The 144179-nt window shown below is 39.9% G+C and overlaps 1 protein-coding gene across 1 annotated transcript; it reads left to right on the forward strand.

Annotated features, from left to right (window-relative positions):
- The first annotated feature begins 60399 nt into the window (after nucleotides 1–60399).
- On the forward strand, nucleotides 60400–110029 carry Pja2 (praja ring finger ubiquitin ligase 2). The gene is made up of 10 exons (XM_038339138.2): nucleotides 60400–60557; nucleotides 78315–78432; nucleotides 79548–79748; nucleotides 81185–82235; nucleotides 93927–94112; nucleotides 95877–96062; nucleotides 98810–98921; nucleotides 102893–103007; nucleotides 103328–103449; nucleotides 107490–110029. Exons 2-10 carry the CDS (start codon nucleotides 78402–78404, stop codon nucleotides 107613–107615), a joined length of 2130 nt encoding a protein of 709 aa, XP_038195066.1. The 5' UTR covers nucleotides 60400–60557; nucleotides 78315–78401; the 3' UTR covers nucleotides 107616–110029.
- The last annotated feature ends 34150 nt before the right edge of the window (nucleotides 110030–144179 follow it).

Below are 144179 nucleotides of genomic sequence, written 5' to 3' on the forward strand. Positions count from 1 at the left end.
TACTTGGGCCTTTAAAGATTAGATCAGCACCAATGGATGAATGGATCCTACATACAATGAACATTGAGACATTTGACTATAATACTGAGTCTTGGGTAGAAGAAGCAGTTTCCAAAAGTATGAGGAGACATCAAAATCCCAAATATTTTAATTGTGGTAGAATAGGACATCTGAGAAGGGATTGTACACAAGAAATTCCTAGAAATAAGGTCTCTTCTGGTAATGGCAAAAATAAAAGATATCAACCTTCTGGATTATGTAGGAGGTGTGGCAAAGGCCAACATCGGACCAATGAATGCACAGCAACAAAAGACAGACAAGGCAACTCAATACTATCAGGAAACTTCTTGGGGGGCCTCTTGCAAGCCCTCAAGTCAAAAGTGGTCCAGTTATTCCCAGTCACTCTGGAGGACATATCTCACGAGGAAAATTAAAAAATCCAGTGCCTGCTGTAAAAAACATACTGTTCTGTGTGATGAAATAAACATGGAAGATGAATCAAAAATTCCAGTAGCAAATAGGAAACATATATTCTGACAGACTTCTATAAATGATCAAAAACCAAAGCTAAGAGTATGTATAAATGACATTGTAATTGTGGGTTTGATAGACATGGGTGCAGACATGAATATTGTTACTACAGAATCTTGGCATTCAAATTGGCATCTTCAAGAGGCAGATGTTCAATTCTTAGGAATTGGAAGCCTATCTCAAGTGAAACAAAGCATAAGATGGGTTGAATCCATAGGGACAGAAGGACAGAAGGACAGAGAGGAAGACTGAGACCATATGTGGCTAATATCACAGTGAATTTATGTGGTTGTGACTTGCTGCAGCAGTGGAATATGCAGAATAACATTTCTGCAGTTCCAGAAACTCATATTTCTGGGAAAAATATTATAAGGTACTATACACAAAGGTCAGGCTGTACAAGAATATAAAGAAACTAGCATTTAGAGGTACTAATGGCCCTACCTTTAAAATGGTTAATTGAGAAACCAATATGGGTTAAACACTGGCCATTAACAGAAGATAAACTGCAGGCTTTAGAGCAGCTGGTACAGAAGCAACTAGATGTTCACCATATTAAAGAATAAACCAGCTCTTGGAATTCTCCTGTATTTGTTGTTAAAAAGAAATCTGGTAAATGGAGAATGGTGACAGATCTAAGAGCTGTCAACAAGATAATTCAATCCATGGGGCCTCTACAATCTGGAATTCCTCTGCCTTCTCTATTACCAAAAGGATGGCCTCTTATAGTTATTGATTTAAAAATTGTTCCTCACTATACCTTTACAAGAAAAGGACAGAGAAAAATTTGCCTACATGGTGCCTACTTATACTAATTCTCAGCCTACTAGGAGATACCAATGGACCGTTCTCCCACAGGAAATGCTCAATAGCTCCACCCTGTGCCAATACTTTGTAAGTCATCCATTGGAAATAACACATAAACAATTTCCTAAATATATAATTTAGCATTACATGGGTGACATTTTGCTATCTGATTCAAAGGTAGATGCTTTAGAAAGAATGTTTGAAGAAGTAAAGAAACTTTTGCCAAAATGGGGATTACAAATTGCTCCTGAAAAAATACAGAGAGGAGATTCTGTCAGTTACCTAGGTTATAAAATAGGTTTATGGAAAATTAGAACAAAAAGGCACAAATTTGGAGAGACCAATTGCAGACTCTTAATGACTTTCAAAGATTGTTAGGAGACATTTCCAGTCTATGACCAGCTGTTGGGATAACACCTGATCTAATCTGATCTAATAGTTCATTTGAATAAATCCTTAGGTGGTTTTAAAAAAAGCTTAAATAGTTCTAGTAAATTAACAGCTGAAGCTGAAAAAGAATTGACTGTCATTGAAGAAAAATTACTGGTGGCACATGTGGATAGGGTGAATCAAAATCTTAATTGCATTCTAGTCATTTTGCTTTCCATAACTTCCCCTACAGAAATTTTAATGCAAAGGGAAGATATTATCTTAGAATGGATCTTTTATCACATAAATCAAGTAAAAAATTAAAAACATATGTGGAAAAAAATCTCTGAATTAATTATAAAAGGAAAATAGAGACTTCATCAACTAGCAGGAATAGACCCAGCAGAGATTATAGTGCCTTTTACTACTGATAAAATTAAAAAATTATGGGAAGACAATTAAACTTGGCAAAGAGTTTGTGCTAATTTTTTTAGGAGCGACTAATAGCAATTATCCCCAAAGTGATAGAATTAAACTTTATAGAGAATTACTTGGATCCTTCCCCCTCATTGTATGTAATACACTAACAAGGGGAGCCTGTACATTCCATACTCATGCAAATAAATCAGGAAAGGCAGGTTACAAATGAGAAGATTTAATTAAGGTAGAATAAAGCCCTTATAATTCGGTCCAAATGGCAGAATTCTATTCTATTCTCATGGTACTAAGAGATTTTAAAGAACCTCTTAATAAGTTAATGATTCACAATATGCAGAAATAGTTGTCTTACATATTGAAACCCTTGAATTTATACCAGATGATACAGAACTGACTTCATTATTCATACAGGTTCAAGATATAATCAGGAATAGGTTTTGTCCCATATACATAACACACAACTGATCCCATATGCGCCTACCAGGTCCTCTAGCAAAAGGTACTGCAGAAAATGACCAATTATTGATTGGAAGCATGTTGAAGGCCTCAGAATTTCATAGGAAACATCATATCAATAGCAAAGGTTTAATGAAAGAGTTTCTATTACATGGCAACAAGTTAAGAAGATTATTAAGAAATGTCCTACTTGCTGTTTCTATAACCAAACACCACTAAATTCAGGGAGTAACCTAAAGGGTACTCAAAGGAATGAAATCTGGCAGATGATGTGTTCCACTTTGCAGATTTTGGAAAATTAAAATATGTATACCACACCATTGGCACTTATTCAGGTTTTCAATGGGCAACTGCTTTGAGCTCAGTAAAGGCTGATTCAGTAATCATGCATTTATTAGAAGTTATGGCCATAATGGGTATACCTGTACAAATAAAGATAAACAATGGTCCAGCATATGTATCTAAGAAAATGAGACAGTTTTTTTTTGCTTATTATAATATAAAGCATATTACAGGTATACCAAACAATCCTTCAGGTCAGGCAGTTATAGAAAGATCAAATTAAATTATAAAGGATATGTTAAATAAACAGAAAGGGATGGAAAACACCCCTAGAAATCGATTGCATAATGTTTTTTTAACCTTGAATTTTCTTAATACTAATGAGAAAGGAACAACAGCAGCAGAAAGACATTGGATAATAGAAAAAAACTTTTGAATTAAATCAGCCAGTGTATTGGAGGTCAAGGATGTGTTGACCTCACAATGGAAGCCAGGAGTTGTGTTACATTTGGGGAAGGGGGTTCGCTCTTGTTTCCACAGGAGAAGAAAAGTTATGGATACATCAAAATTAATAAAGATTCAACTTGAAAAAGAGAAACATCTTGAGAAAGAGAAATGACAGCTCATCCACCATACAGGTGGTAAGGAAACCTTACAAGGGTTGGGGCAGGGCTATGTTCTTGTCTTTACAGGAAAATACTCATCTTCAAAAAGTCAAGAGACCCTAGACATCTAGATGCCTAAAGAGGAAGAGATAATTATCCAGATATGATATGACTTATTATATCATATAATAATGATATAAAAGAGAATTATGACTTATAAGGACAGGTCATCTGAGGGTAAGAATCACTGTAATAATAGTCATGACTGACTTAAAATTAAAAGCTGGCTTTGGAGTTTGAAAATGGCTCTGTCCTTCTCTAAATCCAAGCATGTTATTAAAAGAAAAATTCAGAGTTTCTGTCTCATGTCAGGAGCCATTTGGTATGGGATAGAAAGAAAAAAGACTTTAGGAAAACTTTTACTTTTCTTCAAACCTATTTGTGTCTCTATCATACTTTTCATTGAATATATGTCTGCATGAATAATGTTTAAGTTTTTCCAATGAACAATGAATTTTCCTGCAGTAATCTTTGAAGATTCCAGGAAGTAGATGGGGCCTCACAACAATTCCACCTGGTTGATATGATGTCATGATGCTGATAGCGCTACTATAAGACCTGTGCTGGGTACCAGCTGCTCAAGATGGCAACAACTTGTTTAATAGAAATGGTGCACCTTTTTACAATGTTTCAGCCAGAACTTGAAATAGGATCCTCAGAAAAACCATACTGAATACTCAGAGACTATTTGCAATTTTATCAGAGAGTAATCTTGAAACTTAACCATCATTTTACTTTCACAGGATCCCATAGAAAGAACATCACCCCCATGACAGATGGAAGTAATTCTAGAAGATGATATCCCCTCTCCTAACAAAGTTTGTCCTCAGGTTTAGGGACACCAATTGGGGTTGATTATAATTAGTATAGCGTTGAGGGTTGGGATGGAAATTATGTAGGCTCAGGAATCTCTTTGAAAAAAAGAGGGAAATTGTATGGGATTATAGATTAGTGTGAGCTTACTCACACTAATAATAATAGTGAGTAATAGAGTGAATACTTGTGAGCTAATATTTATAGGCAATTTACATTGGTATAGATTTTTGTATACTGATACAAATTTAAATTATATTGAATATGTTCCTATTTCTGTCTACAATATTTGTAAACCTAGGAAAAGTTATTTTTTCATACTGTATGCATGCATGCTTCTACCTTTGCTTAAGGCATTTTGTATATTGATACAATTTTAGGATATATTTATTATATTGCAGTATATATTTTGATCTCTGATTAAGATACTTATACACTGTTTACATTTTGAGGTAATTGTCCTCACTTGTTGCACAGTTGTTTAAAGATTGTTTAATATTTTAATTTTAATATGAAGTATTAGTCTTTAAGCTATATAGGTATTAAGAATTATATGTCAATAGTCATCCATATTTGTCATACTTATAGTTAGACTACTCAAGTTCTTTAGATACATAGAGATTGTATTCTGCATAGATAGGTAATCTTCAACACTTCAAAGAGATGTAGAACATGGCATTTAAATAACTTAGGGTTCTGTTGATGTGAGACATGATTGCTCATGGCAATCATCTATTCCCAAGAGAATGTTGAGCACTAAAGACACTCTACTTGAAGCTTGCTTTCTTCTTGGCAAAACTGGCCTTTGGTCAAGGAACTGCCCATGCATCCACCACTGACAAAATGCACGATGTCCAGAAAGGACAAGCAGGATACAAGAAAAAAGACTGTCAAATTTTGCCAAGACAGGGTAAGACAGTTTTGAAAAATTTCCTGCCTCTGAAAATGGTCTGTCAGTTACTCTAGACCTTAGCCAAAGTTGATTGCTCCAACATTGCAAATGAGACTTTGGGGTGATTGCCCAGGTAGCCAGTTGTCTCTATCATTTGTTGCACATTTTGGAAGTTGCTTGATTGCACTTCCTGCTTACTCAAGTAATATTTCCCTTCTCAGGTCTTTGATAGGGTTGAAGACAAGATAGTCATAGTTACTTTCCTCTCATGACATGGCCAAGTTATCTATAATACAAGACTTAGACTCCTTAGGATAGGTTAATTATTGAAACATTTATCACATGTTTCTTGCTTAATATTGTTTACGCTGGTTGTAATTCTAATTTTATACTTGATATTTGTTCTTAATATAATTTTATAATAGGCTTAGAATTCTCCTATTTAAACTAAAGGAGGATGTGCTGTAGGAACTCCTTCAGCCAATAGCCTTTAAGTTACCAGCCCATTTGGGCGTGGCCTTTTATACTATGAATTCTGCTCTCTCTTTCTCTTCCAACTGCTGGATTTGGTTACTGTTTCCCCATTCATGCAGAGAACTGTGATCTGTGAGTCTGCCTCTAAATAAATAACCCTTTTTTATACTCAATTCTGAGCTAGTGTAGGATTTCTTTTTAACATCCGTCTTCCCTGTGGTGTTAGCTATCCCATATGGATGTTGGGAACTGAACTTGGGTCTTCTGCAAGAGCAGGATGTACTTTTAACTGCTGATCTATCTCTCCAGCCCCAAACCAATGATTCTGAAAAGCATGAGCTATTGGAATGAAAGATCACATGTCTGTAGTGGCTGGAGAATCTAGCACGCCATCCTGGCTTTTGCTAGCAGTAAGTTGACGAATTCTGACTAGCATCAATAATTATCACTAGGAAAAGATGCTTACATTGAATTTCCTTTTTCACCCCTTTAGGTGTTTGCTCAAGTATTCATACAGATAGCTTCCTACCCTCCTCCTCACATATGTGTCTCCTCTGTGGGTCACTCCGCTGACACCTCCTTGGGGAAATTACCACCCAGAACCACCATCCCTTCCTTCTCTGAGCTGTATTTACCCTCCTTTCCTACCATTTACTCTTTTGAAAATAAAAAAAAGCCCCAGTCACTGCACCTATGGTTGACTGATGTCTGGGCCTTTCTCACAAGTGGAGATTCTCAAAGCACTTGTTTTCAGATGAACCTGCTAGTTTTACAATTCTGTCTGTAGGATTCCCAGATAACGTGCTTCCTTCCTGGAATGAGGAAGTATTGCCTTTCCTGCAGACCAGCAGCATCAGATCATGACCTCCTTGTGCCCTTTGTACAGTGAAGATCAGGACTCAACCCAATCCTGCCCCTAGAGACGAGACAGTGTGAGGGCCTTGCTCTTGCCCTGGAGGTGGTGGAGGACCTAAGACTTGCTCTGGAAGTGGTGGAGGACCTAGGACTTGCCCTGGAGGTGGTGGAGGACCTAGGACTTGCCCTGGAGGTGGTGGAGGACCTAGGACTTGCCCTGGAGGTGGTGGAGGACCTAGGACTTGCCCTGGAGGTGGTGGAGGACCTAGGACTTGCCCTGGAGGTGGTGGAGGACCTAGGATTTGCTCTGGAGGTGGGTGAGGAACTAGGACTTTTGCTCTGAAGACATGAGGCCCTAGCACTTGCCCTAGAAGTGACAGAGGAAGTACTGACTCCATTTACTCGGCCTCTGCTTGATCTACACTTCCAAGGGGCAGAAATTCCAACTGTCCTATTCAATCTATGTGTTACCCCATCTCTTTTTTTATTCCAAAAGGCCAAGAGATTCTTTTCAGAGAATAACTGGGCTAGGGGGATTCCCACTGCCTGACGATGTTCTGACACTGGATAGTCTGTGTTTAGTGAATTCATTCAAGTTTCTTAACTTGTTTTGCTTGTCTCGTTAAAATGATTGCATGTACATGAGTACACATACCCAGCCCCCATCTCATCTCTCTTATATGCTTTCTCCCAATCACCTTGTTGACGTCACTTCTTCGACACGAAAGCAAGACACATATGGCAACTGCCTCCCAAGCTTTTGTCTGTACACACAGGAAGCTTTAGCTGCCTCATTGTGTATTTATCGTGGTTTATTCCTGTCTCTTCACATAAAACTGCTAAAGAGATAGCTTATGGCCTTCGTAATTCATGTTTCACCTGGGATCAGGTCTCACCTCTGTGATTCAGGAGCTGTGTTTCCTTGGACAATGAATTAACCTCCCTGGGAATCACTTCATCTCTAAATACAGTTGACAGTGTCTGCTCCATGCTGTCAAGTGTAATCAATGGGTACAGGATGCAAAGTCTTAATGCTGGCATACACTAACTGTCCAGTAAATTTTAGCTAAAATAAATAATAACCTTCTTAAAATATAAATGTTTATGATGGCAGAGCATTCTATCAGGTGAAAAACAGTTATTTTGGGGACATAGCCAGTCTGATATATGATGTAGTGCTTGTTATTGTAATCAAAATCTCTTTAAATTCCAATTTCAGCCATTCGAGCCTGATGGTTCTCTATTGTCCCTGAGAGTAGCAATGTGTCTCCTTCTTTTTCCCTTCGCCAGAACAGGCACTTGTCAAGAGAGCCAATGCAAATACTCCCTTGCTGCTGTTGATGTTGAGGATAACCTCTGGCTGATTTCTGGGTTTTTGTGATAGTAACCCTGCATACAGCATGGTGCAGGCATTCGGGTTATTCACACGTCAGGGGAAGGAAGTGGTTAAGGACCCGGTAAAAGGTATCAGGCTTTGCAAAGACCAAACATGTGTTAATAAGGAATGCCACCAGCTTCCCAGGTCCTGTCTGAATCCCCCAATTAGTTGTGAAACCAAGGAAACAGGAAGAATAAATTTTGCTGATAACTTGAGAGGGGAGGAATTATTTGGCTGGAAAGTTCTCTTCTTTCTGATACCATAGTTCTGAAAATGAGCACACAACACTGATTCCACGGCGTTTCCCCTTCCATGTCTGTAAACAGGATCGTTGCTGTGCCACTCCAACAGTAAACACTGGAGTTTCACTAGGGTTAGATTTTCCTTTGTTCTAAAGAGGAGAACTCTTATGGTACTGGTAAGTCCTCTTAATTGTAACTAGAGAATACTTTTTGCAAATCTGAAGGGGAATGAAACTGATGAAGACTATTAACTATTTTACAGAGTATCTGGTAGGGCCAGCGGACAGACCTGAGCATTTTTGAGAATACCCAGCCACTTCTCTAGCAGAAACCCTGTAGATATTAGTCTGTGGTGTGAAAGTGCTTGAGACTGGAGGCAGAAGCCCCTAGGAAATGAATCTTTGTATACATGGCTCATCAGAAGACTGACATTTTTAGGTGCATTGCTTCCTGATGTGCCCCCCCCCCCAAATCTGTCTCCCAAGGAGAGTGTGAGAGGAAGTGAAGTCAAGTCCCTGCACCTGAGTGTGGGAACTCTGAGAATGCAAATTATCTGGCTTCCACTCTGGCAAAGTGGGGCATATACTTATAAGTGTATAATGACCACAATGTCAGGAGCATGTCTGAGGGCATCAGGTAGTTTGGGTGATAAGAAGATATTATAGGGTCAGACATTTTGAATGTTCTGTAGACCCTACAGATTTCTGTATCTGAAGAGAGAGGCATTGTGCCTCACATGGTCCTCTGCCTGCTGGTGACAACCCCACATTTCCCAGGTCCCACAGTGAAACACATAGCCCCACTTTCTCCATTCCCTACCTCACCAGCGCGCCTGTGGGGATGCTGAGACGATGAAACTAAAAGCGACAAAGCACGTGTGTGTGTGTGTGCCCACACACACACGCGCACAGCATGTGCACGTGTTAATCATCACATATTGCCGTGATGGAGAGCCTCCCCTGTGATATAGTCAGACATAATTGTGACAGTAGGAACGGTTGTGTGGGCTTAAAGTTGTTTCTCAGAAATCTGAAAGCTTAAGAAGGAACTTAAACACATAAATGATTAGAAAATGTCTTGGACAAGAAAATAATATACAATTTCACCATTATACATGCAATTCTAATGCAGAATGCTAATTATCCACTATAATTGGATATACAATAAGATAGTCAATGTTTCCAAATAGTAATTACAGTCAGGTGGGGGAAGCAAACTTTCTTGCCAGTGTTATCTTCAGAGCTCTTATCAATCTTAGACTTTCCACATTAAGAACTATCAGATCTATTTTGTTAAATTCAACCATTGGTTAAATAACTAGTGTATGGAGAAAATTAATAAGATATGTCGAGGTGACTCTAGGCAGGATTTATATGACTGATTTAATTAATGGTGAGCTTCTCACAGAACCATCCACATGCTGCTGAGCAGAATTTCCTGATATAACAGTAGATCTTCAGATATTCTAAATGCAATATGTCTATCAGAAAATGTAGAGACCATGCTAGACAACAAAAGAATAAACATTGCCTCATTTGTATTCATTTCTTTGGGGAACTGTAACATAACACCACAGACTGAGCGACTTAACAGCGATGTCTGTTCTTTCACAGTTGTAGAAATAGGAATCCCTCATCAAGGTGCCAGCCAGCCACAGCAGCCCTGAGAGTGAGTGCGTGCGTGTGTGTGTGTGTGTGTGTGTGTGTGTGTGTGTGTGTGTAAGAGAGAGGGGGGAGCAAGTCATCTAGGGCAACCTTGAGGGAGTGTGTGGGTGTGGGTGCCAGCCAGTCACCCTGAGTGTTTGTGTGTGTGTGTGTGTGTGTGAGAGAGAGAGAGAGACAGACAGACAGACAGACAGAGACAGAAAGAGACAGAGACAGAGAGAGACAGAGAGAGAAACAGACAGAGAGAGAGAGATGGGGGAGGGTGGGGGATGCCAGCCAGTCAGGGCAACCCTGAGTGTGTGTGGTGAGGGGAGTTACCATCAGCAAGGACAAGCCTGAGTGTGTGTATGTGTGTGTGTGTGTGTGAGAGAGAGAGAGAGAGAGAGAGAGAGAGAGACAGACAGACAGACAGACAGACATAGAGACAGGCAGAGAGACACATAGAGCCCTCTCTAGCACCCTTCTTATAAATTTTAAATCCTCTGTGAAGAAGCCAATTTTTTTACTTCATCTACTAACCCTAGCCACCTGCCTGAACCCGATTTCTGGATATCATGATACTGGAATTGAACACTTCAGCCTATGAATGTGGGACGCAGTATTCAGCCCAAATCATAATGATCAGAAGAACAATCCCAGACAAATATGTTCATAACATAAAGATTTACAATTCATTTTCTGCTGTTTATTTAATATTATTCTGAGATTTTTACTTAGTTATTATATAATTAAATGTATTAAAAGTATTTTTAAATTAATCAAAAATCTAACTAGGCCCAAAGTCTATACATCTTGACGAACTGCTGTTCAGTTAGGACAGGCAGTCTGAAGATATGGAGCTTTGCATGATTTTGATGTAAATACTATAAATGTATGCTCTATTAGTTCTCAGTTTGTCTGTCAATGGAGAGATATTTACATTTTTGCTAATTTTTAAATATGTTAAGTACTGTTGTGAAGAACATTCTGATATACTCCTGTAGTTATTTATGCAGTAAATTTCTGGGGATATATATATATATATATCACCAAATTTCCCTTGAGAGAGTTTATTCTAAATGTATTTCCAGGCAGCAATATAGAATACCTTCTATTGACATCTTCGCATCTTATTCATGATTATACTAACAGAAAGCATTATCATTTAAAAATGTTTGCCAAAATACGACATTATCACTTCAGTTGCTTTTTTAAAGTTCTATAGAAATGTTTATTCAACATATAAGCTTAGAAAGATTTTGAAACATATAAGCTTGAAAGATTTTCCCCACCCAAAAGCTGAGAAAGCTCCCCGCATGTGTTCTATGTTTTAAAGGATGCATGGGGAAGCTGAAGAGGTGGGTAAATGAGCATTTGCTGTTCCTGCAGAGGACCCGGGTTCTATTCACAAGGCACACACAGCGGTTCACAACCTCCTGTGATCCAGCTCCAGAGGATCCAGCATCCTTTTCTGACCTCTGCAGGCACCAGGCATGCACAGTGCACAGACATTCTTGCAAGCAAAACTTTCATGTGCATAAATATAAAACTATTTTTGAGTTTATAGTTATAATCCACCATGAGTACAGTTTGGACATAGTAGTTCTTTCAAATGATTAAAAAGATGTTTCAACTTCGATTCTTTTGAAACTGAGTTGAACTACACACAAGATGTCATGTCCTGCACAAAGAAAAAGCTCTAGTAAGGCATAAAAGAGTCTGAGTCCAAGGTTCCTTACATAGACAATGATTCTCCCAATGTGGAGTTGGGACCACATTATGGTAGAGGTCATGTTGATTGGCTCAAGCCAGCAGCTGATAACCTTAGTTTTTTGAAACACGGTGTCTCCTTGGTCTATTATAACTCCCTGGATAACAAATTAAAATTAAATTTCCACATAAACAATTTGTTTCCAACATGGGAAGTTGTGCATATTTAGTCCCATAAGAATAACCTCATTTGAATTCTGAAACTAAAAGTATAAAAGCTAAAGAGGTAATTAATTTTGAAGTCTCAAATTAATCCTTGATCTTTCTTGGCATTTACAACAACAATGATTGTTATCATGATTTTTAAGTAAATAACTCTATGATAGAATGTAGAACTCCATTATTTAATTCACTTTAAACTGCACTAGATGAAGTCATTAAGTCTTTGCCAAACTAGGTCCAATATGTTATGACCTTAAAGTGAAAGAAGAGCTTACTAGTTGGCACTGCTATTTAGGAAATTAATAATGTGTGTTTGTATCTAGATAACCATGACATAACATTATCTGAATTTGAATCAGTGGCATGTCTCTTTTTTAATTAAAATGTGGACTATCAAGTATTGCAAAATGGTAGTAGTAAGCAAACAAAATCAATAATATGCAAAATCAATACATTTCTCTCTATATATATCCATAATATCCAATTGGAAAACATAATTTATGACAGTGCCATTATAAAATTTGTGAACTATCCAGGAATAATTCTAACAAAAGATGTGCATGACCTCTATGGAAAATTGTTAAGTATTATTAAGTAATTTAAAAGTCTTGAAAGATGAAGAGGTATAAAATGCTCGTGAATAAAAAACTAAATAGTATATCAGTTTCTAGTAATGAGACCAATTCCAGCTAAAATGCTGCCAGTACAATTTTTGTATTAATAAATGCAATGGTACAAAAGTCAATACATAATAGTTCAAGATTTATAAGTCTTCAACTACTTATACAAGTTAAACTGAATGCTATATAAATTCAAAAGAAACAGTAGAATAGCAAAAGTGACAATTGGTTATTTGTGTGGACAAAGCAAATCTAATTCAATTTAAATTTTTATTTTACTTGAATCAGAAATACATCCCAAGACAACTAAAAACTTTTATATTTGAAACCATTCAAAACTAAGGGAAGAACACAGGAGGTTTTTGTTTTTGTTTTTCGTTCCTGGATTAAAAAAAAAGAAATGTTCTAGAAACTATGAAACATGAAGAAAAATTATAACTTTCCCGTGTTGAAATTTAAAACTCTGTGTATCCAAAAATACTACAAATAAAGAAAAAGTTTGAACTGTGAGGAAATTATTAGAAACTGTAATACCAAATTTATGGAAGAGGGTAACTTCTAAGGAAAGCAAGAAGAAACAGGAGTATTTCTTCTTTTCATAAAATATATGAGATGGAAAGTCAGAAACTGCATTATCCTAGGATTTAAAAAGCTGAATGATGAGTGTATGTATTCGCCACATGTTTAAAATGTCGTCTCTTAAAGGAAAGAATTTTTATTCAGGTTTTATTTGTAAAGAAACAAGCATATCCCACCACAGAAGCTCTGCAATCCCTAATAATCACAGAGTCTGGGTCATTTTATCGTCATTTTTGCAATGCTACCCTAGGTAGGAACTTAGAAAGAAACAGGTCTAGAAAACAGCAAACGGGATCTAGGGCAGATTTTATTTTGCTTTGGGTTTGGAGATTCTGTTTTGTTTTGAATGCACACTGCTCTTGCAGAGAACCTGAGTTTAGTGTCCAGTATTCGCTTAGGGTGGCTTACCTTCCTGGGGGTGGAATGTGGCCCCCTCATTCAATCCCACTTGAACCAGCTTTCTCTTGTTGATACTTTCCTTTAATCCCTTTTCACAAGTCAGAAGCTTGGATGGGGGAAGTCTGGCCCTGAGGTCATCCCTCCCTTTATTCCACTTAGCAACATCCTTTTGTTTAAACATTTTGTCTCCGTGAACACAGGACATAGAACCATTGCACTTCCTGCTGTTCCTTTTCTCCTCAAACTGTACATTTGATATTTTTCCTTGCAAAGCTTGCTTCCTTACATTATAGATCTGCGTAAGTGTGACCACTAATAACCACTTAGCACAGTCGATACTAGGCTGTCTTAAAATTTCCTCTGCTACTGCCAATTAATCCAAAATTCTTCAAGTTAGGCTCAGGCATAATTTTTTGGACAAGAGCAGAAAGTAGTCATATTCTTCACCAAAATATCACAAGAATGGTCTCTATCTAAGCCATTTATTAATATTCTTCTCCTCTCAAACCTCTTGGCCCAGACCTGCAGAGTCCAAATCACCCACAGGACTGTCTTCCGTGCTTCTACGAGGGTGGCCCATTAAGCATCACTTAAAGCATACACTGGCTTTTCTAGTCCAAAGTCCCCAAATTCTCCATATCCCCCCTAGGAAATATGGTCAGGCCTGTGACAGAAATACCTCATTTACTCCTATCAACTTCTTAGTCAGTGTCCTATTGCTATGAAGAGACACCATGACTAAGTCATCTGTTACAAGAGAAAGCATTTAACTGGGGGCTTGCTCACAGTTTCAGGGGTTTAGTCCCTTATCATCATGGTGGGAAGGATGGTGGCATGCAGGCAGGTACTGGAGCAGTAGTTGAGAGTTGCATCCTGATCCACATGCAGAGAGAAAGAGACTGGGCCTGGCAAAGGCTTTTGAAATCTCAAATCCCACACCCTGTGACATACTTCCTCCAACAAAGCACACCTCCTAATCCTTTTAATCTTTCAAATAGTGTCACTCCCTTGTGACTAAACATTCAAATATATGAGCCTGGCCAGCAAGGGGAGGGGGTAGGGGCATGGTGCCATTCTTGTTTAAACCACCATAGTTTGCTTGCTTGGTTTTTTGTTGTTGGTAGTGGTGGTGTTTTGTTTGGTTTGGTTTTTGTTCTGCTTTCAACTTCTCATAAATTGTGTCCATATGTTCCAGCTACCTGCCATAACGGGAAGAAAGCTTTGGCAACTCATTCTCATTTTATAAAATGCAAGACTGGCATTTTTGTCTCTTTAGATATCCTTACCCAGCATCAACTATCTGGTGTATAATTGTTCTTGAAAACTGTAGAATTCACATACCTTTTGATGTGATCAGGGAAGAAATTCAAAGTCACTAATACCAAGCTTGTTCCTTGTCTTAGAAATCTGCAAGCAAATACAGCAAGGATGAAAATTGCTAAGGATGAAGATGTTGTGTAAAGTAGACATTACCTGTTCCTTTGAGGTTTGCTTTGTAGATTATTTACTGTCTAGAGTTGTCCAAGTAGCTGAGGGTTAGGAGGACACAAGAAGAAGTCTTTCTTACCTTCTAGTCTATATGGTACACTACATTGTGAGTAACTGACTAACCAAGTTTGTCACCTGGACGTACTCAAAGGATTGCCTGTGAACTTATTTATAGGTAACCTTTTCCTTATTGGTACAGAAAATCTGAAAAAATATAGTTATTTTTTTCACTTAGCATTGCATTGTAAACATAAAATATAAGTAACTACTTAAAAGTTTACAGACCTTAAAGTTGATCAAATTGAACATGAAACTTTTTTATAATATCAATAAGCATGTTCTAGCCATGGTTTAGTAGAATAATTTACTGGAATATACGATCATCAGCCAAAAAAAAAAAAAAAAGAATTATGTGCTCAGCTCATGCCAAAAGTATATCTCAAAAAAATCACTCATTTAAATAATCCTCTACTTATGGTATTTAAAAGTATTTAATTGGATTCAATACCTCTACTTGTGGTATTTAAAAGTATTTAATTGGTTTTAATATATGTCTCTTATTGAGAATTTATTTCAAACAAAATTGTCCTGACTCTTCTTGTCTTCTCTCATTCTTTCTGTCACATAACGTAGGAAAACAGTTAATTACCTAGAGAGTCTCAGGCCGACATAGATCAGGAACAGCAGTCTAAATCCCATTTAGTGCCCTCTCTACTAATTGCATTAGAAATTTCATTCATCTTGTCCCAAGATCTGTTGGTTGGTTAAGGGTACATTTCAATGTTCAGTCAAATGCTGGTTTGTGACATTTCCACTTCCTGGCAGTGGCTATATATCCACTATACAGGTGGAGCTATTTGTAGCCACAGTACATTCCTGTATAGCATACCACAAAGGGATTCATGGTGACATAGACCACTTCCTCCTCACCCCAAAATTATGGTCATAGCTGAAGGTCACAGTCTAAGCATATAACAGTGAATAAATTATTTCCACTTAAATTGCCATAAAAATGAAGGTTCAATAGTGATATCGTCCCATAATAATTTTAGTCAGTAAAAACTATGCTCCATACTTTATAAAATGGGTATGAGGCTTTCAATAATATTGGTTATGAAATGAGCAAATGAACTTAAAACACATAAAATCAATTTAAAACATGTACCAAAGGTCAATTAATAAACTCAGTATCTTAAATTTCTTTTAGAATTTCAAATAGAGGGTAATTGGGTTTTGTCGCTCCAGATCTTTTTTAAAAAACAGCCCCAGTGTATCTCCTGTTATGTCTATTTTTCTTCTTTATATTCCAATGAACACTCATTCAGAGTCACTCTAAAAGGTAAAGGGGTACAAAGTGTTTCCAGGGGAACTAGGGAAAGGATGATGGGGTTGGTAGGGTCCTTTCAGGAAGCATCTTGTCCTTAAAACCTCCCTCAGTTCTTCATATGGCTCAAAGCTGCCTTTGTGGTCCCCTGGAGCCTTACCAAGGCCCTCTCCTTCTGACACACTGGTGCTGTTGGTGTTCTATTTCTGTACCTAACAAGAGGATCGGGTGGATAAATACATAAGAAGACTATTTTAGAGATGTTGTGATTGACCTGGCAAGATTTGAATATACAGAGCATAGCAGATAATGATAATTTGCCTCTCCAATGATCTTGGCATTCAGGGTTGCCATGTAAGGTGATGGACATCAACAAGGTGGGGCCTAGGAGAAGGTCCTTAGGTCAATGAGGACACATACTTGGAAGAGACTGTAGAGCCTTGTCTCCTGGTTCACTGTGTCAATATGTGATCTCCTCTTTCCAAAGGTGCTCGTGACATTAACACCCTCGAGAAGACGACATAATCAAGGGGTCTCTAGCTACAGTCTGGGTATTACCATTAGACATTCAGATGCTAAACTTGTGAACTAATTTCCTTTGTTAAACGAGCTTATTTTAGCTGCTTTGTTTGAGTAATAGGGAGAACTAATACAATGGGTTGAAATTTCTTTCAAATATTTTGTTCCTCATTCCCTGAGAGGTTCCTACCTCTTGTCTTGAATCTCAGTTGCTTTGGTAACATACTTATCGATGACACTTAAAATGAGATTGTCTCTTGCCGCTTCCTTCTGAGCCTCTCGGAACACTCCTCTGTGATACTCAGCTTCTGTGCTTTGAGGGGCCCAGGAAAGCACATGGAAAGATCTACACAGAAATAACTGGGGTCCCCAACTGACAGGCCAGTTAAGTAACCATAAAAGCATGAGTTGTGCCCAAAATTTTGAAGATAACCATTGCTCTCTTTATCTTATATTCTACAGGAAGTAAATTACCTTATCAAAACTACCTTGATTTTCTCCTTATTTCTGAGTTTCATACGGGTTCAGATTTTATTCAGAAAGTTCCAGTAGAGGTCACGGTTATGAACAGGTATGACCCTATCCAGGAAGAGGGAACACAAAGACTACAGGAGTCAGAGGTAATGCACATTTACAGCAAAAACAATATTTGCCAGAAACAACAGGGCTATCACATGTAGGAGCACATAGTAGCTGCGATTGCATGCACACGACTTGTACAGGATCACACCAGCCAGAGTTACAGCCCGGGTGAGGGAAAAAGCTCATAGAGCCCCACCCACTTGCTACGGAGCAATTGGCAATTGATGGATGCTCAAGGGGGCGAGCCTTCTTCAGAGATACAGCCCCAGAGAGGCAATGCATGCTCCATCACATACAGGCAGCATTCGTTGGACTCAGCGGGTTTTTGAAAACGTGTACATGGAGTTGGGTGCAAAAAGTAGTGGGAGGATTTAAGAAGGAATTGGAGAAGAGGGTATGGTGGGTAGATTTGATCAAGACGTATTATATGCATTGTGAAATTTTCAGATAACTAAAATTATAAAAGATAATCATCCCAAATAAGTAAAGTTTAAGTGAGGATAATTACAATTAAATTCATAGGAGTAAATGTGTATGTGTATGCTTGTGTAATAGTGATATATCTATTAAAGGATGTCCACTGAGATTATGCACACGTAGATTTAATGTAAATGCCAATCGTGTCATGCAAGGTAGCCACAAGGCAGACCTCCTTGGCCTCTTTTCTTTTTCCTCCCCAAAGAAGCAAAACTCGGAAGGGGTTAGTCACTTTCACCAAGTATCTTAAAGAAAAGTAGGCCTAGAATGCGAGAATGTTCCTCTGTTTATTTATAAGCACCCTAAATGTTTATAGAGCAGAAACCCTTGCCTTTACTGATGCTCCTACTGCCAAATCATTTTCAGTAAATGCCTCCTGCCAACCGGTTTGCGTTTTGCCCGCTCTCTGCTCTGCTAAGGAGAAACATGACAACTGCTTTTAATAAAAGCTTCAGTAAATAGACTCTGGACGTTGAAACTGGAATTGTTTAACTTCTTTTAGTGTGTCAAAAGTTTTAAGGACATAACCCCTAACCACTCTCTGGTGAGGCAAAAGTCAATATATTTTTACAGCACTTAACTTTTCCTGGAATGGCTTTCACCTTTTTCACAATAGGTCAGAACAGAAAACGTATCTGAATCCCTTTCATCTGCTATCCCATTAACTGAAAATATTCTTTGTATGTTCAGTGTCTGTCACATCTGAAGAAAGGGAGCAGAAGTGATGGGAGGGGAGGCGGGATAAGGAGAGGAATGAGAGGAGCTCCTTCAGAAATCGACTGTTGATTCACCCTGAGAATTAAACTGACACTCGGGCCCAGTCACTGTGACTTACAGCTTCTGTACAAAATGCCACACAAACATGTGCGTGTGCCTCAAGGGGTTTTATTTCACAAATTGGGAAAATGAAATTTGCACAGGGGAAACGTGATTTGAAATGTGAAGCCTGGCCTCTCCTCTTAACGCTCGAATGCTGTCATTGGAGGACTTCAAGATATCGCTTTCATCGGGGCCACCCCTAACAGGCTTAAAAAATAGATGTTACTAGGTCCCGTTGCTAAAGGTATGACAACCGTTTGAACATCTTTTCCCATCCCGCTATGGTAATAACCACACTCAGTAGAATTTAGCTTTAATCTGCAAAAATTCAAATAGTTTAATTTCTATGTCACCAAGTCCCGCTCATTGTGCTGCACAATACCTCACGGGGGGTGGGGGTGTCTCAGGAGAGGCTGTGACCACGTTAGTGACCACAAGTTCCAGGTACTCACTGAGCTTTCTGCACCCTTCCTTATTGTACTGGATGGATTACACCAGGCATGAATGGTAGAAATACAGCTGTTTTCCAAATAAGGAAACAGAGGTTAAGTAATTCTGCAAGAACTCAATTCAGGGTTTCAACTCTACACAATCTTTCCCCAATGCACACTTATAAGCACAACTAATTGCCTTGCTGAAAACGTAGCGTTGTGAGGAACATCACAGGGATGGTTGGTGGGCAGGGCAGGAGTTGCTGCATCTCTTTAGATAAGCCAACCTTCGCACCGCAGGAGGGACTGTGTGGGGAGAGGTTGGAGATCAAGAGGAAAGGGAGGGAAACGAGAAGAGGTGATGTGGTGAATAGGCTGAATGTATATTCCGTACCTGTAGAACAACTTTTGTAGGTGTGCAAGACCTGGAATTCACGTGGTCTTTCTTTATTGAGTCAATGTGGTGAATCTTAGACTTTATGCGGGGCCACTCAAGATACACAGGAGTAAATAGTCTCAAAATTATGGGACGGGATTAATTCCACACACTCTACACCCTAAGTATCAAGCCTCGGGTTTGATGTTAAGGTTTAGCCAATCCTGACATGCAGATCCTCACAAGCCCAGAGTGATACCTCAACATTGTCCCGAATGTTCCATTGCCTTGAATGTACCGTCACCCAGAACGTACTGTTGCCTGGAGCATTACATTGCCCAAAATGTAACGTTGCCCCAAAGGTACCTTTGCATCAAAGGTATCATTGCACAGTACCGCGAACTGCCATGTCGCCGTGGTGAGCAAGGAAACGAACGCCACCAATCCCTTGGAGGTTCCAATTTGCTAGGGCTAAAAATTGTTAAATTGGCAAATATCTAGTGAACATCGGGTTACCTTAAAGCAGACAGAAATTCTGATCTACCCAAAGACAAACAGGCTCCCTCTTTCAAAAACAAATGTCAGCATGCCATTCTGTTAGGAGTCCCCAAACAGAAACCCATGCACTTTAAATTCCAGCAAAGGGCTAGAATGGAGAAGGAATGTTGGAGTCGCTTTGAACATGTTTGGGTACTCTTACATGCCGTTAAAGCATCTTAATTCCACTTCCAAATGTTCTCGGTGTTGAGTAACAATGAGAAGCTATGATGATAGGCACACACACTTTGCCGGGAGCAGCAGGTGAGTCGAAACCTCTGCCGTTGACGTCCGATTTAACTTTTCCTTCTGAAACCTTTACTCTACTCTCATATAACCGGTTGCAAACACATTCTCCTATTTATTCTCCCTGCTCTGTGCTTCCATTCAAGTGTCTCCTTCATGTTAGGGAACTAGGGTCCCTAGAGGAAAAATATTACTGACAACCACAAAGGGAACACAGTTCTGCCGCCTTGGGGGCTGCCAGCCGCCGGTTGTTCCTGGCGATCAGCGAGGAGCCAGAAGATGTTAAATTGACATCTGTTAGGAAATAGTTTTCTGAGACTCGTATTTCAAGATGTAGAGATGGAAAACAGATGACACCACTTTTCTTTCCCCCTCTTTTTTGGCTTAAGCTGAGAAACTAGGAAATCACGCCAGATGTGCTAGGATGTTTCTCTGTAAAAACATGCTGCTTCCTAAGAAATAAGGCAGACAAGCCAGAGGTCAGAGAGGCACTCCCCAGAGCATGCTTTGGGGCTTGGTTTTGTTGTTTACTAAATTTTAACTCCCTATTGTGATGAAAATACTTGCAAAGGTCGATGGAGCACAAACAATGAATTCAATATTTTATGATTATTGTGACTTGTATAAACTCCGTTCTCCATAGAACTGATTAGTGAGAGATCTAAATAAAATTCTGAGGGGGAGACACGTCACGACAAAGCCTGGAAAATGGCTGAATGAAGTGATTTAAGAACGACTATGTCATTGGTGTATCTGACACATTAATCTCAAGTCGTTCATTCTCACATGGGAATTAGCACAAGGAAACACAATCAGGAAGCTGCCACTTCACATTTGCTGGTTTTAACTAAGTGCACAGTCCTCTCCATTGGGCGGTTTCCAGTCACCGTGTGTACACATATACAAAGCACATACCATCTCCCGAGTATACCGTATAGCTGATCGTGACTAGATCCATTTCCGGGGTGGGGGGGCGCTAAACTCATGGTTATAATGACTGGGCTGAGTGAGGGTTGAGCACACCACCCATGTAAGGCCAGTATATCTTAGACCTCACTCGATCTTAGACTTTCAGGATATAATCATTGAACTCCTGGTTGATGTTTTTGCCTCCATAAAGAACGGATACAATGAAAAATAAGCCAGCACGGAGGAGTACAGGAAGAGGGGGAGAATAAGGAGAGAGGATTCTGATAACTTACAACTGTGGGACTAATTACTGAACTTCCAAATTTGTTAAGCTCGGTCCCTCTCTCGATTCAAGTCTAGGGTCACTTGAGTTTCATTCTGTTACAATCCAGGAGGCGCGATCATTTCATGAGAAATCACTTTCTCTCTCTCTTTGTTTTTTTTGGTTTTTCGAGACAGGGTTTCTCTGTGGCTTTGGAGCCTGTCCTGGAACTAGCTCTTGTAGACCAGGCTGGTCTCGAACTCACAGAGATCCGCCTGCCTCTGCCTCCCGAGTGCTGGGATTAAAGGCGTGCGCCACCACCGCCCGGCATGAGAAATCACTTTCTGTTAAGAGCATTGCAGAAGTTTCGTGGGAGATGCAGCCCCGGGCAAGATCGTGAAAGATGCCAAACTGGAGCAGAAAGAGATATGGACAGAAGGAGGCTGATCATGAGGCCTTATAACCCAAGGCATTGATTCAGGGAAAGCAGGAGTAGCTATGGCGTCTCTAAAGCCCAGGCTGCATGAAGTACTCCAGGCTGGTCTGTTGTCTCAGTTATTACGGCATGTGGACTCCTGTCGGCTCTGTTTACTTCACAGTGTTGCATCTGATGGGGGTAGTCCGTGATAATAGGGACAATTCATGTGTTCTGACACACAGCCTGGAGCCTGACTGACATAGACTGTATGGTGGTAGTGGAAACAGAAGTAGAGGAGCCAGCCTTTGAAGATGACAGTCCCACCCACCACTGAGCATTTAAGCGCTCTCTCTCTCTCTCTCTCTCTCTCTCTCTCTCTCTCTCTCTCTCTCTCTCTCTCTCTCTCTCTCTCTCTCTTTCTCTCCCCATATGTGTGCACACTAGCTGGCCAATAAGCCTCAGTGATTTTCCTGTTTCTTCCCTCCACAGCACTGGGGTTGAAATCACACCCAGTCTCACCTGGCTTTTTAGACGGATGCTGGAGATCCAGACTCATGGCCTCTCACTTGTGCAGCAAGTGCTTTATGGAGTGAACAATCTTCTTAGGTCCTCGAATATCTTTAAGCATAATTAAAAGGACCTGTTAGACCAAAACACTTATGTGTTCAAGATAATAAGAGGTTTATACGCTGGCTCTGTCCCTTATTTATTTTTGTTGCTTGTTATATATGCCAACGTTTTGTATTCTGCTTCTGTTTCTCGTGAGTGCTGCATTAGACTGCATGCTTTACGTTGTTTTCATGGGCCACTTTTTGAGGACAGTGCTGGGGATCACCAGCAGATGTCACTGTGGGTGACCATGCCTGCCTAAGAGTCTCTGCAGCTGATGCTGGCAACGGTCCCTCTCTGCTGAGAACCACAGTCATGCCTTTGCTGTGTGTATTTTAAAGGCCATTTTAGAAGGGTGCACAGCGGAACCTCTCCTAATTCCTGCGTCGTAGGCTCTTTCATCACAGGCAAATCCGTTACTACTTCCTGTATCCCCCCCCCCCCCAAGCGTAATCTTATGCTTATGTAAATAATTGCCCACACAGGCTCCTCCCCCTTTATTTACAAAAGGCCAATCATTGCGCTTGTGTTTCTTCTCTTCTCTTTATATACTTTAGGAGTTGCATGGTGGGTGGAGGTCTTCCCGATCGTGGCTTCCTATCTGAGGGCACAGGGTGCCTTTGCTTCCCTAGATCAAAGTATGCGAGTTGTTTCTGTTTGTCCCGGGTTTGTTTATGGATCTACTACAGCTGCAGTCTTATTCACTATTAATCCCAATTGCCCTGGGAGTTCCAGGTCTTCAGTTTTGAGTCAGCAAGTTTAAGACAGCAATCGGACTTTGTTGTTGTATTTTTTTCTGCTTTTAGTCACCTTGCCCCTTTCTTAAATTCCATGTGCCCATACCAGTTGTACTGCATTTGCTTGGTATCTGGTTTTTTAGGTGTAAGCTTTGCAAACGCTGGGAACTGGACTGTTGTTGTTGTTGTTGTTGTTTGTCCCTGCCGTATCTAGAGTCCCCTGGTGTCTTCCGTTCTTCTGGACTTCTACCTGACTCGGAACTTTGGAAAAAAAAATTGTCAATCAAAAAGAAATATTTCATAATGAGGGTAAAACTGTTTTTACTTTTATTAGATCTTTCATTTTTCATATATGTATTCAAGGTTATCATTCCCAGGAGAAGCACACATACTGCACATAACACACATATGCAATTTTAACAAGTAAATAAAATATTTTTACAGGTTTCTGATCTCCAAAGGGACCATAGACTCTGGCCACCAGCTTGAAATTCCATGACACTTCTAAGCTTCTCCCAGCTTTCTCTTGTCACATTGTCCATCCTGAGTCTGATGGTTGTAGTGACCCCTAGGAATCCTGATCCAAAATGGCCCCTTCTCTGGTGTTGAGGACAAATACTCTGCTACTGAACTGGTTCTCTCCTGTTCTTCTAGTCATTAGATCTGTCAAGGTTTGGGGCTTCCATCTCAGGACACTGCAGAGACCTGGGCCTACTGCTCCACGTGGTGGTTCTCAACCTGTGGGTCCCCAGCATGAGGACCTGCTCTCAAGGGTCACCGTGTTGGGATGAGAGCTGCTGCCATAGATGGAGAAGAGCTGAGAGCTGCTTTGAGAGGAGTGAGGATAGTATTCTACTATCATTTAAAAAAAAAAAAAAAAAAAAAAAAACCTTCGTTCTCAGCTCACTGTTTCTGGAACCTTAGGAACTAGAGTGCACAAATGTGCTTTTCTTCTTCCTCCTGCGTTGGATGGGAGCTAACATGAAGAGCCACAGCTGGGTAGTGTGCAGAGAGTGTTTGGAGCACTGAGACCCACATGGCAGGTCTTCATTGAATCCCTCTCGTCGGGGCTCAGGGAACTATGTGGTAGAGGAAAGCCTGGAAGGGTCAGAGGGCATGGGTGATACCAAGGAAACAGTGTCTTCAGGCACAGCAGGATTGGTGATCCGATGAACTCAAAGACACTGTGCTGGCATACATAGGACCCATATAGGTCCAAGTGAGACCTGGTCTCAGCACGGAGAGGGCAAGTGAATGCAGGCTCCCATCCCTAACCAAGACTCTATCTCTGGTTGACAACCACACACAAAAGAAAACGTAATTTTCTGCAGTGGAGTCTCACTGGGTGTGTAAACAACACTAAAGGACAGGCCCCGGGCCAAGCAAGAGGAGGTCAGCACAACATGAGCTCAGTGGTATTTTTGTAGATATTTTGTGTTTCGTGTTGCTTTGTTTGGGAATTTTGTACCCTACTGGTTTTTTGCTTGTATATTATGTTTTCCAAATTTGCGTTTTTATGATTTTTGTGTATTTGTGTTTGTATATATGTATGCTTTACAGGTATGTTTTACATGTGTATATATGTGCTTTTAATGTTTTTCCTTTTAAAAAATCTGGTTTGTTTCTTTTATTGGCCATTAGTTTTCTAAAGAGAGAGAGAAAGAAAGAAGGCATAGATTTGGGTAGACAGGGAGATGAGGAAGATTTGGGAGGAATTGGGGGAGGTGAAACCACGATCAGGATATATTATATGAAAAATATATTTTCAGTTTTTAAAAAAATGTGCTTTTCCTACATTTTTGCTATCCATTCTTCTATCATCAATGCTGTAAAAGCAACATGTGGCAAATCTTGTGTCGACTTCCATCTGTTTGTCTATTTATTACTTTAACTGAAGCAACACTCTACATCCCTTCTAATATTCGCTTCCTGAGACTGTAGAGTCTGGGAGCAAAACTGGAATCCATAAATACTGTAGCAGTGCCAGACCCACCAAGCCAGCTGTCATATGTAGCCCTCACGCTGGCCCCAGGGGGTCACCAATGAACCCCAAATGACAGCTCTACGGCTCCTTGCAAACACTCTTTATGCAGAGGGAAAGTCACACAGATATACAGCCATGGAATCAGTCGCTTTCACATCCATAAAGCAGAGCAACAGCAAATATTTTGGTCTTCTCTGACTGGACCTTAAAGCTCAGGAAGAAATTCACTCCACAGTGGAGTCCAAACCAGACTAACACTGTAGAATGGGAGTTGGGAATTGGTCCTTATTTAGGTTAAAAACGCTTCCAGAAGAGATACATTTTTAGATTATGAAAATAACTCACTTGTCTTTGTGACTTTTATAGAGGATTCTATTAGATAGAATTTAATTTTTTGTTGATGTAAGTTCTCAAATCCATCAAATGACAACACAGTAATCACTGTAAAACCATCTTTATGTGCAAACCATGTTTGATGGTGTGATACTTTCTAAATCACTGAAATCATGATGGACTAAGAACTGATAGCTTTGAAAGCTTATACCTCTAGGCCTTTCTCATTTGCAATATCCAGCCAAGGTAAAACAAACCATAGCATTAAATCTTGAAGGCAAAATATGGGGCTAGGATGTTCATAAACTCTGCAAAGAGGGATCCAGTGATGCGTAAGTGAATCCTGGGATAGAAAGACCCTGGGATGAATGACCACAGCTCAAACTCGGTTTCCACCACAAAGCTTGTGCTTTTCCAAGACTAGTTGGGACTAGAGAAAATAGCTGCCAAGGATTTCACCTGAGAGCAATCGCAAGGTGTGCTTTTATACCACAGTTTCTGATCGTTTTCCTAAACACAAAGAGAAACCAGCTCTTCACAACTCACCATGCAAATGGTTTAGGAGTGGGGAACTGATCATGGCCAGTGGTTACTCAGCTGAACTAAAGGGGCCTATGCCACAACATGACACAGCAAAACCTTAAGGCAGGACTGTCCTGATCCCTGAGCCACCAAATCACAGAATTCTTGTATTAGAATTTTTGTGAACTTTGTTTTGTAGCATCGTGGGTGTTTCTGGATTACTTTGTTACTGCAGGATAGCTTTTACCCTGACCAAATGCAACCCAGAAGCAAACTTGCAATATAAAATAATGGAGACAGTCATTTGAACTGGTGGGGGAGGGAGCTTAAAAAGAAACGTGAAAATGTTTCTCCTTTAAAAAAATAAATAAATGTTATGATGTTCTTACAATTGTTTGTGTGCTCATAATCGAGACTGAATCTTTGAGGGGTTTGAGGTTTGTTTTCTTCTTAAAGGGCCTCACAGTCTGATGGGCTCCACCGGGCTCTCCTAGAGATAAAGTACCTCTTTTCTTTGATCTCTGCATTCATTAAATTGAAACATAATACTTGTCCTCTTTGGATTCCTTTTATAAAACTCAACTATTGTCTATACAGAGGACATCTCAAAGAGGCTAAAACAGTTCATGTTCTTACAAATCATTTTAGAAAGCTTAACTATAAGACTATATAATATTTTTTATACTTCAGAAAGAATAATAGAGGCTGTTATTCTAACCAGACTTAGAGAGGTCATTTTTAAAATTCTGTTTCCATATTTTTCTTTAAAAGTGAAGTTGAATTTATTTATGCAGATAAAAGCAATAAAAAAAAACCCCACTAAGTCTCCTGGAGCTGCAAACAGGCCTGGAAGGTAGGCTCTGCCTGGCTAGCTTCCACCCCAACACAGAAAGGTAGGCTCTGCTGGGCTAACTTCCACCCCAATGCTGCTAGGGACTGAATTTTTCCAATGAAGTACTTTAATACAGAAAGAGTCAAAAGGATAGAAACACCTCAAAAGATTTAGAGACAGCATTTGAGGGGCTAAAGCAGGAGGATTGTCATGAATATGAGCACCACCGCCCCCATCTCAAGAACACAGAGTAATTTTAAATCACAAAAGTTATCAAATATACCTGGTACATTTTAAGCAGTTTCCATAGGCACTACTAAGTAAGTATTCATATTGATAGACTATAGCACATTTGAATGAAGAAAGAGTAATTGGTTTATAAGAGAAATTTAACGGCACCCTTAAGAAAATAACATTTTAACTAATATTCTTTATAACCCAAAATAATTCTATACTGTCTTCAACATTTTTGGTTTTGGGTTTGGATTTTTTTTTCGAGGCAGAGTTTCTCTGTGTAGCCCTGGCTGTTCTAGAACTTGCTCTGTAGACCAGGCTGGCCTTGAACTCACAGAGATCTACCTACCTCTGCCTTCCAAGTGCTAGGATTCAAGGTGTACACCACCACTGCCCAGCTTTCTTATTCTTAAATAAATTCTATTTATTTTGGTTCCTCCTTACATCTACACAATTTTTTGATACTTTTTACCAAGCCAGTCAGTGGTGGCACTTGCTTTTAATCCCAGCACTCAGGAGGCAGAGGCAGGCGATCTTTGAGTTCAAAACCAGCATGGTCTACAAGAACTAGTTCTAGAATAGGCTCCAAAGCTATAGGGAAACCCTGTCTCAAAAAACAAACAAACAAACAGAGTATTCCAAAAGCTTTGCAGAAAATCAAGAAAGTTTTCTCAGAATTTCAGAATATCTTGATTTCGTGACTAAGAGCTAGATATAGCTAACTATGAAAATAAAATGTTTCCCAGTCCTAATAGATTGAAAAAGAGATCTTGTTGAATATCATTAATAAATGCATTAATGATTTTCACCAAAGACTTAATGGGTAAGTTTCATTCAAATGTTGATTTAGATCACTTGGCTTATTAAAGTCAATTTAAATTTTGCAGAAAGACATGGGAAGACTGTAACTATCAATATCAAGATATTGACATTTTAAGAGTCACTAGCTCAACTAATTTCCTGGACATTCCTGAATATGTGCATTAGTTTCACACAGATAACTCAGAGACTTTAGAATGCATGCAAAATCTACTGCCCACTTCTGGCACACGTTCCTCAGTGCCCAGGGCATACTTGAGCGACCACTGTTCTTGGGCTCTTACGAATCATTCAGTGTCCCTCCATGTATGCCAGCACAAACAGCTGAGAGTTTTCACTCCATTCTTTGCCCCACTGCAGGAGGCCATGTCCTGGGAAAGCTGTTGGATTTCTCTGCCTGACTTTGTTCCTTGCTAGTGAGCACAGCTCCCTTTTGCTACCACTATTGCTGCTGTGCTGCCCTTGGCTGATGCCAGGACCTGGTGTAGGAGGTCCTTCTGCATTTGTGTTGATTTCATTGGTTGAATAAAGAAGCTGCCTTGGCCTTTTGATAGGGCAGCTCTTAGGTGGGTGGAGTAGACAGAACAGAATTCTGGGAGGAAGAAGGCAGGCAGAGAGCCACCTGCCATAAAGCTGCCAGGTCAGACATGCTGAATCTTTCCACGGCCTCGTGGTGACATACAGATTATTAGAAATGGGTTGAATCAAGATGTGAGAGTTAGCCAAGAAGAGGCTAGAGCTAATGGGCCAGGCAGTGATTTAATTAATACAGATTTCTGTGTGGTTATTTCTGGGGATAAGCTAGCAGGGTGGTGGGACATGGACCTGCCTGCTCCTTGCTACAACAAGGACCTAGCTTCTTCAGCCTTCCCATATGGATTGAAGATCCATGGTTCTCCCGGGAGGATTGAGGCTTCCAGCTGCCAGGTTCCCAGCCTTGTACAGACAGACAGACAGCCACTGTTGGACTACTCAGGGTTATCTTTAAGCCAACCTACTAAATCCCCTTTGTAGAAAAGCCTATTTGTTCTGTCAGCTGACCCTCTAGAGAACACTGACTAATATAGTCCCTAAAATCCAATTCTTTGGGTTTTTTTTCACCTTATGGTCATCCCAAGGGATCTTATCTGTTCTCTCTCCTCAGTGATAAAGACAGGTATTGTCATTAATGTAATCTGTGGGCCAAGCCTTTTCAGAAGAGAGAAGTTTGCAGGATAAAGAGAAATTAAAAGAGGGGACAGGGAGGAGGGAGGGGCTTTCTACAAGAATGGGACAGCATAGACAAAAGGACAAAGGGACAAAAAGATGAAAAAGGAGCAAAATATTGTAAACCGAGTCGCTGGCGCACTGCCTTAAGAAACACTGTCAATGGCAAACTCTGAAGGAACAGTGGAGGAAGATGTGCCTGACCGTAGGGATTGTTCTGCTCAACCAGTCTGACAGGTTGCAGATACTGAAGGAAATGCCTGCATCCTGGAAGGGCTGAGACTGTCAGGACTGAGACTGTCGGCAAATCGGCAATACAAAACAAGAATAAGAGCAGGAACTGGCACGTGCTTGCAGAATCATTTCCCTGATCTGCTGCCAGTTGCCTATGTCTGCTTAGGTGACCTCTGGGACTGGGAAGGTTGACCCCACAGCACTGAAGACCAGCGCGATCTGTGAGCTCTCTCTCGGTCCAGGTAAATCTCTGCAGCAGAGCTAGATGCCCATTTGCTCCACGGTTGGAAGACCTTCATTTTTTGTTTTGATTGCATCTTAAACCCATTGACCACAATAAAGACACGTTAAATGGGAACCGCTCTGAGGAACTCTTAACCATGCGTTAAACTGTATGGGAACCATTAGCTTCCTTTGCAGATACAAGCTTAAGAAAAAGGTTTTAATTTGCTTAGACTGCTAATTCCCCTCCTCGCTGAGGATTACAGAGTCACATCCAAAAACCAAAATTAAAAGAAGCCACTCAGCATATTTTAACTAAGGAACATACTAGCTCCTGCGTTGACAGTGTGCTGATCGGGTCACACTGTTTTCCCCCCTCAACAGAACAGTTTTGTGAAAGTTTGCATTTTCCTAAATGGGTCCTTCCACTGTCTGCAAGACTCCTGCAGTTATCTCTACAACGGAGTAAGAAGCATGGTTGCTGGTTCCTCACCCAGACCCATACCCATTGCTGTTGCTCCATCGCATGTCTCTCTGGTCATCACTGTCCTCTTTCTTGCTGGCCACACAGCTTGTAAGAGAAGCATATGAGGTAAAACTGCTCGTGTAGAGCCGAATATTCCCCTGTAGCTGTAGACATTTGCTAAACTCGGATTGTGCTCCTGTTGGGGGTCATAGATACTTAAACATGAGAGGGAGACGTGGTCCCCGACAAAACATTTCACATTCCCTTTATCTCCTGTGTGGTTCAGTGATAAACAAATAATGAGGGTCTCTGGGTCTCTGCCTGAAGGGGAGAATGTTCATCTATCTGTCCCAAGCTGCTGGGCTGAGGTCTCTGAGTTGGCAAGAGGAGAGTAGACAGCAGACATTGTACCCATTGTTTTAAATCCAAGCCTCTGCAGGAAGCCCCGCTATAAGTAAGGTATATCTCACCCTTTTCTTCTTGCCCTAAGGCAAAACTGCCACCTCAATCAGAAATACAATTACAGCTTCCTTGTGGGAGATTTATAGATATTACATACCCTCACTAGGAGCATGCAGCTCTTGCAGAAAAGGTGCAGTGACCCTGGCATGCTTTACTGAAGAACGACAGGCATGACCTAACAAAGCCACGCTCACATGAGAGGAAAAATCATTACCTGGAAATGCCACGGGCCTCTAGCCTGCTGGAAGTTTTCAGGATGGCCTTCTCAAAGGAAATACAGACGAGTGTGGTGTTTATCAAAATCTCTATCATTTGATTTTACCAATAAGGACTCGGGAGCCAGATACTGGGGTGAAAACCTGCTGATTCAGAGAGGCAGAGACAGCAGTCGGCTGATCTTCCTCTTTCACCAACGTCCCAGAAAGAGAGCTTTCTCCTACCATCTAAACAAAACAAACAAATAAAAAAAAAAAACTCTAACTGAATGTCCCTCTCTTGTACTTTCTCTGCATCTTTCTCTCTCTTTCTCCCTCTCTTTCCCTCCCCCACCTCTCTCTCTCTCTCTCTCTCTTTCTCTCTCTCTCTCTCTCTCTCACACACACACACACTCTCTCTCTCTGTCTTTCCTCCTGACTTCCTCCACTCTCTATGACTCTTGCCATCAAGGGGTTGCTTACTCTGCCTCTCAAGCTATGGGTGATTTTATTTAATCTTGTTCACAATATTCCAGCAGAAAGCTCCTGGATTAAAAGTGTGTGCGTAGGCCTGAGCCACACCATGGCTAGAAACCTGGGGGTTCACAGTGTGACTAGAAAAGAACCATGTCTCCTCCACCTAAGTGAGAAGAGCTGAAATCTAGTCATTTTTTGATTCGTGCCCTGTAACCTTGGTGAGTTCCAGTCCCCTCCCCTGTCCCACACGTCACGTATGCAGTCTCCAAAGCCCCTTTTAAGTCTGTAACATTGGTTTTCCTCATTCTGGCTTTCTATAAGTATGTGAATCCTACCTGGCTTTTTAGAATGGGAGATGTGATTTGAGACTTTTTTTTTTTTTGACTTTTCAAGATAGGGTTTCTCTGCATAACCCTAGCTGTCCTGGAGCTCACTCTGTAGACCAGACTGGCCTTGAACTCACAAAGATCCGCCTGCCTCTGCCTCCCGAGTGCTGGGATTAAAGGCGTGTGCCACCACCACCTGGTTTGTTTTGGTAATTTTTAAAAGAAAAACTAAACTGTTCGATGAGAGAGGAAATCTTCATTGGGGCTGATGAAAGTTCATCAATAACTCTCCCTTTTCCCTCACTCACATGGTGTTATGCCCAAGTTTCTGGTCCCCAAATGAATTCACAGAGCCGATTTCCCATGCAAATTACATAAGGGTTTTAATAATATTCAAACTTAAATTTGGACCAACACCTTTCCAGCATCCCATAATATTCAAACTTAAGTTTGGACCAACACCTTTCCAGCATGCAGCATGGTGGGTACAGAAAGTGTGGCAGGGAGCCCTGGGAGGGCAGAATTTTAAAGGGGAAACACTGTAGTCAGGGGAGTTCATGTTCTGTCGTCTTGGGATTAGGTGGGGAGTACATAGGATAAGGTAGTTTCCAAACCCATTGGTCAGTTTTTGGGCACAGAAACCTAACAAATAGTCATTAATAACTGACAAGGTATCTTCTAGGACAGGATGCCTCCTAGGAACATCTGAACCTCATTAAATTTTATGGCCCTCCTCCCTACCTTCTTAGTTGACCATTTTTAGGGTGTCTGTTCAAATTCTGCTATGGCAGCACATTTCTGGAGCTGAGATAGCCCCCAACCCCACCCCAGCTCATTATACGGCTCAAGATGAAGCCCCTTCTTTAAAATGGAGTTTGCAAAGTCAGGTCCTCCCAGTGGTTGAGGGATGCTGTCTGTATATGGGCTAATTCTGTCTGTTCTGAACTGGAACCAATGCAGTGAGCCTGTCTTAGAGTCCATCTCCGTGTAAGAGGCATAAAGAGGGTTAAAATGGAAGAAACTGTGGTCTCCAGAGCAAATGGTCTGTTTTCATCCACAGTACTATGTCTGTTCAAATGCTGTGCTTTTTAGAGAATTTTTTAAAATTATTTTAAAGTGGTGTGGTTTGGAGGTTTATAGTTGATAGATGGAAAAAATACAAGAGCCAAGAACTGTGAGTTCAATTTAGGATTGAGAAGTCTGAGTACATGTCTATTAATAAAATTGAAAAGTGAACATTAAAATTAACATAATAAAATTAAAACGCATATCTTCCTTACCACCATGGTGCCTCTCAGCAAGCCATTCATATTTCACGTCTTTTTACATACTTTTATTCATGTATGTGAGGAGACTCTCTTTATAAAAATGGGAGCACGGCACACATACTTTGTTTTACGTGTTTTCTCAACAAAACTGTGTACTGAACATTAGCACATGTAACATTCATGGCTTCCCATGTCTAAGAAGTCCATTCCAATCTAACTCTTAATAGACCCAGGACTTTCCCTGAGATGTTTAAGGGGCACTAGGGTTTGGAATGTAGCTAAGTGGACAGAGGTCTAACCTACCTCCACACCAAACTCTCCCTGATAGAACCTTTAAAAGTAAATTTTATAAATACCTTATGCAGTTAAAACTGCTGCCAAAAATAAAGACAGTCACGATGTGTATAACAACTATAACATTGAAGCACGTGTATATCCTGAATAATAATTCCCTTTGGTCTAGCACGACAGGCTTCCTGGGTTGAAATCTCAGCTCTATGGCTGTGTGACTGCGGTGGTTTTAAAATACACCCACGGATTCCTTGCCTCGCTTCCCATCAGGAGTGGCTAATTCCTTCCCCTGGAACGCTGGCCAGCTTTGCTGATTCACTGCTAATGAAGAGGCTGAGAGAGCATTAAGTTGGCATGACTTAGAAGGCTTGGCCTACAGTTTTTGGAACTGAAGCGGGGAACCTTGGCAAGGTACTTAGTTCTCGCTGGCTTAATTTTCTTAATGATGAGATGAGAAAAAATACCACCAATTTAAGATTTTAATATTAATATGTGTAAAAACCTCATCCCAGTCAACCCGAAAGTTCTCGATAACCACCATCTACCACGATTAGTAAGTGGTATTTCACTATTTTTGGAAATGTCTACCTATGTATGATAAACATTCATATTTAATTAAACCTCTGTAAGTAACTCTATTTCCTTAAAATTGTTTGAATGTGGACCTGCTGGATCAAATTATATGAATTCATTTAAGGAGAAAAGTTCATATTGAACCCTGTTTACGATGTCTACTGAGAAGTACTATTCTATATGATTATAAAAAGCACATGTTACCATCGAGTCCCAATTATTTCAGTGGAGATTCATGTCACTTCAAAATCACCTTTCATATTTCATTGTTAAATCAGAATGAAAAAAATAACGGACAATCATCCTTGAATTTGCAAGTGATTATATACTTCTCTATTCTCTGCTGCAAAGCTAGCAAAGGAGAATTACTGGCCAGTCCGTGTCTGCTTATGGCCATGGTAATGACAGGAATACAATGTGCAAGGAGACTGTAACAATAATGTATATATATATATATATATATATATATATATATATATATATATATATATATATCGGCACACACATTTACATTATACAGAGGGCTTATTAATAAAGCACTGCCCATTGCAATGACAGGTATCACAGCGCAAAATAATGGCGGGACGGCCACTGACTACTCAAAATAATGGTGGGACGGCCACTGACTACTCATATTGTCTCACAATTGCCATCCTCTAGCTCTCGTTTTGGAAAGAAAGATAAAGTATTTTCAAGTCATTTCCTCTGAGATTCCAGGTCTATCACTTTCGTAACACTGTGCTCAGAGTTCTTACTTGTGACTACACCCATTAACTGAGAATTATTTTTAAAAGGGTTACAAAAGACGACTTTGTAGGTTCCGGTACTGTGAAGCAGGCTGGAGAAGCTTGCCTGCAGCCAAGCGCCTGACAGGAGCGCTCTGCAGAAATGATGGACCAACAACAGTGAAAGCTGTGGGCTGCTGCAGTCTGCAGGAATGCAGCCGGCTGCAATGCTGCAGTCAGCAGGAATGCAGCCGGCTGCAATGCTGCAGTCAGCAGGAATGCAGCTGCAGCCGGCTGCAAGGCCGTCCAGAACTTAACCCCACAAAACTCCACCACCACCGAAAGCTGAAGGTTACAGTCACTGTCCTCACTGAGCCTGTGGCCAGGTTGTTGATTTCCCAGAGGTGCAGAGGGCTGAGTAACTGGTGACATCATCTGGTTTTCTTCCTGGTTGGGATTGTGAGTAATCCCTGCTCACCTTGGTGAGTCAGACCACTTGAGAAAGAAATTCTTGGAAGCTTCAAAATTCTCTCTCTCTCTCTCTCTCTCTCTCTCTCTCTCCTCTCTCCTCTCTCTCTCCTCTCTCTCTCTCTCTCTTTGTTTTTGTTTTTGTTCTGTTTTTCGAGGTAGATTTGAAACCTGTCTTAGAAACCTGTCTTGCTCTTGTAGACCAACCTGGCCTCAGACTCACAGAGATCAGCCTACCTCTGCCTCCTGAGTGCTGGGATGAAAGGCATGTACCACCACGGCCCGGCTACTTCCGAATTTTCTTAGACTTGTTGGGCAGAAAACATGGTGTAGTTCTAGAAACGGAGTTACAAGTTTAGAGAATTTTCCATATAGTCCTGCTATAAGCCTGGAATCTAATGTTCACGAACCTGGCTGAGGTCATATCATAATGCCTCTGTCCTGATTTTGGAACTGCTAATCTATCTGTCACAAACTCACTTCCTAGAGTTTTAAGTAGCAGTCCCATGTGAACCATGTGAACACACATTCTCTCTCTCTCTCTCTCTCTCTCTCTCTCTCTCTCTCTCTCTCTCTCTCTCTCTCTCTCTCTCTCTTTCTCTCTCTCTCTTTCTCTCTCTTTGGTTTTCCAAGACAGGGTTTCTCTCTGCAGCCCTGGCTCTCCTCTCCTGGAACTTACTTTGTAGACCAGGTTGGTCTTGAACTCACAGAGATCCACCTGCCTCTGCATCCCAAGTGCTGGGATTAAAGGCGTGCGGCCACCACTATGTGAACTCTTAACGAAGAAAGAATGGAGCGAAATCACCCAGGGTCCACATAGAGCCCTAAGCTGGCCTCCTATGGCCTTCAATACCAGCCCACCTTCACTGGTACTCACTGAATTGCAAGCCACGGTTTGTAGAAGCACTTAAGTCCCACCCTAAGACTTCACAAAGCCAAGAAAAGTGTGAGTTTGCTTTGTTAGCTTGGAAAACAAAAGACATTAAGGTAAGACAGAGAAGAGAATTCCTTTGGAGCAGTTATTCTGAGCACTTAAGGAGAGTGGAGACAAGAAAAAGAACAACGGTTTACTTGCCCTGTTCTAGATTACTCACAGGTTAGCATGCTTAATCAAAGAGTAAGAAACAAAAGCAGGTGGAAGCCAAAGGGTGCAGTTTTGATAGCTAAACTTAAAGCCCTATCTAGGAGGCATGTTTAATGCATGGGGGGGGGGGATGTTTTAAAGCCATGTTTTTGTAAACACTTTCAAATAACACATTGACCAAGCCAGATATAAATATGAGAAAGAGAACAGACTCCCCGTCACTGCCATATGAAAGCATTTGGCCTCCCTAGAGTACCCGGAGGGTTAAACTGAGAAGTAGGTGATATCAGGTTTAATCTTGCTAAATCCAAGAACGTGCGTACACATGTTATTGTTGTACTATTTTAGTTTATTTTTCCTTTGAACGAAATCTATGGTTTTAATTATTCCTTTGATCTAAGACTTATTTAGTGAAGTCTAATTGTTAAAAACGTAAAGGCTGTAGTTCATTGGTAGAATGTTTGCATGTGCATGACCCCTGGTTCAATCCTCAGAACTAGCGGGGGGATAATGTACGTAAGGGGTGGGCTTTTAAAAGATCATTATTAATTTCTAACTCTATTGCTTTGTGTTCAGAAAGTGTTGTGTTATTTCTGTTCTCTGGATGATTGGGGTATGTATAGTCAGTTTTCATGAATGTGTTCTGCACATCTGATATAGGATATACATCTTATAAGATATATTCCCTACCATACCACTTAATATATTTATAGGGCATGCCTTATTGTTGCAATCCTATGACTTAAATATTCTCTTGAAACTTTTTATTTTACATATATTTAGCTGGAAGGAGGAGAGCAAGTTTCACAGTGAGCATGCGGAAGTCATAGGAAATCTTGGGTGAGTCACTTCACTCCCTCTGCCATGTGGGACCCAGGTTTTGAACTCGGACCATCAAGTTCAGTGTCAAGCACCTCCATCCACCGAGCCATTCCATTAACCTACAACATTCTTGTTCTATCTTTGCCCATTGCCTTTGTATTAAATTGAGAGGTATAGAGTAAGGGTTTCTGGTTTGGGTATATTTTTGCCCATTTCTTGTATTTTCTGTGTATTTTGTTTTTGTTTTTGTTTTTAATGATGCCTTAAGAAAAGTATTGAGAAGTAAACCTGGAAGAAGAAAAATGATTAAAAAAAAATATGTGTGAGTTGTGAGTTCTTAGATGGGAGGGCTCAGACTTTCTTTCCTCTGAATGGAGACAGTGGGTCTTGGATGAACCGCATACAAGTTTTAGCTCTTTGGTGACATCAACACGGAAGTGACTCCTTCCACTCAGGGCTCCCCAGGGTTCCTGGGCACAAACGTGCAGCCAGTTACTATTACCCACACCCAGAGCCTGGTTTTTACTCTAGCCCTGGTTCTTCTCCCGAGGAAGAAGAAGAAAGCAAAGGACATTGTTCTTTGCAGAGACCTGTGGCAGTCAAGCTGTTTCCTATAGCCAGCACACACTGAGCTGGAAAGAAATGGGCTAAAATAAGGAGCATGTGAGAATGGACTTGGTGTGGCAAATGGTCCAAATGTATCTTTGCAATGCATTGATGATGTTTTATAATTTTAAACTTTGCCTACTTTAGACATAATTGAGATCTATTGAGAGCTATCACCATTTCTTAAAGGAAAAGTTCAAGAGAAGAAAACAATGTGCCCAGACACTGGTCTCTGGACGAGTCTTAGCCGGTAATAGCATTGCTCTTCTGGCACAGCTGATATTTGGGTTTTGCTCTCAGATAAGACTGTGGGAGTCACAAACGGGATTAGACAATGAGCTATTTATTCTCAAATAAATCTATTCCCATGCAATGCAGATCCTCACTGCGCGGCTATGAAAAACTGCATCAAATCTTAAAAATCAACCAAATCACCGAAAAGATGACGAATGGTCCCAAAGCATTGTGCGTACATGAAGGCCAAGAATAGGCCTCTGCTTTGGTTACTTTAGTGGGTGTAGCTCTTCTAGTCCAGTTAACTTGGCAACGCAACATGTTTGCACCTGTCTATTGCCTTTCATAATAAAGAGAAACTTCTACAACTCTCATCTGTCAGCTCCTTACAAGTGTTTTTCCACATGGCAACAAATTGAAAATGCTGTGTTGCCAGAAGCTAGACAGAGTGTATTTTGAGAACTACATATGCAGGTGGGCCTCAAGAAGCTAAAAACAAAAGAAACAAATTACTTTACTTGATTCCAACTGTAAAAGGAACACAGTTACCAGAAATGAGATGGGCAGATTCTCCTGCATAAGAAACAATTGTCCAAGCCTTCAGAATCCTGATGTAAAGGGGCTGTTTGTACATCCATGCCAGAACGCCAAGGAAATCTATAGGGTGAATATGACTCCAATGGCTTTTCGTGGGATATATTATTCCCTTTGTGTTCAAATTTTATGGGAGAAAGGCTTTTAGTTGCTTACTTGGAAATTAAATGTATTGACACGGATAAAGAAAATTTAAAGCAGAGTCAGGGATGCCTGTCTCTAGTTCCTAACCTATATCATGGTCCTTACCCAATAAAGCACCATAATTCGCCTCCGTGTATATTTATCATACTCTCCTGCTAGAATAGCTTCCTCTGCTACTCTTCAGAACTGTTGCATTCTTTATAATTTCTTAGTCAAACAAGGAGGCCAACTTCAGCTTCAGGTCATCCATGAATTGAAATTCCCTCAAATGCAGGTTTTGCTGCAGGCCAATAACAAGATGCTAGCTAATAATTACCAAGCACTTAATATATGTCCATGGTTTGTGATCAAATTTTCTACCAAAATGCAATGGAAAAGCAGATTTTCAACAGAAGGGGCTCCTGTCTTCAAAACGGGAAAAATGTTTTGGGAAGACAAACATAGAATCTGGTCCTTGCATTTCTCTAAAAGTGAAATTAAATATTTTTCCATAAATTTAAAAATCAATTTCAATGCCTAGTTTGTGTTTCACGTTTCTGCTTTTTCCTTGTTTTTTTTTTCTAATTACTTCTTAATCCTCTATTTATTTCATTTAAAATTTAAAAACTACATTTTACAAAAATTTTAGACTTACAGAAAAGTTTTAATAGCCCAGAGTGCCTACTGAAATTTCACATTATTATGATGGTCTATTTGTTATCAATGGAAGTTCATGTGATACTCTGAATGATAAGTAGTCCATCCAGATTTCCTTAGCTTTTAGCTAGTTTAACAACAAACCATTCCAGCTGTGTCTCTGTAGCTCCCCTTGACTGCAGTTTCTCAGATTACCTGCTCTTGAGGCCCTTGCCGGTTCTCAAAAGCTGGGCTGTTAACATTTACCTGGTGTTTTTCACATTACAAGAGTGAACTTACGGGTTTGGGGGAGGAAAGTCTCATAGATAGAATGCCATTTTCATTACATTACATCAAGTGAGCATTCTACCAACAAATGACTCAGGAGTATCAATGACGTCCTTGAACACATGGTTAAGTAGTGTTTGTCACATGTCTTGACTACAAAATCATTATATTCTTACCACTTGCCATACCTTACTGTTTGAAAGGACATACCTGTGTTTATCCACATTTATGAGATGGGAATTAGGCTCTGTATCCTTGGAGAAGGAGCGGTTACATAAACTATTTGAAATTCCTTTTTACAAAGATGTATCTCTTCTCCCCCAGTTGTCATATTCAGTTATTTATATCACCATAGACTCATGAATATTTATCTTATACCTTTGGCAATAAACCAACAATGCTTAGATCTTGCTCAAGTTCTTGCAGCGCCAGGCATTAGGAGCTCCCTTGAGCCGGCTCCTGTATTCACTGACATGCCCTCATCAAAGGTTCTGAGTGTGTATGCCAGCACTTCCTTAGCTTTAGCATTGCCAGTGGTCTGAAGATATCTTGCACATCCCCTCCCCAATGTAGAATTAGCCATTTCTGATCAGTTAAAAAAGAGAAACACGGTAAGTACAAAATATTTGAGACTGCTGTCAGTGCTACACAGTGTACCGTTTTACAGTAGATATTTCATAAAGTAGAAGGCACAGCCTCTCAAACAGAGATTGGAAGTATGGTAACTATAGGCACCTGTCATGGACTGTGAATGATTATGTATGCTAACTCCTTCACACAATGGGCAGAATGGTTGGCTTGTTGACATCAACATAACCATGGGCGCTTGCCCTGGCCAATGCTTGTGCTATGACTTTACTACAGCAACCGTATTCCTAGACTAGTCTTCAGTTTCATTGCAATTTCACGGGACCAGTGTACATATGTGGTCCATATGTGACCAAAATGTCATTGTATTTACACCTCATCCTGGGGGTTTTCAGACATCTTTACCTTTTATATAAGTTATTTATTTTGTGAATATGGAATTTTTATGAGGTTCTTAATTATCTTTCTAAGTTGTGTAGGATCTACGGTGCTCTCTCTTGAACCTCCTGATACTGGAATTACAGTCTCCTCTGCACAGTGTTCTTGGCTGAAATTCGTCTCTCTCATAAAACAGCTCGTTAAAAATTGATTTATTTATTTCTTTTATGCTTTCAGTTTATCTGTTTTGTAATTCTTAAATGTCTTTGGTTTTGCCCTCAATTTATTTTTTATTTCTTGAGTAGAAGTTTGGGATTTTGTTTGTTTTTTTAATTTAACAATTTTGTAGGCTTATTATATTATTTTATTATTTGTTTAATGTGCTTATGTCTCTCTGTCTCTTTCTCTGTCCTCTGTGTGTGTGTGTGTGTGTGTGTGTGTGTGTGTTTGTGTGGTGTGTACGCATATGTGAGAACACCCGCATAGGCCAAGAGAGTGTACTGGACCCTCTGGAACTGGACATGGAAGTAGTTGTGAGTTGCCCGACATGGGTGCTGGACCTGAACTCTGTCCACTGAAAGAGCGGAAGTGCTCTGGAATGCTAAACTGTTTGTTCTGCCTCGCTTGCTACTTCCTTTCTCATGTAAATATATAGAAGTATCAATTTTCATTCAGAGTTGCTTTCGCTGTGTCTCATAGATCTTGATCACTTACAGGCTCACTTTTATTCAGATCAATATTTTTATTCACCTTGAACATTAGTCATTGACTGGTAGATTATTTAGAAGCAAATTATGAATTCCAAATGTTTGAACATTATCCTTATCTTTTCTTTTCTCTTACTGGTCTCTAGTTTAATTCTCTTAAGGTCAGAGAATGTGCTTTGCATGATTTCAATTCCTGTATTTGTCAAAGTTATTGTATAAGTCAGGATCTGGTCTGTCAGAGTAAATGTGTGCACATCAAAAGAAGTATGTTCTGATAATGCTAGGTGGGATGCTTTCTAGATTCAGCCAGATTCAGCAGGTTCGTGATATTCGGATATTCTCTATCCTTGTCGCATTTCTGCCCATGATGCCTGTGTTCCCGAGACCTAAGTGCTGTGCCTTTCTCTCTAGTAATGTGGTTTTCCAGTCCTCATGGTCATTTTCCTGCCTTGCTGGAGATCAAACGCCCCAGCTTCTTTGCAGCTGACACGGTTTAGTGATTAAGTTTGGCGGTGAGAGGTGAGCTGAGGGGATGTTTGTCCAGTCACGCCGGCAGAGGATGAGATTATGTTATTCTCATGCTTCCCTTGTCGTGCTGGGGAGTCCATGTAAGACGGAGGAGACACATTTATTCTTCAGATAGAAAGCACATGGCGATGGTAGAACAGCCACGCATTATCCACTCTGGGCTATTACATAAGGGAGGGCGCTTTTAAACAGTTTTAAGTTACTCTGTTTTGAAGCTTTGTTACTGCTTTTTAGCTTATCCACGTCTATATCTTAAAATTAGAATACATTAGATTTACATATTTCATACAGATAAAATTTAAAGAAACACAACTTACAGTGAATTAAATTAAGTTGGATGATTTATATGGAACTATAGATGGCTATGTATGTGTGTGTGTGTGTGTCTGAATTATATATATTTATATGTCTGAACTGTGGAAAAGAAAATTATACTTTAGCCAGGCATTAGTTGTACACACCTTTAATGCCAGCAGGAAGCAGAGGCAGGCGGATCTCTGTGAATTTGAGGCCAGCCTGGTCTACAAGAGTTAGTTCCAGGTCAGGCTTCAAAGCTACAGAGAAACCTTGTCTCAAAAAAGAAAAAAAGAAAGAAAAAATTATATTTTATTTAATACAAATTATTGAATTGTAATAATTCAGGTTAAGAGACATATCTATGGTGATTTGGGAAGACATTAACATCAAGAAAACTGTATTTAAGTTAATATCAGTTAGTTTAATTAGTTTAAAATACTGAAAAATATCACAAATTTAACAAAAATGATTTAAAAATTTTTTACTCTTAAAAATATCACAAAGTTAACAAAACTAGGAGGAAACAAAGTCACAGTAAATTTTTTCTTAATGCTCATAAACATTTCCAACATTTCATGATTTGAAAATAAAGATGGGGGAACTTAAGAGCACTTGCTGCTCTTCCAGGGGACTAGAGTTCAAGTCTAAGCGTCCATATTGGATAGCCCATTGATACCTGTAACGCTAGATCCAAGGGCATCCAAATGTCCTCTTTTGGCCTCCTTAACCACACACACAACATATATTCACACATGCACACACACGATGGGGGGATACATAAATAAAAATAAAGGAAAAGATCTTAATAATAATAATAATAAAAGATGAAAGCCTTTGTGAAGAGGTAGAATTTGTTTTAAAGGATACATAGGATTTATACAGTCATATTTTATGAAACTGTATTAGGTATTTGTTGAGGCTTTAACAAATTATTGCAAACTTAGTGGCTTGGAACGATATACCTTTATTATTCTCCAAAGCTCATTTGTGATTTGGGGAATTGAATCCAGAGACTCATGCATGCTAGGCACACACTCTTCCACTAGACTATATTCCTAGTCCTGACTCAGTTTTGCAGGTCAGAAATTCAAACTAGATGCCTGTGGTAGTGCTGTAGTAAATCCTACAGCCAGTAGCCTTTAAGTTACAGCCCACTTGGGGATGGCCTCTTATCCTATAAATGCCAATGTAAAGCGTGCATTCCCCCCTTCTGTCTGCGTGATTCGGTTCCTGTTCTCTGTTCGTGCAGAGTACTGTGATCTGTGAGTCTACCCCCAAATAAATAACCCTTTATTATACTAAATTCTGAGCTACTGTGTGAGTTTTTTTAGTGTCCATTTTCATGGGAGTTTGAATGTAATTGGCCCCCCAAATTTCATAGGGAGTGGCACTATTAGGATCTGTGGTTTCGCTGGAGTGGGGATGGCTTTGTTGAAGGAAAATGTGTCACTGGGGCTCCAGGTTTTGAGATTTCTTTTGCTTAAGCTTCCCTCAGTGTGACTGTCAGTTGACTTCCTGTTGATGTAAGAAGATGCAGGAATCTCAGTTATTCCTCCAGCACCACATGTACCTGCATGCCACCATGTTCTCCACCACAGTGCTAATGGACTGAACCTTTGAAACTGCAAGCAAGCCCCCTCAGCTCAATGTTTTCCTTTAAGAGTTGTCATGGTGATGATGTCTTTGCACACAATACCTTAAGATGCTGCTGCTGTGGACTATCAAAATGTCAGTGGGGTTACACTCTTCCTGGGAACTATAAAGGTGACTCTATTTCTTAGAAGTAAATAGATTTTGATTGTCTTATAATTACCTAGAAAGCAAGAGATAATTGGCAACCTCTTTTAACAAGCCCCACTATCTTGATGAATTGGTTCCAAAAATGCTTGGTTCTTATGCTGCTCAATATTGAAACTCCAGAGAGAAAATGAGAAGCACGCTGATCACACTGAGTACTGTGTGTGCTTCTCAGCCAGCGATAGGATAAGCAAGTTAACTGAAGAATCCACCCAAGATTGTTGGCCACAGCAAGAGGTTCTTCATCAATGGAAAACCGAAGTCTTATTGTGAAAAGGGGAAATGTATCAGAAACATAAAGCAATGGGGTTTCCCACTGGACCAGATAAAGACATGTTGGGTAACGGAAGCAATATCAACTATCATGTAGTAGAATCCTAATAAAGCGTATACTTTAGAAACAAATTTAGTTTTGCAGGTGTGGAACCTGTAAATAGCCTTTATAGGGCAGCAACAAGAAAGGAGAGTGGATTTCATGGTATAGAATTGTCCAAATACCCAGGAGAAAGAGTCCAAGTGAATGTCAGAGGGATGGCCAGCTAGCAAATGGTTCAGGATAAGGAATACCAGAGCTGGAATTATCCTGGAAGCTTCGAGTAATGACTTCATTAGCAAATGGAGCCAGAAGTTAATTTTCGAGGTATATTTATGCCACAAATCTTACCTAGTTATTTCTACTCTCACTTGTATTAGCAATTCAACTTCTGGTTAGTAGCAGACTAGTCTGGTTTACTAGAGACCAGTGGCTTCTTCAGATCTTTGGGGGACAATGTAAAGATTTAAGGTTGTCTGTGACAGGGGCTGGAATGCAGCTGTGGTTCAGTGATAGGTTTTGTCTAGCGTGTACAAGGGCCCGGGTTCAGTCCCCAGTGCTGGGGGAAGAGAGAGACTTTCTGTGCCTTCACCTCTAGGAGCCCCTGCACACGGTTGCTGTATAACCTCACATAATGACAACTGCAAAACAGGCGCACACAAAAGGCTCCTTACCCCACTCCTTTTCTTTGCAACTGCCAGATCGAAATAATTTTCTCTCTTTGTTCTCCCTACCCAGGAGACGCTTTCCCCAGTTCTTCCGTGAAGGAATTATGTATTCAACCACGCGGAGTCCTTAACTAAAATGCACTCCACATAAAATCGCTAAGGTGACTGTCCAGGAAAGTACCAAAAAAGCGATGTACTCAAAGGGTGATCTTTAGGCTTCTTGAGGAGGAATTACTAAAACAAGTCACTTGAAGGTTAAAAATATTTACAACTTAAAAACACAGCACGAAGATAAAAAGGGTTCCTGGTCAGATCTACGCCTCAGGAATCCTGGAGGCAATGTGAAACCCAAGCTGTGACTGGGAAAAGGAATGCAAAGTATTAACAAGTCCTAGCAATGTGCCGTCATCACTGCCTAGAAATATTTTCCCCTCGCTTCTGAAACATCGTCCTTCTTATCTGCTTTGGAACAGCCCCTCTTCCCTCTCCTTGTTTTGCTGGCCAGTGGAAGAGATGAGTCATTTTACCATCTGGGCTAAAGGAGAGAGAGATGTTATGCCTGAATAAAACAGAATTTTATCTGCATAATAATGGCCCACAGTCCAAAATATCTCTTCTTCGGGTGTCCTTATCTACACTCGTATCTGTCCAAATCAAAATTAAAGGGTATTCTACAAAAGCAATTCGTGGCTACTTACTCCTGTTTCTAAGCTGACATTTCCAAACTTTTGGCAACATAGACTAGAGGCAACACTGGGTGCTTAACAATCTGGGCAAGTTGGATTAAAATAATTTAGCAAAAATATGAAGTGCTATGTTTTGTTTTTTAAGAGTCATTCCGAATCCTCAACAGCACCAATCTCTCAAACCAAAGTTAAGAGCTGAAAAAGATAAAGCCAGTATTTGTATGTAGGTTTAATCAGTGCTGTTCAAAGTCTGCAAATTTTCACATTGTGTGTGTTTGTGTAAGTGCACGTATGTGTGTGTAAATGTTGATAAATGCCAACTCAGGAGAATAGACATATCTCTTACTCTTGTGAAATATGCAGATGAGTAAGGTAAAAAGTATATTTCCTTTCCTGAAGGAATATGAGACCTTTACTCAAAATGTCATAGCAGATAATCAACTCTTGTTGTCTAAGATTAGCATTATTTTTCATAAATAATTGATGAAGATTATACAGTTTTGTGTTATATTATAGATTTACATATACCTTTATCTTTAATTTTTTTCAAATATGAGTAAGACTTTCAGTTCCTTGAAGAAGTAAGTTTACTAATACTTGCCTAAGTTCTATATCCTAATTGTTGCATTGACAAGCATTTCTGAGGAAGATAGACAAAATCTATGGGTCTTAGAATCAAGTGATACGATATTGCAATATAATATAAGATATAATTTAATTTTCCCTCAGTTTTTTATCACACAGGCCCTAAAATCCTTGGTATTCTCTAAGCTTCAGTGGTGGGCAGATTTTTTTATTTTGTTATTTGGTCTTTAGCCATGGTTTCTGACTCAAACTTCATTTCCTCAATGACAGGGATTTCTCTTGTTCTGATGAGTCGCTCACTGTGAGTCCTGGATAGTTTCAGGGTAGGGGCTGGCCTAGAAAGAGCAATCATGATTGGCAGTTTGGAATTTTCAGCCCCCTCCCACCCCACCCGCACTGTGCGCCCCTTCTCCAGGAAGATGAGAGTGTCTGACTATTAAGCGTGATCATGTTGATACCCCATGAAGCCAGCATGGAATCTCAGAGTTGGAAGTTCAAAAGTTTTCACTGAGTGGATATAGGCACACACTGAGAGCGGGGCACCTAGCATCTTCACAGGTAACTCTGTGTTCGGGCTACTTGATCATGTAGCGTTTATCTGCATCCTTCACCATACTCCTTAGAAGACACGAGTGAGTATGTGCCCCTGAGTTCTCTCACCCATCTTAGTTGTAGGAACCCTGATATGTAATCAAGTAAGCAAGAAGAGGAGTGACTTGGCAACTCCCCAGGGGTGGTTGGCATCTCACCCGGTTGGCATCTCAATCTGGAGGCAGTCTTTGGCAGCCCTTAGGTTGTGCAAGGTAGATAATGCCCTGGTTGAGTTGTAAAATACTTAGCTGGTATTGGAGAATCAACCAGTGTAAGGAAAAGTAAACAAACTCACACATTTGGTTACAAAAGTGTTTAAAAAAGGTTAAGTATAACGGAAGAAAAATGTGTTTTTCATTCAGTTCCCTTTATCGTTTATATAAAGAAGAGCCAAGGGAACCACAATATTCAGTATGAAAAACAGATGACGTAAGTGTGAATAGATCTTGGAACTTTGAGCTCTCCGATCTACAGCTCATGGGGATATGTTGTGAGAAGGAATCTTGTCTAAAGAGAAAGTTTCAAACATTTCACTTTTAACGATTTACAATTGAAGTGAAACTTTATTTCAGTGAGCTCCACAAATATTGTTAAATGTTAAACAATCTTGGAGAAGGACTTCCTGTTGAATTAAAAAAAAAAAATCAGTACCAATGTCCTGGCTAGTTGTATGTCAACTTGACACAAGCTAGTCATCTGAAAGGAATAAACCTCAATTGAGAAAATGTCCCATAAGGATCCAGCTGTAGGGCATTTTCTTAATTAGTGATTGATGGGGAGGGCCCAGCCCATGATGGGTGGTACCATCCCTGGGCTGCTGATCCCAGGTTCTGTAAGCAGGCTGAGCCAGTAATGAGGAGCCAGCCATTTGGAAGCACGCCTCCACGGCCTCTGCACCAGCTCCAGCATCAAGATTCCTGCCTTGCTTGAGTTTCTGTCCTGACTTCCCTCAATGATGAACAGTGCTGTGGAAGTGTAAGCCAAGTAAAGTCCTTTCCTCCCCAACTTGATTTTGGTCCTAATGTTTAATTGCAGCAACAGAAACCCTAACTAAGACAGTCAATTCTTCTAATTTTTTAGATTTTGATTTTTTTCCACTACTCAGATCATAAAGTATTATGGATCCCATTAGCTTATTTTGTCCCCGTGTTTTGCAATTACTGTAATTAAAATGTATATGGTAAGTGTCTTAAACATCCACACATTAAAAAGTTGATGCTAAATGCTGTTTTAATACTGGCTAGGTGCCCTGCAATGGATGTTTGTCATTTCTTTTGGAATTTGAATTCCTTCCTATTTGAAGAATTCCTACCGTATAAATTTTTTTTCTCATTTTTTTATTAAAAATTTCCATCTCCTCCCCTCCTCCTCCCCCTTCCCTCCCCTCCCTTCCACCCATACCCCCACTCCCTCCCTCTCCAAGCCAAAGAGCCATCAGGGTTCCCTTCACTATGTTAAGTTCAAGGTCCTTCCAGCTCCCCCTAAGTCCAGGAAGGTGAGCAACCAAACTGACAAGGCTCACAGTGAGCCCGTCCGTGCTGTAGAGTTCAAGCTCATTGCCGTTGTCCTTGGTTTCTCAGTCCTCCTCCACCATCAGCCACATTCAGAGAGTCCGGTTTGGTCCCCTGTTCCATCAGTCCCATTCCAACTGGACTTGGTGGTCTCCTGTTAGATCTGTCCCACCGTCTCAATGGATGATCGCACCCCTCACGGTCCTGACTTCCTTGCTCATGATCTCCCTCCTTTTGCTCCTCATCGGGACCTTGGGAGCTCAGTCCAGTGCTCCTATGTGGGGCTCTGTCATTTTCTCCATCCAATGCCAGGTGAAGGTTCTATGGTGATATGCAAGATATTCATGAGTATGGCAATAGGATCTGGACATTTCTGGCACCCTCTCCTCAGCTGCCCAAGGACCTAGCTGGGGGCGTCTTCCTGGACACCTGGGAACCCCTCTAGAGTCAAGTCTCTGCCAACCCTAGAATGGCTCCCTTAATTAAGATATATAATTCCTTGTTCCCATACCCACCCTTCCTATATCCCAACCATCCTATTCCCCCAAGCTCTTCCCATCCTCCACTTCACACTTTTCTCTCCCCATCCCTCCATCCCCCCATCCCACCCCACCCCAAAGTTCCCATTTTTTGTCCGGCAATCTTGTCTACTTCCAATATCCAGGAGGATAACTATATGTTTTTCTTTGGATTCACCTTCTTATTTAGTTTCTCTAGGATTTTTTACGAATTATAGGCTCAATGTCCTTTATTTATGGCTAGAAACCAATTATGAGTGAGTACATCCCATGTTCATCTTTTTGGGCCTGGGTTACCTCACTCAGGATGGTGTTTTCTATTTCCATCCATTTGCATGCAAAATTCAAGATGTCATTGTTTTTTACCGCCAAGTAGTACTCTAATATGTATATATTCCACACTTTCTTCATCCATTCTTCCACTGAAGGGCATCTAGGTTGTTTCCAGGTTCTGGCTATTACAAATAATGCTGCTGTAAACATAGTTGAACAAATGCTTTTGTAATATGATTGGGCATCTCTTGGGTAAATTCCCAAGAGTGGGATTATACCGTATAAATTTTATGCAGAAGCAGACGTTCTAATTATACTATCAGAAAGTATCAACTACCACTGTCCCTCTTTTGGTTGGCACATGACTTAGGCTCTGGTAACGAGATACCCTTTCCAGGGACTTTGGCTAGGGAGCAGGTGAGATAAAGAAGCATGGTCAGAGAAGGATTTGTTTTGGCAGAATAGCAGCCAGTTTTGAGCAGTCAAGTTATTGCAAGCCTGTACCAGAGCAAGCCAGGTCATCCCATCCCATGCACTGGAGCAAGCCAGCTCATCCCATCCCATGCACTGGAGTGGCTGCAATGTGCTTGCCAGTTTGGCTATGCTTCAAGCCTCAAGCTATAAAGTTACATATCCAACCTCCTTTTGCTCCTGCCAGTTTCCCAAGTCAGACTCTCCAGTCTTCTGGGAACTGTCTTTTAGAAATAAGCCTTTCAATTCTGTCTTTTGTTCTTTAACCAGCCAGTTTCTATTACAACCCCGTTACTGTTCTCAACATGAGGACATATGAGTAGTCACTTTAAGTTTGACATCTTCCCCTTAAAAGTATAGGATTCATTATGAGTTGACAGAATCTCTACTGTCTACCGCATTCTATTCTTGCCAGTGCTCAAGACTCACATGGGCATACAACCCAGAGTATGCCCGCTAGGCTTGGATAATCTATTTGCCAATGTATGTGTTCAAAATAGCATGCTATCTCTTATTCCTCCTGAATACACTGGAATAATAGTAGTGAACTTTCTAACCAAACGTCAGAGTCCCGAAGATAATGGGAAGGGAGACATCAACCCAGAGAGAGCAACACATTTTTAGAAAATAGTTTTGAGTATTACTGATGGATTCAGACATGACAGCTACAAACTCAAAACAACTTGGAAACGGGTCGTAGTGGAAGCAGAGAACAAGGAGAGTTAAGCTGCTCCCGAGCTGTTTAGGATTTTAGAATCCTAGGTTTTGTTGCTTCATCAGTCAGCAGTAAGAAAGACCTGGACTGAAAACAGGTCCATCAGAACGGGTCGGATCACACACATCATTTGTAGTTTTCCAGTAGCCCAACTTCAAAAGCAAAAAGGATGATAAAACTAAATTTAAAATCTAACATAAAGTATTAATACTTAATGTAGAAGTTGTTAGTAACATATATTTTTTTAAAAAAAAATGTTTTGTACTTTTTATTGCTCTTATTCCCATGTATCTTAGTAAGATGTGTGATGTCTGAAGTGCCCCACAGCTATGTGAGCTGGCAGACTGGACAACGGAGCACTGCATGATGCTGAGTGTGAAAACATTTAAAAAGCAAATCTCTTTTCTCTCAGACAGACAAAGGCTAAAAAAAATCCACTTTAAATAAGTTTAATATCCTAATTCACAGTTTTGGCATTATACTATTTGGGAGGCATCAATACAGAGATAGCAACACATTTTTAGAAAATAGTTTTGAGTATTACTGATGGATTCAGACATGAAAGCTACAAACTCAAAACAACTACTCTTAAAGTAAGGGCAGATCCAAAGTCACAGAATTTCCAATAAGTGTGTTATTTTCAGATCCAGACGCAAACCAATTATAACATGCACATGAAGAAAGAGGAATGCTAAAGCGGAAAGATGCTAACAAGGGCGCTGAAATAGATGAATTCATTCTAGAGAAAAGAGGGAACCTTCAAAATGAAAAGGAAACCTTTATTTGAATCTTTGGAGAAATAAAAGATAATATTATGCTCATAAAGAAAGTGTTATAAAAAGTAATCATAGAAATGAAAAATACAGTGAGTGAAATAACAAGTCAAAAGAAGCAATTAAGTATATAGAGTTTTGAATGCTCTCAGAAAGGCACAAAAAGATGAAAGGGTGGTGTTAAAGAAGAATATGAAAGTATAAAGAGACAGGAGGCAACTCTAGAAAAGTTTCCCTTTAGATGTAAGCCTTTACACAGAATGATTTACCCAGTGCCCAGCAAGAAAATCAAAAGCGACCCACATTCAGAATAAATCATAAAATTTTAGTTCATATACATAATAGCACTATACCTCAGTGTTTCAAAAGGAAAACTGGGTCACTTAGAATCATTCTAGCAAGTTTAGGCAAGGTTCACACTACTTTAGAGAAGACTGGTAGAACAGATTCAAATGTAAGAATCTATTAAATTACATATAAATAAAATTCATTTATATATAAGATACACACATATATAAGTAAATATAAAATTACATCAAAGTCACACTAGGCTACCAAGAGAACATCTATCCTTCCCACAAGAATAAAAGAAAAGCAAACAAAAAGCCCAGAGTCCCAAGAACTGGTGTTAGCTCAGGGAAACTCAGCTCTGCAAAGCCCACCTTGTGCAAACCATTCCCAGCAGAAGCCACAGCAGCAGAGTGGGCGTCTCTACCCCTAATCCTGCGCTTTCACAGAGCCCTGTACCAGACAGCAGGCTGGCTCTCCTCCACAGCCCCTGGAGGTGATTGCTAGCCTTGATCACATCCTTGCACAGCCTGGGTACGGTCCTAGCTGGGGCTGCGAGGGACTGAAGAAAGCACAGACACATGGACACAGAAAAGCTGGGAACCAGTGGTCCGGGCTATCTGCTGTAGAAGTTGCAGCATCCCAGAAGTTAGGTGTGTTTATTATATACACCTGAACAGGTAGACAGGGTTATTACATATAGATAAACAAGCAGGCGGGGTTAGCTAGTCTCCTAGGAGCAATCTCTGTGGGGAGCAGTCTTCAGGTCATAAAAATGACCCATACATGTGGAGGGTGTGGGGGGGATATTACCTGGATGTTTTCAGCATTTGCCCTTGGAGCCAAGGAAGGCCATGCCATCCCTCTGCACCCCATTCAGGGAAGGCTATGCCACTCCCATAGGACTGAAGCGTTGCTCCTTGCCATGACTGTGCTCATGTTCACAACACACATATTCACTCAGGACTTCATTTGCTCCCTACATGGACTTATGATGCTAACATTTACCTTCCAAATCTTACACGAGTGCCTCTAATTGGCAGAACCTGCATTATAGGTGGAAGTCTGGAAGGAAAGGATCTAAGCAAATTTCTCAGCTTTCCAATGACTCCAGAATAGGAAAGTCTTTAGGAGGCTGCACTGAAGACTGAGGAAGCAAATGTTTTTAATCTATTCCAGACACACACACACACACACACACACACACACACACACACACGTGTGCGCAAACCTTCTTTCCATGTTGCACACGACAGTTGCCATGTAACTGTACTTAAACTCTACAAAAGGGGAGGGTCAAAAATCTTATTTTTGTTGATCTCAACCTGATGCTGATGTTCAGTATAACTCAGTGTTTCTCAAAATCAACCCTGAATTAGAGTTAGCGGTGGAGCTCACTAAGTACAAATTACCAAGCCCCACTTCCACTGTGCCTGATTTAACTTGTCTGTTGATGTGAGAGGCAGCCTCCAAATTTGAGTTTTCTAACAATTTCTGGGTGATGCTGATATCGCTTGGCTGGTGACAGCAGTTTCAGAAGTACAGATATAATCTACAGGACAAAGGATGTCAGAAGATGCAATTGATACAGTGTTTCTAATTTATTTTTACAAACTATTTCCTGGGCCCTCAACCACGACTCAGCGGGTCACATAAGGCATCTGAATTACAGCATAAAGAAGAGCTTCTCCCATCTCCCACACTCTCCTACCACTAGGTCAACTCCATGAGTTCTACAGGATTAAGCAATATCATTTCAGTCTTGAAAAGATATTAGCTAGAGTGCTTAATTACGACACGGTTTCTTAGAAGAAACGTGTTCGAGGACTTTGGCATCTGATGATGAAATGATGGGTATACAAGCTAGAGTCTCAAAGAATTAGGTTAAAGTAGCTAACATGGACTGGATCAGTCTTGTGTAGCCCAGGGTGGGCTTGAACTCACAGACATCCGTCTGCCTCTGTCTCCAAGTGCTGGGATTAAAGGTGATTTAAGGCATGTGCCACCACTGCTTAGCCTCTATGGCTAACTAGTATGGCTTAGCTCCACACTGTGATCTTCAGGCAAGCTTATTTGTTATAGCACAAACAAAATATCACCCACATTCCATACACACCAGGTACATGCATGGTACATATGCATATATGTAGGTAAACACACATACGCCTGAAATAAATAAACAAAATGAAAACAGAACAAAAACAATGCTAGCTAACACCATGGTGAGATGTGGAGGTAGAGGCAGCTCCTGTGGCATCTGTAACTCCAGAAGCAGAGGCCTAGAAACTGGTATTACTGAGGCTCTCTAGCAAAGGGCAAGATGAATCAGATGAGCCCAGGCAAGAAGAGGCTACTTTTAAAAATGGTAATTAAACAAATTCCAAAAAATCTGAACTAGAAATGAATAGAAACATGCACCTCCAAACTGTAAGGTAAACAGACAAGGGGAGGTTTTAACCAACAGTCTAACCAAGACTCAGGCCTGCATCCCCCCCCCCACCCCCACCAAGACAGGCAAGGAAGCCAAGAATTAAGCCAGATGAGAATTAAATTCGGGGTAAAGAAAACTGAAGGTGGCTAATGACTCACAAAACTACCTTGTAACTGAAGGTTTCTCTCCTGCCCGCCAGTTCCTGAATTACCACTCTAAGGTTTAATATTAATCACAAACCTTTGGGCCTTTTTATCAACTACTTCTTACAACTTAAATTAATCCATTTATATTATTCTATATTTTACTGCAAGGCTCATGACCTGTTACCTCACATCTTGCTTCTTGGGCGGCTGCTGGCATCTCTCTGACTCCACCTTCTTTTTTCCTTTAGCTTTGAATTTCCTGCCTACCTATATTCTACCCTGTCATAGGCCAAAGCAGCTCCTTTATTAGCCAATGATAATAAAATATATTCACAGCATATAAAAGGACATCCCACATCACTACCAGGAAGGGAATGAATCAGAAGTTTACCAAGATTTGGAAGGAATTCTATTGTTGAAGAAATATGTATCTGAGCCAAAAATGTGTTTCCCTGCTAAAAATTCAAAACTCCTATCTGTGGGCTCCTGGTTGTACCTGCTACTGATAACTCTGCTCAGAACAATCTTCTTTCTGGAAGAAAAGATGAGAGCAGGGAAATCCATATGATGAAGGTCTGAGCGCACCAAGGAGTTAACAATGCTTCGGCGATAAATGAAAACACTTGACCTACACTTCCCACTCATCCCGACATTGGCCGAAACATGCCAAAGAGAAGTCCAGGCAGACAGTGACCAGGAGACAAAGATTTGGGTTCGAAACTGTCCAAGGGAATGTTTTTAAAACCCTCATCAGGAATGCTACAAAGAAGAACCTCTGTAGAAATCCCCTCAAATCACCAAGTCACTTCGGTCACATGCAAAGAGCAACTGGAACACAACAACAGGTGGAATGCAGCAAGTCCACCCACCACCGAGCTTGCTGTGCTGCAAACTGTCTTGATAAACAACCTTTTTGAATGTTGTAGGCTGTTGGTTAATTTCTAGAGTTCTGGGGAAGTCGCTTCTGACAGTTTTGCTAGGATTCTCCCAGCTTATTACAGTGGTTCTCACCCTGTGACCCTTGAATACGGTTCCTCATGTGGTGGTGACCCCCAAACATAGTTATTATCTTTGTTGCCATTTCACAGCTGCCATTTTGTTACTGTTATGAATTGCAATACAGATATCGTATTTGCAGGGTATCTGATACACTACCCCCGTGAAAGGGCTGTTTGACTCCCATCGGGGTCGCGGCCCACAGCTTGAAAACCACTGGCTTACATGTAAAACCATTATCAGAGGTCTTTGTACTTCCATGTTTGTCGACTTTACTCTAAGACTGTGATTAGAACACAGGTCCTCTCTTTGCTGGTTGATTCTTTGGATTATGCCCATGGCTATTGATGTACATGTGTATCACGATTACCTGGAAGGTCTGTTATCTATAGCTGGGTCTTCATGGAAGTTTCTGATTCAGGCCTGAGACTATACCTGGAAACTTACATTTCAAAAACTTCTTAAGTAAAACAGATGCTGTTGTTCTGGTGAACATTTTTTAAGACTACACCACACTGTGTGGTTGCTGCTTCAGGGAGTGCTTGCCAACTATGCAACACATAATGCATTTACACTAGTACATACTATTATCTCATGTGCACACAATAATACAGCTTATAAACTCATATGGATTTAGTACTAAGTTCTAGGTATGATTTTTTTCATTTAATAGGTTGTTTAATATGTACCAACAATGTATAGATGTGTATTGTTATTTTCACATATTAAAATAGTAAATCCAGGCCAGAGAGGTAAGTAGATTACTCAGAAGCTGTAGCAGGAAGCTGCTTGTTCGTTACCCAGCTGCCCAGACTCCCAAAATAACCACATAGAAACCATATTATTTGCAATATTGTTTGGCGAAAAACTTAAGCATATTTCTGGATAACTTATATCTTAAATTAACCCATATCCATTAATCTGTGTATTGCCATGAGGTTGTGGCTTACTGGGTAGAGTTCTTGCATCTGTCTCAGGTGGCACTACATGGCTTCTCCCTGACTCTGCCCTTTTTTCTCCCAGCATTCAGTTAAGTTTTCCCCACCTACCTCTGTTCTACCCTATCACAGGCCCAAAACAGCTTCTTTATTCATTAACCAATAAAAGTAACACATACACAGAAGGACTTCCAACATCATCTCCCCTTTTCTGTTTAAAAAAAGGAAGGTTTTAACTTTAACATAGTAATTACAAAAAACAAAACAGGTATCAAAAAAGAATTACAGTTATAATATTTATATATATTTTATCTTTTATCATAATTAAGGAAAACTATAACTATCTATTCTTCAACTCCATCGAAGACTCCAGAAGGATATATAACCTAAGAAAACAGGAAATGCATTGTAAACAACTTCCAAAACTCTAAAAATCACAGAGACATCTCGCTGCCTGGACAGTCACCCAAAGTTCTTTGGTAATGTTACAGGCACCCATTTTCAGACTACAGGCAGACTTTTCCATGAAGCAGGAAATTTCAAAGACAGTTCTGCCTATATTGGCAGTTTGTCAGTCACCATTTTACTGTGTCCTGCAGAATGTCTGGCAGACTCTTTTATGACACAGGAACCCTGAAGGACTGTCTAGCCTTTAGTCAAGTTCAGCAGTCATTTTTCTGTGGGTCCTGCATGTCCAGTTCATACAGCATACCACTAAGCAGTCCAGACAAGAGCAGTATTTTGCCCAAATGGCTAACAAACTCCATAAGGAGCTTCTTCGATGCCCATCTTCCTCTTGAAGTAGATTGGTGCTGCCAGGAGCAGACGTGTCTCATTGTCATGAAAAGTCTTAAGTTATTAAAACATTTTAAATGCCATATTCTGAAGGTCTCTGAAAGATTTGAAGAATACCCATCTAACTGAAATATATCTCTCTATATCTAGGAAACCTAACATGACTACAAGCTTGACTATTAAAGATGATTATCTATTGACCTATATTTCTTAATTATACATTACATTTTTAAATGAGCTGCACAAAAACAATACCTCAATCAAGAGCAGAAAAATACATATAACAAGATTGACATCAAATTTGTATCAATAAACCAAGATTCATACCAATGCAATGATATGGATATGATATAGAGATGAATACTTTGTAATATGTAATGTATAATTAAAAATATAAGTTAATAGATAATCAAAAGCTTGTAGTCATGTTAGTTAGGCTTTCTAGATATATGGAGATATATTTCAGTTAGATAGGTATTCTTCAAATCTTCCAGAGACCTTCAGAATATGGCATTTAAAATGTTTTAATAACTTAGGACTTTTCATAACAATGAGACACATCTGCTCCTAGCAGCACCAATAACTTCAATTGGAAGATGGGCATCGAAGGGGGTCCTTATGAGTTTGTTAGCCATTTGGGCAAAGTACTGCTCTTGTCTGGACTGCTTAGTGGTATGCTGTATGAACTGGACATGCAGGACCCACAGAAAAATGACTGCTGAACTTGCCTAAAGGTGAGATTGCCCCTGCAGGCTTCCTGTGTCATGAAAGAGTCTGTCAGACACTCTGCAGGACACAGTAAAATGGTGACTGACAAACTGCCAATATAGGCGGAACTGTCTTTGAAATTTCCTGCTTCATGGAAAAGTCTGCCAGAGACTATGGGCCAGTAGGCTGAAGATAGATGCTCCAATGATACAGAAGAACTTTGGCTGACTGTCCAGGCAGCGAGGTGTCTTTGTCATTTCTAGAGTTTTGGAAGTTGTTTACAATGCACTTCCTGTTTACTTAGGAAATAGTATATCCTTCTGGAGTCTGTGATGGAGCTGTAATAGAATAGATAACTATAGTTATAGTTTTCCTTAGTTATGATAAAAGATAAAGCATAAATATTGTAATTGTAATTATTTTTGATATATGTAATTGCTATGTTAAAGTTAAAATCTTTCTTTTTATTTAGACAGAAAAGGGGAGTTGATGAGGGAGTCTCCTCTGTATGCTGTGAATACCATTGGTTAATAAAGAAGCTGTTTCAGCCAGTGGCTTAGCAGAATAGAACTAGGAGGGAAAAACTAAACTGAATGCTTGGAGAAAGAAGGCAGAGTCAAGAGAAGCCATGTAGCCCTGCCAGAGAAAGATGCTGGACAGAACTTTCCCTGGTAAGCACAGCCTCGTGGTGATATACAGATTAATAGAAATGGGTTAAATTGAGATGTAAGAGTTAGACAATAAGAAGCTAGAGCTAATGAGAAAAGCAGTGACTCAATTAATACAGTTTCTGTGTGGTTATTTCGAGTCTGTGCAGCCAGGAATGAATTAGCGGCCTCCTACTACAAGAAGTACACAATTATAAATGCAGGAGTTAGTGTGGGAATTTATCTGTCTGGGCTTAGAGTTCATGCTTTCAGCCCCACCCCAGCACTTCTCAGACTGCAACATAAATCACTTGTGAGGTCTTGGACGACTGTGCTTGGGACATGCTTGCAAGATTAAAAACAATGACTCACATAGTGAGTAAGTGATTGCTATTTTGGATTTATTTTTCTATCCTTTAATGGCATTGCAATAAAAATATCATTGAAAGCCAGATGATGGTGGTGCATGCCTTTAATCTCAGCACTCAGGAGTCAGAGGCAGTTGGATCTCTGTGAGTTCAAAGCCAGCCTAGGCTACAAGAGCTAGTTCCAGGACATCCAGAACTGTTACACAGTGAAACCCCATCTCGAAAAACCAAAAGAAAAAATAGTCATTCAAGTGCTGTGTCTTTATCATATGTCTGTTTGATAATGTACCCTTTCAAGAACAAGCCTTTAGTTGGTATATTAGTCAGGGTTCTCTAGAGTCACAGCACACTATGTGTGTGTGTGTGTATATATATATATTATATAGAGTTCAATGTATATGTGTAATTTATATATGTGTGTATGTATATATTATATAGAGTTCAATATATATGTGTAATTTATATATGTGTGTGTGCATGTATATATTATATAAAGTTCAATATATATGTGTAATTTATATGTGTGTGTGTGTGTGTGTGTGTGTAATTTAGTGGAATAACTTACAGACTGCGGTCCAATTAATCCAACAGTGACTACCTGTGAATGGAAAGTCCTAGAATCCAGTAGTTGCTCAGCCCCATCGCGCTGGGTGTCTCAGCTGGTCTTCAGTATGTACTGGAAACCCAAAGAAGTAGGCTCCAATGCCATTGAAGGAATGGGGTGTGCTAGCTAGGCGAGGCCAAGCATGTAAAGAGCAAATCTTCATTCTTCCATGTCCTTTTATAGGCTTTCAGAAGAGGAGGGAGGCAGATGAAAGGGGTGTGTCTTCCCACCTCAAGATCAGGATCAGAGGTGTGTCTTCCCACCTCCAAGATCCGGACTAGAAGTGAACTCACCCACTTCAAACCAAGCAGACTGTCTCTTACAGGTTCCAGTTACAGTCAGGTTGACAACCAAAAAAAGCCATCACAGTTGGCAACCAGGTTTGAAAGCTCTGATTTGGCATTCATTTTTTTTTCTTAGTTACTCTTAACTTAGTTGGAAGGTGATATTGTTTTCCACTTATAGTACTTTCATAAATCTCTCTTTAGAAGTTGAAGAAAATACATTAATGAAAGAAAAACAAAACTGCAAGCAGTATACACAGCTATGGTATGAAAACTATTGAAATTTGAGAATCCCCTGCTTGTCAGCCGGTTAGTGTGTTCAACTAAACCCATCTGCAAGAATTTAAAGGGGAAATTAGAGGAATGTAATTAAAATATAAATTCTCTTTCAAGAAGGCAAGGACTTGGAAACGTGTAAAAGACAGAGTAATATCATTTTCCAATAAAATATATCTACTGTAGTAGTCTGGGAATTAAACTTGGTTTCAAAAATGTCTAGCCAATTCTCGTGGTCTAGGTTTGCATGGGAAATTTCCCACAAACTGTTTACATCAATGGCGGAAAAAAAATAGTTCCAGTTCACTGGCGGATTTTACAGTTAAAGGACATCACAAGAAGTGGGGTCTTAATTCGTGGGGGAGGCGACGTGTTAAATATATCCCGGGCTTTAGGCACTAGGCGATGGAGCTGGAGATGGGGGCGGGGAGGTAGAGAAGAAAGCTGGACTGTAACCAGAGAAGCGGGCCGGCTTCAGGATGAGAAAAGAGGACATGTGCATCACTGACATAATGAACTTCAACTGTGACTGCGTTTAAATTAAGCAAGGTGTCCAGGGACTCCAGCTGTTGTATTTATTTTGGTGATGTGTGACGAGAGCTGTTACCTCCCAGCCTGACAACCGATTTAGCTTAGAGATGTCAGCTGCTTAACTCTGGTCAGGCCAAATCTACTCTCTACCTGCTCTAAGGGAACAGAATCAGAGACCAGAGCGGGTGGAGCGAGCCCTGATCGGTGGCGCACTCCGGTCAGGGCGAGCAAATGACCTCCTTCCCGCTGCTATGGGAACTGTCATCGCTTGGGGTTTCCTTTCCCTGTACTTAAACTGCAAATATTTTCTTGTACTTGAACTGCAAATTCTAGTGGCGTCGGGCCGGAATTCAGCACCTCCATCTTGCCGGGGGGCTGCGGGAATGCCGAGAAGTGTAACTGCGCCAGTCCCCAGCTCGGCTCTCCACACCCCCTTTCCTTACAGGAGACCCCGCCCTTCTCTCCCAGCCCAAACCACAAAAGGCCGAACCGGCGCAGCGGGCCGCGGCGCCCCGCCCCCGCCCCAAACGTCGCAGTGCTGCAGGGGAAGGCGCAGGGCCAGACAGGAGGCGGGGCCGAGTGCGTCTCCCCCGCTCGGCGGCCAATCAGCGACGGCCCTCGGCGAGCGCCTGGGGAGCCGGGCGGAGAGGCGGCCCGAGTTATTTTCCCTTTTTCTGCCACGTCCAGCCACTGACGTAAGCCCACTTCTCGGGCTCCGATTGGACGCGTGCGGTTTCCCTGTCGAGGGTCGCGGGGCCTATTGGCTGAGCCTCCAGCGGGGCGGGACGAAGGCGCTGACTTCCTCCGCCTCCTTCGCGGCGCAAGGGGCGGGACGCGCTGCCGCCGCCGCCACCGCCGCCGCCTCTGCTTCCGCCGCCGCCGCCGCCACCGCCGCCGCCGCCGCTGCAGCCGCTGCGCGTTCCGGCGGGGGAGGAGTCGGAGGCGGAGAAGAAGGCGGTGGTGGCGGGTGGAGGATCGAGCGCCGATCTCGCTCTGGAGCCGCTGCACATTCCGGTGAGGGGACATTTTCTCTCTCTCTCTCTCTCTCTCACTCTCTCTCCCCAATCTGGCTGGTTTGGTCAGAGGGGATCTGGGTGACGGAGCCGCTGCCCCGGCGCCTGGGCTTCGGTGGTGGCTCCTGCGGAGCGGGCCGGGCCGCGGCCGGCCATGGTGGGTGGGGTTGGCGGCTGAGAGGCCGCTCGCCTCCCGGGCCTCGTCCAGCCCGCTCGGGGCCGCGCTCTAGCCCGAGCCGCCCGTCGCGCCCTCCGCCCGCCCGCCCGCTCCCGCCGGCTCCCCCGCCGTCCTTGGTGCCCGGGCCAAGGACCTGGCGCCTTCCCCCCCCACTCCTCGCGGCTCGGCAGTGCCGCCCACCCCTCGGGCCCGACGCGGTGGACCATGGCGTCGCAGGCCTGCGGGCCCCTGTCCGTGGGGCACGCCTTCCTCCCTGGCCCCTCGCTGCTCCCCGTTTCTGCGTCCTCCCCGGTTGTCACCGAAGCCCAGGCCCCCAGACACCCTGTCAGACGGTGTCAGTGGCCTAGCGCCTTCTCGGGCAGCAGCGTTAGGCCCGAGCACGCCTGTCAGAGAGGCACCTTCAGGGCCGCCCTCCCACCCCGCCCCCACCCCCACCCCCACCCCAACCCCAAGATTCCTCCTGGTTAATCACTTTTGCGCTCATACAAAATGGTGAGTTGAAAGCTGCCCAGACCAAGTTAGAGAAAAGGGAAGAAGGTAAATAGTTTTTTGTTTTTTTTTTTTTTTTTTTTCTGGAAGAAGAATCGGGGAGGTTTTTCTCTTCGGGCATTTAAAAAAAACTGTCTACATAATCACTGTTTTGAGTCTCCTCGTTCTGCCTCTTTTTAAAGGGGCCTTGGTTCTCCTATTTTCATCACGAAATATTTGCTCCTATTTCTTTTAAGATGGCAGTCATCGTGGCTGAAGACTCCCAGGTCGTTTAAAGAGTATGTCAATAAACATCAACATTGCAGAAATAAACGTAACAGTTTTTGTGCTTGTCTTCTGGATTTCATGTCGTTTTTATACGCAGTAACTTTAATCTTTTATTACAGACGTGCAGCCTTGGTGTGAAATTCAGCAGTATAAAGGAAGGAGTCCTAAGTAAAATGTGAACATTGTCCCCTCCGGTGCCGCACCACTATTGAGATTTGGTGGGCGTCCTTCAACGTGCTTCCCCAAATGCACCTTTAAATTAGACACATACATGAAGAGTTGGCTGATGCGGGGGTGGGGGTGGGGGGTGAGGGTTATACCGAGCACGTTTTGTGTAAAGCTTCTTTCTTCACCTAATGACATGTCTTGGACACAGTCCCTTGTTTCATGTTCTCAGAGTCCAACATATTTCTTTAATTAGATGGACTTTAATTAAACTTTCCTATTGAAACCTGTTTAAATTGATTACAGTTGGAAGTTACGCTTTATACTGAAGGTAGCTCATTGATTGGTTGATGCTGAATTGTAAACTTAAGTCCTTGATTTTAGAACGGTTCACAGTGTGGAAGACTAAAAATACTACCGGTTTCCCTTGTATTTCCTCCATCCCAAGATCCAGCCACTGTTGATCCCTGAAACACTGTTTCTGGAGCACAGGTCCATAGAAATAGGTTTGCAGAGCTAAAGGACTTGAGTATTTAAATTTGATAGACATCTAACCCTCGTTGTTACTCTCTTCGAAGGTATTTTGACTCTTTCTTGAGTATTTCTTCTAGGTGATCTTCAGACCAATTGTAATTTAAATTTTAAAATCCCTATTTTGAATAAGGTTCTGTATGAATTCTTAGAACTATTTCATAGTCATAACCCCCCTTCCAGGTTTGTCCTCACCTTTTTCTTCACATCCTGCTTTATAGTAAAGCTTTAGTTAACCCCCATATATAGTTGACATTCCTTTCAAATATTTCCACTTCCTTTATGATTGGTTGTTTAAATGAAAGGTAACTCTTCTTTTTCTTGTCTCTGGAAATACGAAAGCTTGTTTTGTTCCGTTTTTCATGGGGCTTATGTTTTTATTTAGTATTTAATTATCTGAAAATAGTTTTGTGGTTTTCTTTCTAATTTTTGTAACATTTTGGTCATTGAATTGCCAGGTAGGTACTGCATATTATTGAATAGTAGAGTTAATAGTTAAAGTATGGTGTTATTTTTTTATTTTAAGGTGAATGCTAGCATTAAAAATATTTCACGAAGCTTTCTAATAGCCAATACTAAGTTAAAACATGACCTTCTATTTTTAGTTTTCCAAGACAATATTATTTTCATTTTTAAAAACATAGAGCGTGCATGTGTGTGTGTTTGTACACGTGTATGTTGCTACAGCATGCATATAGAGGTCAGAGAACAACTTGTGGGAGATAATTCTTCTATCATGGGGTGCTGGGTATTAGATGCATATTGTCAGGCTTTGTGGCAAGCACCTTTCCCTGGTGAGCCATCTTGTTGACACCTATTATTTTCATTCTTGTTAATATGTTTCAAAAACCTTAAGAAGTGGATATTAGGTTTTATTTATTTATTTATTGACATCTTTTCAGTTATATGTGTGGTTCTATTTGGATATTACCAGTACAGCTTGTATACTAGTTTCCTGAAAGAGGTTATCTTTTCAAAGAGTCAACTTTATTGGCAGTAAATTAGACATAATGAAATGTACTTATTCAAAATGTACAACTCATTTTGTCTTCATAAAAGTAATGGCAATTACTACAGAATAAAATATAACACAATCAGGATAGTATTTTCATCTCTCTGAAAACATTGGTTTCTCTTGGTCTGCAATTTCATATAATTGAAATTATTTCTTTTGTGTCTGCCTTTTCCTCATATCATGTTTTTGAAGATAATTGTGCTTGTTTAACTGCTTCACTTCCTTTTATTGTGAAGTAGTTCATGATAGTTGATTTACTACTGTTTTAGTCATCTATGAGTATTTGGGTTGTTGCTGATTTAGGGTTGTTATTAATAATTTAGGGTTGTTATTAATAAAAGTGCGTGAACATTCATTCTGAGCTCTTATGTGAATTAAAAACTTTTTTATACCTAAAAAAAAATCTCTACAAGTGGTATTTATGGGCTTGTATGGAAACTGAATGTTTAATCTTTACCCTGTTTTAGTTGTCTGCCAATGACATGTTTGCTTTATATCTACATTCTCACACCCTTCTAGTATATGTGTGGTAGTATTACACTGATTTTTATTTTTGTTTTTCACTTGTTTTCTTGGTCTTTCTGAAAAAGAGATTTTGTTTTGTAGCTGAGACTGTTGTGAACTCACTATGTAGCCTAAGCTATCCTTGAACTCTTAATCCTCCTGCCTCAGGTTTCTGACTACTGAGATTATAGGCATTTCATCATTCCTGGTTCACAGTGAATAACTTGTATTTATTTACTGGACAGCAAACGATGCTGATAACTGTTGTCATTTGTAAAGGTTTCCTTCAGATCATATAGCCATTTTTAGAAAGCAGCTTATCTCAATTTTAAAGCTTTTGAAATATGATCTTTATACAGCATTGACAGGCAAGAAAACACACATTTCAATATGAAGATTTTGTTTTGCTTTGTTTCCAAACTGTAAATGTGAGGTGTGGCATAATTATTAAAAAAAAAAAAAAAAAAAAAAAAAAACAGAGACATATATTGTGGTTCAACCTGAAGACCAGAAAACCAAAGCAGCACTGGCTCATACCTCTGCCTCAGTCAGAAAAGGCTCTAATACTGATTTTGTGTCCAGGCGCAGACTGAGCCTTTCAAGCTTTAGACACAGTAGTGGGAAGTTTCTTGGATGTTGCAGGATTCTTACCTTTGACATTCAGGAGCTTTCTAAATGAATTAATCTTACACTGAACAACCTGACCATAATAGCCAAGCACTTGTTTTTTTTAGGCATGTTAGTATCTTGTTTGGGCTTTTCTGCAATTACATCTTTTTATTGTTTTAATGTGACATGATGGTCTGATGTCATAGTCTGAGCTTGGGAAGCATATCTAGTTGATAATATTTTCCTTCAAGTTGTGTGTATTTCTGAACTGATTACTTCATCATGTTTTAATGGAATGCAATTGTTTTCCGTATTTTCTTTATTGGCCATTTTGGTTTTGGTTTCAGAACTTACCTTCTTCAACCAGATCTTCAGTTATCGTTACTTGCTGTTCTCTGGATATATGATTTTCTTGTTTGTATGGAAACATTGCTTTTCATATTAATAGATATTCTTTGAGCTTTTGTTTTCTGAAGGCTGGCTGGTCTCTCTTGGTCAGGGACAGGTGCAAACATGGTGTAGAAGATACGTTATACCCAATTAGACGACATACTTCGTTTTTTTTTTAATCAGGGGTTATAAAATCGTTGGTTAGATTTTTTGTTTCCTTGTCTTGATTGTTTCCACAAGCTAACATTCCTCTGATACTCATTTTCCTCTCCTGGATTTTCGGGCTCTAAATTAATACTTGTTTCTTCAATTTTTACTTCCTGGCTATATCCCTTGATTACATGAGCCTCCTCAGTACTTTCTCCCAAATTAATATTTTCTTGACTCTTCATTGTTAAAATATCTTTCATTGTGTGTGACATCTCGTCAGTAGGCTGAGCCCCTTCCAGAATGGCCTTCTCATAAATTGAGATATTTTCAATAGGACTTATGGTAGGTTCAGTACATATCCAATATTTAACAAGTTTTTTGGCATCTGGAATATTATGAATCAGGTCATTCATTATGCCTAAAATTTCTTTGGGGCATCCCTTATTAATCAGGTTCAGGCATTGAGAAATTGTTTTGTTTACTTTTTCAGTAAATAATCTTTATCTTCTTCTGCCATGATAGTCCAGAAGGATCTGACAGGGTTTTCATTTCTTTTGGCTCAGACTGATTTGCTATTCAGTTAGGAGGCATTTTTCAGCCCCTTTCCTTTGCCAGTTCTCTACTCAATCATCTGAGCTTTTCTCTCTTCTGTGGTTTCTTTGGGCCAAACTGATTTATAGACAGCTCCTGCTACTGAGTATCTGCCTTAGTCAATAGTTTTTGACCTTTCAATCAGTCTGGTATTAGACAAGTTAGTCCTAGCTGCACCTTCAAAATGTTATTATGCTTTTTGATGGTGCCTTATCTCTTTGTGTCCTGAGGACGGGTATTGATAACAGATACAACCAGTTCTGATCATAGTAATTCTTTTTCAAGAGGCTGCAGTTGCATTTCATTTGTATTTTGATAAATAAAGCATACCTGAGGGTCGGAAAAGTGAAACAGCCACACTGGCCAGCCTTATAGACCAGGAAGCAATGACACACACCTTTAATCTCAGTAATCATACTAGCTTGCCATAGAAACCAGGTGGTAATGGTACACACCCTTAATCTCAGAACTAGAAAGGATTATAAAATGGAAGGAGACAGCTCTCAGTCTCAGTCTCATTCTGAGGTTTCCTGGAGGCAAGATCACTGTTTTCACACTGAGGTTGACGTAAAAGCTTTGCTTTTTTGGTCTTCAGGTTGATCCCCATTATCTGTATGAGTTTTTATTAATTGTGTTTCAATTTGGCGCTCAATGTGGGACCAATGTTGGGGAAAGGGTTTTGCTCTTGTTTCCACAGAAGAAAAACTATGGATATCACCAAAATTAATCAAGATTCAGTTTGAAAAGGAGAACGTCTTGATACAGAGAAATGACAGCTCATCCACAGGGGTGACAATCATACAGGTTGTAAGGAAACCTCATAAGGATGTCTTTGCAGGAAAATACCCACCTTCAAAAAGTCAAGATACCTTGGATATCTAGAAGCCTAAAGAAGAAAAGATAGCTATCCAGAAAGAATCACCAAGCAAAGAGAAATCTGAATACCAATATCCTCTGAAGGATAATATCCCACTACCTAAACAAACATATCTCCCGACTTCTCAGTAGTAATGGTAGTTGCTACTCATTTAAAAAATCAAACCTGCACTCGGGAGGCAGAGGCAGGCGGATCTCTGTGAGTTCGAGGCCAGCCTGGTCTACAAGAGCTAGTTCCAGGACAGGCTCTAAAACTGCAGAGAAACCCTGTCTCGAAAAACCAAAAAAAAAAAAAAAAAAAAAAAAAAAAAAAAAAAAAAAATCAAACCTGGCTTTGGAATTGGCCTCCTTCTCTAAATCTAAGCATGTTAAAAGAAAAATTCAGAGTTTCTGTCTCATATCAGGAGCTACCTGGTGTGGGACAGAAGGAAGATAAAATCTAGGGACTAAGGTTATCAAAACTCTGTTTTCAAAAATTTTTTTTTCTCCCCATACATATTTTCATCTCTGTGGTAACGTTGTTTGAATATATGTCTGTTGAAATTCAAACGTTCTGTTTTGATATAAAGTTTAAGTTTTCCACAGTGAACAATAAATTTTTCTATAGTAATCTTTGAAGTCTCCAGAAAGAGGATGGTGCCTCAGAATAACAATTCTACCTGGTTAATATGATGCTATTTGGCTGATAACAACACTTCAGATCTGCTTTGGACTACATACTGCTAAGAACAGTTTCAAGGTGGCTAACTGAGGTGATCCAGCCTCACAAACTACTCTAGCCCGGACTTGAGACAAACCTACACTTTCCCATTGCACAGAGACCGGACAACAAATGATAGAGCTGCCTCTCCCAGGACTTGACATTTAAACCAAGTTTTACTTTCAGGATCTCCTAAAGATAGAGTCACCCCCAGACAGCAGGAAGTAAATTTAAGAATACAATGCCCACATTCTCAAGAGGTGGAGTGGGTGTGTTTTGGTTGTTCCATGGATTATAGATATTATAGATATGATAGGATAAAGGGGTAGATTATTGAATCTACTCTGAAAAGAAAAACTAAGGATCTAGTTAGGAGAAGATAAAAAGATAGATTACTAAATCTACTTTAAAAAAAAAAAGCAACTACTAGTTATAAATGCTTTATATTGGATTGGACTTTTATTATATACAAATTTTGTATATTGTTAGAAATTTGAGATTAATTTTGTTAAAACATAGTGTACATACATTTCTAATCTTGTTAAAGGTATTGTACCTACACATCTCATTTAATAATGTAATGCAAATTTCTAATCCTTGAAAATTATTATTACAAACTGTTTAAGATAAGGAAATGCGGGTTAGTAATTAGTCACCTATTAAAATCAACCTTGTAGTCAGGTATGTTTTCAAGGTCAAAGATATATTTTAGATAGACAAGTGGTCTTCAAACACTTCAGAGATCTAGAGAATATGGCATTTAATATGTTTTAATTATATAGGCTCTTTTTTATGACAGTGAGACATTGCTCACTGGCAGCACCAGTCTGCTTCAGGGAAGATGATGGACATTGGGGAAATTCCATGTGGCGTTTACTTTCCTTGTGGCAAAAGTTAGCCACTGGGCAAGAAACTGCCTTTGCCTTGACTGCTGACATTATGCTGTCCAAACTGGACAATCAGGACACAAAAGAAAGTGACTGCCAAATTTTGCCAAGACAAGGTAGGACAGCCCTTCAGAATATCCTGCTTTCACAGAAAAGTCTGTCAGTTTTGCTAGGTCTGTAATCCGAAGATGCATGCCCCAATGTTACAGAGAAACCTTGGGTGACTGTCCAGGCAGCCAGCTATTTCTGTCATTACTCACATTTTTTGGAAGTCACCTGTACTTCTTGCTTACTCAGTTAATGTTACAAGAAGAGAGTCCCTTACACCCAAAATAACCACATAGAAACTATATTTATTAAAACACTGTTTGGCCCACTAGCTGTAGTTTCTTATTGGCTAATTCTTACATCTTAATTTAACCCATTTCTATTAATATGTGTATCGCCACGTGACTGTGGCTTACCAGAAAGATTCTAACCAGTGTCCCTCTCAGGCAGAAGATCCATGGCTTTTCTATCTGCCCTTCTTCCTCCCAGCATTCAGTTCTGTCTTCTCTGCCTACCTAAGTTCTGCCCCATCTACTAGGCCACGGCAGTTTCTTTATTCATTAACCAATGAAAGCAACACACAAACAGAAGAAACTCCCACACCAAGTTAATATTTCCTTCTTGGGTCTTTGAAAGAGTTGAAGACTGGATAGTTATAATTACGGTTTTCCTTGTTTACCTGATGCAGAAAGCAAGTTATAATAGGAAGTAAATTAGGAACAAGACTTTGGACTCGCCAAGATAGGATAGATATGGAGTATATTTTCTGAATTTGTCAAATGCAAATGGACTAGGCATTGTTGATGTATTTATTGCCTGTATATTTTGTATATAGTTATTTTACTTATTTTATATAGTTTTTCTTATATTAGTTATAGCCCTTTTTATTTTAAATAGAAAGGGGAAGTGTAGTGGCATTTCATTTATATTTTAATAAATAAAGATTGCCTGAGGGTCAGAAAAGTAAAACAGCCACACGGGTCAGCCTTACAGACCAGGAAGCAATGATACACACCTTTAATCCTAGTAGCCACACTAACTTGACATAGAAATCAGGCAGTAGTGGTGCATGCCCTTAATCCCAGAACTAGAGAGAATTATAAAATGGGAGGAGACAACTCTCAGTCTCAGTCTCATTCTGAGATTCCTGGAGGCAGGATCACCATTTTGGACTGAGGTGGAGGTAAGAGCCAGTGCCTGATTGCTTTGCTTTTCTGGTTTTCAGATTGAACCTCAATATATGTCTCTGTGTTTTTATTAATCATGACAAGGAGGATCTGGGGAGATGGCTGTACAGTAAGAGTGCTTGCTGCTCTTCCAGAAGACCCAAATTCAGTTCTCAACACCAACATTGGTCTGCTCACAGATGCCTGATACTCCAGCTCTAATGTCTCTTGGCCACCATAGGCACCTTCACTCATGTGGCACACACAAAAATCCCTTAAAAAGAGCTTTTAGTTAGAATTAATTTGGCTAGTGAGTTTCTTTTTTATGGTTTTTGCTTCTGTATTCTGAGAATTTCTTGCCAGTTCCAAAATAAAATACAAGCTTCCTCATGTTTTTGGCTACTTATTTAATATTTTTGATGTTGGGCTTTTTGATTGGTTGGTTTTGGGGGGGTATTTTTTTCTTTCTTTTTGGGTTTTCAAGAAGACAGGGTTTTGGAATTCACTTTATGGATCAGATTGCCCTCGAACTCAGATCTGCTTGTTTCTGCCTCCAGAGTTCTGGGATTAAATGCACATGCCACCATGCCAGGCAATCATTTTGGTTTTTATATCAAAATACATTGTACATTTGAGTTAGATTTTGTTTTATGGTGTGAGCAAAGGCTTTTATAGTTTGTCTTCTTATCAGTGGATATGTCATTCTAATTCTGTTTGTTGAGGACATTCCTTTTCTTGTTGAATTTAGTTGACTATTAGTAGACCACAAACGTGAACTGCTTCTGGATTGTCCTGTTGATCTTTGTGCCTGAATTTTGAAAATACTATATCATCATGGCATTTTTACTTTGCAATAAGTCTTAAAATCAGAAAATGTATGCCGGGTGGTGGTGGCGCACGCCTTTAATCCTAGCACTCGGGAGGCAGAGGCAGGCGGATCTCTGTGAGTTCGAGACCAGCCTGGTCTACAAGAGCTAGTTCCAGGACAGGCTCCAAGGCCACAGAGAAACCCTGTCTCGAAAAATCAAAAAAAAAAAAAATCAGGAAATGTAAACTCTTGGGCTCTTCTTTTTAAATATCGTATTGGCCAGGACTGGACTGGGGAGCATGTCTTACTTAGTAGGTGAAGTGCTTGCTTCTCAAGCAGGAGAGTTGAGTTCAGATTCCAAGCACCACATAGAAAAAATCCCAGTAAGGCTATGTGCTTGTAACTCTGGCAATAAGGAATAAAGACAGATGGATCAGAGGCAGGTGACTACCCAGAGCTTGCTAGCCATCTGGTCTACCCAATCTTAATGAGCTCAAGGTCCAGTGAAGAGACCCTGTATACATACATATGTACATGCACGTATGTGTGCACACATATACATGGAAGAGCAGGAGAGAGAGTTACCTGACCCAACACCTCACCTTGACCTCTGGCTTCCAGATCTTCATGACAGATGGGCACACATGTATAGTACTGATAGTCTGAATTAGAAATGTTCCCCATTGCTTTATGCATTTGAACATTTGACCCACAGTTGATGGCACTACTTGGGGAAGTTTAGGTAGTACAACTTTGCTGGAGGATGTATGTCACTAAGGGGAGTCTTTGAGATTTTTTTTTTTAAAAATGCCTACTTTTAATTTGCACTGTCTTTGCTTCATGGTTTTGGTTGAAGTCATGTCTTCTTCATCATGAACTCTCATACCTATAGACCCATACACTAAAATACACTCTCTTCCTTGAAGTTGTCTTTGACCATGTTGCTATACTAGTTATTTATAGAACCTGTAGAAGTGTTTTGTTTCTACAAAAAAGAAAAAAAGGAATTTTCGTTTGGATTGTATTGAAACAGATCAATTTGGGAAGAATTAATACCTAACTGAATGTCCTAGTTTGCAAACATAACCTTTTTTCAGTTATCTAGGTCCTTTTGTTTGTCTTTTTATAAGCATACTGTAGTTTCAACATTCAGATATTACACCAATTTTGTTTGCTTATATTCATAATTTTATGCTATTATAACTATTTTCTGAGATTTGTTTCTAGATTATTGTTATTATATAAAAATGCAATTGGTTTTTGTTTATTGATCTTGAAGTATGAAGCCTTCTTGAGGTAATTAATTTCATAGAAATTATTTGGAAGTTCTTTGCCATTGTGGTTAAGGAATTTTTTTTGTTTGTTTTGATCTGTATGTTATCTTCCCCTTTTCCCCTTACTGCACTGGTAGATCTTCCATCACCATTATGAATAGAAGGGCAATCAATAGCAGACACTCTTGTCCTCTTTCTTGTTTTAGTCTTGCAATATCATAAATTATGATAAAGTGTTACTTAAGCTGAGTGTTTGTGTTCTTCTCAAAATTCATGAGTTGAAAATTAACCCCATTATGGAAATATTTGGGAGAACTGGAGTTTTGGGGTGTGTGATGTTGCCCCTTGTGGTTAGATCATTACCTTTTTAAAAGAGTCCACCTCACCCCCAAATAAAGATGCAGTGAAAAGCACTGCAGCCTCTGAACTGGAAAGCAACCCTTTGCCATGTCAGACCTACTCAGACTTGGGTCTTGAACTCCCTAGAGAAATGACTTGTGAGAAATTAATTTCTGCTGTATAAAAACCACCCAGTCTCTCAAAATTTGCTAAGCAGCCTCAATAGAACAAAGCAAGTGACCTTTTGTCATATTGAGTTCATTTCTATTCTCTTGGAGATACTGGATTTAAACTCTGTAAGTATTGAGTTTAGTCAAAAACAATTTTTTATTTTGTTTTTTACTGTTTGTGGATTTATCTTCTGTAGTTTTTAAATATAACAATGTTATTTTCAAATGTGTCACTTTGTAGTTAAACCTTAATTAGTATGTTTTTTTTTTCTTTTTTACCTTTTGTCCTTGAGGATACCTTTTTACCTTTTCATTTATTTCTTTTTATTGTGGTAATGCTAGCTTGGGAATACATCTTTTATATTTTCTATAGAATATTTTTGTGCCATTAATGTTCTTGATCTTATAAATGGTTACAGAATTTTTCAAGCTTAGCTTCCTTTTTTTTTTTTATTTTTTTTGAGGCAGGGTTTCTCTGTGTGTAACAACTCTGTCCTGGAATTTGCTTTGTAAACCAGGCTGGCCTCATACTCAGATCAGCCTGCCTCAGCCTCCTGAGTGCTGGAATTAAAGGCATGTGCTGCCACCCCCACTTGACTTTAAAATTACACTTTTTAATTCTCTTATTGTTTGTTTGTTTGTTTTCTCCTGAATTTTGGCATCGGTTATTTTTCTTTCTTTGTCTTTAATAGTTTGGTTTGGTTTTAGTTTTGTCATTCATTATCTGTGTTGCTTTTTGCAAAGAACCAGCTTGTTATTTATTTTACCATTGTGTTTTCAGTTTAGGTGGTTTCTGTTCATGCTATTTCTATATGCTTTCTTTTCAAAAGTACCTTACTAATTTCTCGAGGTGTAAACTTACCTTGCTGACTTGAGACCTTTTCTTCCTAACTCCTGTGTTCAGTGCTCACAGAGATTTGATAGGTAATATTTTCTAACTTTTTGCATGATTTTCAACCTGGTCATACTGATTAGAAAAGTTGATTTTTTGATTTTTTTTTTTTTTAAGGGGGAACTTCAACTTGGTTGGTCTTGGTACTTGTTCCATGTATTCTTCAAATTTGTTAGTTTGAGTAGAGTGGTCTCTTAAGTGCCAGGGAAAGTTGATAGATTTCCTTTACCTTAATGAGGTGGGTTTTTATTAATTCTTTTTTGGTTTGGGTTTTGGGGTTTTTGTTGTTGTTGTTGATTGTTTTGTTTTTGTAGTTATTTTGTTAATCATTTAGAGAAGATTTGAAGTCTCCAAATACAACTGCGAATATATCTTGTTTATTTTCTGTTTCTTTTTACTTACTGTTTTTAAACCTCTCTTTGTACACATGGATATCTAAAACTATTATGCATTGTGGTATATGGACCACATTATTATTAACTAATACCTTCTCATCTGAAGTATTCCTCACTCTGAAGTCTGTTTAAATATTAATACAAATTTTCTATCACTCTTTTGACCAGTGCCTGTGTGATAGATCTTTCCCACCCTTTAATTTTCATTCTTTCCTATTTTAAAGTATCTTAGCTTTAAATTGCTCTTTTTTTAAAAAAAAAAAAGTATTTGTATATGCATGTGCCTAATTATATGGATGTGCACTATGTGCATGCAGAAGCTCTAAATCAGCAGAGGTGTTTGATCCTCTGGAATTGGAGTTACAGACAGGTTACAAACATCATGTGGGTGCTGAGAACTGAGCTCCCTTCTTCTGCAAGAACAGTACCTTAACCACTGCAGAGCCATCTCTAACCCTGCAACTCACTTTTACTAACAATTTATCTTTTCATTGAGATGTTTAGGTCATTTGCATTTAATGTAGTTATTGGTAGGTGTGATGGCCGTTTTAGTTTAGACTGTGAAGAGACACCATGACCGTGCCAACTCTTATAAAGAAAGCATTTTTTTTTTAAAGAAAACATTTAATTGAGGTGGCTTGTAATATGAGGGCCTGCTTGTTGGGTTTTCTGTTCTGCCCAGTTCCCACAGCCGGTATGTCCCAAAGAAATCACACAGAGTGTCTACATTAATCATAAACGGATTGGCCCATTAGCTCAGGCTAATAAGGCTAATGCTCTTATCACTTATATTAACCCATTATTATCTATGTTAGCCACATGGCTCGGTACCTTTTTCGGTGGGGTAGGTCACATCTTCCTTCTTTCATGTCTGGGCAGGACGGCAGAGGAAGCTTCCTTCTTCCCAGAATAGTCCTGTTCCCATTGCCCCGCCTCTATTTACTGTCTGGTTGTCCTGCCTATACTTCCTGCCTGTCTACTGGCCAATCAGCATTTATTTAAAACATAATTGACAGAATACAATTGTCCCACACCAGTGGCTCCATTACAGTTTCAGAGGTTCAGTTCATTATCATTATGGTGGGAGCATGGCAGTGTGAAGGCAAATGTGGTGCTGGAGTTGAAAGTGCTACATCTTACAGGCAACAGGAAGTTGACTGTCACACTGAGAGAAGTCTGCCCCCACAATGACACACTTATTCCAGCAAGACCACATCTTCTAATAGTGCCACTCGCTTTGGGGGCCATTTTCTTTCCAACCACCACAGTGTATATTTTTGGTTGTCAACTTGACTATACCTGGAATGAGCTACAACCCAGAAATGTAGGGCACACCTGTAAGAGATTTTCTGCTTGGTTTAAAGTGGGTGAATCCCCTTCTAGTCTGGACCTTTGAGGTTGGAAATCACATGTCTGATCTGGATCTTGATGTGAGAAGACACAAACCTTTAATCTGCTACCATATTTCCATCAGTGAAAGGGTCTCATTTATTTAACTCCTGTTTAGGTATTATACATATTATTTTTTAGAGTTTTCTTGGGGAGCAAAACGTATATATGGGATTAACTTGACATGGGATTCCCCTCTGAATGCCATGGATACCATTATTGAATAAAGAAACTGCTTTGAGCCTATAGCAGAGCAGGCCAGAACAGAGGTAGGCAGGGAAAACTAAACTGAATGCTGGGAGGAAAGAGGCGGAGTCAGAAGCCATGTAGCCCTGCCAAAGACACAGGCCAGAACTTTACCTAGTAAGCCACAACCACATGCCAATACACAGATTAATAGAAAAGGGTTAAATTAAGATGTAAGAGTTAGCTAATAAGAAGCTAGAGCTAATAGGCTAAGCAGTGATTTAATTATTACAATTTCTGTGTGGTTATTTCGGGACTGAGCAGCCAGGAATGAACAAGTGGCCTGCTACAATAATTAATGGGTTACAGTCTGTGGTTCAACTAGTTCATTAATAGCTATCCACCAACTGAAGGCCCAAGAATCCAGTTAGTTGTTCATTCACAAGGCTGGATGTCTCATCTATACACTGGAATCCCAAAGAAGTAGGCTTTAATGCCAAAGCAAGAACAAACAGGCAAAGAGAGCATGCTTTCTTCTTCCATGTCCTTTATATAGGCTGCCAGGTAAAGGTGTGGCCCAGATTTTGAGGTGAATTTTCCTAATTCAAAAAATTCATACTACAAGTGGGTCTTGTCACTTCAAATGATTTAAGAAAAAATTTTAAAAAGTCCCTCATAGTTGTACCCAGCCACTTGTGTTTTAGTTAATTCCTGATGTAGTCAAGTTGACAAACAAAAAGTTTCTTAGATAATATAACAGACACAGTGTTTTCAAATAAAATAAAAACAGGACATTTTAAGTTCAGTAGTTTATGGTAGGCATTTTTGTTCCTTACCCATGCTTGTCTTTCTGGTTTTTTTTTTTTTTTTTTAAGTATGTATAGCTTCTCTGGCGCTAATGTTATAATATCTTAGATAAAGTAATGGTATATCTCTCGTACTAATGGGAAGATTTCAGACTAATGCTTCCTTGATCCTTGTTACAGCCCCCCCCCCACACACACACACTTTTAATTAGAACAATATAAAAATTCTCAGAGCATTTGGAATGAATAGTTACCACAAATAGAACATAGTCATACTAATTCTGGAGGAAACTATTCAGAAAAAAATTCAGAAGCTAAACACTCCCTGTTTACTTTAGGAACAAACCCAAAACTGGTAAATGAATCATTTAATCCTGACCCATAACTATAATATTTCTGTGTCCCTTCTCCCTGTTCTAGTTTTCATACTCCAGAGGGGTCTGGAAATAGATAACACTGTCATAGATAGTTGATTATAGTGGCATTAGATAAAATAGAGAAAATTGGTATATACAGGGTCATTACAGTCTGTATAACCTAAGAACCATTATTGAAAGTAATAAAGAAAAGGGGAACAAGAGAATTAAAACAACTTTAAATTGTTACAGAGTATAGAAAAGTGATTTAAATATATTAGTCCATGGAATGAAAATACAGAAGAAAGTTTTAAATACAAAAGATTAGTCCATGTTGGTCAAATATAGAGATAACTGGAAAGAAAACAGACATCGTTGTGACACAGATTGAGGTCTGTTCATTAAAACAGTTCAGCTACTGTTATGAAGGAGAGAAAGTTAGTAGCCTGCCACCAAGTACATCCTTATTAAGACAAGATCCCAAGAAAAATGTAGGGTTTTTTCTCGTACTGTTGAAACAGTAGTAAATTACTTTGATATTTTCCTAATAGTAATAAGTATGTTAGGAAATAATACCTTCTGGGTTTTTAGGAATGAGTTTTGGTTTTGACAATACTAAATTTTGATAGATTAAAGAGCATATTTTATAACATGCAAAAATCAGTTTGCCTTCTCCATAAATTCTCTGAAATAATTATTTGAGTATATTCTACTAAAGGGAAAAATGGGGGGTAAGGAGGAAATACAATTCAAACCAGGTGTCTCAATTCCATGTGCAGTCAGAAGATACCACAACACTAACAGGTGATGGGCCTTGAAAATACGTGCATTGACATCAAGATATTGAAAGCCTTCCATGAGTTTGTTTTAGACACTGTCTCACTATATAGTTCTTACCGGCCTTGGTATTGGATGTGTAGAGCAGGCTGGTCTCAAACTCAGAGATCTGCCTGGGATTAAAAGTGTGTGCTACCACATCCAGCCATGAGTATCTTTAAGAGATGCTGGTACATGAAAATGATTTCTGTTCGGATTCCTTCCCTCTCATCCACTGTCCTATCAGGCTTTGGGAGCCACCATTCTCCTAGTGGTGCTCTAACACTCCCTCCAGTGCCTTCTTCCTTACCACCTACTAGCTAGTTGTAAGTCTCATCATATTTTACTTCAGGCACATATTTGCTACTCCGTTGAGAATGGAGACAGTAAATGAGGTGGACTAAATTCTCATGTGTTAGCTAACTCTATTCAGAGCATCTGAGCGTTAACAGGAGTCACATGAGTAAGCTGCACATGGAGGGAAGCTGCAATTAGCAAAAACATTTTTACTTAGAGGGCTATAAACAAAAGCCAGTTGTAATGAATAATTTGAAGTAACATGCCTGGGAGGGGCATGAAAGCATAATCAAAGAAGAGTTCCTTGTTTTTGAAAAAACTGAGATCACAAGACTATTCTTTTGGTTCCTTGGAGTTTTCATTCAGCTACATTAGAAGATGACATGTTTTTCAAATTTGTTGTTTTTATAAATGAATATACATATGTGCTCTCTGATGTATACATATGTTTAAGTAACAATAGTCAGGCATAACAACCCATTTGCAGAGTGTTTTTCTAATAAGTTTGTGTTAGTGGTAGAAAATTACTGGTGGTTTGTGTACTCAAATATTTCAGTGTTTAAGAAAAAATCAGCTTCTGCTGTACTTAAAAAGCCTTCAACTTCTGTAATAGTTAATATATTAATTTCAAACAAAAAGTTGTTTTTTTTGTTGTTGTTAACTGATGTGTTAGTCTTTACTGGTTTAGACTAGATTGTGGGTTAAATTATCTGATCATAGTTGATAAGGACATCATTACCTGTATACTTAAAATTTTTAAATTTCCTATTAAATATTTTAAGGTAAAAAGTATATTTTTAAACTTAATGAGAGCTAAGTGAATTTATGGAAAAGCTTAAGCCAGCACGGTATAGTAAACTCCAACATCGTTATGTCACTATTTGTGATAAAACAGTGACCAGAAGCGGTGTGGAGGAGGAAAGGGTTTATTTGGCTTACAGGTTATAGTCCCTTGTTGAGGGAAAATAACAAGGCAGGAACTCAAGGTAGGAACTGAATCTGAGACAATAGAAGAAAGCTGCTTACTGGCTTTCCACAGCATGCTTAATTTGCAATCCAGGACCACCTGCCCAAAGGTGGCACTGCCTATAGTGGGCTGTGCTCTCCAACATCAAACATCAGTCAAGGAAATTCTCCTAGATGTGCTCATAGGCCAATCTGTTGTAGACAGTTCCTCAATTGAGACTCCTTTTTCTCAGATGTCTAGGTTTGTGTCTAATTACACGAATACTAACTAGCCGTGTTGCATTTTCCAATCAGTTCTTCAACAATATATTTGATTATTTACTTATAAGTTCTTTGTATGACTGTTTGTGTTTTTTGTCTGTGTATTGTTTTTGTCAGATCAAGTTATATTTCTCTAAGTGAATGAAAGGCCAACAATCTCACGTGCATCAATTTTGCCATTTTTTTGTTTTATTCTTTTATTACTAATATTTTGTTCAATGCATTGTTTCTTTGTAGGAATCATTTGCAGCTTACTCGCTGTATAAGTAAAAACCAAATTACATCCATACTTCTACTGAGTTGGGAGCATAGACGCTGCCATATATGTCACAGTACACTGAAAAAGAACCATCAGGTAAGGAAGATAGGTGTTTATTTTTCTACATTGAGGACTTCTTTTTTTGTTTCCTGGGTACTTTAAATGGAATATGTGGAGCCAGGCATAGTGGCTCACACTTTTAATTCCAGCACAGGCAGGTGGATCTCTGTGAGTTCAAGGCTAGTTGGGGCTATAGAGAGAGAGAACTTGTTTCAAAAAAAAAAAAGAGAGAATATATGTGATGTGTTATATCCTCTGTTAGGTGATTTTATGAAAAGACTGATTTTACATCATCTATAGCTATTTAATATTTATAATTATTAATTTCTAACTTAATATAAAACACCCCCTCATTTCTAGCATATATTACATTTTGGAGGCTGTTCTTTTGGAGTAGTAGTTAAAGATGTTGATTCTTATATTTTTGAGAAAGTGATTAAATACTTTTTTTGGGTAACAAAGTGTCACTGTGTAGCTTAGGCTGTCCTCCAGTTTACCATCCTTGCCTTAGTGCTGGGGTTTTAGATACACATCCCCATGCCTGACTTCTTAACATTTATTTTGAGTTTTAAAATAGATCGTGGCTACCATCTAAATGTTTTTGAAGGAATTAAAAAGTAATATAACATTTTATGGCATTTAATAAATACAAGGTTGTCATTTGTACTTTGAAATGATTGTTTTACTTTAATACATAACAAAAATAGAAAACCTTCATATATTGATTGTACTATTCACTGTGAGGAAATACTCTATTCTTACATAGAATATATAATAAATAGTTGCCTAAGCAAGCTTAATATATTTTTGTGTAATACTGTACTGTTTAATAAAAAGTGAATTAATATTCAAGTTTACATGCTGGGGCTTTTCTTAGCTTGATTTATACCATCCATTTGTAATTTTGGAAGTGGAATAGCATGTGTTTGATTTCTTCTGTGATTATTTCCTTTCAGAGAATTTTATCTGACCCTTGGCTTCAGTGCATTTTTAGTTGTTTCTTGTCATCCCTGCACCACTTAAACAGGACACCCGTTCAGTGGTGTATAGTTTAGTAAATAGTAGCATATTTGTTGAAGCACTTTTTTCCCAAACTTGTTGCCATTGTAAAGGTCATTACTAACCTTCTTTACTTTAATTTGTATTTTCAGTAATGGATCAAGAATCCAACAAGGCAGCTTGGCCTAAACCAGCAGGAGGATATCAGACTATTACAGGCAGGAGATATGGAAGAAGACATGCATATGTCAGTTTTAAGCCATGTATGACCAGGCATGAAAGAAGCTTAGGTCGGGCTGGTGATGACTATGAAGTATTGGAACTTGATGAAGTTCCAAAGGAAAATTCCTCAGGTATGTAACATATAGTCAGTTAAGGGCTATTACTTTAAAATTTATGTTTTTGATAATAAATATAGTACATTTTCTTTCTATTTGGAAATTTTTATTGAATTTAATAGCAGTACCATATAAATTAAATATAGAAAATTCAATATGACCAGTCACTAAAATATGACTAATTGTTATGGCAGTGATCACACTACCTCATCCATCAGCTAATTCCTCTCCCAAGTCTTTGTCTTACTTTTAAATCTCTTCTGTTTTTACCTTTACAGCAGAAGTGACTGGATATTACTTTTCCATTCACAAACTTTGCTGACCTAGGGGAGTTTAGGGTTTTGTTTTCAGTGCCTTACTTTGAAAGGTAGACCATGCCAAGACTTGAATGTGAACTGAGAGTGTTTGTTCCTGCATACTATATTTATGTAACTTGTAACTTCTTCTGAATAATTTAGCTTAACTTACTTATTTTTTCCATTATTTTGTAAAATGTAAACACCAAAATTTCTGGTAATAGTTATTCAGTTAAGCCTTCTTAATTATTCAGTGGTTTGAAATATTATACACAGATTTCCTATACTGTAGTTACATAGTTATATATAAATATATAAAATCTTCTAGTTTCATTTTTCTGATTATAAGCAAACTGGATGATTGTAGAATATTTTCTCTATTATTTGTAGATCATAATCTGATGAATGATGAAGTTATTTCAATAAAGAGTCTTTTCTGTTATAAATTAAATTTCATTTATTTTATGATTTATGCATTTGGTTATAACAAATATCAGTATCTTTGTGAAAGTAATAATAAAAGATAAAGTTGAAAATAATTATAGATTTGATTTTCAAGTGTCAGAATTTTGACAAAGTATGGCAAACTGAATCAGTATATTCACTTATTTTTAAGTTGTATCTCTAATACCTAAATTATAAATGTATTAACAATACATTTTGGACATAGAAATCTGAAGCGTGTCTAGGAAGTTAGATGTAATTTTTTAATTAACATCAAAATACAGTTAAAATCTTATTTCTCATAGATCTATTACCTGGGATAAAATTATATTTGTCATAAAGGGTTTTTTGAGAATTTTAGAAATTTTGTAATTAAAAGGTAGATTTGTAGAGTAATTGGAGAACAGATTATTCTGACTGCTTTTGTTTCTCATTGTGTAGCTTCCTATTTGCTTCTTTTTGTCATAGAAAAGATTTTTGATACTGAAACATGGTTTAAAAAAATCTGTAAAAAACACAAGGATTGGGTAATGAGAAGCTGACCAGGGGCGGAACTGAGTTCACAGTGTAACCAGTCTGACTGTGGTAAAGTTAGGGAATACAGAAACATCAGCATATTGCCAATTAGATCATGATTTCCATGGAACTGATATTATATAAAATTTTATCTAAATCCCTCCAAAATGCTTTTTTCTCTTTCTTTTTATGAAGGTTCCAATTCATTGGATCAAATCCATCCTTCTTTACCCAATGAATCTACTTTTGAAAAAACTGAAACAGAAATTTCCACTTGTGGTCCAGCACTGAATCAAACCACTGAGAGCAGTCCATCCATTACCCCAGTATGCCCTAGTGAGGAAGTCAGGGAGACCTTAGAAAGCAAAAGGAATCTCCGTAGTCGCGCTGAGACCAAGTATGGTCCAGCTCTTTATAATGTCTCAAGTCTCCAAAATGGAATTGTGTTGGTTTATGCTGACTCTAATGATCCAGACAGCAGACGTGATGACAATAATGACTCCCTTCAGCTTTCTGCAGAAGCTGTGGAAGGTGGTAGATGTCAGGAAGTATTAGGCAATACAGTATTTGAGCTAGAAAATGGAGAGGGAGAGGTGTACGCTGATCTTTGCCAATCTGTTCCCTCTCTCAACTGTGAAATAAGCGATGAGTTTGAAGAGCTAGAGTCAATACCTTTAGAGAAAAATTCTGCTGGTGATGCTGAGCTTGCCCATCACAATGGGCAGGAATTCAAGAGGTCTTCTGAAGACATTGTTAGAAAGAGGCAACAAGATAATGCTGATCGGGAAAGACAGAGAGAAAATTCAGCTGAAGATGCAGACTGTGGTCCAGGGCATATTTGTAGTGAACACAATACTAATGACAGAGCCAACCACCACGGAAGCTCTCCTGAGCAGGTAGTACGGCCTAAAGTTAGAAAAGTGATAAGTTCGAGCCAGGTGGACCAAGAAATGGGTTTTAATAGGCATGAGGCTAAACAAAAAAGTGTTGAGAGATGGAGAGAGGCTGTGGAAGTTGAGGAGTGTAGTCCAGAGGACCCTATAATGAAGTATGACGACTGTGAGGGAGACCATGAGTGCATGTTCTTGACTCCACCTTACTCAAGAGTTGCACAAAGGGTAACAGATCATAACCGTGCAACATCAGAAAATGGAGCCACAGCTTCAGGAAGGCAAGAAACTCGGGATAATTCCTTTTGGAATGGCTGCGGAGATTATTACCAACTCTATGACAAAGATGAAGACAGGTAAGCTTCATGCAGTATTTGGTGAATGTATGTATTAAGCCAGATAGTCTTTCTTTTTAAAAAGATTTTATATTCATTATACAAAGTATAACATTCTCACACATGTACATCTTGAACTTTACATGGTTGTCATGTAGTAGCCTGCCTTTCCACCTTGCTGGTTACCTTACTCTTTCAGATAGTCCCCTTTCTACTTTCACGTCTAGATTCTGCACAAGAGAAGGCATGCAGTGGTTTTCTTCTGGGTCTGCTTTGCTTTGCTTTCTTTACATGATAGTCCCCAGTTCCATCCAGTTCTCTAAAATGCAATCCATTTTTCTTTATGAATGAGCAAAACTATGTTGTATATGTACATCACATTTTATTTATCTGTTTGTATGTTGATGACATCTGGTCTGATTTCTCAATTTGGCTGTTGTGAATAATGTTGATAGAGCCAGTGAGATAGCTCAGTGAGCAAAGGTGCCAACTGCCAAGCTGAGCCTGGTGACTTGAGTTCAATTCCTGTGTTTCACAAGATGGAAGGAGAGAATTGGTTCCCAGTAGTTGGTCTCTGACATCCACACATGCACTGTGGCACACTTCCATCTACATACCTACACATATGCAGTGGCATAAATAAAGCTTGCCTGCGGATTGGGAAAGTAAACAGCCACATTGGTCAGCCTTACAGCTGCGCAGTGGTAACAAATACCTTTTAATCCTAGTAGCCACACTAGTTGCTATAAATAAATGCAATATTAAAGTTTAAATTTAAATAGTGCTGAAATAAGCAAATGTTCAGGTTCACTATGATATGCTGACTTGGTATACCCAAGGTTTAGTCATTATTATAGTTCTGTTTTCAATCTGTTGAGAAATCTTCATACAGATTTCCACAGTGCCCATACAGATTCCCATTTCCATTACCAGTGGACATGGATTCTTCCCTTTGTGCATGTTCCCTGCCATCAGTTGTTTGTTTCCTTGCTTACAGCCATCTGACTAGGGTGAAATAGACTCTCAGTGAAGTTTTGTGTTTCCCTGGTAGCTAAAGATGCTAAACCTTTTAAAATATTTTTTGGTCATTTGTACTTTTGAGACCTGTCTATTCAGTTCATTTGGCCATTGTTTATACTAGCATTATTGTTTCTGTGTGCTTGCTTTTCTGCATTAATCCCCTATTGAATGTTAGCTGGTAAAGATTTTCCTCATTTTATAGGCTCTTTACTCTGTTAAGTGCTTTGTTGTGCAGAAGCTTTATATTGTCATGCAGTTCTACTTATCAGAAAGTCCTTGCCTATTCTGATACCCAAAAGTGATTTGCGTCTGTTTTTATAAAAGGTAGAGATAGGAATCAACTTTGTCTGTTCTCCAGGTGGATACTCAGTTTCTCCAGCTCTGTTTAAGAGGCTGCCTTTTCTCCCGTGGATGCTTTTGACTTCTTTGTCAGAATCAGGTGGCCATAGCTGATGGGTTTGTTTCTGGGTTCCCTATTCTATTCTGTTGGCCTGCATGTCTGTTAACAAAGTGCTCTATTAGTAGTAAGGTGTTTAATAATAGGCTGTCTTATGTGATAGTAAGTAGACATCTTGGTGATCATATATTTTGAGTATGAACCATACATGCAAACTGCAGAATATTTGCTTTATTTGAGGCAGTTTAATTATTTATGGAATTAGACTTTTAGATGCATAATGATTATCACAAAGAGTTTAGGTGCTGATTATTTTAATTAACTGTATTTTAATGAATTAAATGCAAAGTATAAATTTATTATATTTTTTAAATCTGTGTTAAGACAGTCTAAAGAGTGATTAATGTCACTATTGATTGGCAATATTGCATTACTTTTGTTAGTAATGTCACCCATTTCTTTATTGGGTCCTTGTTCTCTCTTTTTATCACTTAAGCTTATTTATTTCTTTAAAAATTAGTTTCTATGTATGTTGATATAGAACTATAATCCTATCATTCATGAGATGAGGTTCAAAGATCATGAGTTCAAAGCTAGTCTGGCCTACATAGAGAGACCATATTTCAAGCAAAAATTCTCATTGGCAGTTGTATGTGGTAGGTACTATTTTTCCTCTGCTCACAGATGAGAAAACAGGTCTAGAGAATTAACTAATTGGTATGTCATAAAGTATATAAGTATTAGAGCTGGAATTTGATGCCTTGAACTCTAAGAGGCTATATTCTCTATGATTGTACTGTTATTGTCAAGACTTTCTAATTGCTTTTCAAACATAGATTTCTTCCCCACTCCCCAAACCATGAAACAGCAAATGGTAGGGGCGGGAGAAGTTTTTTGAACAGCTGCTCTGTTTTTATTGCCAGAGTCCAGATTTTTATGAATCTTTATTTTTGTTTTTCGAGACAGGGTTTCTCTGTAGCTTTGGAGCCTGTCCTGGGACTCGCCCTGTAGACAGGCTGGCCTTGGCCTCTGCCTCCTGAGGGATGGGATTAAGGACAGGCAACACCACCACCCGGCTTTATAAATCTTTTAAATCTAGTTGTAACCCCAACAGTACTCAGTTATGCACATACTTTATGAACTATTAAAAATAGTATTTTAACTTGAAAGTAGTTTGAAGAGAATTTACTAACTTGGACTTATTGTTTCTTGCTTTGCTTTGTTTCATTTTTTTAAATCAAGAGAAAAGTCTTTTTATTTTACTGTCAGGATTCAGTACATAATTGTTAACAAAAAAGAGCAGATATGGAAGGAGACAAGAAAACTTGGAGAAAAGGAATAATGGGGAAACCAACTTAGGTTTAGAATCTGCCATATCACAGAAAAAGTGTTGAAATAGATCAAGAAAGTGGAAGTCATACAAACTCAGTGTCAACGTCTCTTTCAGAACTAATCCATAGATAATAGACCTCTATTCAGCCATCCCCAAGTACTTTCTACTGTGCTGTGTTTGACAGTGATTTCATATAGAATGCAGGTTTAATTAGGACGATGCCTATATAGTTAATAACAGAAACATTAAATGATCAGATGACATTGTTATAAATAACAATGTGGGCCTGAAGGCTGAATTACCTTGTTGGCAGCTCTTAGATCTGTCACCATTCTCCATTTACCAGATTTCTTTTTTTACAACAAATACAGGAGAATTCCAAGGGCTGGTTGATTCTTCAATATGGTGAGCATCTAGTTGCTCTTGTACCAGCTGTTCCGAAGCCTGTAATTTATCTTCAGCTAGCGGCCACTGTTTGATCCAAATTGGCTTCTCAGTTAGCCATTTTAAAGGTAGGGCTGTTGGTACCTCTAAAGGTTTGCTATTTGCTGTATGTTCTTGTACAGCCTGAGTGGCTGGTGACCTTTTTCCATAATACCTCATCATATCCTTCCCAGAATTAAAAGAGTTCCTGGAACTACAGGAATGTTAATCTGGGTATTCCATTGCTGTAGCAGGTCACAGCCCCATAAATTTATTGTAATATTGGCTATATATGGCCTTAGTCTTCCTATTTGTCCTATGCATTCAACCCATCTTGTGCTTTGTTTTACACGAGATAGGGTTCTAATTCCCAGGAACTGAACATCTACCTCTTGAAGAGGCCAATTCGGATGCCAAGATTCTGGAGTAATGATATTTACATCCGCACCTGTGTCTAATAAGCCTTCAATAAAAATGCCATTTATACAGACTCTTAGCTTTGGTCTTTGATCGTTAATAGAAGTCTGCCAAAATATACGTTTATTCTGTCCTACTGGATTTTTTGACTCATCCACATGTAATTCATCCTTTAGACCAGTATTACTTTTTACAGCAGAAATTGGAGCTTTTAATTTTCTTGGTGAGGCACGTTCTCCACTAAATAGATTGACATATGCTACAAAAAAAAGTGGCATAAGTTCCTGGTTTCTAAGAGTCAGGAATTGCTGGAAGACATACAGCATACAGAACTGTAATGACTAAAGCCACACTACTCTGACTAAGCTCTAGATACACAGATGTTAGGAGAGTAGAAGATAATCAAGGTTCATATTGATTTGTAAGACCTGTTGTTTAAGTTGAGAGTAAAGTTATTTCTCAGTTTATATGTATCAGTTGGAATCCATGGTCTTTTATTCAAAACCCACAAAGTTTCAAAATCATGAATTGGCCATAAAGCTTGATCTGAAATTAACTGCTTTGATAGAGACTCTGGATTAAACCTAAAATGAGACACTTTCAAGCAATCATATTTTGCGCTAGAAATATTTATATGTTTGGTAACTGTTGGCCTGGATTCTGTTGGGTGAAGCTTATGAGCTTGCAAGAAAAGATTTAAATTCTAAAACATTCAGCCCTAAGATTTTTTTATTTGATTTTCTACTTTTAGATTATTAAAGAGAAATAAATTTGACACTGTAAGGTTGCTAGTGTTTTTTCATAGTTACACATTACTTGAAGAAAATTATTTAACTTGTCTGTATCTTTACCACTGTGGACCCACTAATCAAAACAAAACAAAACCGTTAAGTTTTACTTGCTTTTCAAGTGAAACTGTTAAAATATTTTTTATAATCAACCCTCAAACAAAATATAGTTGTTTTCATGGATTCTGTTTTTTAAAAAGTTGGTTGTAGTTGTTGTTTTGCCCCAGTTGTAGAAAGTGTATTTGTCTAGGGGAATTTTAAATGGTTATAATATGTTTTCTTAGTATATTTAGAAGTGATGTATCATGCACAATGATAGATTTTTGTAAATACAATGAACAGTAGAAACATTTAGTGTTAATAAAACTTTTCCTTCAACTCTGTTGGGGTGTATTGACTGGTAGAACTTGTAGTCAGGTGTGCTGGATGATGGAGTTAAAACACCCTGATATGCTAGAATAGGTTAAGTTGTTTGAGACTCACAGAAATTGGGCATGGAGGCACACTCCTGTAATCCGAGCACTTGGGAAGTAGAGGTAGGAGATCAGGAGTTCTTGATTTTCTTTGGCTATGTAGTAAATTGAGGCCAGCCTGGCCTGCATAAGATCCTGTCTTTAAAAAAAAATACAGAATTAATTCTGATGGATAATATGTCTACGTTAGACTCCAATTGTATTTTTGTAAGATTTAAAATATATTAAAGGATTAAATTAATTCAGTTCTATTTCTTGCTCTTTTTATATGACTCTGTTAAAGTATTTGTTACCAGGATGCCTATTAATCTGGTACCAGCCTAATGCCAAAATGAGGTGGCCATAGACTCTAGTTTAATGTGACCCTCGCTCATTTACGTGTTTACTCTCTGTGAAACTCTAAGAAAAGGGGAAGTGGTGACCACTTTTCTAAAGTGTCACTTGAGAAGGAAAGGAAAGGATACAGAACCTTGAGTCGGTGAAAAATTTTCTAGAGTAACTCTCTCCTTTGTAAAACTTATCAATGATATACTTGAAGATATTTTTGTTATGTTTGTATTATAAAGGTAACACAGAACATTTATCAAGAATACAACTAAAATTCATTTGGACACTATTAGATATTTTAAGCTGACTACTTTAAAATAATAGGTAGCTCACCAGGTAAGAACATTTGTTGCTCTTGCAGAGAACCCAGGCTCAGTTCCAACAAACACATAGTGACTCACAACCATCTGTAACTCCCAATTCTAAGGGATCTGACATCCTCTTCTGACCTGTGTAGGCAGCAGATGTGCTTGTGTATAGATAAATATCAGGTAAAAGCTAAGTACACATAAAATAAATAAATCTAAAAGGATTTGATTAATGTGTGGTTACTGTCTTCCCTGAAAAAGTCTTAAGTGATCTCTTAATTGTATCAGAACACTGCAGTCTATAGGATAAACTTTTCTGCCAGTAGCATTATTCTGCACCTTTACACAGACCTGGAATCAGACCAAAGGTTAACACTTTGAAATATATCCTGAGACCTGTAATAATTGAGGACAAAAGTTAATTTAGGGAGGGGGAGGAGGGAGGGAGGGAGAGAAGGAGGGAGAACGTAGGAGAGAGAACTAATTTTTAGTAATACTAGCACATTTTAACATTGGGCCTAACTGTTTTGAAGAGACATGCTGTTTGCCATTTCTCTCTCTCTCTCAAGTTTTTTTTAAAGAAAATAAACTATCTTTTTCATTTTACATATCAATCCTAGTTCCCACTCCTTCCCCTCCTCCCATCCCCTACACCTTTCTCCCTCACCCCCCATCCACTCTTCAGAGAGGGTAAGGCACAAGGCCCTCCCTACCATATCTAGACTGAGAAAGGTATCCATCCAAAGAGAATAGGTTCCCCAAACGCCAGTACAAACAGTAGGGATAAATTCTGGTGCCACTGCCAGTGGCCCAGCAGTTTGCCCCAGCCATACAACTATTACCCACATTCAGAAGGTCTAGTTTGGTCCTATGCTGGTTCCGTCTCTGTCTGGCTAGAGTTGATGAACTCCAATTAGCTCAGGTAAACTGTTTCAGTGGATGTCCCCATCATGGTCTTGACCTCTTTGCTCACATTCTCATTCCTTCCACTCTTCAACTGGACCTTGGGAGCTTAGCCCAGTGCTCCACTATGGGTCTCTGCCTCTGTTTCCATCAGTTGCTGGATGAAGGTTCCATGGTGACATTTAAGATATTCATCTTTCTGACTACAGGTACCCTCTCCGCTATTGCTTAGGGTCTTAGCTGGGGCCATCCTTGTGGATTCCTGGGAATTTCTGTAGTGCCGTGTTTCTTGCTAGCCCCATAATGGCTCCCTCAATCAAAATATCTCTTTCCTTGCTCTCATTTTTGTCCTTTCTCTATCTCGACTATCCCATTCCCTCAAGTTCTCCTGAACCAGCCCCTCCTCCCCTCCTCCCCCTCCTCTTCCTCTTCACCTTCCCTTCACAGTCACTCCCCATGCTCCCAATTTCGTCAGGCAATCTTGTCTATTTCCCCTTTCCAGGTGGATCTATGTATGTTTTTCTTAGGGTTCACATTGTTACTTAGCTTCTCTAGCTAGGGTCATGGATTATAGGCTTGTTATCCTTTGCTTTACAGCTAATATCCACTTATGAGTGAGTACATACCATGTTCATCTTTCTGGGTCTGGGTTACCATCCTCAGGATGATTTTTTTCTAGTTCTATCCATTTGTATGCAAATTTCAAGATGTCATTGTTTTTTACCACTGAGTAGTACTCCATAGCACTTGAGACTTCTTTGGGAGATCTTCCTGTCACTAGGAGTTAATCTTACTTAAAAGGTTAAAACAAAACATAAACATAACATAACATAGAGGAAAGCTTTCTGAGACAAATAATTTTGAGTCAGGCCTGGAGTCCAGCTGCACAGGAGGCCAAAGCAGGAGGATTGAAAAAGTCGCAGGCCTGCATGGGATACTGAGTAATGAGTTCAAGGCCAAACTGGCTACTTAGCAGGACCCTACTTCAACATACAAAATAGAAATGGGTTGGAGGTACAGCAGAGTTGGAGAGGCTTGCTTTGTATGTGTGAGGCCCTAGGTTTAATCCCTATAACCACACGAATACAAACCAAAAACAAAAAAAGTTTTTGTTGATATTGTTGGAAAAATAAAATGCAGATCAGCCTTTTTAGTCTAGTTTGATGTATTAAAAGGCCCCAGACTCTGTTACAGAATAGATACTAATTCTCTCCGTTCCCATGGTGATCACCCAGCCTTACAGAGAAAAGGACAGAATACACAAGCTCCTTGCTGTAAGGCTGAGATTGTCTTTCCTGATCTGTATATGTTGTCCAAGTAACAACAGAAAGAGCTTCTCTGAAATGCAGGTACCACAGCCAAGAAAACATCAAACATCCACAAGCATCTGAAGCAAAGTTTTTAAATCACATGCTTAAACATTTTAAAGACATTCCTGTCTTGTTTTCAAAAGTAATTTAGTAATCCCAGCACTTGGGAGGCAGAGACAGATGGATCTCTGAGTCTAGGAAAGCCAGGGTTGCTGTTGCAAGAGAAACCCTGTTTTGGAAAATTGAAAAGCCAAATAAATAAATAATAATTAGGAACAAAGTAAAAAATTAGATACGTCTTTAATCTTCATTGTCCATAGGTAGCATTTAGAGTTATATTCAAAATCAAAAAATACCTTCTTTACACATTCAGTTGATAACCAAATAAATTTTTCAGGATATATTTTTTAATAATTGAGACTGTCATACAGTGAATTTTGATCATAATCACTCCCAGCTTCTCCCAGATCCACTTCTACCTCTGACCTCACCTTCTGTTCTATGGCCTCTTCTATTTCTTTTTTTTATTATAAATATTTAATAGTTCAATCAAATAAAATACTTTATATGTAAATCTCAGGTGAAAGTTAAGATCAAGTACCATACATACACACAACATCTCATTCTCTGACTCTCCAAAGAAGTGGTTTTTGTTTTTTTAGGTAGGTGCGTGTGTGTGTGCGTGCATGCTTGCATGCACGCACATACACATACACACACACACACACACACACATACACACACTCATGGCATTCAGGGTAGAAACATGTCCATATGATGATATCTTTTGACTGGACCTCAGCTCTGAATACAGTTTTAAACAGATCACTATAGAGTGGATAAAAAGAATCTTAATTTAAAATATATAGAACTACTTAGAATTGTTTCTATATAAAATAGGAAAAAAAAATACCCTATTTTCTGTATCATGAAGAAACAGTTGACCTAGTTTGGGTGATGGTCTAGGGAATAGTTTGCTGCTATTTAGTGTAAAAAAAGAAAAGTAGGGTTTCCCGGGAAGCTGATGTTACCCAGACAAATGAGATGGTGTAGAGTAGCTTTTCTTTGACATAGAAAAGAGAGAAATAGTGGTGAGCCAGTAAGCAACCCACTGAAATATCTAAAAGGATATACCATGTTTTAAAAGAAATTAATGATTGCCTTTTAAACCTATTCACCACTTTACAAATTTGTACTACATATTGTTTCTAAGTCTTACTCTAAATACCACTGTAGGCTTGGAACCTGAATATTAATACTGCCACTTTATAGAGGAGGTAATTAATGCAGAGAAATTACTCTGGATTCTAATCTAAATTTGTCTGATTTCAAAGCTTGTTCATAGAAATTGAATATCATCAGTACTGTTTGTATGTCCAGTAAAGAAATTGGCTATGGAGGGTTGAAATTTTTAGTAGTAGAAAGTTGCAGTGTCCTCTGACTTTCTGAGCCAGTTTAGGCTTTTGGAGTTACAAATTAGTGATAATTACTATATTGACATAATAATATTTACGTTGAAATAGTACTAAAATGGTTTGTGTATTTCTGTCATTCATCACAAATTTGTATATACTTTTGGAACATCCTTATAAAGAAATAGTACTAAAATGGTTCATGTATTTCTGTCATTCATCACAAATTTGTATATACTTTTGGAATATCCTTATAAAGGCCTATTGCTGGCCTTTTTCAAATCATATCATACTAATAAAATTTATATTTGAAGCTGTATGATTGAATAGTCTTTGATACCTACTACGAGCTTGTAAATATTTAACTGCTGGTAAGTTACTAGTAAAACTTAGTTATTAGTTATTTCATATTTATATAACTAGGAAAATACTTTAGATCAGTTAAATTTTGTAATGTCTGTTTTAGTAAAATAGACATTCATGAATTGGGCATCTCCCAGAAGTAGAGCAGGATGAAGAAATTACTCCAGCAACGCAATTAGACAAAATTTGGAAGATGTCTGTAAAGCATAGGAAAGAACTTACTGAGAACATCTTAGTTCATCATTGTCCATCAGTTACAATCTAGTTCATTGGCTAGAAGGTCATCTACAGCCTACCAGAGCTTTGTGGAACTAAGCTGTATGTTGTTTTACTTAAAAATAAATGCAGTGTTAAAGAAATAGCTGCAGCACAGTGATTTGAACTGAATAAGCCAAGTACCCAGTCCATGAATAATTGTCCCCCTTCAAAGGGGGATAAATTTTATCTAGGAGCATCTTGAAAGAAATGAAGTCTGGTCTTGTCTTGAATGGTAATAGGCACCAACTGGCTGTGAACATTTGATGAAGAGAGAAAGCAATGTAGTAGAACACCTTGTGTAAGGGAAGACGAGCTAGTTATAAGAAGGAAGTGGGATTGTGTTGTAAATTACAAGTGTTATTCAAAGAAATTTTAATGCTTTTTCTGTAAACTAGCATTTTCAAAGTAAATACATCAAGTGGCACACAGATTAAGGTTTGTGATTTTAATCAGTACTTGTTTGAATGAATTTTAAAACTAGGTGGCCCATTACACCTGGGATTTAACAGTTACAGCTTACTCTATAAACTAAATGTATTTGATTAGAAATATGTTACTGAAATGGTTTTGCTGACAGTTATTGGTGTCTTTCTGATTTGTAGACACTAGTGTAGTGACTGATATATATTTACTTGCTTGTCTCTCACATGAACTCAACAGCTGTTAGATACTGTTACTGTATGACAGAGGCATGAGAAATCAAAGGCACACAGCAGTTTTCACAGCCTGTAAGAGGTGGGTTTAAATCCAGGAAAGCTAGCTTAAGAACTTGTGTGGTCATCTTCTGTGCTTTAGGAAACAGTGCAAACTGAGAAAGTGGTAGGTGTTCCAGTTAAACTTATGAAATACTGCTTTAGGGGGAGAAGAAAAGCTCTGAGCACTTTCTGGGATTCTGGTATGAATGTACCAGTTAATGTGTAAGTTGAAATGATGATAATATTTAGAATGTATTTGTGAGTTGAGGAAGTGAGATTAAATTTAGGAGACTCAGTTAATAGATGCGATAGTTATAGGCTTGTAGAAATAGTCTGGATGGTTTTGTTTTTGTTGCTGCTGCTGTCATTATATTGCAGGATTCATTCATTCATTCATTCATCTTTGATAGTAGCAGAAGTGAAGAAAAATGCATTAGGCTATATACAAAAAGAATGGAAAATGAAGGATTTGAACATAGAAAATTGGGAAAGAGTTCAAAATAAGTAGCTTCTAAACTAAAAGCATGGTAAGATAAGGGACTCATCTGGCAGATGGATTTTTATAGTAAAAAACATAATTTGAAAGGTGAGTAGAAATCTGCATCTGGTTAGTATTAATAAAAACTTAGTAAGGTGCTCATTGCTGGCTAGGGACACAGTTTCAGAAGTTTCTCCTTGTGAAAGGGTTACTATGAGTATTAATAATATAGGCCCAGAGTCTATAAGTACTTTTTTAAAAATGGGGGGGGACAGTGTGTAATAAAAAATGTTTCATTTAGATCAGGTGAGTTTTATTCATTCCTCATACCATTTTTGACTCCCAAATTACATTTAATTTTTTTTAATATTTATTATTTATTTATTATGTATACAATATTCTGTCTGTGTGTATGCCTGCAGGCCAGAAGAGGGCACCAGACCCCATTATGGATGTTTGTGAGCCACCATGTGGTTGCTGGGAATTGAACTCAGGACCTTTGGAAGAGCAGGCAATGCTCTTAACCTCTGAGCCATCTCTCCAGCCCTACATTTAATTTTTTATGTAGAAATATGTCTAAACTCTTATATATGTCATGATCATTTGAAAGGGTTACATCAGTTGAGTCTATTTGCTTCTGTTGTTGTTTTGTTTTGTTTTGTTTTTCATTTTTGTTTTTAAAATGAATGAGCACCTGAGTAAACCTTGCCATCAGTAGTCCTACATGTCCCATAATGCCTGATAGCTGTCCACATAATGAAAGGAACTTAGTGTGTAATAGTAGCTTGTTTCTGTTCTGGTTTGCAGTTCAGAATGCAGTGATGGGGAATGGTCTGCTTCTCTGCCTCACCGATTTTCTGGCACAGAAAAAGATCAGTCCTCAAGTGATGAGAGCTGGGAGACTCTGCCAGGAAAAGATGAAAATGAACCTGAGCTACAGAGTGATAGTAGTGGCCCTGAAGAAGAAAACCAAGAATTGTCTCTTCAGGAGGGGTATGTCTTACAGTGAGATTAATTTTTTAAGTGTGTGTTATACAAGAATGGTATTTGCCACATTGAAATGTTGGGTGTACATAAATTATCATAAGCTCATGTGTTGAACAAGTAGTACTTTGCTATTTGTAGGGGGCAACTTTAAATGCTGGCAATTTCAGTGTTTTTCTGAAGATACAATGCATATTTTCATGTTTCTGTATAAAGGAGATTTGAGCATTTAAAACAGTGGCTCTCAGCCTTCCTGATGCTGTGACCCTTTAATACAGTTCCTCTTGATGTGAAGGTCCCTAACCATAGATTATTTTCACTGCTACTTCATAACTGTAATTTTGCTACTGTTATGAGTCATAATGTAATATTTTTAGAGATGGGGTCACAACCTGCAGGTTGAGAACTGCTGATTTAAAAGGTCATTTTAGCTGAATTAGGAGTAATTGAGTTAATGTTGCCCATTGCCATACAGTGAAGAGACTTGGGAGAACAGTCTGCCTCAAGGTAAATCAGCATGGTAAACTATATTTTACATTGTCATGGTAGTTCAGGTGATTGATTTACAGAGTGGGGTAGTTGCAAATGAAGTTTCAATATATTTTTATCTAGTTTGGTTGGATAGTTTTAGAACATCAGTGGTCTGTGGTAAACATCTCTGACTATAACTTGAATGGAAGGAAATATTTTTAATTTAGGAGTTCTCAGACTTAATTGGTGAGAAGCCAAATAAACATTGTTGATTTTGTGTGTCAGTCTCTGTTGTAGTTCTCATTTGTTCTGTTGTAGCATAAGGGCAGCCATAGGTAATATGTAAGTGAAGTGGTTCCTGGTATGCATAAGACAGTGAATTTTCTCCCCAGTAGCAGGAGGAAAAGAATTGAAGCATGAAAAAGAACATTAAAATCCATCCAAAAAGAAAAAGGTAGAAAAGGAGAAAAGAGTAAAAAAAAAAAAAGCTATAGAAATAATTCTTGCAATCACTAGTTGCAAAAATACATATACATTGACTAATCTTTGCTTTTATAAGACAGAGCTTAGAGCTTATCAGAATTTTAAAAACTAAAGAGAGACACATTTAAAGGACAAATAAAAGGAAAATATAATATTTTAGGCAAATACTATCCAGGAGAGAACTAGGACAGTTAACTATATTAGCAATCACAAAATAAACTTAAAGATGAATAAGGCTGGAGAAATATGTCAGTAGTTATAATCTCTTGCTGAACAGTCTAAGGATCAGAATTCAGATCCCTGAACCCTAGTTAACTAGTCAGGCAGCTGGCTCATCCTATAACCCCAGCTCTGAGGTGGGGCTTGCAAGTCCTGGGTTCAAGGAAAGATCCTGCCTCAAGGGAATTGGCAGAATATTACTTAGTCCCTTCTTTTCGCCTCTGAGTCATGTGTAAAGACATGCACGATCTGTGCATTCACACACATGTACACAAAAAAATCTTCTAAAAAGGGGTTTGTGTATGTGTCAAAGGACAACTTGTGAGAATTAGTTGTCTCTACCATGTAGGTCTTGGGACTTGAACTCAAAATCGTAGGTATGGTGATGGAACTTTGATCCACTGTGTCATCTCACCAGCCTTTTGATTTTCTTTTGAAATGCTGTTGCAGGCGAGGAAAACTGTTATTTAGAATCATAAGTAACAAGGACTTAAAACTACAAGAACTCAAGTTACATGTATTAAGTAGAATGATTATACAATACAGAATGATATGTTTGAAAGCATCGTTTTGTTACTTCCTTTCAAATGTATATATTAGGGAACAGACATCCTTGGAAGAGGGAGAAATTCCCTGGTTACAGTACAATGAAGTCAATGAAAGCAGCAGTGATGAAGGAAATGAGCCTGCCAATGAGTTTGCACAACCAGAAGCCTTCATGCTGGATGGTAACAACAACCTTGAGGATGACTCCAGTGTGAGTGAAGACTTGGATGTGGACTGGAGGTACGTAGCCGTGTCACTGCATGTCACTGCATGTCACTGCGTGCTCGGTTCCTCACCCAGCAGAGTTAGGGTGGATGTTGACTGGAGGTACGTAGTCGTGTCACTGCACGTCACTGCATGTCACTGCGTGCTCGGTTCCTCACCCAGCAGAGTTAGGGTGGGTGTGGACTGGAGGTACGTAGTCATGTCACTGCACGTCACTGCATGTCACTACATGTCACTGCATGTGACTGCATGCTCGGTTCCTCACCCAGCAGAGTTAGGGTGGGTGTGGACTGGAGGTACGTTGCCCTGTCACTGCATGCTGTTACTCACTGAGCTAGTTATGGTGGGAACAGTATCTGATAGGTATGATAGGTGTCTTCCAGTCTCATTTCAGATGTCACTGTCTGTATGGACTATTTTCCTCTTTTCTCACCCATCTGTTGGATGAGGAGGGCTGCTTGTTGGTTCCCAGCCCACCCAACTAGCTTAGACCCGAAATAATCACACAGAAACTGTATTAATTAAATCATTGCTTGGCCCATTAGCTCTAGCTTCTTATTGGTTAACTCTTACATGTTAATTTAACCCATTTTCTTTAATCTGTGTATTGCCACGTGGTTGTGGCTTGCAGGCTAAAGTTCCATCTTTCTCCTGTGGGCTACATGGCTTCTCTCTGACGCTGCGTTTCTTTCTCCCAGCATTCAGTTTAGTTTTTCCCACTAAGTTCTGCCCTGCTATAGATCCAAAGCAGTTTCTTTATTCATTGATGGTAATCACAGCATACAGAGGGGAATCCCACATCATCCTTTTTTGACTTTCACATCTTTATAGCATTGATTTTAGGAGAACATTTTTAAAGGTTTTTTTTTTGTTTTGAATATGTCAATACCTGAAATATTTGGAGACTTAGAGAAAAATGTACAAAATTGATAGAGTATTCCAATATATCCTTCCTTCACCAAGATTCTTTAAATGTTAATATTTTAGACATATTTATTCCGTTTTCTCTTTTCTTCCTGTATTTATGATTAGGATTCTTCTGGCCTTTTTATGAGTAATTCTACAGATATAATTTATTTACCTATAAAAATTCTAGAATGAATTTCTGAAAAACCAAACTTTTTACAGAACACAGAATTGCTCATAAAATTAGTGTTGATATAGTGCTAATAATTTAATTCCTAGAATTTATTCTAATGTCAGTAGTTATCTTACCAATGATTTTACAGAAAATGTTTATCTGATCTACTCCAGGATCATTATAACATTTAATTGAATTTTTTTTTTAAAGTCTGGGCATACCCTCAGTTAATCTTCATTTTTCATGTCTGACAAATATTTGGAAAGTTTAGGCCGTTTATTTTGTGGACTATCCCTCACATTATATTTGTCCCGTATCATACATAGTTGTGTATTTTTAGCAAGAACAACGGAAAATGATGCAATTTGTCTTTATAGTACATATAAAAAGAGACATTATGGCATATAATATTGTTACTAGTGCTATTAATTTTTGATCATTTGGTTATTATGTAACCTTTCAGATTCTGACTGTCCAATTACCATTTCCTCCTTTTTAATGGCTATTTTGAGACTGTAAATAACCTGATTACTCTCCAACTATCACACTTCCATCTGCTAGCATTAGCATCCATTAGTGATTCTTGTCTCAAACATGAGTTTTTAACACTGATTATTCTTCAGTGACCTGATTACAACCATATATCGGGTCCTGAGTGTCTAGGTTTGCTTATGCTTTTGAAGAAAAGAATAATTAGGAAGTAATTTACTTCAGTCATTAGATTGGGCTTTCTACAGAAAGTGGACGTGTTTGTGTTGTTTCAGTAGACAAATAGGAAAGGTGAAAGTTTTAAGTAGAAGTACTGTCTCAGGTTAATCTGGCCTATTGTAGAGCAGGTGCAGGGAAGTTTTCTTCTACGTGCACTCCCGTACCAGGATTTTCTGATTTTGAAATAATTAATAATTCTAGAGCCTGGGAAAAATGGGAAGCTGACTTATAGATAAAGGAAACAGTTTAACACCAGAATCAAATGTATTTATCTTCAGGGCTCATAGAAGTCATAAAAATGAACAGTTTGGCTGGGAAGTGGCTGTGCACATTTCAATCCCAGCACTCGGGAGGGAAAGGCAGTTTGAGGCCAACCTGATCTCCAGAGTGAGTACCAGAACTTCCAGGGTTACACAAAGAAACCCTGTCGCAAAAAAACAAAACAGCAAAAAATAAACAGTTTGAAAAAAAAATTTTCAAGCTATTAATAAGGAGGCCTGATTCTTAGCCAAGGGAAAGAAGAGCGATTAAGGAAGGCTTGAGAAAATAAAATTTGGCAAAACCAAAAGTAATTAAGCAGTGGGAGATAAATAGGTCTTGACTAACTAGTAGTAGAATTTAAATACAATAATTTCCTTTCTCATATTTTTACTTTCACCCAGATTGGAAACTAAAATTAACAGAAAGAAAAAATATAGGGAAATGATTATATGTTTAAAAATACTACCATTCAGCAGGCTTTTAGTCAGGAAGAATTTCCTGCATGTGCAGTGAGGTAGCAGACTGGTGAGCAAATGACGTCATTTTAGCTCTTTAGAGTTAACCCTTAGCTTTTCTGTTCTTTTTCTCTCCTTTAGCTCACACAGTTTTACTTTTCTTCTTACAGAACTTTTACAGCCTATGAATATGGCAATATGTAATTATCCTCACTGTAAGGTTTCTGAAATCATAGTTATGGATCTTGTTTTTTCAGCCTGTTTGATGGCTTTGCTGATGGACTCGGAGTTGCTGAAGCTATTTCTTATGTGGACCCTCAGTTCCTTACCTACATGGCACTAGAAGAACGCTTAGCCCAGGCTATGGAGGTATTTTTATAACTGATAAGTACATAGAGAATTGGTAGAATATGAAATAATTTTAAAGGTTTAATGGTTTTTTTTAACTTTACTGAAGAGAATGTGAATAGCTTTCTTAGCCATTTAATACCTGCTGAGTTGTTACTAGTATATGTATGAAGTTACTTGCTGTCATGCCGGCAAATTGCAGTAGTTGTCAGTTTTTTCTACAGAATAAGAACTATTTTGCTTAAGTTTAGGAAATGCAGTCTTTCCCAGTCCTGAACTCTAGGTATGCAAGTATGAGTGTTTTACACATGTGTACACATAGGCACAGAGAGGCAGATCTCAGGACCCTGGACAAAGCTTTCCTTTGTCCTCCAGACTGCACTTCCTTCTGCAGTTAGGCTTGCTTTCCCCCTACCCGCACATGTGCATGCTTTCCAGCAGTGGACACATCTGCCACCTCTTCTTGCCTGCTTTCTGATTGTTTGAACTAAAACACAACCTTATTCTGAAATGTATCTGCCCAAAATTAAAAGCCCAGGCATTTTGACTTGGGAGCTTCCATAATATTGGTGAACCTTATTGAAATAAATCGTTCTTTAAATCACTAGTCATAAAATGACTTCAAGCTAATACAGCAGTACTGAATACTTGAATGAGAAAGAGGTAGAAAATAAGTGGGTAAGAAGGGACCTCCAGGAACATTATGACAGTACTTTATCTTGAGATTTTCTGAGTAGAAAGTTACCTTCAGATTCATAAGTTAGGTAGTAGGCAAACAGATGGGTCCACATGTGCAGACATTAACTCTGTGTTACATCACGTCTTTGAGCATCTGTGTGATTTCCCATTAGAGTGTTGGTGTCAGTTATGCTTTAATAGTGCGTTGTTCTCAAAAATCACCATCACAGAAATAGTATATACTAGAGCAACCAACATCATGAAAATAGCTTACACCTAGGACTGTTGCTGAACCCTTCTTCCCAAGGCTGACGTGTACACAAGAATGGTGTGGTGTGATAGCTTGCATTAGAGACAGAATACATGGCAGTTATAGTTACTCACTTCCATAAGCAGTGTACCTTTTGAGTCAGCAGAGTGAAGCATATTCATTTTAGGGTTTGGTTTCACAATATTTAAAACATCTTTCATTTTATTGTCTTAGGTTTTTATTTCCTTGAGTATGAAGGTATCCTTAAAATGTTGAGAATAACGTAAAAATTTATTCATTACTTCTAATGGGCAATGTGACATTTGATTGAAAGAAGAGCTTAAAATATTGGTCATGAGGGGCAAGCCCTACAAAGGCACCAGGAGTGTGACTAGAGACAAGGCAAGAAAGGAACTTGCAGCTTCATCCACTATTGTCTCTGCTAACGAGAAACCAGTGTAGTGTTGCCACTTTCAGAAATGTCGTGTGTCTCTGATGAAGTGTCTTGAACTCGCTCCTGTCTCCACAGCATGCACAGTCGTCACATCTTAGCACTCTGCATTACTGATTGAGATTTTTATTGGGTTATTTCACATCTGGATTATTGGTACAATTCCATTTTCCTGTCACACTACAGAAATAATTTTTTCATGTCTAGAATGCATTTTTAATAGTTTCAAAACATGGAACTGAAAACTTATTTTTTAAGACAACACTGGTATTATTTAAAACAAATATTATAAAAAATACCCACAAAATTCTGCTTGCTTTTATTTATACTAAGCATCCCACCTCTTTGTCAGTAGTTGCTTTCATTTCTATTTCTTTTCCAATACCAGGTCCATCTTTCTTTAGATAGTAGCTTTTGTGGCAGATCCTGGCAATATACATTAAGCTCTTATCTGTGTCTCATGTTAGAGTGAGCACAGGATAAAATAGCAAACATCTTTATTTTTTATAACTGATAATAGAGCTTTCTACATAGTCCTAAACTTGAAAATCCATATACTTGCACAGATTTATGTAGCCATTCGAAGTTCTCATCATCAGTCATGTGGAAGAGAACCAGCTCCAGGGAGCTGTATTCTGGCTTCATGCCTGTGCGCACATTCATACATACACACACACACAATGAATCATGCATGTGCACACATTCCTACACACATACACACACAATGAATCATGCCTCTCCACACATTCCTACACACATACACACACAATGAATCATGCCTGTGCACACATTCCTACACACATACACGCACAGTGAAAATGTAATTAAATAATGCAGAAAATGGTTTAAACTGTTACAGTTTCTCATTTATAATTACAGTTACTCACAGATAAATTAAAAATTTTGGCTATCACTTAAACATAAAATCTTACTGGAAATGACCTTCCTTAATGAAATGGAGGGAGGCTTTTTCTCTGTCTAATAATTTTTTAAGTTTGTTCCTAGAATGAAACATGAATGAATTTTATTTTTCATCTGTATGAATGTATGATTGAGGACTTTTGTTGAAACAGATAATAAGAATATAGTTTAATCATAGCATCATCACTTAGTTCTTTGGTGACATTTTCCAAAAGTTATATCCACTACTTTCCTGGAGGCTTGTTTTGTTTTTATGTAAAGGAAAGGATTTGTAAGCCTCCTAAAAAGGTTTATTTTTCTGTTGGAATCCATGTTGATCCCAGTTGTTTAGATTATACCTCTAAGTTACTAATTTATAAAGTGTGGGGAAGGCTAGTATACAAGGAATATGAGATACTATTTCTTATAATAATATAATTCCAATAATACTTAATAGGTCATGTTCATGCAGGGTAGTTTCAGGAAAGACTGCTTAAGTTAATGGAAGTTGTTTTTCCCAAAACGTCCATACTTGTGAACCCTTCAAGAACCTTTACAGACTCACAAAAGCACATTATATACACCGGGCTGTAAATTATAGGAACATAATAGGCTATATAGGCCAAGAACATGAGCTCTTCAACCCCCGGAACTCACAGAGGAAAGAACCCACTCCTGCAGGTTGTCTCCTGCCCTCCCTGTAGGCACCATGTGCATCCATGTACACATAACTGAATGAAAGAGAAAATCTGATTTCAAGAGCATGATCTCTTAGGTTGATAGGCTATCTGATCCTGGACTGTACCCTTAACCTCTAAGCTTCAGGAGCCTCATCTACAAAATGGGATTAATAGTTTCTCCACTAGATTTTATAAGATTGTATTATGTATTAAATCATGTACTATAACATTTAGTATAGCAGTGGCAAGCTCTCAGGATATTCATAACTCATTTTAAATCCACAATCAGCCAAGCTTCAGTCACTCAGCACTGGACACATTAGGAACATGTACTGAAAACTGGCAAGGGAAAGAGGCAAGGCTGCCTGTCATTTAATCTGAATTGGAGTCTAGAAGAGGTTGTTCATACTACATGGCTATGCTACCTGTTGTTTTCTCCAGCTTTCATAGAACATTCATTTACACAGATATTTAACCCATGAATGAAGTTGGCCAGACAACGTAGTAACATGATTACTAGCAGTGTGCATGTTCTAATTCTGTGCCAAAAGCAGGTGAAACCACTCAGATGTCTATTGGTGGTTTTCATGTTAAACATTCAGTAGTTCCACCATATTTTATCTCATGAAGTGAGCTTTTCTAAAGTGTTTCTTTTCCTGATATTGATCTCACATAAGAACACTCAAGTTGGAAGCATGACCATGATCTGAAAAATACAGTTATAATGAGCAAGTAGATGATTACTGAAGTAAGATCTTTCCTTGGAATAGGTTGGACTTTCTGCAGACGTGTGTGTGTGTGTGTGTGTGTGTGTGTGTGTGTGTGTGTGTGTGCGCGTGCTAGTGAGAAAAAGGAATTTGACTTAATGATCAGGGCAGTGGTTCTTTTGGAAGGTAACTAAAAGGGCAAAGAATAATAGGAAGAGAATATGGCAATATGATAAATATAATTTGATACGACAACTTAAAAATAGTTCATATTACTATTATTTTAAAGTATCTCCTAACAAAGAAGTATACTTTCTCTTTTTCAGACTGCGCTGGCACATCTAGAGTCTCTTGCAGTAGATGTTGAGGTGGCTAATCCACCAGCTAGTAAGGAGAGCATTGACGGACTTCCAGAAACTCTTGTTCTAGAAGATCACACTGGTAAAGTCACACTTCTCAGGTTTGGGATGCCATGTTGTATATTTTGATAAATTATTGGGGCACCAAGGAGATCAAGTAGTTACTATATTTTTTATAAGCCAGAAGCTGACAAACTTTCACCTAGTAGAAAATACTTAATGAAATGATAGATTAAGACCAAGTATTTACCCAGTCAACTTTTTAAAGAAGGAATGTTTACGAAATTCCAAATTAACATGCTAGGATCATGCTTGCCAGGTAATTGATGAACTACCTCTTGCGCCTTCCATGGCCATCGTGGTGACCAGTGCGTGATGGGTGCGTCTTGTTTGTGTTCTCAGCTATTGGTCAGGAGCAGTGCTGTCCCATCTGCTGCAGTGAGTACATTAAGGACGACATAGCGACAGAGCTGCCGTGCCATCATTTCTTTCATAAGCCTTGCGTCTCAATTTGGCTACAGAAGGTGAGTTTTGGATGTGCTTTCCTAAATACTTCAACAGTCTTTCAGGCTAGAGACTGCTTTCTTTTGTAGAAATTTAGACAACAGGAACTATTTAATATATTTTCAGTCACAGCCCTGCAAATAAATGCCCACAGAAATAGCTCAGAAGATTCTTTTACACCACTCAGAGCATACTGTGATAATGAGTAGTGCTAGCGTGAATGGGTGGTGCTGAAAATGCGTGAGAAAAGTACAACCAACCAAATAACCCCTCTTCTAGTTTTTATTTACCTTGAAGACGTTCCAATAATTTCCAGTGTATTTGAGTTACTTCAGAAGTAGAGTTTACTTACATCCCATGATCTTCGTTGTCGCATGAAGGTCCTTGCTATCTAGCTTAGTAGAAATCCCCAAGTTTCTTTCTTGGCGTTTTTCTTATAGTTATAGCTCCCTTCCTCCTCATAAACACTTCTTCACTTCTTCCCATCTCCATCTTCTTCCCTCTTTCCTTTTTTTTTAACTGTTTTACTTTTTACTGTCACTTTATCTTCTTGAAAATATATTTTAAAATGTCTGGGGCTGGAGAGATGTCTCTGTGGCTAAGAGAACTGGCTGTTCTTCCAGACGACCCAAGTTCAGTTCCCAGCACACACATGGCAGCTCACACCTGTCTGTAACTCACGTTCCAGGGGACCTGACTCCATCACAGAAATACTCATAAAATTAGAAAAATAAAAATCTTTGAAATCTGGTGTAGAGGTGTTCACCATTCTCTTACAGAATCTGAGGAATTCTTGTAGCTGGTGCCTCCTATGTTGTGGTTAAGTCATACTCAGTTTGTGCTTTTCTCATTGGCTGAAATCTTCATTGTTCCCATGGCTCCCACAGCTGCAACTTTGCCTCCAGTAACCAGAATTCCCATTCACCGTGGGCATGTGTACATGTTCCCCAGCTGTTGACTTTTGTGTGATTGGTTTTTATTCTCCCCCAAAAGGGTTGTACAGTTTTTTCAATTCATAATATTTTCTAATTTTGTTCCTAAGTACTTATCTTCTGTCTAAACTTTAAAAACATTTTATTTATTTGCTTTTTTCCAAAAGTAATTCATTTTGGCTGGAGTTTATTATTGTGATAGCACTAAATTTATACATCCTGTTATAGACTTTCTCTGAAATACTTTTATTGCAGTTAAATTAATTGGACACAAAAATATCCATGGGGCACAGTGCTCTTCGAAGTCAGGCGTTCTACACCTAATTACTGCTGGCTCTTTCTTTTTAATTTTAAGGTTTTTCTAAACATCCATTGTTATGGTGATATGTATATTGCATAATATTTTGAGAACTAGTGTGATAACCTAGGAGGCAATCAGTACCTAATAAATGTTAAAAACATAAATTACACCAGCACTATTAGTAACAATTAGAGAGGGCTTGTGGTACAAGTTACAAAGACCTGTCAACAGTCTTTGGTAAACTGTGTGTTAACAAAGTGATTGCTAATTGATTAGTGCAGATAATGGGTGTTTCAAGTCTCCCTGGCATTCTAGGTGACTTTTTTTCTTAATCTGTTTATTTGGCATTAATGTTGATATAGCATAGATGGCTATATCTGTCTACCTTGAATTTTACATGAAGTTGAAATAGTCCATATTGAATTTAATGAATTACTTGCTGAAAAGTTTTTATGTTCCAACAAGCCTCTCTACGGATGCAGTAATCCTAATCAGACCAAATCAAACTATATTAGAAAAGCCTAGGTTTAATGGATGCCAGCCCCCCAGGGATGGAGAAGGGAAAGGAAGAACAAGAAGACCATGTGTTCGTTCTCTGGGGGGCAGTTTAAGTAGCCTGTGGGAGTGGTCTTGACCTCTGTGTAGGGGATCACCTTTTGGCAGGCTTTCTCGGAGGTGGAGCCTAGACTGAGGCAACTCCCAGGGGAGGGGCTGGAATGGAAAGTTCCACCCAAGCATTTTAGACTCTTTAGATGTGGGGATGGTAGAGGCTGGGGTGAAGCCTTAACCCAAATACTTACAACAAATACCTGGAATGGTAAAGTAACAGTAAGTTAGCAGAAATTAAGGTGAGAACTAAGTAGGAAAGAACTTGTAATTCCTGTGTGTGATGGTAGAGGTGATGTTAGTGAGAAGATATTTCTGAAATTAATAGGAAAGCAGAAATACAGGCTCCCAAACCTGCACTGCTATGTGTACATTCCCAAGCTGGTGATTCATGTCTACTCCCCTAGACTTTCACCTCTTGACCTTGGTAGTTGCCTATTTCATTCCTCATCTTCATTATAGGAATTGTCTAAATGCAGCTCTGGTCATGTCACTTTGTTTGCCTTAAAGGTGAGAAATTAAGGTTGGTTTTCTTTCACTTGCAGAATAGTGGGATGGTGGATTTCTATCTTGGCTTTCAAGGCTTTCTGTGCTCTAACCCCCAACCTGTCTCTTCAGATTTTCTCTTCTCTACATTTAATCCTGTTCCTATGCATTCGTTCCCATCCTGTCTGTGAGATGAGGTGATTTAAGTAGATAAGCTGAACTTCCCTTTGCTATCTTTGACATAACAAGCTTTCTTTACACTCTCAATTAGTTACAGACTTAGGAAGAGGACTCTAGGATTTGTGCAATCAGTTTGAGACACTACTAGATGATTCCCCTGTGTTTGCCCACTTCATCTTTACAAGAACTGGAAAATGTACTGGTGTTCTAGTCCCTATCCCAGTGATTGTTACCTGGGTTAAGGTGGCATAGCTAATACCTCCTAGGTCAGAACCGCACTCCTGTGTATGATGCTGCTGTGGCTGGGACACGGCCGTGTACTTGACTGTGCTATAGCACTGGATAACAAACTAATTTTTGTCCTCTGATGAAGGAATTTAGTATAAAGCCACCCCTGGGAAAAAGGTTCCTAAGATAAAGTTCTTTGTCACTTTCAACAGCACCATAGCTTCGTCGCCCTTCTATCAGGGAGATGTTATTTGGGAAAAGATCAGATTTGCAAGGGCATGATCTATCTCTGTGGTCTTCCATTGGTCGTAAAACTACCCCCTTCCCATCTTCTTTCCCAGGTCTGTGGTTGGTTTGTTTTGTTACTAAGAAGACACATAACTCTGTTTTTAGAAAGGGATTACCTGGCTAATACAGTAAGGTCTGAAGCCAGTCTGTTTTATACATCTGTCTATACTAAAGTGAGACTTCCATACATGTATATAACAAGGGCAGGCCTGGTGGGCTGTAATTTGGTGAGCTAATTTGGTGGGGTTATTCGTCGTGCCTAATAGATAAGAGTGATTGGATTCAGGTCATTACTAAGTTTAGATGACCTCCAAGAGACAAAGCACTGATTCTTTGTCTTTGATGACAGTGTCAGCTCTAAATAAAAATTCAGTAAGTAAAAGGTGAGTTGAATCCAAGGTGCAAACATGATCATAACACACTGTTTTGTATAAAAGAAATTTGAGCTGGGCAGTAGTGGAGCACACCATTAGTCCCAGCACTCAGGAGGCAGAGGCCAGTAGATCTCCGAGTTTGAGCCAACCTGGTCTACAGAGATAGTTCCAGGACAGCCAGGTCTGTTACACACACATACATACACACGGGGGGGGGGGGGGGGGGACGGGAGAGGAAATGGGGAGGGGAGAGGAAAAGAGGGTGGAAGGAGAGGGAGAAGTGTTTATGTTGTGAGGGTTTGAGGTGTATTTTGTTTTTAAATACTTGAAATACTTGATTTGGGAGCTAGAGAGATGACTCCGCAGTTAAAAGTACATATGCCTCGCACAGGGAGCTAAGTTTGGTCCACAGTACCCATGTCGTGTGTTGCAGTTGCTGGACCTTCAGTTTGGGGAGTCTTAACACTGTCTGTAGCTCCAGTGGTACCTGCACCCGTGTGTATAGACACCCACACATCCAAAATGTAAAATAACTAATCTTTTTTTGAATGATGCTTAATTTGTTTATGGGATAATGATATCATTATATTTCTATAAAGACCAAGGCTGTTAGTATATTTCTTCTGTTGACTGCTAATTGGTATGTTTGTTTGTTTTCCCTCCAGTCGGGAACATGCCCTGTGTGCCGCCGTCATTTCCCACCTGCAGTTATTGAAGCATCTGCAGCTGCTTCCTCAGAACCTGACCCTGATGCCCCACCTGCCAATGACCATACTGCAGAAGCCCCGTAAAGTGTAACATTGGAATGAGATCTAAATTCTATCACAGTAAATCTGCAAATTTCTTCTAAATCTGATGTGCAAATAATTATATATATATATTTAAAATGCTATATATAGTATATGCCATAGTTTAGAAAGAGAATATTAACCTTTCTAAACTGAACTTAGGTTTGCAGAACATACTAAGCATTTTCAAGCTGAATGTTGAAGCAGTGCATCCATTTTCTTTAGTTGACTATGTTGGTGTTCACTGTAAAGTGAGTAGTCAGCTCTGTGGCATATGTGGCTGTTTTGTCTGAAGTGCTGCCACTTAGACATCATAATTACGCTCTCCTGTCCACATCAGATGTGAAGACTGTGATCACAACAGTAGTAAAATTTGGTTTCATTGACAATAAATGGAATTCTAAAGCATGCCTTTTCACTGGTCCCTTTGCTTCTGCTACATTGAAACTTCTTGGTTTATAATACTGAGAAGGTTAAGATTAAAGCTTTTCAGAATGCCAAACAAAGACTAAAATTTTGACCAGAAAAACAAAAGAAATTTACATCTTAGATGTAAACCTCCTGAAATGGTTAGGTGGTAAAGGATTCAGTGAACATTGGATGTTTTTAAAGAAAGGCTAGCTGAGCATGGGAGTAGTCTGATGTGCTCGGTACTCGGCACAGTTACATGTGTTTGGCCTTAGGAAACACTATCTAAGCCCTTATCCAATCTGCTTCTACTTGTTAAATACTTGAAGGTCCAGAATACTCTTCACATATTTGTTGAAGAAGTTAGATGTAGTTAGTTTAAGGTAGTTTGGTTTCTGAAATATTTTAGGTCTGAAGATTTGCACATGGTCATGTTTGTAACTATATCACCCCAAATGAAAATTGCACAGCTTTTAGAGGATCATACGGAGTAGGCAAGTCTATGCAGACACGGGTGTAGTAGGTAGCTTTGACGAGACCTGATGTCCACACTGGGGAACAATGGCTTAGAAGGCACAGTTCTAGAGCACTAGTGAGTGCACGTCTACCTGGTCCCCTGCTCATCTAGTTTTGGGAATATCTAAATAGATTCTGAAATGCACAGTTTCATTTAATTTGTGTAATATCTCTGAGTATTTATATTCTTTCTTTTTCTCTCCATTCTTAACAATAAATGAATTTTTCACTGTTGGCACATTTGAGGCTTAAATATAAAAAACATAACACTTGCATTCTGATTTTTGCATATATTGTAAATGTGGCTGGTATTTACAGCAAAATACTGTGTATCCTTTTATGGGTAAAACAAAAGTGAACATTGCATGCAAGTAATGTGGTGAATTTGTAATTTAGGGATTCTCTGGGGCTTCTGTGACTTTGGATGCTTACATTCAGGCCTTAATGTTGCTCTAGCTCGCATGCTTCCTTCTGATGTATATAGTCAGTGTTGTACAAACTAATCTCTGCTTGTTTTCTACTCTGTGATCTCCATGCCATACTTCACTGATGATCAGTTAGTGTCAAGAAGTCATGCCAGATTAACATTAGTTCTCCCGTGTATACTGTGGAAATGTGTGGATTGTGTGGTTTATTTGTTTTCTTTTATGTACTGTTGATTAGTTGTGGCACTTACTGATTAAACTTACATTGCTGCAGATTGCTTTGTAACAAGCCACGTTATGTTTAGTCAGTATTAAGGGACCTTGGTTTTATTCTCCTAGATAGCAGCTGTCCCAAAGAAAATATTTCTTTGCCTATTAAGATTTAGCTGTTATCTGCCAGTTGTTAAGAGGTTTGGTTCCAAACTCAACCAGAGAGTTTAACGTAAGATAACTGTTGTACTTTTTGCTTTCCATCTGTTACCGTCCTTCATTGTTGACTCCTGACTGCGTATACACAGCTGCTGTGAAGGAGAAGGCGGAATAAGACTTGCTTTAAATTTTCTAAAAAGGAAAATGAAGTTTTAGGACTTTGATGGTAACAAGCCAGTATAAGCTGAGGCTGACAAGTTCAGGCCCCCAACGTATTATTTGATCTTATCTTGGATCCTTTTTGAAAAGTTAAGAATATATGAAGGTAAATTAGAAATAGTAAAAATATTGATAAAATGCCATTTATCTTATTTCTCTATTTTTTCGTTGTGACTTGGCCTAATAATTTTAATTTTTGAGCATTTTCTTATTTCTTGTAATATGAATGCTGATATTTAAAGTTAGGCTCATGTGGATTTCTTTTGTGTTTCTTAGTTGTTTATCTCTAAGCTAACTAACTTTTAAGATTATTTGTGATATGGATTTATATATAAGCTGTTAAATATAAATGAGCTGTTAAAATGGAATGCAAGGTTTTCAAAAACCCAGGTCTAACTGTAATGATTGGTTTATTGTTCTACAATCCCAGCCCGCCATTTTCCGTGTAAATCATAAACAATAAACAGGATATACTCGGTGGTCATTTCTAATATTTAATTGTGTAATCCTATCACTTCTACAGCATAATCCTCTGAGGGTTTAGAGTCAATAACAAAGAACACAGCTATTAACGAACTCTATACTGAACAGACAGGATTTTTTTGTTTGTTTTCTAAAAAGATGTAGGGGGGCGCATAGGTCACTTAGAGAGGCAGCTGGTGGATGTGTGCTGTTGCCCTTTCCTGCCTGACAATCTCAGCAATCCCACAGTCTTCTGCAGAGCCAGGCTCCTGTGCTGGCTCAGCCTGTGGAAACACTCGGAAGCTCTGTGGTTCCTCACTTGAGTGGCATCTCCAAACCCAGTGTGGGACTGCTGGCCAATGTGCCCATTGAGAATGCTCTCTCGTGTTTCATAAAGGCCTCAAGGGCTTATTTTTTAGTCAATTGAATAGTGGGTTTTGTCCACATTATTAAACAAAAACTTTGTGTAGAAGGACTAGAATTCTATCTTTCTAATAAACATGCTAGAACAATACTATCAGAGTTGAGAGTAGCAGTGGCGTGCAAATGCCTCTGCTGTGGTGCAGGAGCGCTTCTGAAGTGGCGCCTGTCTGCGCAGCCTCGTGCCCTGCAGAGGCAGCAGCTCTCCAGAAGCAGTGTCATGCTATCTCTAGGCAGACGCATCTCCTCTGTGTGCTCACCTCTGTGTATCCTGCCTCAGGCTTCACATTTTAAATGTTCCATGATGTCTGATCCAGACCAGTCCAAGGCTGTGTCTTGATCATTCACTTAAAATGTTACACCCACAAGGTAAACAGTTCTTCTGTAATCTGACTAAAATAGATGGTTCAGAGACATGTTTGCCAACTTCACAGTTCTGATGGCGTAGGTGCAGTTAGTTGCTGTCATCACTCTTGGGCCAGCATATGGCATCACTGAAGCTGTGTCTACTCCTAGCTCAGTTTCTTCGTAACCCATTGAAGGGCAGCACTTATCTTCCCTACTGTTACTGCAGAAACACCCTCTCAGCCTCTGTCAGCTCCAGGTAAAGGATGCTCTCCGTGGTGGGTGGGGTTTGTTGGTTGTTTCCTGGAGTTACTGGTGAATGTTGAAGATGGACTACAGCATCCCAGTAGAGCACAGCAGACAGCCCTCTAGGCTGGCTCTTCTGGTTCATGTAACTACCAGTCGTCACCTTGTGCGCTCATTTCATCCTTTCCTGGAAAAGACACCAGAAAATTTGTGCCATGTTTCAAAGATGTGTCTTTGAAAATAGTTGTAATCTGCTAGTGTACTAAATTAAGAAAGGAAAGGAAGTCAGCTGGAAATGCCTCCTCCTTAACAAAACTGTAAGCTCTGTTTCCTGTTGCTCAGATGCCATCTGCTCAGTAGGCTGCTCTAGAATTGATAAGTCTTCAGTGTCAAGTTCACCTTACTTTCTCAAACCTACCTTTTCCCTGCTCAAAGATTGTCTTTGAAATAATATGACATTGACAAGTTACATAACTACTCTGCTTCTGATTTTGCTCTAAGTCTAATTAGGTTCTGGACTGCTGTTCATGAGTAAAAGTTAGAAACATTTTTTTGTTTATGTACAGTCCTGAGGAGAATATTAAGTGCTTAGTTTCTGTCATTACTTTTAGCAATGCCTTTGGGGTTTGATGAGCATTGCACATATAAATTGTAAATGCGTCATTGTCACCCCAGGGCTCAGGGAATTTTGACAGAAAAACCTTAAGTAAAATGAATATGGGCGCCAAGAGATGACTCAGCAGTTAGGAGCATGTACTCTTTCAGCAGTCAGTTCCCGGCACCTGGGACTGCAGTTCCGGGTATCCGGCACCCTTTCCTGGCTTCCGCAGGCATCTTCACACACATGAAATCTCATGGACACAAACACATAAATAAAAATAATTTTGTAATCTTTAATTTAATTTTACTAAAAGGCCTGGATAATGCACTAAAAATAATAGGAACTTGACCACTTGTTATGTGTTCGCATAGTTTTAATTTTTATAGTGAAAATTGGTGAAGAGGTTTTTTATTTTTAAAAGGAAACTGAGCTGGGTGGGGGTGCACGCCTTTAATCTCAGCACAGGCAGAGGCAGGCGGATCTTATCTTTCTGAGTTCGAGGCCAGCCTGGTCTACAGTGTGAGTTCTAGGACAGGAACCAAAGCTACACAAAGGAATCCTGTCTCAGAAAACCAAAAAGAGAGAGAGAGAAAGGGAAATTGCTCTTAAACTCATTGTCAGCAAGAGAAGTTTTGCCAGTCAATACAATTTCTTTTAACAGTATTTATTTATGACTCATTTTAAGCCATTCTGACAGCTCCTGTTTACAACGCACTTAACTGTTAGTAAGCCTGTGTGTAGCCCTGCTGTTACTGATCTTTGAGATCAATCTGAAAGGTTGGTGTTATTGTCACCACCTTAAAAACAAGTCCCAGAGAAGATCTAAGAACCCTGGTTTTTCTGCTTCATACCACTCCCTAGTCAGTGTTGGTTACTTAATTTTGTGAGATGTGATCTGACTGGTTTTTTAATAAAATATTCTTACAAGGAAATATATCTTTATTGAGCTTTCTGATGGCTATTCCTTTTAGTTACATTGTAATAAGTATTATAAATAATGTAGAGATGATTAGAGGTGCATGTAAATCATAAACAGATACTCTACTATGTCTTATGGAAGAGTTGAGCAGCTGAAGATTTTGGTACCCAGAGGTGCCCTGGCACCTGTCTTCTGTAGATAGAGGCATGACTGCATTATACTAGTGCCATAGCCAATTTTATACTGCTAACTAAAATTTTTGTGGTGTCCTGGTTCATAAACCACATTTCTTGGTCACTTAAGCACTGGTGAGAACTTCCTGTCTTTGCCTAATGGCTGGAACTCAATGTATTCCTGAGAGACTCTCTGGCCAGAGATGTGTGGCCTCCTGTTATCTGGTTAGCCGACCTGACTGAAAAAGAACACAGTAAGCCTACCCCCCGAGTCAAGACTAAGGCCAGTCAGTAAGTGTGCTAGCACATACTACAAACGGGACAACTGTCAGTGCATGTGGTGTGTCTGTGTGTGGTCGTGTGTGTGGCTGCACGTGCACACCGTCTTACTCACTGCAGCAGGGCCTCCTGTCAAACCCAGAGCTTGCTCGGCGGGAAGTCCATTCTTCAGCTGGATGCAGGAACTCCAAGCCTAGTAGTTCAGTGTTCTGGCTTTGTTTTTCTTGAATCTCGGATGTTTGGTTTGGTTTAGATTCACACTTAAAGTTAGTAGGGAGTGGGGAGCTTTCAAATTCAGTCTTGTCTGGAAAGCAAAGTATTATCTCAACTGTGATCGTGTTGGAGAAAAGCAAAAATGGGATTTGGTTGCCACCTACATCTAAATTAAATAGCACCTCAAACATGTCTAGACTTTTAAAGTAATAGGTTTGTGGAAATAAAACATAGAACATGTCAAATGTCACCAAAGCCAACAGATTATCATTTGCATAACCTTACCTGAGTCATTTACTAAATATGTACTGAATGCCTAGTCCATTGTTGGGAGAGAACTGCATGTAGCCCCAGCTCTTGGCCCCATGTATTAGGATTTCATCTGTAAAAATTCTACTTTAGGGGGCTGGAGCACTGGCTGCTCTCTCAGAAGACCTGGGTTCAATTCCCAGCACCCACATGGCAGCTCACAACTATCTATAACTCCAGGATCCAACACCCTCACACAGATGTGCATAAGGCCAAAAAGCCAATGCACATAAAATTAAATAATCAAAGAATTCTGTCTTAGTACCTAGGATTCAGGGCCTTAGAGGATGTTGTGTGTTTACCTAAGCTAGAAACAACTAGAAGTAGGGAGAGCAATTAAGTGCTGTTTCCCCCAGGGGATGTTAGCTACCACCATACCTGCAGCTGAAGGACCCACTGCTAGGCTGGCGAGCTCTAGGGAGTTCCCATATACCCTCCACCAGCCCTGATGTCTCACAGCCACAACGCGTAAAAAGATCTTATATTTTGGCAATGCAACTAGGTGTAACAGAGAGTGGCCAGGGTGTGTTTTTATCTGGTGTGCCTTACTTTTTACTTTTCCCACTTCCCTTTGCTCTAAGACATTTTCACGTAAGCTAGACAGCATTCCTCTGGTGGAAAATGTGCAAGTTTGGGTGATCACAAACAGCAGTTCCCTACAGAGTGCCTTACTAAAGGAGTAAACCCCTCTGAAATGGCTAAACTTCCCCCTCTGTGACTCTCACAGAGGGCCGAGGAAGCTGTATGGACACACACTGAGCCCCAGAGGGACTTAAATGCTATGCAAGTACATAGTCAGGCTAGGACAGCCCCTGCTTGCTTCAGCCAAGTGCATCCCACAATGCAGTCAGAGCTGGTCCTGTCAGCACCACCCTACAAAACCACAATGTTTCGACACATTACAGCCACAAACCTTCTGCTTCCGTCAGGTCTCCCTTCACCTGTCAGGAGCTCTGAAGGGTCCTAGATTCTAACAGAATATGTAAGACACCCGGATCAGTGACTTGTGACTTACTTCTCCTAACCTAAGTATTGTAACTGCATCGTCGTGTTTACCCCACCTGATCCCAAGGATGATGTGAAGGTTGTTGGCAGGAGGTGCTGTACTGTGTTTGCGTCACAACTGAGGAAATCATCTTAGGAAACCCCATTCTTCTGAGCTAGTTACTGACAAACACGCCCTATATCAGGAAACAGACCTGTCCTCCGACCTAGGGGGAACAATGCATGTCCTTAAGACTGCTTCCACAAGGGTGTCTTTGAAAGGACAGTACAGAACACAGCTACCCATGCTTGTTGCTCGGAAGACATCCAGAAACAAACCCCTGACCAGGGGTTCCCCAGTCACACAACTCTGCTAATGCAACAAAGGCCACAAAATCCACTGCAAAGGTGCTTGTCAAGGCAAGCCATAGTGAGAGAGGAAGCTGAGGCTGCGGGGATGGGGCTAGCCAAAAATGGACATCCTTATTATGACCCTTGCCTAAATCACTACCAGAAAGGATAGCTGAGTCTCTCTTTTAACTGTTTGATTGTTAAGAGCAGGAAAGTTGGTAAAAATTAGTTGTCATTAACATGGGCTGTATACACTAAGAATATTTTGGAGTCATTTTTACATGTGTCGTCTTAGGTAATCCCAACAAAAACTTTTAGATGTAGACAATCAGATGATCTCCAGAAGGAACCAACAGATTATAGCAGTAGTCACTCAGTTATGTAGCCCTTGAAGGATTCCATCCTGTGCCGGTAACTTTTGTTGTATTTGCCTTCTGCCTAGGAAATCCTCTCTGCCTGTCTTGTCCTCTCTAATTGGTCTCTATCCCAGGCAGCTTATTCCTTGGTTAATGGATGCCCAGGGCCTCCTTGTCTCCAATAGCAGATACTAGGGGAGCCTGTGAGAGTTGCCAAAGCCTCTTGGCAGAAGGCATTTGTGTATTCCTGGACAGCTTTGTGCTTAGAACCAGTAAAAAATTAAGGACCTAAATCACTGCTTTATTTTCTACTTCATGAAGGCAACCGTGGCTTGCTTGCCTAAGATCGCAGTCACAGAAAATTCTGGGTCTGGGACTTGAAGCTGCAGCCTCCGACTGCAGCCATGTCTTTAAAACTGTCTGATGAGTCGAGCAGCCGCTAAGGTCAGGTCAGAAAAACAGAAGGGCTGCGGTCAGAGCTTGCACTCCTCCCACCCGTTCTGAGATGAACTGGGAAGACGGACCGCACAGGAAGTCCTAGGTGAGCGCTCTTTCTGCTTTCTTTCAGGTGGGGGTCAGCTTTAAGTTCAGAGGCTTGTGTGGGAAACAAAGCCATTTCTCTCTAAGCGCTCGCTATTCAGCTGGCCCCTTATGGAAACAAAGGCACGGGATGGAATTTTTCAAGGTCTTTAAAGACGACAACACTGATTAGTAATCCCTGGAGCTGTGATTGCTTCACGGTCCTGAAGTAGGAACCCTGCTGAGGTTTTTTTTTTTTTTTTTTTTTTTTGAGACACGGAAAGGAAGGTTTTGCCTTGTAAGTTGCCTAGCAGCGTTCTCCGGTGTCCTGTTAATGTCGAGGATGATGTCCACAAAAGTGAAGATGAGCTTCACCACCCCCCCCCACCCAGGAGAATCTTCTTTTTACAAGGAGAAATGCAAATTATGGGTTGTCTGCAGGTCTGGGTTGCAGGGGGCGGGGCTAAAGGATCCTGCCAGCTGTTGGCTTCTTTCCCTCCTTCTGTCCTGCCCTTCAACAGCCTATCTTGCTGAGCCTCAATCCTAGCTAGGCCTCTACCCAGGCCCCTGTGCCTGTTGCCTCCCCAGGACAGCAGGGACAGAAGGATGTGTGTTTCCGGATTGTGAGGACTGTTAATATGGACAATGTTCTTAGGAGTCTACACAGGCTGAGGACACTTCCCTCCCTTAGGTTTCTTCTCATGGGAAATGGACACTTAGCCTCTCCTACCCCTCATCTTCTGGGAAGTGGCCAACTTTGACAAGCACTGGAAGACACACACCACCATGCCTGTCTCAGGTTCTCCTTCGCTCTCCCGGAGAGTGAGCCAGTGCCTCTGCCTCACAGTTTGGCCTGGCTGGAAATTCCAGAGCTTAATGTTGACCTATTTTCACCCTTGCCAGAGTTCTTGGGGCCTGGAATTGCTTCCTGCCCAGGGCGAGGGACCCACTGGGACATCTGGGTGACAAATAGAGTAGGTCCCCTGGTCTGTCTCCCTTCATCCAGGATGACTCATCTCTATTAACTCCAGCCCTCCACTGTGCTGACGACACACGTGTGGAAGCCAGGGGCAGCCCACATGGGGAGGGATCACATGTTGTGAGATTCAGACCTGCACACTTAGCAGGCAGAGTGTGAATAACTGCTCTCATTCCCCTGCATGGTATGGATAAGGCTTGCAGAGGCAGCCATTATCAGTGAAGCACAGCACACCTTCGATGGAGCCGTGGAAGCCGTTACTCAAAGGTAACGGTGATGAGAGGCTGTGAGCGATGATGTAGCCAGCATTAAATTGTCACACAACTGCAGTGGCAAGAAGGCTCGTGAAATTCCAAGATGAAATACACTTTTCTAAATTCACTGTAGGAAATAGGAAATTAGTCAAGAGCTGTGCACCTAATAAAAAACATGAATAAGTGGCGCCTGGACCCTGAAGAGCAAGCGATGATAGCCTGGCCAGCGTGAGTGCCCCTCCCATGTGCTGAGTCCGTAAACACAGCCGTACTTGTTTCTGTTTGTTCCAGGCCTCCATCGGTAAACTAACTGCTCACATGCCTACGAGTCTGGCAATGAGATGGAGCATATAGGTAGAAGGCTAACAGAAAGTTTTGTGTTGGGGAATATTTTCAGGTGTGTAACTTTTGTTTCTGCTGCATTTGCTTAGCTTGGTGAAGCTGTGATTCTTTGCCTGTCTAAAACACCAGATAGTCTTAATAAAGAGCTGAATGGCCAATAGCAAGGTAGAGGCAAGGATAGGCAGGGCTGGCAGGCAGAGGGTATAAAGGGAAGGAGAAACAAGGAGAGGAGGATGTCAGGGGCCAGCCACCCAGCCAGCCACGAAGAGTGAAAGTAAGATTTACAGAAGTGAGAAAAGGAAAAGCCCAGAAGCAAAAGGTAGTCAGGGTAATTTAAGAAAAGCAGGCATTTATAAGAAAGAATACGCCTCCGTATTATTTATTTATTTGTGTGATTTATTTGGGAGCTGAGTGGTGAGCCCCCCAAAAGCTAAAAGAATAAAACACAATAATTTTGGCCTAAGAAAGTCACGGAGAAGAGCATGCACCCACTAAAATGAGCCATTTCTCTGTCTCAAGGGCTAATGAATGACCTAACCGCCGCAGGTGGACTGAAAACATCTGTGAGCTGTCAGGCCCCCCCCCCCCCCACCTCCATTACTATCTACCACTCTGAGTCTACAGGGGAACTGACCTGCAGATGGACTCTACCATCTCCAAAGTCACACACACACACACACACACACACACACTATAAAAACCCAGCCTGCCTGGGCCGCATGTGCAGTCTCCACTCCCAAGGAGACATTGGTGTATTCTGTTTAAAAGAACCATTCGGCTTCTGCAGATGCCTGTTTGCTGTCCTTTCCACATCATCTCCACCAAGGCCAATCTTACACCACGCGCTTCGGTCAGCAAGGAGGCTGCTAAGTTGGCCGCTATCTGCTGCTTCCTTCCTTTAGCCCTAAGTTTGTGTCTGATCTGATGGGGACAGAGCGGTGTTACTTGTCTTGATTCTGCCGACTTGAGAAAGGTAGGCACTGTTATTTTTCAAGGTGTCCCCAGTGGTTATTTTATTTTGACATCTTTTCCTTCAACAGCTCTCAGAGTTTACTTCCTTTAACTTTGTGAATTCTGCTCTGAGCTCAGATTCTTGTTTGTTTATTCTTGTTTGTTTTTCACAACAGTCATGCAGACATGGACACAGACACACACACACACACACACACACACACACACGCACGCACACATGCGCACACACACTCCCTTTAGCATCCATCGGTATGTGGACTGAATGAAATCCATTGCTTCCCCACCCTGACCAGCTCTGCTCTCGAGGCTGTGTGTGTTTGTATTTCAAAGACTCTAAACACAATAGGCTTTTTTTATTAATCTAGAAATTTTCACTAATAGTTTGCTAAATTTTTTTATAAGACACCCTAATAGACGTAGGCTGCCCTGTCAGGATTCTGAGTTTGTCCCCCACGCCCACCCCTTTGAATCCTGCCATATTCAGGGCTGGTCACTTTTTACTTTCGTCCTTGATCGGGATGAAACAAACCTCAAGTGCTGGGCCTGTGTAAAGGTTTTCAATTTTCCTAAATCCTGGACACCCGGTTAGGATGTCAAAGTAACAGTGGGACCCTCAGGGCGGCTGGGATCTGCGCTAGAGAGACAGGGACTAGAGAGGCAGGACCCCTGAGATCCAGAGAATGCCCTGCCCTCTAGAATTCCACTCAGAGCAGAAAGCAGGGGCTCAGGCTTTCTCCCAGCCTCAGTTCAGTTTACCTGGTTTCAAGACCTGTTTTTTTAGAAGTCAAGAAATTGCCCGATCTTTTAGAAAACAATCAGGGTGTTTCAGCCTCTGGGCCAGGACACAGCACCTCGGTTGCCTGTTCTTGTGGTTGGTGGGGGAGGTCATCAGGCTGGGACAAGTTTGACTTAGGAAAAATGTGTCCCTCCCTGCTGGGCAGTCAGTGCCTGCTGTTGGCATGCCAGTCTCTGCTAAACTCACAGCCCACGAACACAAACTTCTTTAACCCCCACCCCCAGCCTGCGAGTAAACATATTTTTTTTAAGCAATAGATGAAGTACAAGTAAACATACTTTTTTAAAATCTCGTGTTTTCCTTCATAATCATTTGAAATTTCTGCCCAGGATAAAATCATCATCCAGATTCTCAGAGAACTCATGAATAACATTTAAATCCACTCTCCTAAGCAGCAGGGCCCCTGTTCAGATAGTCCTCTAAACACAAGCACACATTTATTTTCAAAGCTCTGAGAATGAATGGCGAAGCAGCCTGTGAGGTTATCTTTTATGCAGCAGAGGAGAAAGACCTTTGAGGGTGAAGTTGCTCACGCTGCAAAGAGAGTCGAATTCACACATAGGAGACCAAGGGCTCCCAGAGGCTGCGTGCAGCCATTCACAACGGGACGGTATAATTGGTATTGAGGTCCCAGCCTGATACAGTCCTTCAAATGTGCCTAGACTAGGCCAATAGACGTCCTTCCTCAGACTACTGATTCCCTCCCCATTAAGGAAAGTCACTTCTACTAGACTACAATCTACTTTAAGGCATACAGGATCCCTTAATCCCTTGCTGAGAGGCAGGGCTACAAAAGAGCACCAGGCCATTGGCCAGGAAGCCTCTCCTTTTCTGTCTTTACAGAGCGTTGACTTGTAACCCGCACCAGATCTACGTCTTAAATTTACTTTAAAAATCTTTCCCTCCCGAACAACTCAGTGCCAAAATAAAGCCACCAAGAAGGGCATCATCGTCCCTGGGGCAGCTGGGTGGGAGCAAAGCTAAGGCTGGACTGAGGGACGTTCAGGGGAGCGCCTGGGTATGGCAGAGGAGGGGGATTGGTACAGTGCAGGGGTTTGATGAAATGCATGAATGTATTAATGATGTAGAATAGCGATTTTTTTCATTATCAGTCCCAGGTGTTGCAAATGCGGAGCGGGAGAAAACTAGAATAAGCCTTGGGGTGTTGAGATGGAAGTAAATCGGTGTGAATTCATGATTTTCAGTAATATATATGCAAATATAGATTGTGTGTGTGTGTGCGCGCGCGCACACACACACACACACACACACACACACACACACACACACACGGAGTGTCTGCCTCTGTCCACCGAGTTGCCTGGAGGCTGTGATGATTACAGCCTCTCGAAACCGTCTTCCACTAAACGGATTCAGGGTTTATTGAAGAAAGATGATTACAGAGCTGGGTCAAGAAAGCAAACCTGAACCTAACACATCTTAGATCAGAAAAGGAAATGACCAAAGAATGAACTCTCATGCCCTGGAGATAGCAAAAGTAGAAAGAGTTTGCAGATCAAGCTAAACAGTACCAATAAACCATTATAATAAAATAGTAGTCTATGCAGATATAGATGAATAAGTGGATCAATTAAGCTTAATGAATGAGATATTAAAACAATATTTTTAAATTTTCCCCTTCCATGCTCACCAATTTCATAAGCATAAAGATGAACTTCACAACGAGAAGACCTGGCAGACATCTGCTGTGGTGGTCTCATCGAGAGTGGCCCCATTAGAGACTATATTTGAATGCTGGTTCTAGAAGAATTATGAGGTGTGGCCTTGTTGGGGGTGTTATGTCAGGTTTCCAAATCCCACACCATTCCCAGTTAGCGCTGTCTCTGCTTCCAACTTGCAGCTAAGATGCGCGCTCTCAGCTCCTGCTCCAGCACCATGCCTGCCGCCTGCTGCCATGCTCCTTGTCATGATGGTCATGGACTCACCCCTGAAACTGGAAGCAAGCCTCCAATTAAATGCTTTCTTTTATAAGTTGCCTTGGTCATGGTGTCTCTGTATACTTGAAGCACAATTAATAAAAACCCAAGAGACAGATATTGGGGTTCAACCTGAAGACCAGAAAAGCAAAGTAGTCGACCACTGGCTCTTATCTCGACCTCAGTGCAAAAATGGTGGTCCTGCCTCCGGGAATCTCAGAATGAGACTGGGACTGAGAACTGTCTTTTCCCATTTTATAATCTTCTCTAGCTCTAGGATTAAGGGTGTGCACCACTACCGCTTGGTTTCTATGGCAAGCTAGTGTGGCTACTGGGATTGAAGCTGTGTGTCATTGGTACCTGGTCTGTAAGGCTGGCCAGTGTGGCTGTTTTACTTTTCTGATCTTCAGACAAGCTTTTATTTATTAAAACACCAATGAAATGCCTCTACACGTACTCACATGGTCACAGTGAAGAAACATCTCATTGAGACACTCAGAAATCCTGAGCCATGTGGTAGGGCCTGGCACATAGCAAGCAAAGACTCTTGACATTTCTGCTTAAGCCATATCATGGCATTGTAACTCAGGAGGAAACTGCAGGGAAGTCCCAGCCCGAGGAAAGACCTACAAGATGGCTGCACTACAATAAAGTGGCGTCAGACCAAAGGGACCCTAGCAACTGGAAACCCAGCATGTGAATTGGAGCTGGACCCTTTGGCTCTGAAACCACATTTGGGAGAATTGGTGCTCGGAGGGCTGAGGGTTCAATGCTAGGGTTGGACCAGTGGTGATTTCATGACTGCTGATACTTGTGCTGTGGTTGTATCGTTGAACACCCCCATCTTTTGGAAATGTGTACTTTTAAAAACATTCAGAAAGGATAGACCGGTTGGAATTTGTAACATGAAGGGGCCCACTTATTGGGGTTTCTGTCCTGCCGGGTACCCCACAGCCAGCAAGCCCCAAAGAAAATAACACAGAGATCTCTATAAGTTATAAAGCTGATTGGCCCATTAGCTCTAGCCGCTTACTGGCTAACTCTCACATCTTGATTAACCCATTTTTCTGATCTATTTTAGCCATGTGGCTCAGTACGGGCAGATCACATCCTGCTGCTCGGTGATCTGGGCAGGAGTGAGAGGAATCTGCTTCCCCCTTCCCAGAATTCTCCTGTTCTCCTTGCATCATTTCTACTTCCTGTTTGGTTTTCCCACCTATACTTCCTGTCTGGCTAATCCGTGTTTATTTAAAACATGATTGACAGAATACAGACAATTCTCCCGCACCAGGGAGTTACAAATAGATCTAGATGGCAGAGTCATTTATGATGTACTCATAACTTTTTGTGATTGGCTCAAAGTTTGGAAATTAACAAAAAGTATGTTTTTATCAATTCTCACCTTATCTTTAGCCATGTTTGACTGGACCACATTTAAAATTCAGAGAGGATATGTAACATCCTCGTGGAAGTTATCTGGCATCATATTCTTATTACTGAATAGCACACAATCAAAGGGCCAGGAGAAGGCTCAGGGCTAGAGTATTTGCCTAGAATCTTTGAGGTTCTGAGGCTGATTCTAATCACCACAAAAAAGTCAAACATGTAACACTGGATTACCTAACAGGGAAGAACACCATAGCCACACTTTTCAAGGTCCCACTTTTCCGAACTCTTGGCTGAAATTCAGGGTTCTCATGCCACTTAAAAGCAAAAAGGAGTTGGGAGACTGGAGAGATGTCTCTGTGGAGAAGATCAGAGTTCAGTTCCCAGCACACACGTTAGGCAACTCACACCCACCTGGTGTTTCACATCCATGGATCCAATTTGGCTTTCACCAGCACCCACGTGCACATACCACCCCTTCCCGCATTCACAAATTTAAAATATCAGCAGAACCCGATTTACACAGGAATTCAAGGGCTACAGTTTTAATCAAGATGTTTAGTAGGCTTTATTTCCCATAAAGGTGCTCGCCCTCCTGAGCGCCTTCCTAACTACCTCCCTAGCTCCCTGCGACTTTGGAAATGGTGACTAAAAAGATGACTTTTTTGTAAATAAAAATGCATGCCCAGCTCTGCATGCCCACCTCTGCACACCCAGCTCTGCATGCCCACCTCTGCACACCCACCTCTGCACGCCCACCCCTGCACGCCCACCTCTGCCTACTTGCCTCTATCTGCCCACTCTGCACGCCCAGCTCTGCATGCCTGGCTCTGCATGCCCACATCTGCATGCCCACCTCTGCATGCCCAGCTCTGCACGCCCAGCTCTGCACGCCCAGCTCTGCATGCCCAGCACTGCACGCCCAGCTCTGCACGCCCAGCTCTGCATGCCCGCCTCTGCATGTCCACCAATGCATGCCCACCTCTGCATGCCCGCCTTTGCATGCCCACCTCTGCCTACCCGCCTCTATCTGCCCACTCTGCATGCCCAGCTCTGCATGCTCACCTCTGCATGCCCACCTCCGCTGGCACTGAACACAAGTCGATGCAAATGTGTTCCCTTGAAAGATGAGACTTTTTCAACTTTATGTTAGGCGAGGATCATAAATTTGTTTAATATAGCTGCTGCCTCAGCATCTATTTTTAGACCTGACAGGAGTTATTTGAAACCCAGCCACACCTGGCCCCTTTGCCCCCCTGGAAACACCCTCTCCCTGAATGCAGATTTGGAATTGCGCCTGTCTGTGCCTCATCTCAGCCCCCAGCCAGCACACGCTACAGCTGTGGATCATGACAAGCCTAATGGCAGCACCAGAGCCCTGTTAAATAAACAGCTCCTCCTTTGGTCTGTGTTCTCCTGCCCCAGCTAATCCACAAGCCTGGGAAGCCCGAGGTGTGGGTGCAAGGACAGACATGGTTCCGGGGACCTTCCTATGCTCCCCACTGTGTGAGCTCCTTGTTGCCTGGACTCCTCATCAGTTCACAGTAGAATCCCCCCCCCATTTCCTCTGGACCTCTAAGTGATAATTCTTGTCATTCCATGTGTTTTGTTGTGATCCTTTGCCCGTGCGGACTAACACACCCAGATCCAAATTCTCGCGGTCACAGCTCTCCTAGAGGGGCTAGTTTGGTATCTGAGCTGGTCAGACAAGATCTGCAAAGGTGTGTGCCCCTGTAAACAAGCGTCCTGAAACCGGGGTAAAGCTCAGGGATCCAGTACTTGCCTAGCCTGAGCATGGCCCTGGGTTCAAAACCAGCCTCAAGCAGGTTAATGGGTATTCCGCACTAAGTTCAGTTAGCATAAGGAACTGTCCTGTGGAAGGCACAAATGTCCTGTTGGTGTGCTGGAGAGAGTATAGCCAGTCTTTAGTGACAGACATCAAGACCAAATTAGAGAAAAACCACAACGAAAGACAGATGTGCTGGTCCTGAAAGTGGTGGCGGTGGCTACTGGATACCCCCAGGAGGAAGGTGGAAATGGGTTAACTCTCGGTTGTAGTGAGGGAAACACTGGCTTGGGGGCAGGACAGGGTTCATTCGTTTGATTTGGGTTTGGGGTTTTTGGTGGTTGTTTTTTTTTCCTATATTTAGCTTATCACTTAATTGTCCCTTAGCTGTGAAGATTCTGGTCATTGCCTCTAGTATCCACTCACCGTGTGTGTGTGTGTGTGTGTGTGTGTGTGTGTGTGTGACATGCTAGTGTCTATGCATGTGTGTGGAGACCTGATGTCAACACTGCATGTCATTCCTTAGCCATCTGCCTCTTGTCTTTGAAACAGGGTCTCCTGATGGGACCACAGATTAGGCAGGCTAGTGAGTGAGTCCCAAGAACCACTATGTCTCTGCCTCCCCAGGACTGGAATTCTAAGCCCATGGTACCACCCCAGCTTCTTATGTGGGTGCTGGGGAACACACTCAGGTCCTCTTGCTTGTGTGACAAGCATTTTACCAACTGAGCCATCTCTCCAGCCATTAGTACTTCCTGAGGAGAGAAGCTCAATTTGTGCAGGGGGTGCCGCTCCTAGTCTCCTTACCCCTGAGGTTATCACAAGGCACGAACAAGCACCTACCTGTGAGAGCTGCTGAAGTTGCACAGCAGTCGATGCTGTGACATGCGTATGTCAAAGGACTGGACTGCCTGCTAGACGGTGGAAGCAAAGCTTTGACACATGGCACTTTCTCACTTACTCCTCTGGCCCACATTTTGCCCCTAAACATCCTCCTCCCACTGTCTGAACTTCTCCTTCTGTCAAAGGAGCCGGCTGAGTCACCTTTGGGTGTGGCTAATAAATAACCTGTTGGGTTGTCAGCATGGAGGGACCCAAGTGATTTTAATGAGAATGGGCTTATACTTTGTGGCAGGTGTAGGGGAGGAGTTAGAAATTCGTTGAAAGTTCTAGAAGCCCCTGGCCAGATCTGACCATCACAGTGGCCCCCAGGTTCCCAGACATCCCTGAGAAGATCAGAAGGTGCAGCAAGTTTTTCCAGCTTGCCAATGAGGAACAGTCTTGTGAGACTCTAATTAAGCTCTTAGAAATAAGCTCGGTTATCAACATTCTGCATCTTCAACACCATATAAAGCAAAGCTATCTGCGTTATCGAATAGTGAGTCCTTAATCTAAAAATCCATATTTATAATAGATTTAATGAAAAATGCCTCTCAAGTTTATAAAAATACAATTAAAGCTTTCCTGCTGGCCGTAAGTCTGCGTTGGCTGGGAATAGCGCCAGCATGAAATCTTCATGAGATCTTTTCCCTCCAAACCCATCTAAGTTCATTGCCGGGTTGGATTTGCAGGTGGAGCCTACGTTTAACATCAGCAGGGTCCTTTGGAAAATTTCTCTTCCACCTTGCCCGCCATTAGATCCCAGAGAGCAAAGGCAGACACTCTTCAATCAAGTCCAAGGGCAGCAAATCATTGTTCAGTGGTCCCTGAGGGGTGCCCCGAGGTCAGGTGACCGGGGTCAGGTGACGGGGTCAGGTGATCGAGCTAGCTGTGCAGGTGGTTTGTTATTCGCATCTCTTTTTTTTGTTTTGTTTTGTTTTGTTTTCGTTTTTGAAATTGAGCTAAGAGCAGCTGCCTGGTGCACTTGGCCTGAAGTGTTTTCTCCAGAATCCCCCGCAGCAGCTCTAAGCAAGGCGCCTGTAATTAACATAGTTTAGCTCCAAGCAGCTCTAAGCCAGGCGCTGTAATTAGCGAGCATAGTTTAGCTCCAAGCGCTTGGACAAAGAGTCCAAGCTGGCTGTTAGCGGGACACACAGGCTTATGTAGCGGGGTGGCCTGGGATCAGCTTGCTCCAGGAATAGCTGAGTCTAAGGCTTAATGGTGGCTCTAGGATTCAGTTTTCCGCTGTGTTTCTTCGCAGGCTCTTTCAAATGGCTATCAACTATCTGTTCCCTCCTCGAGATAACATCTGCAGCTTCACCCTCACCACCCTTGGGAGGTTGAAATTGAAAAAAAAAAGTTCAGCCATCTTCACCTAAGTCAAAGGGTCACGGTCGGCTTTGGTCACATCCGGTCCCTTCCGAGGGATAGTCACTAAAGAGTGCTGTGACTAACGCTGTCCTGTGTCCACGCTTGGACAGAGTCCTGTACACTGACAGTGGGGAAGGGGTCCACTCTAGCTGTTGAACAAGGTGAATGCTGGGAAAGAAGCAAGGAACTCATTATCCACCATTATAAGATATCAAGAATCTGCAAATTTCTCCTGAGATTGTTAACTTCACTCTGATGTGATTTTTAATTAAAAAAATTATTTATTGAGATTTATCTATTTTACTTTTCTAGGGTAAAAAGTCCAAGCTCATTCCTGGGTTCTGAAGACCTACCAATCTCTGAGCTAAAAAAACCACCAATCCTTGAGCTTGAAAACCTACCTCCCAGTCTCTGAGCCTGCCCGAGCTCAGAACTTGAGACACCACCAACTCCCAGCCTGGACATCTCCATCCTGGAAAACTCCACCCCCAAGAAATCTTAAATAAGCCCGCCTCCCACTCAGTTCTCCACTGCTTCTCACCCCGAGCAGAGGCAGCCACCCTCCTGTGTCTTTCCCAAGAAGTCTCTTGTGTGATGTTTTTGTGCCCTGCGACTCAGTGGCCTCCCTTGGCTCCCGACTGCCAGGATACCTTTCCCTTCAACACTTGCATTGGAGAAACCTTTCCCCTCAGAGCTGTAATTCTAATGACTTTATGAGTGTGGACGTCATGCCTGCACACATGTGCACCACATATGTTGGATTCATGGAACTGGGGTTATGGTTAGTTGTGAGCCACCATGCAGGTGCTGGGATTTGAACCTGGGTCCTCTGTAAGAGCAATGAGAACTCAACTGCTCGGCCAACTCTCCAGCCCCCCATGATGATGGAAATTTTGGAAACATATTTCAATAAGTTCAGTTCAGCAAGAGGAAGTAATTCCTTCTTATTGTCAGTTGCCAATATTTATATTTAATTTCCACCTAAAGACAGGCAAACATGTACTCAACCTAGTAAACCAAGCTTTGTTTACCCATACACACCCCACAATGCTGCCTGGAGCTCATATCCGTCAGGAAGTATGGTCTGATAGCAATTCAACACATTTGGTCTCTCATAGGTCTTTAACATTCTCAATTTTATTGTGTGTGGTGATTCCAGTACTCATGAGGCAGAGATGGGCAGATCTCTCAGTCTGAGGGTAGCCTAGTCTAAAGAGTTCCAGACCAGTTCCAAGGTGACATGGTAAGACCCCCTCACAAAAGCAAAACAAACAACAAAAAAACAAAACCCTTAATTTCTATGGCTTGGATGGCAACTAAGTAGCTGACTTGAATATGGTCCTATGTCTTTGATACTACTTAAATTAGCATCTAGAGTAACTTGCATTGCATTTTCCGTGAAATTCTCAAAGTTCATGCTGAAAGATAGATAGGTTCTATTTGGCTATGAATTTTAAATGTGTAAATATATATAATATATAAATAAATATAAAATTTTCTTAAAATGCCTTACCATGCATTGCTAAATATTGTTGTATAAGGTTTTGCAAGTTTAGCCTGGCATTGCAGCTCTCAGGAGGCTGAGGCAGGAGGTTCATGGGTTCAAGGCCAGCCTGAGCTACATAGTAAAAGCCTGACTCAGATCCCTCCTCACAAAAACAGCAGCTCACCAACCCTGCAACTGACAAAGGTCTGATCTCTAAAATATATAAGGAACTCAAGAGACTAGACGGTAAAATGCCAATTAACCCAATTAAAAAATGGGGCGATGAACTGAACAGAGAATTCTCAACAGAAGAAGTTCGAATGGCCAAAAGACACTTAAGGTCATGCTCAACCTCCCTAGCTATCAGGGAAATGCAAATCAAAACAACTTTGAGATATCATCTTACACCTGTCAGATTGGCTAAAATCCAAAACACCAATAATAACCTTTGCTGGAGAGGTTGTGGGGTAAGGGGCACACTCATCCATTGCTGGTGGGAATGCAAACTTGTGCAACCACTTTGGAAAGCAGTGTGGCGGTTTCTCAGGAAATTCGGGATCAACCTACCCCAGGACCCAGCAATTCCACTATTGGGAATCTACCCAAGAGATGCCCAATCATACAACAAAAGCATATGCTCATCTATGTTCATAGCAGCATTATTTGTAATAGCCAGATCCTGGAGACAGCCTAGATGCCCTTCAGTGGAAGAATGGATGAAGAAACTGTGGAATATATACATGCTAGAATACTACTCAGCGGTAAAAAACAATGTCATCTTGAATTTTGCAGGCAAATGGATGGAAATAGAAAACACTATTCTGAGTGAGGTAACCCAGACCCATAAAGATGAACATGGGATGTACTCACTCATATTCGGTTTCTAGCCATGATTAAAGGACATCGAGCCTATAAGTTTGGGATCCTTGAGAAGATAATAAGAAGGTGAACTCCCAAAAAAGATATAGTAATCCTCCTGGATATTGGAAGTAGACACGATCGCCAGGCAAAATTGGGAACTTGAGGGTTGGGCAAGACTGGGCCAAGGGAAGATGGGGAGAGAAAAGTGTGAAGGGGAGAGCGGGGGGAGCTCGGAGGAATGGGGTGCTTGGGATATAGGAAGGGTGGATATGGGAGCAGGGAAGCATATATCTGAATTTAAGGAGCTACCTGAGGGTTGTCAAGAGACTTGACCCTAGAGGGGTTCCCAGGTTTCCAGGGAGACGCCCCCAGTTAGTTCCTTGGGCAGCTGAGGAGAGGGAGCCTGAAAAGGCCAGTTCCTATAGCCATACTGATGAATTTCTTGCATATCACCATAGAACCTCCACCTGACGATAGGTGAAGAGAATGACGGAGCCCCACCTTGGAGCACCGGACTGAGCTCCCAAGGTCCTGATGAGGAGCAGAGGGAGAGAGAGCGTGAGAGGGAAGGTCAGGACCGTGAGGGAACCTCCAGCTGGCGACAGATGGGGAAGGTGACTGAGCCCCACATTGGAGCACTGGACTGAGCTCCCAAGGTCCCGATGAGGAGCGGAAGGAGCGAGAACATGGGGGAGAAAGTCAGGAACGAGAGGGGTGCGTTCACTCATGGAGACGGTGGGACAGAACTAATGGGAGATCACCAACTCCAGTTGGAATGGGACTGATGGATCATGCGACCAAACCCGTCTCTCTGAGTGTGGCCAACAGCGGGGGCTGACTGAGAAGCAAAGGACAATGGCTCTGGGCTCTGATTGTTCTTCATGGACGGGCTCTGTGGGAGCCTTCTCAGCTTGGTCGATCACCTTCCTGGACCTGGGGGGAGTTGGGAGGACCTTGGTCTTAGCATAGAGTGGGGAACCCTGATGGCTCCTTGGCCTTGAGAGGGAGGGAGGGGAGGTATGGGTGGAGGAGAGGGGAGGGAAGGGGGAGAAGGAGGGGAGAGAAAGGGGAGAAGGAGGGGAGGGAGGGGGGAGGAGGAGGGAAGGAGATGGAAATTTTTAAATATAAAAAAAAAATAAACCATGAAAAAAAAAATAAAAATAAAAAAAAAAAAAAAAAAAAAAAAAAAAACAGCAGCTCATGAGTCAGGGCTCCTTAGTGCTGTTATGTGGATTTCCCACCATCCCTTTTCTGATGAATTCATGAGTTTGAGATCTTTTGAGTCTATCAGATTCTAAAGACCCAGGAAAATGGACGGGATCCATCCAAACAGCTTTTTTTTACTCCTCATGTGTTTGCCAGTAAGAATGTCACAGTAAGGGGTCTGAGGAGCTGCTTCAGCACTTAGTATTCAATGCAATTGCAGCTATGGTGATTTCAAGGTTCAGAAATCAATGGGTCTGCTCTTCACAGGAAGCCGACTTGCTCTGTCCCTATGTGTTGCTTCCTGTCTTTCTACCCTGATACTTGCCATGATTCGATCACTATCGATTGCTAATACAGTATAGTAATAAATTAGTAGTGCTTCAAACCCTTGGGAATAGTTTCAGCTGTGCTCAGTGTCTCTGTCATAATCTACAGTTGAACATGTGTCATTAGATCTTCAGTCCAGCTTTTGCCTCTCCTGAAGTGAAAAATTAAAAAAAAAAAATCTTTAGTTTTCCCCAAAACAAGTTTCGAGGAGCTTCTAGGAAGTAGGCTGCCTGATAGAGCACAGGTATTTATTGATACTTTAGCTTTGGCCATAGGTAATAGTTTGCAATCGTTTCCCTTTAGTCTGAGCCGATCTCCCACTTTGATTCCCAATGAGTAATTGAAGTGTGAACGCTAGAAGCAACATTAGAAACCTCAGGTGAAGTCTGCAGGTCTGAACTCCGGGGAATCCCAGGAAACATATGGCTGTCTTTCCTAAGAGTGTGTACTTGGAAAGTGTGCACCGAATCTGGCTCCCTGAAAGTTTTCTTAGATTTGCAGGCTGGAGACCATCAATGCCATAGAACTAATTGGTGGCATTGAGAGTCAGCCTTGGAGTGAGCTAAGCACTCCAAAAACAATGCTTTAAGGTCAGAGTTTGAAGAAAATTCCTTCAGGAGTCCCATGAAGTGCTGACATCTTTCTGTTGAGCATAGCACTCTTTACAACCAAGTTACAGATATCAGATACACAGTTATTACCAAGGGAATCCTTGCGACTCAGGGTCCATTATCTAAGGTCTTTATTGACATGGTGAGGGGTTGCTAAAAGAAAGATATTATCTGATGAGCCAATCATAATAGTATTCTCCAATAACATAGTTTTATTGGTGTTGGTTCTCACAATCATAATAGTATTCTCCAATAACATAGTTTTGTTGGTGTTGGTTCTCACAAATTAAATGAGTGGCTTTGTTTAGACTCCTAGAATTCATTAAAATAGCCACATGAAAATGACTGGCAAGCAAAACCATAAATTGTGTGACAGATGCAGGATTTCATGAGGTTTATTATGGATGTGGTGTTGGAGAGCTGCTCAAACCACAGTGCTGAGCCCCTGACAAGGCTTTCCCTGCTAGAGTCTGACCAGAGATTGACTCGGGGCATGGGGACATGAAAGCTTATAAGCTAGCTGTCCAAAAGCATATTACCATGAGAAGGATTTTAGGGAGGCCAGTGAGGGCAGGACACGTTTCTGTTGCCTGTGATGCTCCCGATGTTCATGTTGTGAAGTCAAATATCAAGTGATACAGTTTTTGCTGAAGTATAATTTTGTTTTAAGGTGATGCCAAAATCTAAATGGGTTTTAATTTCATTAAATCATATCAAACTGTTTTGTTTTTATCATTTACTAAGAAATTCTGCTTTCTATTTTAAAATGTATGTAAGTGGCCTTTTCTTTTTATCTTAGAGAGCATCTCTTGTTTCATTCCAACTTGAAGAACCAGCCAATTGTTTGGTGTTGATTTTCAATTCTGTCTGATTCTAAACCTTCAAGTTGCTGGAGGATTGCTGTTTTACAAATCTCCCTGTAGGACGTATTTGGTCAGGATCATAAAGATGTGTCAATAGTGACCCTCGGGGAATAGAACTGTTGTGCTACAAATTGAGGAAATTGTGATTAACAAGAAACTTTTCTAAAAGTCCATGTACAGAAGAACTCAATATAATTTTTGAAAAATGGGAATGTCATTGAAACCAAAGGGCACAGGCATGAAATAGATGAGTTCCGGGTTATTTATGGAATGCCTCTTACAGATTGAATTTTATAAAGTCTTTTGTGGCTTGAATAATTTGTGACTATGTGGGTTTCTGTTCCTGGGTATTTTAATCATTGATGAATCTGTAACATAAAACACTACTTGAGACATTTTCCTGCTATTCGTTCATTTAGGAAGGAATTATCAAATTAACCTTGACTCCTAGATTGTTGGGTTTATCCAGAGGAAGGGCGTGATTGTTCATTTGAACTCGGGATGTTGAGCAGTTTCTCACAGGCCTTTCCAGTGGGAATCAGATTCAGGAGTAGTCTTTAACCACGCCTCCTGCTCAGCTGCTCTGTCAACATCTCCACACTTTTTGCCCCACAAGTTTTTGACCTTGAGTACCAGTGAAACAAGCATGTTAGCAGGGTGATGATGTAACTTACCCAAATTAGGACATTCTTGAGATAGGCTCTTCCTATAATTATCCTAGCAAACAAAGATCTGTGGCCATTGGAGCTGCTGTTGTTGGTCAGCAGCCAGAGATCCTGGCTATTGTTATTTACTTCATTGCATGCACCTGAAACCCAGTCTCTGCCATACTAGAGCACACTGGCCCTGAAGGCATCTTTGCCAATGGCCCAGTACACACAGAAGAGGTGAGGTGAGCCCTTTGGAAACCAGACAGATCCCCAGCGCCTGGGTACTTATGTCTACTTACTTCATGTCCTTGGTGGTTAAAATCTCTCCAAGAGGTCAAAAGTAAATAACATTCCAATGATGGAAAATGGGGTAAAGACTGTCTAAACAGGTGCATATATGTGAGCCAGTGAAATAAGTGATCAAATGGGAACTTTAGCCACCTTGCTGCAAGTTTTGCTCCTTCATTAATAGTGAGGACCATTTCACTAAGACTGATGAGAAGGGAATGAAGCTCCCTGGTCCTCTGTTTCACCACATGTAAAGATGATGATGGCCTTTCTCTGCTGGGGTTGCCACAAAGACAGAGACTGCTGATGGCACCCACATTTAGTGCTAAAATTTGCCGTTTTAATGTGCATGTGTTCTCTAAACTAGCTATTACGTATGTCAGCTCTCCTTCACTACAACTTGGAAGGTGGGTCACAGCACTTCCAGATCATAAAGGGTCAGGGGCTGGCTCCCCTTTCTCCTCTCTGCTATCTAGGAAGTTCCAAGAGTTTCTTCTGTGCTAACATGAGAGGAAAGAGCATTTGTCTTATATTTCAGCCTCTCCGCGAGGCCTCGGAATCACAGCCATAAATCATACCAGCTGTAACAGTGGTATGAAAACTCACTGGACAAGGAGTCAGAGGTGCGTATCTTATTCCTGTTTTGTTGGTGGAACAACTTGAATTTCTTTTTTTCTCTAGTGAAATGTAAGTGAAAATAATACTTAGAAGAGGTTGATGACCATTGAATACTATCTTGCTGATTTCTTCTGAGCCAGTGTTCATCCTTACCACTTCAGTCATTCCTTTGGTAACCATTTAAGCAATGGTCAAAGTATGGGATGACCCAGCATCTCATAAAATAATTAGAATGTTCAACTCTCATGTAGAGAGAGTAAGTAACCAAGAGGAAGGGTCTTATAATGATGGGTAGACAATGAATACAATACCGGTTGTCTTAGTTAGGGCTCTTATTGCTGTGAAGAGACACCATGACCACGGTAACTCTTATAAAGGAAAACATTTAATTGGGACTGGTTTACAGTTTCGAAGTTTAGTCTGTTATTGTCATGGTGGAGGCATGGTGGCACATAGGCAGACATGGTGCTGGAGAAGGAGCTTAAGAGTTCTACATCTGGATCCACAGGCAACAGGAAGTGAATGTCACACTAGGCCTGGCTTGAGCATTTTTTTTACCTCAAAACCTGCCCCCTAGTGACACACTTCTTTAATAAAGTCACACCTACTCCAGCAAGACCACACCTCCTAATAGTGCCTCTTCCTGTCAGCCTATGGGGGCCATTTTTATTCAAACCATCACACCAGGCAAGGCATTGGAGATACCCCAGGCCCTCCATGCGTATGGAAATGGGAGGGGCAGGCATTATAGGAAACGGTCAGAAGACAATCCTCTGACAGAATAGTTCTACTGAGACTGAATAAAAAAGACCCAATTTATGGAATCTAGGGGGAAAAGATATTAGACCAGGGGAACATGTAACTCAACCTTAAGCAAAAGGAATAACTGTTAAAGAAGAGAATATCTAGTGTAGTTGAGGAATAAGAAAGGGATCAGTCCTAAGAGGTCAACTGAAAAAGAGGAGGGGCCAGGTCATTTTCCTAACAATTTATGGAAATCATTAGAGAGTCTTAAACATGGATGGTGTAAAGGTAGCACCCAACACAGACTCTCCCCACTGCAGACTCCATAACAAGATACGGATGGTGCTTGTGAAAACACAGACCTGTTTTACAGCTCAGGCAGCTTCTTACCCAAGGAGTATTAACTTCTGGCCATCTGGTAACACACGGGGACAGCACTGAAAAGTCTGCTCTAACTAGTGGGCACCATTGCTACATCCTTTAATGTTCTTACAATTGGCTTTTGGGTTTTTTTCCCTTGAGACATTGTCTCTAGTTGAAGCTAATTTTGAAGGCCTTGACTAACTATGTAATCAAGGATGATCTTGAATTTCTGGTCTTCTTGTTTCTACCTCCTGGGGTATACCACCCCCCCCCCCCAGTTTATGTGGTAGTGGGAATCAAATATGAGCCTCAAACCTTGGGATTTGTGCATGTTAGGCAAACACTGTACCGATTATACCAATCCATGTTCTTACAAGTAGATCAATGGTTTTAAATCATAGATCTTCTACCACTGGATCTCTGATCTTCAATAGGATACTTCACCTTTTAGAATTTCATTTTCATACATAAAATGGGAAACCTAATACTCAGCAGGGTTTTATGGCTTCAGTGAGGTATGTGTCATATGCCTGACACATTGTAAGTATGCTATAAAAGTGGTATGTGTATTTAAACTTAGTATATAGTCCTGGAATTCATTGGGAAAAACAAAACCAACTTGCTATCCCAGTAAGTCTTCCTGATTTCCCTATCTTACAGATCTACCTTGAGTCCCACATGCAGTAGGCTCAGCCTGGCCTGGCCACTCGTGCCTGTGCTTCAGCCAACCTCTAGACTTCCGCTAAGACCTACCATGCCTGTCATCACCAACATGTCCCCATTGTGTCTCATCCAACCCTTCCCCTGCTCAAACTTGCCATCTCTGCTCCGGGTCTGCCCTGACCTAACCTACCTACATATCCTCTCTTCTTTTCCAAAATGCTTTGCTCAATCAGATATAGAACTAACAAAAGTCCACATGTCCACATGTTACAGTACACTAAGAACACAAGCAACAACACCAAAATCAACAAAACAATGACCACAGTTAACACATACTTTACAACAATAATTTGCTTTACTATAAATACCAGTGATCTCAATTCTCCAACCCAACAGTACAGTCTGGCTGAAAGGATCAAAAATCCATCTATCTGCTGTCTACAAGAAAAACATCTTTTCTTTAAAGACAGACACTGCTTTTGAATAAAAGGATGAAGTATTCAAGTCAAATGGGACCAAGAAACAAGTGAGCATTGCTACTCTGAAAGTTGACAAATTAGACTTCAAAGAAAAACTAATAAGAAGAGATAAAATGGGCAAGTCATTTGAATCAAGAGAACAGTTAACTAAGAAGACATAGCTATCCTAAACATATGTGTACTGAACTTCAGGGTGCCCAATTTCAAAAAAATATACTACTTGATTTGAAGAAACTAATAAAATAAATCCAATAACAGTAGGTGATTTCAGGAACACATTTTCCAATACACAGGTCATCTAAAGAAACAAAACATCAATAACAAAAATCAGAATTAATTGACATGATACACCAAATAGACTTAGACTTAACAGATATCTACAGAATATTCTATCCATACACCAGCAAATACACATTCTACTTAGCGTCACATGGAAGCTTTTTTAAAAGATCACATTCTACGAAACAAAAAAAAAAACTTCACAAATTTAAAAAGATCGAAATCAGTCTTTGTATCCTATATGATTGCAATGCAATAAAACTTAAAAGACATGACAACAAACACGTCTTTAGTCAATACACAAACTCATGGATGTTAAGTAACTCATTATTGAATAATGGATAAATAGGCTAAAGAAGAAATCAAGAAAGAAACAGGAATTTCTTGGAACTAAATGAAAATGAAAATGAAACACAACAAAACCTCTGGAACCCATTGAAAGTAGTCCTATGAGGGAAATTTATAGCTCTTAGTGCTTACATTAAAAATTAAGAAAGAAATCGGTCAGTGGTGGCACACATCATTAATCCCAACACTGGGGAGGCAGAGGCAGGCAGGTCTCTGTAAATTCGAAGCCAGCTGGTCTACAGAATGAGTTCCAGGTCAGCCAGGGCTACATAGAGAAATTCTGTCTTGAAAAACAAAACAAAATTACAAAAATCAGAAAAGAGTACAGATAAATGACTTAATGATGTAACTCAAAGTTGGAAAAACAAAAATCCAAGCCCTGTTGACAGCAAAAAAAAAAAATAATAATAATAATAACAATCAGAGCAGACATCAGTGAAACAGAAAGAAAAAAATCAATACAAAAATTTAGCAGATTCTAAGCATTGGTAATTTGAGAAGCAAGATTGGCAATTATTCATAAAGAAGAGGAAGAGGAGGAGGAAGGAGAGGAGGAGGAGAAGGAGAAAGGGGTTCAAGCTGAAGATCAGACAAGCAAAAGCAGTCAGCCGCTGCCTCTTATCTCTACCTCAGAACAAAATGGGCAATTCTTCCTCCACAAATTCTCAGACTGAGACTGAGAAGAGACCTGTCTCTTCTCAGTTTTATATTCGCTCTAGTGTTAGGATTAAAGGCATGTACCACTACCACCTGGCCTGTATGACTGACTAGTGTGGCTGCTAAGATCAAACATGTGTGCCACCGCAGCCAGGCCTGTATGACTGACTAGCTAGTGGGGCTGCTTTGCATTCTGATCTTTAGGCAAGCTTTATTTATTAAAACACAAACACTAAATTCCTATATTTCCCCTTATTTTGTCTAAAATAAAAAAGAAGGCTATAACTAATATAAGAAAAACTATATACAATAAGTACAATGACTATATATAATGTATACAGGCAATAAATACATCAACAATGTCTAGTCCATTTGCATTTCACAAATTCATAGAAAATACTTCCTATTTATCCTATCTTGATAAGTCCAAAAGGTTGCACCTAATCTACTTTTTTTCTAATTTACATTATCAAATTATCTTGTAATGTCTCTCAACCTTTTATACATTACAATTCTTAGTGAGTTTCTTTTCTGAGTCTTGTAAACAAGGAAAACTGTAACTATAACAATCTAGTCTTCAACTGCCTCAGCGACCAGAGAAGAAAATATTATTAACTGAGTAAGCAAGATGTGCGAGCAAGAGACTTCCAAAACATGTAAGAAATAAAAAAAACAACTGACTGCCTGGACAGTCACCCAAATGATTATGAGATTAGTGGCAATAAAGTAGTTCTTAAATTTTGTTTTTCTTCTTTCCCATATCAGGTGGCTCTTCTGACATTAGACAGAGATTTTGAATTTCACTTTAATAAGCATGCTTGGGTTTAGAGAAGGAGAAAACCACACTCCAACTCCAAAGCCAACTTAAATATTTTTTTTCGAGGTAGGGTTTCTCTGTATAATTTTGGAGCTTGTCCTGGAACTAGCTCTTGGAGACCAGGTTAGCCTCAAACTCACAGAGGTCCACCTGCCACTGCCTCCTGAGTGCTGGGATTAAAAGCATACACCATCATTGCCTTGCCAACTTTAATTTTTAATTGGACTGGGACTACAAAAAGACCATTTACATTATATGCCTGTGGGGAATAATAGAAACAAACATTTGGGAAGATTTATGAAATTTTATTCTGTTGGAAATATGATATACCAATAGACCAATTACTCTTTTTTGGGATACTTTTTCTGGATGATTTGCCTTTTTTTCTTTAAATGTTTCATTTGTCCAGTGGTCTTCAGATTCCTAAGATGGATGACTTTATTCTCCTGAAAAGACAGAAATAAAACCCTTCCCCAACCCTAGTTTTGGGGAGGTTGTCTTTTGGCAAGTTATTTATGATCAAATAAAAACAATCATTTATTAGTTTTATAGGTTAGCTTAGATGAAATGATCATGCTGTTTGATGAACTATCATTTCTTCTAATTAAGAGCTGTTTCTTGTTCAAATTGAATTTTTATCAATTTTGATAATATTCATAGCCTTTCTTCTCCAGTGGAAATAAAAGCAAAAACCTTTCCCCAATATGACACATTCCTGGTTTCCATTCTTAGGTCAATATATCTTTAAAGAATATCAGTTGATTTAATTCCATAGTTTTTTCTAATATCTTATGTCTCTCTGAAGATGTTGTCCCTTTCTCATTATCACTTAGAAAATTTAAAGTTAATAAATCATTACGTAACCTGTCTCTGAGGGTATCTGTCATCCCTTTCTGTTTATTTAGCATATACTTTAGAGTTTGATTTGGACTTTCTGTAGTATTTGAATTTTCTGTACTATTGTGTGATATACCTGTAATATGTTTTATATTATAATAAGCAAAAAACTGTTTCATTTTCTTAGAGACATATGATGGACTATTATCTGTCTTTATTTGTATAGGCATACCCATGATGGCCATAACTTCTATCAAATGTGTGATTACTGAATCAACCTTATCCAAACTCACAGCAGTTGCCCATTGAAAACTTAAATAGGTATCAATGGTGTGGTGGACATATTTTAGTTATCCAAATTATACAAAAACGGAACACATCCTTCTGCCAGATTTCATTCCTTTGAGTAGCCTTTGGGTTACTTCCTGCAGGTGATGGTTGTATAAAGAACAAGTAGGACATTTCCTTATAATTTCCTTGACTTGTTGCCACATGATGGAAAAGTCTTTTTTTAAAAAAACATTTGCTATTAACATGATGTTTTTTTTATGAAATTCTAAGGCCTTCAACAATCAGTAATTGATCAATTGCTGTATTACCTTGTGCTGGAGGACCTGGCAGACCCAGTTCAGAATCAGATGTGTGTTATGTATAATGGGATAATTTCTATTCCTGATTGCATCTTGTAAATGAATAAATAATAAAATCAATTCTATATCATCTGTATAAGTTCATCAGTTTCAATATGCAAAACAACTCTTTCTCCATATTGTGAATCAGTAACAATGTTAAGAGGTACTTTAAAATCCCTTACTATCATGAGAATAACATATAATTCTGACTTTTGGACAGAGTGACAAGGGCTTTGATCCACTTTATTTAAATTTTCTAATTTGTAACCTGTCTTGCCTGGTTTATTTGCATCAGGGTAGAGTGTAGGGGACCCAGTTATTGGTGTTTCACATACAATGTAAGGAAGGATCCAGCTAGTTCTTTTTATAAGTTGAGTTCCCTTGCTTTGGGGATAGTTATTGTTAATCTCTTCCAAAAATTACTCAATCTCTTTGTAATAAGGTTCACTTTCTGTCCATAATTTGTCAGTTTTATCAGTAGTAAAAGGTACTATAATTTCTTCTGGGTCTTTTCCTGCAAATTGATAAAGTCTCAATTTTACTTTTAGAATTAACTCAGAGACATTTTCCACATAAGCTTTTAATTTTTTACTCAGTTTATGTGTTAAAAGGATCCATTCTAAGATAATATCTTCCCTCTGCATTAAAATTTCTATAGGGGAATGTTTGGAGGTAATATGACCATAATGTAGTTAAGATTTGGAGCCACATAATCTACATGAGCCTTTTATAAATTCTTGTCAATCAAAACTAATTCTTTCTCAGTTTCAGATGATAATTTCCTGGTACTATTTAAGTCCTTGTCACCATCTAATATTTTATTTAAACTAATCAGTTCATCAGGTTTTATCCCAATAGTGGACCATAGCTGGGAGATGTCTCCTAGCAATCTTTGAAAGTCATTTAAAATCTGCAATTGATCTTGCCTAATTTGCACCTTTTGGGGTCTAATTTTTTTGTAAACTTATTTTATAGCATAAATAATTAATGGAATCTCCTCTTTGTGGCTTTTCAGAAGTAATTTGTAATCACCAATAAGGCAAATTTTTCTTACTTCTTCAAATATTCTTTCTAAAGTATCTACATTTGAATCAGATAGTAAAATATCATCCACGTAATAGTAATCTATAGATTCAGGACATTGCTTACACAGCATTTCCAATGGCTGATCTGCAAAGTAATGGCACAGGGTGGGGCTATTTAGTATTCTTTATGGGAGAATCTTCTATTGATATCTCTGAGAATTATTATAAGTAGGTATATGTGAAGGCAAATTGTTCTCTCTTTTCCTTGTAAAGGTATAGTGAAGAAACAATCTTTTAAAACAATAACTGTAAGAGGATATCCTTTAGGCAATAGAGAAGGCAAAGGAATTCCAGACTGTAGAGAGTTCATCGGCTGAATCCACCTTATTAACAGCTCTTTGATCTGTTACCATTCTCCAGGTTTCTTTTTAACAACAAATACATGAGAATTCCAAGGGCTGGTTGATTCTTCAATATGCTGAGCATCTAGTTGCTCCTGTACCAGCTATTCTAAAACCTGCAGTTTCTAGGTTGTTAAAGACTACTGCACAACCCAAACAGATTTGTCTATCAGCTATTTTAAAGGTAGGGCTGTTGGTGCCTTTGAAAGATCAGCAAATGTTGTGCCCTGTTCTTGTACAACCTGAATGGTTGGTGACTGTTCTTTACATCTTGTAATATTTTTCCCAGAACATATGCTAATTTACTGTTTGTTTCTGAGACTGGGGAATGTTAATCTAAGTATTCCATTGTTGTAACAAATCATATCCCTGCAAATTCATTGCTATGTTAGCCACATATGGTTTTAATATTCCTCTCTGTTCCTCTGGCCCTGTACATTCAACCAATCTCACATTCTGCTTTACCTGAGATAAAGTTCTGATACCTGAACATCTACTGAAGAGGCCAATTTGGATGCCAAGATTCTGGTGAAATTATCGTTACATCCACACCTGTGTCTACTAGACCTTCAATGACAATGTCATTTACTCATTTCTAATTTTGACCTTGGTTCATTTATACAAGTTTTTCTCTATTCTCTTTCTCTCCCCTCCTCTTTAACCTTCTCACGTGGTCCCCATGCTCTCAATTTGCTCAGGAGATCTTGTCTTTTTCTACTTCCCATGTAGATTAGATCCATGTATGTCTCTCTTAAGGTCCTCTTTGTTGTCTAGGTTGTCTGGCTTAAGCCACTTATGAATGAGTATATATGATATTTGTCTTTGCTTGTCTGGGTTACCTCACTCAATATGATGTTTTCTAGATCCATCCATTTGCCTGCAAATTTCAAGATATCATTTTTTTGGCTGTGTAGTACTCCATTGTGTAAATGCACCACATTTTTCTTATCCATTTTTTGGTCTAGGGGCATTTAGGTTGTTTCCAGGTTCTGGCTATGACAAACAATGCTGCTATGAACATAGTTGAACATATGTCCTTGTGGTATGATTGAGCATCCTTTGGGTATTAGTGCGGGAAAATTGTCTGTATTCTGTCAATCTTGTTCTAAATAAATGCTGATTGGCCAGACAGAAAGTATAGGTGGAAAAACCAGACAGAAAGTAGAAATGATACAATGAAAACAGGAAAATTCTGGGAAGGAGGAAGTTAATTCCTCCTAGTCCTGTGGAGACCACCAAGGAAACAGGATGTGACCTGTCAGCTAAAAAAGGTACCAAGCCATAGAAAAATTAGAAAAATAGATTAAAAAAATGGGTTAATATAAGTTACAAGAGCTAATAAGTAGCCTAACCTAATGGGCCAATCAGCTTTATAACTTAAGAGATCTCTGTGTGATTTTCTTTGGGGCTAAAAAGTTGTGGGGTACCAGGCGGGACAGAAACCCCAACAAGCAGGCCCTGTTCATGTTACAAATGGGGGGCAGATAATGCGTGAAACAATCCCACACCAGTTTGGATTTAAAGGGGTATTTATTTTAGGGGTAAAACTTACAAAACACCAACAGCCAGGAAAAGAGTCTAGTCGCTGGAGCAAGAGCTGGAACCAAGAGAACAAGCCGAGGCTTGCCGCTCTTTTAAAAAGAGCAATAGACCATGCCCCAGTGGGCTGGTATTTTAGCAACTATTGGCTAAAGGAGCAGAAGGCCCTCCCGCAGCACAGTGGGCTCGTATTTCAACGGCTATTGGCTGAAGGAGTAGAAGGTGCTCCCGCAGCAGGATATATACCCAAAAGTGGTATTGTTGGGTCTTGAAGAAGGTTGTTTTCTAATTTTCTGAGAAATCACCACACTGACATCCAAAGGGGCTGCACCAGCTTGCATTCCCACCAGCAATGCGGAAGTGTTCCCTTTTCTCCACAACTTCTCCAGCATAAGTTCTCATCAGTGTTTTTGATCTTGGCCATTCTTACAGGTGTAAGATGGAATCTCAGAGTTGTTTTGATTTGCATTTCTCTGATGACTAAGGATGTTGAACATTTCCTTAAGTGTCTTTCAGCCATTTTAGAATCATCTGTTGAAAGTTCTCTATTTAGGTCTGTACTCCATTTTTTTTATTGGATTATTTGTTTGTTTGATGACCAATTTCTTGAGTTTTTTGTACATTTTGGAGATCAGCCCTCTGTCTGAAGTGGGGTTAGTGAAGATCTTTTCCTATTCTGTAGGCTGTCATTTTGTCTTGTTGACCATGTCCTTTGATTTACAAAAACTTTTCAGTTTCAGAAGGTCCCATTTATTAATTGTTTCTCTCAGTGTCTGTGCTGCTGGGGTTATATTTAGGAAGTGGTTTCCTGTGCCAATGCATTCAAGTGTACTTTCCACTTTCTCTTCTATGAGGTTCAGTGTAGTTGGCTTTATGTTGAGGTCTTTGATCCATTTGGACTTGTGTTTTGTGCATGGTGATAGATATGGGTCTATTTTCATTCTTCTGCATGTTGATATCCAGTTATGCCAGCACCATTGGTTAAATATTCTTTCTTTTTCCCATTTTATATTTTTTGCTTCTTTGTCAAAAATCAGGTGTTCATAGGTTTAATATCTGGGTTTTTAATTTGGTTCCATTGGTCCTTCTGTTTGTTTTTATGCCAATACCAGGCTGTTTTCAGTTCGTAGCTCTGTAGTAGAGTTTGAAGTCAGGGATTGTGATGCCTCCAAAAGTTCCTTTATTGTACAGGATTGTTTTGGCTATCCTGGGTTTTTTGCTTTTCCATATGAAGTTGAGTACTGCTCTTACAAGGTCTGTGAAGGATTTTGCTGAGATTTTGATGGGCATTAAATTGAATCTGTAGATTGCTTTTGGTAAGATTGCCATTTTTACTATGTTAATTCTGCCTACCCAAGAGCATGGGAGATCTTTCCATTTTCTGGTATCTTCTTCAATTTCTTTCTTCAAAGATTTAAAGTTCTTGTCATATAGGTCCTCCAGTTGTTTAGAGTTATTCCAAGATATATTATGCTATTTGTGGTTATTGGGAAGGGTTACTGAATTTTTTTTAGTTAATCTTGTATCCTGTTACATTACTGAAGGTGTTTATGAGTTGTAGAAGTTCCTTGGTAGAATTTCTGGAGTTGTTTATGTAACCTATCACATTATCAGAAAATAGTGAGAGTTTGACTTCTTTTCTGATTTATATCCCCTTGATCTCCTTTAGTTGTCTTACTGCTCTAGCTAGGAAGGACCTCAAGAACTATATTGAATAAATATGGAGAGAGTGGACAACCTTGTCTTGTTCCTGATTTCAGTGGGATTGCTTTGAGTTTCTCTTCATTTAGTTTGATGATAGCTGTTGGGTTGCTATATATCGCCTTTATTATGTTTAGGTATGTTCCTTGTATCCCTGCTTTCTCTAAGACCTTTATCATGAAGGGATGTTGTATTTTGTCAAAGAATTTTCAGCATCTAATAAGATGATCATGTGGGGTTTTTTAAGTTTGTTTATATGGTGGATTACATTGACAGATTTTCATATGTTGAACCATCCCTGCATCTCTGGAATCAAGCTGACTTCATTGTGGGGGATGATTTTTCTGATGTGTTCT

Source organism: Arvicola amphibius, chromosome 8 (assembly GCF_903992535.2).
Source record: "Arvicola amphibius chromosome 8, mArvAmp1.2, whole genome shotgun sequence".
NCBI lineage: Eukaryota > Metazoa > Chordata > Mammalia > Rodentia > Cricetidae > Arvicola > Arvicola amphibius.

Excerpts from the sequence above, each read along its gene's own strand:
- Pja2 (XM_038339138.2), top strand. The coding sequence starts at position 78,402 with ATGTCACAGTACACTGAAAAAGAACCATCAG. Across the intron at positions 78,433-79,547 it reads CACTGAAAAAGAACCATCAG|TAATGGATCAAGAATCCAAC; the intron begins GTAAGGAAGATA and ends TTGTATTTTCAG. Across the intron at positions 82,236-93,926 it reads TATGACAAAGATGAAGACAG|TTCAGAATGCAGTGATGGGG; the intron begins GTAAGCTTCATG and ends TCTGGTTTGCAG.